General features: G+C 39.5%; 4 protein-coding genes across 11 annotated transcripts; 1 reads left to right on the top strand and 3 right to left on the bottom strand.

The window, feature by feature from the left end:
• Positions 1-586: 586 nt before the first annotated feature.
• Positions 587-10,577, bottom strand: nmt1a (N-myristoyltransferase 1a). The gene is made up of 12 exons (XM_038295840.1): positions 10,420-10,577; positions 7,736-7,835; positions 7,413-7,557; positions 7,179-7,297; positions 5,082-5,173; positions 4,879-4,995; positions 4,624-4,794; positions 4,426-4,534; positions 4,175-4,345; positions 3,932-4,096; positions 3,705-3,842; positions 587-1,881 (listed from the first exon to the last, which is right to left on the bottom strand). Exons 1-12 carry the CDS (start codon positions 10,521-10,523, stop codon positions 1,861-1,863), a joined length of 1,452 nt encoding a protein of 483 aa, XP_038151768.1. The 5' UTR covers positions 10,524-10,577; the 3' UTR covers positions 587-1,860.
• Positions 10,578-13,472: 2,895 nt separating this feature from the next.
• plcd3a (phospholipase C, delta 3a) lies at positions 13,473-42,980 on the bottom strand. The gene is made up of 15 exons (XM_038295847.1): positions 42,613-42,980; positions 27,309-27,476; positions 20,871-21,099; positions 19,862-19,991; positions 19,264-19,489; positions 18,501-18,702; positions 18,251-18,395; positions 17,587-17,739; positions 17,338-17,490; positions 17,092-17,242; positions 16,855-16,971; positions 16,487-16,665; positions 16,194-16,329; positions 14,613-14,762; positions 13,473-14,515 (listed from the first exon to the last, which is right to left on the bottom strand). The coding sequence occupies exons 1-15, from the start codon at positions 42,707-42,709 to the stop codon at positions 14,373-14,375; spliced, it is 2,379 nt and encodes a 792-aa protein (XP_038151775.1). The 5' UTR covers positions 42,710-42,980; the 3' UTR covers positions 13,473-14,372.
• A 4,236-nt stretch (positions 42,981-47,216) lies between these two features.
• hexim1 (HEXIM P-TEFb complex subunit 1) lies at positions 47,217-48,885 on the top strand. Its single transcript, XM_038295835.1, has one exon. It carries the CDS (start codon positions 47,558-47,560, stop codon positions 48,629-48,631), a length of 1,074 nt encoding a protein of 357 aa, XP_038151763.1. The 5' UTR covers positions 47,217-47,557; the 3' UTR covers positions 48,632-48,885.
• A 772-nt stretch (positions 48,886-49,657) lies between these two features.
• On the bottom strand, positions 49,658-98,870 carry arhgap23a (Rho GTPase activating protein 23a). Of its 8 annotated transcripts, none has more exons than XM_038295828.1 (24): positions 97,913-98,870; positions 86,721-86,924; positions 84,103-84,127; positions 83,190-83,282; positions 82,353-82,431; positions 81,786-81,840; positions 78,156-79,764; positions 74,630-74,785; positions 73,600-73,666; positions 73,461-73,509; positions 72,867-73,004; positions 72,473-72,781; positions 72,317-72,378; positions 72,081-72,091; positions 69,821-69,939; positions 69,566-69,718; positions 68,898-68,976; positions 68,721-68,794; positions 68,540-68,629; positions 68,320-68,445; positions 68,194-68,235; positions 58,704-58,797; positions 54,784-54,815; positions 49,658-54,127 (listed from the first exon to the last, which is right to left on the bottom strand). In XM_038295828.1, exons 1-24 carry the CDS (start codon positions 98,141-98,143, stop codon positions 52,724-52,726), a joined length of 5,301 nt encoding a protein of 1,766 aa, XP_038151756.1. In that variant the 5' UTR covers positions 98,144-98,870; the 3' UTR covers positions 49,658-52,723. The 8 variants fall into 8 exon arrangements, with proteins under 8 accessions (XP_038151756.1, XP_038151754.1, XP_038151755.1 ...); XM_038295826.1 differs by having other exon boundaries at positions 71,973-72,091; positions 97,913-98,868; XM_038295827.1 differs by having other exon boundaries at positions 71,973-72,091; positions 73,461-73,500; positions 97,913-98,867.
• Positions 98,871-113,743: the final 14,873 nt, after the last annotated feature.

The following is a 113,743-nucleotide window of genomic DNA, read 5'->3' as shown; positions in this document are numbered from 1 at the left end:
CTAGAAGATATCTGGAAAAATATATTTTTGATGAGATTTGTAAGAGTAGCAAATGAATCTTTGGCTATCATAGAGTTAATGGTAGTTGTTGGATCATGACTTCATATTTTCACCTATTGCTACTGAGAACACTTTGCTCTTAATTACATTTATATCTTTTGCAAACTCGATTGTTCAAATGGGAATTAACTTTGCTCCGATTGATGGAAATAGACGCAAATCTCACCTATGCTTGTTAATATCGTCAGTGGTTATAATCTGATCCTATGCTGGGACACAATCTAAAGAAAGGCTCTGCGTATGAAATATTAATCAACAGAATATAAATGTATTTTTAGATGCTATTGTTTAGTATATATCATTCTAATAATTCCCAAGACTGTCATGAAGCTTAAGAAAAAGTGATTAATTTGAGGACGTTTTTCTACCAATTAAGGACTAACAAAAAAAGAAAAATGATTAGATTTGTTATAAATCTACACCAATTACTAAACTCATTTATTATCTGATTAAAGCAAAACACAAAAACTTTGCATTTTCACAAGATCAAATTTTAGGACCTTTGTTTTTGCAAACAAAAACCACGTTTTACATAAGAAACACTTTATTAGAGGCAACGTCATCCACCCAGCACCTCTACAAATTGTGACTCCATCATTCACATAAAACCTCACCCAATTTGACAGCAGCCAAGTAGTCAATATGTAGGATATGTTGAAATATTTCATGCTGTGGGGGTAATGTTAGTGTGTGGTCTTGTCCTGGTCGTTCGCATGAAGTTAACTGGCATGAATATCAGTGCAGACTGGAACGCAGGCACATTTCTGGAAACTTTCTGACAGCTCCATGTTGGTTTACATTTCAATAATTCTTTAGACAATACTTTTCAACTTTCCACGACAGTTACCTGGATCCTGGGCTGAATAAGAGGATTAAATATCCTGATCTTGCCCTAAAAAGCCATTAATTTTTAGAAAACATATTCACAGGATGCTGTGGGAAACCGAGGGGTAACATTATTCAACCGGGTGCACATTTAAATTAAAATATGTCATCCCTACTGATAAATGTGTGTGGAGTTGCACCCCTCCGCCCCTTCCTCCTGCTAACCAGATGCATGATCGGTCTGCATTTCCATGTTTCCTTGGTTAAATAATCCCAAAAGGATGGTCACAAAAAATCTGACAAATGAGGGGAGCTTGAAAAAAGATGAACACCAACTCTGTTTAATTTGTAGAGCAACCTTAATGGAACAGAGCTAAAAAGAAAGGGTCAAGCATGAAAAGAAAAAAAAAAAAACTAGCTAGAAGCCCTTATCTTAAGTCTGTTTTTGGTTTTCATATAATCTTTTTCAGCTTCCTCTTTAAAACCCTTCACCCATTTTGATTTTTTTTTTTTCTATTTTAAAACTTAGATTTGCATTTTATTTTAGCACTTCCAATATTTAAGGATAAAATCAAAAAGATTCTACTCTGCATGTGTAATAGGGTATTAACCGCAGTCATGTCAGTCTTATTATATACATGTTGAAGCTTTGAAAACAGATGGCCAGGAGTGAGTGAATTCAGTTGTGTTGGTGTGTGCTGTGGTGCTATTTCAGACAGCTTTCAGAGGAAATATAGTTGTTTGCAATGAAAACTACAATGGCTTATTGTCCATATGGTCGAGCGAGGGGTGGGGGGGACCTGAAGGCTCTCCCAGCCCCTGTACACCTGGCAGCAGTTGTGCAGGTCAAAGTTCAAAAGGTCAGAAACTAAAAATGGGTGGTGGATTTCATTTTTTCCCGAAAGCAAGATGTCATCAGTCCATGGTGCGGTCTTCAGTCCCGTTGTTGACACGCTCTTGTGGTGCAAACGGATGTCACTGCAGAACCAAACCAACCTAGGAAAGAAGCAATGGAGCTGTTAGCTGAACCACTTTTAAGATTTAAAGAGAAAAGTGGAAAACCTCCTGGAGAAATTGAGGAAAATAAATGAAAAATAAATGGCTAAAAGCCACCATAGCGAAGTACATATACCAAAAGAGGTGACATTTCTTAGCAGTCTCTTTAAAAACTGTTTCGTTTATTAATTTTTTTCAACAAGTCCTATTATTTTATTATGCTTTAAAGAGTCAAAGAGTCTGTACTGGTTCAGTTATGTGAGGAGAATAGGTAGTTATCGGGTAAACTGGACATGTAACCGAGTTTGGTAGCAGTGTCTTGGTACACGAACCACCCAAGTGAACTGCTTCTCTAAATGTACCTAATTTAGAACAATTCAAGCTTATTTAGGGACAGAAATAACTAAACGTAGCTTCCTTTTCCAAGTTCAGTGGAGTAACAAATTTTACCTTATAATTAAGCCCTTGATGTGACGTAATGAATTAAGCCTTCAAGAAATTCTGAGATGGTAAAATATGCTTCATTACGAAAAAGAAAAATGAAAAACTTGCCATATTAAGCAGTTGTATTTTTTTTTACCAGCAAAGAAGAACAAAACTGACCTGAGGACACTATGACGGAGTATTAGGGCCAGGCTAGAGATTTTTTTTTTTCTTCCATTTCGAGAATAAAGTCATAACATTACGATAATAAAGACGTAAAATTCAGAGAACAGTCATAAAATTTAGAGAATAAAGATGTAACATTAGGAGAATTAACTAATATAATAATGAGAATAAAAGAAAGTCATAAAATTATGAGAAGAAATTTGTAATATTACCAGAAAAAAAGTCACAACGAGAATAATCATAAAATTACGAGAATAATGTCGTAATATTACGAGAATAAAGTCCTAAAATTACGAGAAACAAGTTGTATTTTATGACAACTCTTACAAGCAGAACCTAAAATGAGGAATGTTGAGCATCATGTGTAGTCATACTTTGGCCCGTGTTTGACAAATAAGGAAATCTTTTACACACCAGCATCAAATAGGGCAAGATGTCAAAGTGGACTCAGGTTGCTGTTTGGTGGTGCTGGTTGGCCGTCATATGCTATCTAGACCTAATCACAAAAAAAGACACTAAGGCTACATTCAAAACGCATGCCTAATGTTAAACTCCAATTTATTTTGGGAAATCCGATTTCTTGCGTTGCAGTTCACATTTCCTTATTTATATGACTTGTATGTGATCTCCTGTGTGAACTGCATTCATATAACGCAAGTGTCCTGCGTGCATAGTAGAGGACGCAATGACATCACAAGCAAGTGTGCTCTCTGTTTACAGAAGTAAACGTGGATGGTAGTACTGGAGTGCATCTAGAGATCTTTTTCAACCTTAAAAACTCAACCTTTTCAAGATGGTTAAAAAAATAAAGAATGCTCTCTGCATTATCGTCCACCATAGTTGTTTTTCTTCCTATTTCTGCATAGCAAGATGCAGAATAGTGACCTCTGTTGGGTATCAAAAATGTTCAGATCAGATGAAGGCGACGTGACCGTTCACACACAGTTCGCATTTGAAAACATCACTTTCATTACGGATTCAGGACCACGTAGCCAAGTGGCCTGAATCAATTTGGAAAATATGGATCTGTGTTGTTCAGACTGTCATGAAAAGATCAGATATAGGTCGGATATGGGCAAAAAAATAAAAAATAGAAATTGGATTTGGGTCACTTCAGGCTGCTATGTGAACGTAGCCTAAGCCTCTTCTTAAAAGTACAAACATTTATAAAATTCTTTCAGGAAACTTTAACACAATTATTTTATGAAATGTACCTTTTCTGCCCCCATGCTGGGACACTTCCAATTGTACAGATAATACTGTAGATTCCCATCTCCAATGCCGAACTTCAGCTTCTCTAAAAAAGTCTTGTTTTCCATTAGATCCAGTGCATTAAAGACATCGAAGCCTTTCTGTAATGGCAAAAAGCAGAAAGACATGTATCACAAGCAGCTCATGTTTGTTTTTGTTTTTCCTGTTCTTTTAAATTAAGTAAACAAACCGATTTGGCCAGAATGAGGGCGTCAGACATCAGGTCCAGCAGTGGGGTGGTGGTGTGGACATTGTAGAAGGAGTACGCTGCTTTAAGACTGCGATGTACTGGGTGATTCATTATGGTGGAAGGCAGTGTGTAGAAACTCAGGAAATCTGTCACTTTGCAATTGTTCTATTGGACGATAACATCATCAGGAAAATGCGATGCAAATTATTAATGCAAACACAGCAAACTTGAAATATTCATTACCTCTACCACATATGTGTCAATAATGTTCTCCTGTGGGAGCAACCAGTGTTCCACCTCCTCTTCGTTCATGGCAGGAACCAGGCTGAACTGGCTAAGGTACTCTCGGAGGAGGCGATGCACCACTGGCACATCCTTCTTGGTCATTGGTCGCAGACCAGAAGTCTTTGGTGACTGAAGAGAAATAAAAGAAGGTTAAAACATGATAAAAGATGATCTGTGTCCATATCCGTATCCATCTTAAAGTTTACAACCTCAGGCAAACGGTACAACTTCATGGTGCGCTGCATAGTCATGTTCCTGCTCAGATGGGAGAACTTCACTTCAATTAGTTTCCGTGGGTTCAGAGAGCGATGCCAGTACCTGTTGGTAAGAGAAGTAGATTAAACTATTTGCTATTCAAGGCATGAAGACGGGTTGAAAAGGAACGAATCATCATCTGCCATACAAACCTGCACGTTCCCACAGGCTTGGGCAGTACCACCCCGGCAGTGTAAACCGCCTGGAAGATGCCCTGAAGGTTGACCCGTCTGGTGATCTCTCGGATCAGAACTGGAGCGACCCGTTTGGCTCGCAGCTTCTTGTGGACGCACAAGAAATTGATCTCTACCATCTTCTTTTCTCTAATCAGAAACATAATGCTCTGTATTAGGAGATAGCAGCATATATTAAGTCAGGTGGGAAACAATAAAAGCGGGTTAACTTACACGTCATAGATGCGAATGGTGGCTGGAATGGCGCTGATAAACCCGACCAGCTTCTGATTGGAGTTCACTCGAACCCCACAATGCCACTGAGGCAGCCAACCTGGAGGTCGCAGAGCCCTAAACAAGAACCAGGTGTTAAAAATTTACACAGGAAATAATTTGAAATGTTAATCAAAAAGAATTTAGGAAGCTTTCACAAATACCAGAGCAAGAACTCAGGAGAGTAGTCAAATCTAAACATGTTGTCATCGTCTTCTACATAGTTCTCATTCAGGAGAGTGTAGAGCTCCTTAAGCTGAAAGACAATAAAATGTAACTTAAACTACAGTAATGGTCAGACCAGTTCTGTTTTCACATGTGAAACCAATTTCTATCTCTCATAGTAATAAGAAAACCAGTTGGTTTGTTTAAAATAAAAAATTAAATTTATTTTTGTGGAAAAACGCTTTCACATTGTTAACAATTTCTAGCTCTTTAAATTTGATGCTTGTTGTTTTTTTAACCCAACAAACTTGAACTGAGGAAGATGTTCCTGACAAAATGAAGCACTGCTCTACCCAGAAGAAATTCTGGTGCTTTTGGTGAAAAATCAGCTCCTTTATGCTGAAAACAAAACATCAAGGGTAAGAACTTAAAGGAATAGTACACCCAAAACATGATTAGCCTTCATTTTCTACTCACCCCCATGCTGAACAACACTCTGGAGTACTTTTTTGATATCTCAAATGCATCTGGAGATCTGGGAGGCTTCTTGCTGTCTGCTGACATTCAAATAATGGAGGTCCATGGTGTCCGAGACAGAAAGGTCCATAAAAGTCCACAAAAAACGTGTCAATATTCCTCTATACTGCTCGTCCAATGTATTCCAAGTGTCCTGAGTGGGTAGCATCCAGAATTTACTCGAAACGAAGTCATTCAGAATGTTTTTAGAGCATAAACAGTAGTGTATAGGATTTCCTGAAAGCGTGCACGTGCGCGATCACGACGCTACGGAAGCCGGCAGACCAAACCAGCGCATTCAGCTCGGCAAAGAACTCATGCTCTTCCTCAACACTGAAGTCCTCAGACATTTTTCTTTCGTTGTTTCTTTCTTTGCACAGGTAAACAGCACTTTTCTTCTTCTACGCTTGCATTATTGGCAGAGCAGACGCTGAATGCGCACTTTCATCTGGTTTGGTCTGCCGGCTTCCGTAGCGTCGTGATCGCGCATGTGCGCGCTTTCAGGAAATCCTATACACTACTGTTTATGCTCTAAAAACATTCTAAATGACTTCGTTTCGAGTAAATTCTGGATGCTACCCACTCAGGACACTTGGAATACATTGGACGAGCAGTATGGAGGAATATTGAAACGTTTTTTGTGGACTTTTATGGACCTTTCTGTCTCGGGCACAATAGACCTCCATTATTTGAATGTCAGCAGACAGCAAGAAGCCTCCCAGATCTCCAGATGCATTTGAGATATCAAAAAAGTACTCCAGGGTGTTGTTCAGCATGGGGGTGAGTAGAAAATGAAGGCTAATCATGTTTTGGGTATACTATTCCTTTAATTACTGATAATTTATAAACTTCTATCTATAAATTTAAGAGCAGCTTCCCACATTGAGAATAAAAATATCTAAAATTATGCACAAAATAATCAGGAGCAAATTTAATCTATTTTACTATTCTATTGCATCAGCAATAGAAGCCTTAATCAAGTTAAACTTTTAGTCAAATTACAGCCGAACACTTCAATATGCTTTATTGGAACTTTAAGTGACTGGCCAAATTAAGCATTATTATAAAGTTGTGAGAAAATAACAGTTTTGGCCTTATTAATGAGTTAAAATCTAGAAAGTCAGCCACTTATATGGTTTTCACTAATTTAAACCCAGTGCAACCAATTACAGTCGAAGTTCCCTTAATTAGTCAGATTCCACAGCATATAATTCAATTAATTTTTTAAACCTAATTTGAGAAGATCTCAGTGATTTATTAGAGAAAATAAGCAACAGCATCATGAAGACCAGGGGAGTTATTAATCTATAACCCATCCTGTGAAAATACCACTGTTAGTAGTTGCAACAGCATAAAACGTGAAAAGGGTGATTGATGTGAATTACTTTGCAAACAAGCATGTTCCTAGAAACTTGAATCTTAAACTTTGTGTGACTTTAAAATGCTCAAGCCTGCCCTTCAAAGTAAGCAGCATTGCCGTCCTAGGTTACAGTGGGTAACAAACTGGAATAGAGAGAAAAAAAAATGTTTTAACCAAAAGATTTTTGATGCAACTGTGTGCTGATTCTACTCCATCTTACCACAGCAGGGTTCCCCAGGTCAAGGGTGTCCCAGCTGAAGCCCTGAGGGAGGCTGTATGGCTCTTCTCTGATGTGGTCTTTATCAGGTTCGATGGATCCATGCGACGTAACAGTCTCTCCTGAAGATAAAAAAAAATGTCGACATGAAGCACAAACATGTAGTACAGCACAAAAAACTCTGCTTTATGGGAGGAGAGAAAAAAATGACAGTGATATATATATATATATATATACCAAGTTTGGGCACAGGTTGTGTGTCCCAAAACTGATAACTCCTCCGACTGGCCTCCTCCATGGTTTTGGCCGGACCTTGGCCGACAGAAAACAGTTCAATGGCCTTCTGGATCTCCTGTAGCTTATCAGCTGGCAGTGAATTTACCTGTTTAGACAGTTAAAAGACTTCATTTAAAATGAAAAGAAACAAGACAATTATAAAAGATTCTCCTTGTGAATTAGATTAACTTCATGGCTAACAGTTCAGAAAAGCTATTCCACTAGAGCTTTTATTTTTAAAGCCATACTTTAGATCTTTAATTCTGAGATAAATTATTTCATGCCTTAGCAAGAGGATCCTGAGCTGCCTCTGTGGCACCAGATTTTTTCTTCTTTTTTTGTTTCTTTTTCTTCTTCTTGGCGCCAGTGTCATCAGCCCGGTCACTGAAAAACATGAAAACATTTATTTTGCCTTAGAAAGCCTTGTTCTAATGATACATTTTCATTGAATGCATTGTAGAGACATCCTCATTTTGCTTTGTGTAAAGTTCAAAGTTTTTCCCAAATTAGTTCACAAATAGATTTGTCCTAAAAAAGTTTCTCAGTCTCAATCCTTTTTTTTTAATACAAAAGCATATCTACCTTTAGTAAAAATTTTATAAATGCATTTCTGACGAACTAGTAAAATCACAAATTTAACACAAAAAATATGTATAAATAAGTATGTATCTAATTACATTTTATGTATAATAAAGTTGTTAAGCATTAAAAAGTGAAACCAATTTAATTATAATGCTTTTTCTTCCTACAGTTCTTTGAAGACAGACCAATACATCTGCCGGCTGGTCGTTTTATTATTATTATCATTATTATTATTATTATTATAAACTTGCATCATCAGATACAGGCATCCGTTATCCGACTTATTAGTGTGTTCAGCTGTCATGGCTACAAATCACATGAAACACATGCATTGCTGCTGCATTCCTTCGCAATGCGTTGTTAAAGTTTTCTTTGGTATTTCAATAAAAGTTTCTGTTTTTTCTGAATTAAAACTTGTGTAATGTTTGTTATCCCTGTGTCATTCTTACATTTGTATATGTAAGAAAAATGCATAATTGTTTTCAAATATCACCACTAAAATGAATAATTAATAAATCACCAGCACATAGTGGGGATAATTTTTTCTATTTCAAAATTATCATAACCACCTTAGGGAAAAAAGAAACATGCATGAGTCAATCTAGATCTTACCATTAGCAATCTTCCTGATTTCTACTTTATAAGGTCTTAATACTCCGAAGACCATTAAGTAAGCAAATAAAATAATTTCCATACATATAAACATGTGCCTACAAATATTTTCTTTAATAAAATTACTACGCATAGCCTGCATGACCACAAATAAAAAATTTACAGTGACTACAATTATTAACTAGACAGGCTCATGCTTAAACGTTGATTTAATGTCTGAGCAGAGAAATTTTGGAATATGGGAAAGAATAAACAATTTTATTATCATTACAATTAATATTAAAGTTAAAATCTATATCTACACAGTATTTACTTAATTTCTATCTGTGTTATTCCTTCCTATTGGTCAGGTTGAAAAAGCAGATTGCACCCATGCATAGTGCCAAGTTAAGCCTTAAATGAGGAGAGGAAGCAGTCAACTAATCCATTAGCTAAACTAGAACAAATAAAGTCACAATGGGATGGACTTTTATTACAATTTTTATCCAGTTATCTCAAGCTTAAGGAAACACATCTACTCCGATGCATCCTGAGAATGACTGGGTACTTACAGAGGATTATCTCTGTAGTGTCCAAGATAGGACAGAGGCCAGGCTCTGGGGTTGCATTTACAACCCCCCCACCCCCACCCCCATGCAGATGGTGAATCACATGATCCCTGGACAAGAAATAAATGGCATCCAAGCATGTCCACAATCCATGTAAAGGATGCATAGGAGGTCAGTGAGTGAAAGGGACATTGAACAACAAAAATTCAATAGTCTGTTCTCCATGCTTCCATTTCAGTAGAGGAGAGGATAGCAACTAGAACCATTCATTGTTTGTGTGTTGGGTGGAGGAGGACCACATTTGATGCACTGGAATAAACAGGGTCATCACTTTCACTGGAGTTGAGTGGAGGCAGTCAAGTGACCACACTTAAGTGATATAATAAATATTTCCTTGTGGATCAAAACGTGATTTTAAAAGAAATTGATTCTGCATTTTGGAATCAATGACCTTATAGTAGCGATGACATAGGAGGGGTCACAATTGAATTGAGGTTAATCCCAAAAGGGAAATGATATTGAACCCTGTACTGTGGCTCTTTGCTTAGTAAACAGATAGGTCAACAGCAAGCCAAGTCAGACTTTCATTAAAGCCAATTTTCCCCATTAGCTTTGAGTTTGGCTGCTTATGGAACATATAGGCATAACGGGCTAAAATGAAAGCTAAAAACACATACTGGTAACAGGAGAAAATCAGAGGTACCCTATCATCTAAATGCATCTGTTCCTTTCAGTTTTGATTTTGTATTCACGTTCGGACAAAAAAAGGGTTTGACAGCTTTGTTAGCATGATCAGCTAACTAAAATCTGTCAACTGTAGCAAATCCATCAGCACCTGCCAGATGCGACGCGCAACAAGCTTGTAAAATGAAATATAAAATATATATTTAATCTACACACTGCAAATGGAAGTATGTGATTTCTTGCGATATAAATCTCACTTTGATCATTCTTCGACCACCCCCTCCCCAACGACTTGCTGTAGGCATATTCGACGCTAAATCCAACCTACGTTGCCAAAGGGAGTCTACCATTAACCAATCACGTTGCAGGGTTAACACGCAGACACCGCTTTTAGCCAATGGGGAGAGAGCAAGTAGGCTGGGCTTAACGAACGACAGTTGCCTTGCCTTCTCGCTAAAGCTTCGGTTAGCATTCGTTTCGATGTAAAGTAATGCAGTATAACCAACAAACTGCCCCTGTTTGAAAAAAAGACGCCTCATTACCCGTCGTCCAAATGGTGCTCTTCATTTTCACAGTCGCTACAGTGTCCGTGGTCCTCTACATCTTCTTTCTCCGGGATCGGTGCTGTCTCATTCTCATCCGCCATCTTTGACCAGGAAGTGAGGATCCGCGGCGTGCGCTGGACGCCTTTAAACAAGCTTTGATCCTATTGGCTCAGCGACGGGGACGCGTTTAATGTCGCCCATTGTCCTCGTGTCAAAATGTTTGCTGTAAACAACAGTTTGATATATGTATTAACTGCAGCTTTGAGAGAACTTTACTCGAAGGCTATACATTTCAGATCATTTATAGAGAATAAGAAGGAACGCACACCCACAAATTCACAAAGTCTACGACAAAAATCCATTTTGAGAACCTACAAGGAATGCTCTCTAAAGTTAAAACAAAAGTCACTGAAGGTAACACAGTGTAATTCGTTTAAGGAACCCTCAAATGAAATCTATTGGAGAAACGATACAAAACATTCCCTAAAGTTTTATTCAGCATGCATAGTTTTGAAAACAAGCTGAGAAGGACCTATATGAAATGTTTCTGTAATGTAAAAAAAAAAAAAAAGTTATATGAATCTTTTCAATAAAGTGTTTTATAAAAAGTACCCTGAATGTTATGTAAAAACTAGATGAAAAATCCCTAAATGTTTTGTAAATTATAAATCAGTTTGAGAACATATGGGGAACCACAAAATGTAAGGACCATTTGGAGGACATATAGGCAGTGTTTAATAATGATAAAAGAAAACTAACCAGCAGGAAAACCTTTTTGGGATTTAGTTAGAATTTTTTTTTTATGTTGCTTTATGTATATTTCAAGAACAACCAGGAAACTGTCTTTAGGGATGTTGATAAACAACTACAGATTGAGGTTAAAGATGAAAAGCTTTCAGATGAAAAACTCAAATGATATTAAAATGAAGGTTTTTGTCCAACGTGCTTCAATGCACTATTAAATCCTCCATTTCCTGAAGATTTCAAGCCATCTTCTATCTGAAAGAATGAAGTGCCTCCTTATTATCAACACAAAACCAACATAAAAACATCCTTTGAATTCATCTGTCTCAATTCTTAATTGCAGAGTAGGCTCCTACAGTGCTGGTATTTTGGTGTTATTTCCCACATATACATGCATACATATACATACATACATACACACACACACACATATATATACACACATATATATATATATATATATATATATATATATATATATATATATATATATATATATATATATATATATATATATATATATATATGTATATAAAAAACTGTTTTCTCACCCCTCGTGGGGTGGTATGTGTCATCCTCAAGCTCGGGTCCTCTACCAGAGGCCTGGGAGTTTGAGGGTTCTGCGCAGTATCTTAGCTGTTCCTAGGACTGCGCTCTTCTGGACAGAGACCTCTGATGTTTTACCTGGAATCTGCTAGCCACTCTCCCAGTTTGGGGGTCACAGACCCCAGTGCTCCAATTACCACTGGCACCACTGCTGCTCTTACTTTCCACATCTTTTCTAGCTCCTCCTTCAGTCCTTGGTATTTCTCAAGCTTCTCGTGTTCTTTCTTCTTGATGTTGCTGTCGCTTGGGATTGCCACATCTATCACTACTGCCTTCTTCTGCTGTTTGTCGATCAACACGATATCTGGTTGGTTAGCCATCACCTGTTTTGTCAGTTTGGATCTTGAAGTCCCATAGGATCTTAACTCGGTCATTCTCAACTACCTTAGGAGGTGTCTTCCATTTTGACCTTGGGACTTCCAGCCCATACTCATGGCAGATGTTCCTGTACACTATGACAGCTACCTGGTTGTGGCGTTCCTTGTATGCACTTCCTGCCTGCATTTTACACCCTGCTGTTATGAGCTGTATTGTTTCAGAGGCATCTTTGCACAGTCTGCATCGGGGGTCCTGCCTGGTGTGGTAGACCCTGGCCTCTATTGATCTTGCACTGAGTGCCTGTTCTTGTGCTGCCATGATTAGTGCCTCTGTGCTGTCCTTCAGTCCAGCCTTTTCCAGCCACTGGTAGGATTTTTTGATATCAGCCACTTCTTCTATTTGTCTGTGGTATACGCCGTGCAGCGGCTTGTCCCTCCATGATGGTTCTCCTTCCTCTTTCTTGTCCTCACTTTCGGTTTTCTCCTGCCTGAGGTATTCACCAAGCCATTTGTCTTTGGGGGCCATCTTTCTGATGTACTCCTGGATCTTAGTTGTTCATCCTGGACAGTGGTCTTGACACTCACTAGCCCTCGGCCTCCCTCGCTATGCTTGGTGTACAGTCTCAGAGTGCTGGATTTGGGGTGGAACCCTCCATGCATTGTGAGGAGCTTTCTCGTCTTGATGTCAGTAGCCTCTATCTCCTCCTTTGGCCAGTTTATTATACCAGCGGGGTATCTGATGACTGGTAGGGCATATGTGTTGATGGCTTGGATCTTGTTTTTCCCATTCAGCTGACTTTTCAGGACCTGCCTTACTCTTTGTAGGTATTTAGCTGTGGCAGTCTTTCTTGCCATCTCCTCGTGGTTTCCGTTAGCCTGTGGCACCCCAAGGTATTTGTAGCTGTCCTGAACATCTGTATGTGTATATATATATATATATATATATATATATATATATATATATATATATATATATATATATATATATATATATATATATAGTTTGTTCATAAGACATAAAAGGTTATCTGTTTATATATTACATACCTTGTTATATGGAATAATTTTAAGTGACATGTATCGATCTTCTTTATCCAGAATCTATGATTCATATAGCAGATGGATCGATAGGGAATTTAACTGAAAGCCAAATTCACAATCCAAGTCAAACCACATTAACAATAGTTTGCTGATGTGGCATCTAAACAGTATCCCTATTTGAATAAATTTAAATCAAATACAGTTAAACCAAATGAATAGGATTTTCAGGTCCATGATAAGCTGATGGAAACTTTAGATCAGAAATGTACATCTGCAGCTGTACTTGACAGCATTTAGAAAAACAACACACAAAACCAAATAAAAAGACATTAACAAGAAGAGTCTAAGTCCATGATATCTGTGCTTTATAAAGATGAAATCTATAAAACACTGCAACATTCCTTCACTCGTACATGTTAGAATTACAAAAATAAAATAAACCTTTTACGGTCAGAGTTTGTGAACATTTGTTGCTCTTAGCATTACATGAGAACATAAACTTGAAGGGGGGAACAAAAAAACAGTAGTTTACCATTAAACCTGAGACATGGACTCAACACGCTCATTCAACACTACTTCAGTTAATACTTATTTCAATGTGTGAAATGACACTCGGGCAGATACGCCACAACTACTAATCAAGTTCAGATAAATATTATCTACATATTAAAATCACTTTTAGGTAAGACGGACTGAATAAAATCTAAGACTTCATTAAAAAAAGTTAAGAGATTAATACATGTGAATCATAAAACAGAGTTAAGATACAAAAAAGTATACTTTTTAAGTCAGAGCTATTTTCTGGCTAGCTTCCTTTGTACAGCACCATAGCATCTGATGATAAAGTGCTCTGTGTCTCATCTCTCTCATCCTCTAAAATCAGAAAATAAAAAATGTTGCATTTTGGAAATTTACATTACAAAAACTGTACTAACAAATTTCCTCTATGGAGAAGTCTTTAAGATTCAGCAGTAAAACATTAGTGCCTACTAAGGATGCTTTTATAAGCCTCAGTCTTTTTTTTTTTTCACAGTGCATCTGAGAGTCATCTATCCTCTTCATCTTTTCCAAAGATCTTCCTTCTGGGATTTTGCAGCAGCTGATCAGAAATGGACCACTTGAGGTCTTGGTGAGGAGAGGGGATAACAGTAGCAGCAGCAATCCCCCCAGATTAAATGCTTCTTCCATGAAAAAGCATTTAATCTGAAGATTTGCATCTTGAAAAATGTATATTTGTCTGGTTCACACTTTGCCCTTCGCCAAGGCCATTCGCTGTGCCACAGTCTTGACAGGAACTTCCCTGCGGATCACTTTTACATGGATAAAGAGCGTTGCTGGGGACAGACTGGAACCATCTGCCTTCAGTAGGTGAACATGTCGATACCCTGAGAGGAAAAAGCATTTGAAAACATGTTACAAAAGAACAATCTGGGGGGAAAAAGTGACACTTTACTGCGATGAAGCAGAGCCTTTTTAGGGTACCTGTGCGGAGGCTTGTGAAAGGCAACGTGAACTGTCCCACGAAGTCGTTCTTGGCAGTGTGGTCGTGATCATGAACAACAAAGCGAACCAGAGCCAGTTCAGGGACCTGCAGCTGGAAGCTTAGAGTGCAGTCCCATCTTGGGTTGAAACCTGTAGAGGGCGCACAAGAGCTGTAAATAAATCCTTTGGATTTCCTAATGTAAAGCAGACCAAGCTTATAAATAATAAAAACATCTAACAACTACAATATGTAGCTTCTTCTGTTTTGGTTGTTACTGAAATATACATTAATTCAGCAGATAATAATTAATTAATTAAGGATAAAACCTATCCAAGGCAACCTGGTCCTTATGGAGAAAAGTAATCACCCTGAAATTGAAATAACTGGCAGGAGTCGTTTGGATGGATTATGAAGCACAGGGCTTTCCATAAATGTTTTAATTCAGCTGCAATACAGGGTTTTTATTCATGAGTAAACTTTTATAAGCCACTCCAAAATTGTAATTTTTTTTATTGCTTCAAGTCATCAGATGTGGACTCGTTTATATATATATATATATATTTCTATTCTTTATTTCGAACATGCAAGAGAAAAACAAAAAACAATAAAACAATGTTTAAAAACATTGGAGAGAAAAACAACAAACAAGGTACCCTTCTTTCCTAAATTAATATACCTCTATTACATGTGCGAAAAGGAGTAGGAAGAAGTAAAACTTATGTACTCCTACCCCTTTAATTCTTGTATTTCTTCATTCTTCACTCGTTAGTGTGGTTAAATCTTTGCCCTCCTCCATTATCCAAGTGTTATGGCTAAAAACTATTGGCAAGATATTTCTCCCTCAATGTTTTCTGGTAGAGAGCAGAGTTTATGTTTCTATTCATTTCTGAAAGTCCTCTGTTAGTTTCATGCCAGGCGTGCTTCCCTTCTAAATAGTTTCACTTTTGCTCCTTTCATTCCACAGACAAGTTTTTCAAAAGTCTTGGAGGCAATAAAACATGCTTTCAGGTAAATGTGAGATGAGCCGAGGTCGGCCCCTTCCGAGAAGTTTCAGCTATGTTCCAAGTTTTCTCTACGTGTGAATTGTGACTCTTACTGTTGTTAACTGGACTCCCAAAATCTTAGAAAAGAATTCTTGTTTACTCTTTCCAGTCAAACTAATGACACTACATTTCCCGCCTGTTTTACAATTGATTAAGATCAGAGAGTTACCCAAAGCAGGTGCTGCTGCAGCGGAATCATTAAAAACATTAAGGGCACCAGCCTTCCCAGTATAACTGTCTGTTTATGCCTCTGAACTCATGCAAATGCATCAACAGGCACAGAATGGACATGCCACACTGAAAAAAGTAACTAATACATCACATTAGTTATTGATGTTTGTAGTTTAATGCACAAAATCCTAAATATGTCTCAGGTCATTCTATTTTTTCTTTCAATTTTCTGCTGCTTTTTTATAAACAAATATCATTTCATAGAATAATATCAGAAAATAAACAATATGATTTAACTCTCACAGCTATATAACCACAAGCCTGCTAAAACCAGTTTGATACCCAATTAGTTTTATTGGACATTACCGTTGTTGTCAATGCGCTGGGTTTTATTTCTCGCCTTATCGATGGGCACTCCATGGATTTCTACCACCACCTGTGGGTCTACGATGGAGCTGGCTTTCTCTGTATTTGTTTTTGGCAGTTGTTGAGCAGATATGATCTAAAACAAAAGAAGGACAATAAACGTGAAGGAAATGCATTAGAGAAATGTGTCAATATTTGTTGATATTGACACATATATTATATGATATTGATATTGAATTCCTGTGAGATAATAATTAGGTTAGTTCCAAATAAGCCCAGTTTTAACGGCTCACTTTAATGGTCAGCTGGGTGGGGGTGTGCCCGGGGCCTCCACCTGTGTTCTCCGGGTTAAAGTTGGACGTCGGGCTGCGCATAAAGCTGGGCTTCAGAATATAGCCACAGCGGCCATTGGGGAGGAAGCGACCCTGGTTGAGGTCCATTTGCTCCCCGGGGGTCTGGAAATTAAGAGCCACTAAAGGACAACAGAGAGGGAAGTGAAGCCATCAGCATGAAAGAAAAATAAAGAAGTCAAACTGAAACATGAAACTAAAAAAAAAAAAAAAGGCAAGCAAACATAATCCCAAACACCCAAAGGATGACTTTTCAACTTGAATAAATCTAAACTGCTGTAGTATTGTAGCCCCTACTGCTGTTTACCAACCCATGTGGCAGCCGCCGTTCCACATTTCCTGAGGATCAAAGTTGGATGACTGGAGGCGCTGGCCAGAGGGGTAGATCCGGCTCAGCTGCTTGCAGTTGTGCTGCACAAAAAGCTTCCCTGGATATGAAGAGATGGAAAACAGCATGAGATGAAATGAAGCACTGGAGGATGATTACACATTCAGCACAGAAAAGGCTTGACACCACTAATCTTTTGTTTTACTTCCTCTATTTATACCAGAGTCTTTGATGAGTCTGAGCGCTTCGTTTTCAGAGAAAGAGGACATTTCATCCGGGGTGCATTTAGATGCACTTTCAAACCCTCGGAAGGAGACGCTCTTGCAGTACACCACCAGCTTCGAAAGCTCGGGGCTCAGTTTGGAACAGACCTAAGAACAGAAAATGTTTAACCCCTAATGGTTAATTAGGTTAAACATTTACTTTTGACGCAGAAACAATTTGAGTCTTAAACATCTGAACTGACCTTTGCAGGATCGCCCTTCGGCGTGTTCTTGTTCATGCTTCCTTGTTCATCCTCAAAGCTTGAGGAGAAGCTGGGGAAGCTTGCGTTCTTTTCCAGCTGACCAAGGTGAGGAGTGTGCCTCTTCCCCTTTACCAAGATGCGCCCCTTAAGCTCCTGGAAGAAAAAGTAATGGGTACAAATGATTTGATTAGAAAAGCAGACAGTCTAACAAAGTTGGAAGGAGTTCCCAGCGTGTGTGAGAGTGTATACTTCAGGGGAAGGAAGCTCTTTCAGGGGCAGGTCGCTGAGAGGCTTGGTTAGCAGCTTCTTCCCCAGAATGGTGCGAAGGTGTTTAGCCATGACAGCCTGCTGCTCCACAGAGCAGTGGTTCTCCAGGGAGAGGATCAGGGGGTACGGGGACGCCTGCAGGGAGAAACACACATTCAGGTAATGCTAAAAAGATCCAGTTAATAGTGTAAATTAGGGCTGCAACTAACGGTTCTTTTGCACATTGCACATTGCACATCTGTATATTATTTTTTCGATTAGTCGATTAACAATCAGAAAGAAAAAGATTCTGTAAAGGCTTTTTATGAATTTAAACCAAGTGAAACTCAAATTTTTCCACTTTAGGAGTTCTGGATAGAGCATATTGACAGACACATTTTTGTAATCTTAAATGCAAACTTATGAATAATAAAAAAAAAATAATTACTGCTCTAAGTAGGTTGCTCTGTCAGCTAAAGGCATGTTTAAGTCTCTATACCCCAGTTAAGGATTAATCGATTACTAAATAAGTTGACGATTATTTCCATAATCGATTAATCACTATTAATTGTGTCAGCCTTAGTGTAAATCCAAACCAAAATACCAGCTACCGGAGAAGCTGCAAGCATTAAAGGGAAGAAAAACAGGTCTAGGCGATGAGTCATACCTTAAAGGCGTACTGGTTGATGGTTTCAATGACCTCCTTAAAAGGAACCTTGGAGGTGAGGGTGTGGCCGTGGTAAATGGCAGGCTCGCCTTTATCTCCATCCCAGCAATCCAGCTCCACACAGCGGCAGCCCTGATTCAGAGCCCTGACAGGGGGAACACATTCATGTCACCATATAGATAACCGCTCTGCTGCCTTGGTTAAAACCAAGCTCCGCAAAGAGGTTTTATTTCTCTCCCTGTCAACACACCGGATGTAAGGCTCGGTGCTGCTGGCGCCCGTCACCTGGTCCTTGGTGAGGTAGGTGTTGTGTGATGAGGAGATGAAGTAGTGCGCCAGGGGCTGGGTCATGTCCTGATAGATCTGAGCGTGTTCTGGGTTAAAGGCGTCGTTTTCCATCGATAGCATGTAGGTAATGAAACCATTCTTTGTCATGCACATCTTCTTCTGAGCTGCAATCATTGGTGAAAATAAAAAATAATCACTTTTAGATGATTACTGATTTTATATATATATCTCTACTATAAAAGAAACTGTTGCTTTGCAAATGCAATTAATTGTCCAGCCCTAGTGTCATTTGTCATTGTATTTTACAAAATTGTGTTGATTAGATTATGTGAATGTTATTTTACCTGTTTTAGCTGTTTTTGTTTACCTGTACTGTTTTATGTTTTATTTATTTATTTTTATTTTCTGTACAGCAATTTGGTCAGCTGTGGTTTCTTTTAAGTGCTTAACAAATAAAATTGGATTGGAAGTACAAAACAAAGTTAAATATACAGAACTTCAAAAAGACTGGATAATTACTGAATAAAGCATTTTAAAAGCAATGAAATAATAAACTAAGGAATTTTACACTTAACTAATTAGTTTGAGCATAAAACAACACTTATACAGTTAATGTTTTTAAGACACAATTACTGTTATGTCTCTCTTATAAAACTAAAATGGTGAGACAAAAATAAAAGAGGCCCCTGCTTTTATTGCTTGAATAGCTGGTTCCAAGGACCTACCCAAGTCATCAAACTCATAGGCGAGTATGAGATTTCGTGCTCTATTCAGAGAGGCGTCCTCTCCCTGGTCTCCCAGGAAGTCTCGCAGCTCCGCCATGGTAAGCACAGAACCGCTGCTGGAGTAATGCCTGAACACGGCGTCCAGCTCAGGTCGTCGCATGAGCTCCCTGAAGAATTCCTCGATCTCATTGTGATCCAGGCGGCCGTCGCAGGATTTATCACAGCGCTGGGATACAAGGCAAAGGAAACATACCCTTTATAATACGTTTTGGTCATGAAATGGTTTCAAAATCCTGGATGGAAATATTTCAATCCAACTGTGAGCACTTTATAAATATGGGGAGTGGAGAAGGAGGATGAAAACAAGAGATTGCTGCAGCAAAGTGTTGACACAGCAGATATTAATTCCACCTAAGCAAAGACATAACCTCAAAGAGCAAATAAACATGCAGAGGGATAGTAATTAAACAGAGACTGGAATTTAGATCATCATAGAAAACTGAAAACGCACTAAATAGACCATAAAACTCCTAAGCTGATATTAGTGACATTTAACAGAGAGGAGGCAGACCATGAGGCCCGGAAATAATGTCCCCACCTTGAATAAACAGCGAGCATGCTGCTCGTTCAGGTCGATGTTGATCATCTGCAGCAGCCGTCTGACCTCTTCGTAGGTCATCTTACCATCCTGGTTTTCATCTGCACGCTTCAGATAGCCACGGATCCAATTGTAGAGGGTTAAAGAAAAACAAAGAGGAAACTCTGCAAAGACAACAGTGCATTACAGTAAAACGGAAAAACCTATCCCAACTCTAATCTAATAACATTGAGTTAGTGCCCTAAAACCTCGAGTGAGATAATAAGATCAAAAGGTGTATGTAGTGGAAATATTTTCTATGTTGATCTGATTTATCTAATGATCTATGGCTTCATCTTTTTTTTCTCCCGTCTGAAGGCCTTGCATTGTTAGCAGGTGAAATACAAGGAAATTTAAAACAAAAAACCCGATGGCCTTTCCAAGAAATATTTTATATCCAGCTTGGATTCAAGCACCTAAAACAAACATGTAGGCCTTTAGCAAACAAACAGAACGTGATTGCCTCTAACCCGATCAGTAGGGCAGCCATTTGAATAAGAGGCCTTGAGCCAGAGACACATTCAAAGGTTGCAGGAGTTCAAGACCCATGATCAAAATAAATTGTGCAAAGATAAGAAATGTGATGTTTGCAAAGGGTGTTATGTGTTTTTTCTCCCATGTATAAAGCTAGAAGCTTAATTATGAGATAAAGAATCTAAAGCTAAATATTTATTTACTTGAAGGGATTTTAAGGATCTCCACCAGGGATACTAATAAATAGTGAAGGTACTTTAAACATGAATATACACCAGAACCATGGATAGTTATATATCTGATACTGAGACAGGCTCACCTGAGTGATTGTAATCAACATTCACAGTTAGAATATATTTAGAAAAGCCTTTTGAAACATAATAATTACGTCTCACCTCAGCTATGCTAAGTGCAGTGACAGCAGAGTTAGTTACCATAGCAATGCTGCCTCAGTTACTGATGATTTGCTTTTTTCATATATGTTTTTTTAGGATATTGGTCCAGCTTTTCCTTCTGTGTCATATGTGTGACACGCTCCTGTAGGAAGCGGAGACCTCGCACCCAGCACTGGGCCTCTTCAGCAGAGGGGCACATCAGGTCCAGGCTCTTCCTGGATCCCTTGAAGATCACTGTGAAGCACTGGTTGTCTGGCATCGTCCCGGACAGCCGCCTCAGAGCATCCGACTGACAGCCTTCGCTCACACAGTCCACCTCTGTCACTGCAACTGGTGATAAAACAGAAGACAGAGTTTGGCATGTTTTCAGGGCCAAAGCAGGTCACAGCAACAACAAAGAGCGGCTAAAGGTCAGGTGTTATAAAGGGTTGTAAAACCCATTAAAGCAAACTGATTGTAAAGTTTAAGGTTGTGAAATCACAGTAAAGTCTTAAAAGAACCAATGATGAACATAAAAAAAGCATTATGCAGCTGTTTTTCAGCTATAAATATCCAGTTAAATTACTTGTTAGTGGGTTTTCATTTTTAAATCTGCAGCACAGAGCATTTCATCACTGGACTTCAGCAGCTTCTTGATCACAACCAACATTTGCTGATGCAGCCAAGGCTTTTCTAAGAGCCGTAAATCTGTAAATCTCACGTTTAAGAAGAGCCCACAAGCTCTTAATGAGATTCAGTCAGGTGGGGAAGGGGGGCCAGCTCATTAGCCGCTCATCTTTGAGGCCTTATTTAAAGCTACAACCTCTTCCTGGGCCTCTAGAAATCCGGCAACGTGCCCACAAATGTTGATTGTAAGAGCTGGAAACAGTTAAAGCTTGACCTGTACATGAAGTAATCAGGTCCTGAATTCTGTAATAGTTCTACATGTTTTCAATGTGTCTTTGCTCCAGCACACCTGCATCAAATGATTGAGCAATCTGCCCAGCAGGCAGCACGGCCTGCAGAGGTCTGTTAATCACCCATTCATTCAAGTCAGTCAGAGGGAGGTAGGGGAAAAAAACGTAAACATATAGGAGACCACTCTCCTGTTGACAGGGGTTGAAGGTAATGAGCTTTGAAAATCCTGACAGCAAAATTATGTTGTTTTATTTTGCTATGAACCGTTTAATAATAACACAGTTATTTTTTATATATCATAAAATTACAGTTTTATTTTACAGACCAAATATGGTTCACAAGATAGAAGCTAAAGAAATACGAAACCAGATTTTGATAAACGTTTTGAATATAAAAATCAGAAAAGTGTGGCATGGATTTGTAATATTTTCCACTGTGCTTTGATATGCGAAAATACAAACCAGCCAACATCCTTCAGAAACCATGTAAGTATTACATAAAGTTCACCTATGCATGGTAATATTTCTGCAAAAATGGGTCTGTTAAGGTTTAAGTGATTTGTCAGAGAAGGCAGGACCATGAAGACCATTGAAAAGAAGTCAAATCTTGATGGATAAAAATTCCCAGAATTTTTTGGGATAAACAATAAAAGGATTGTCATTCAGTTTAAATCCAAAGTACTTCTACATCCATGTCACAGCTGTCCGCTTGAAATCAACTGCATCTCAATTTTTCCAAATCTCAGCTAGCGTTTCTCCTGCTTGCTATTCCTCTGTTATAAGACTCTCATGCAGCACCTTGCAACGCTAAGGAAAAGGAAACGGGAGGGGTGAATAGAGATTGATACGATCTTCAGTAAAAGCAGAGAAAGAGAGACAGAAGGAAGACAAACAAGGATGCAAAACCTCATTTAAGTTTATTGTACAAATAATTGATTCATCAATTATAGTCACTGGCCTAAATGATGGAGAAGTTTTATGCAGGGTTCTCTGTCAAGAAATGAACTTGCTCCTGACTAATTGACCCTGTTACACTGTGCAATGTTATCAATATTAAGGACGTGGGTCAAATGAACTTATATAGAATGCCAAGTTTGATGTGTGCTTATTATAAAATGACAGTTTACTACTAAACAGGAACAGCACAGCAATAATTTGCCTTATCATAGTCAAACTAAACAGACAACATGAATGAAGCCCTTGTAATTTGGGCATTTATGTGCAAACAAATCAGAAAAAAATCTCATGATTTCTTTACTGATTTATAATTAAAGAGTAAATAAAAAAATACAAACAAACACCCATATGCATAACATGACATACAAAAAGAGTACTTGAGAGGACAAGCGCTTTTCTATCAGCTGATTAAAGACGTACTTCATAGCCGATCTCACAGTCAGTTATTGTTGATTATCTTTGGTTTCAAACACTAACAGCCATCCTTTGTGAACTTGTTTCATTGCGATGTAAAATCACAGATTTAGAGATTCGACCGAAGATTTCCCCACGATTCTCCTTCAATCATTCTCTTTTACTGCACAGCGCATGCCAGCTAAGCCACAACTTTTTTACTGTTTTAGCACCAAGAAACCCATAGTCGATTGATAACCCAGTTGTGCAACAACTAGTGTTTGTCCTCACAATAGCCACATTCTCCCAATAAAGGCCATAAAAACCTCCTCTCCCCACCTCTTAAAAATGTCTCCACATTCTGTCCTTGTGGTTATCCAGGAGATGTGGCAGAAGTGACATGCATGTGTTTATGTTTGGAGTAGAGCATTCAGTCAGTGGACTGTTGGCCGAATGCTTTGGAGCATTAGACACAACCATCCGTGTCTGCAGGCGTCAGACTTTGAGAGGGTGCTAAAAATAAAAAAAAAGAATCCAAAAACTAAGCAAACCAAGACTTGATCCTCTGCAGACTGTAAAGTGTCTCATGACGCTATCAGCTGAAGTGGTTAGGCTGGTCTCATGTGGCTTTGTTGTCACCGTTGGAGGGTGTGCTACAATCTGAATGCATCTATTTTTAGCTGCAATAGAATCAAAAGGCCTTCACCATTTACCCAACTTGAGCCCGCCCCCTGCCCCACCCCACAGGTCCCTCAGATCGGCATTAAAACCGTAAATTCAGCATCAACATAAACAGAGAAGGAACACCTGAGACAAAGGTCGGGCAATAAAAGAAAGTGAGTGTTTCCATTTACGTCAGCAGAAAATTGAGCAGGAAAGCTTCACGAAATGGAGAATGTGATGCTTTTAGTATATCAACAATCAAAAACTGAGATATGATTTTTGTTTGTGTGTCATCATGAGTCACATATCAGCCACACAATACTAACATCTATTTGACAGAGCTTCAATAGGACATGTTTTCACCTGTTAAGAAAATATTAAGCAAATAATTCATTCAGACAAATGGTTCATTTATTTTTTCCCCCATTCAACACAGAGATTACAAATAAACAAGGAAATTAATGCATCTGCGCAAAAACAATTCAGCATTATGGCGAAATCTATTCCGCCTGGATGGACAAACAGGGACTTTAGATCACCTGGGTCTTTATTGTACTGCAGGCATCTCCAAAGTCGGTCCTTGAGGGCCGCTGTCCTGCAGGTTTTGGAGGTTTCCCTGCTCCAGCACAGCTGATTTACATTGATAGTTGATTAACAGGCTTTTGCTGAATTGCGATCATCAGAATCAGCTGTGCTAAAGCAGAGAAACCTCTAAAACCTGCAGGACAGCGGCCCTCGAGGACCGACTTTGGGGATGCCTGCTGTACTGTTTAAAGACAGTGGTATCTTATTTTGCAACATTTTGCTTTTTGGTTTGGCAATTTAACCAAACCTAAGTCTAAAGTTGTTTAAACTCAAAAACAGTCACAGAATTATTATTCACTAAAGCACTTTGAATTGTCCATGTACTGAATTGTGCTATACAAATAAACTTGCCTTGGCAAAGATTTCCCCACAATTCTCCTTCAGCCATTGTCTTCTGCAGCCCGGTACATACCAGCTAAGACGTAACTTTCTTGCTGTTTCAGCACCAAGAAGCCAATAGTCTGTGCAACCCAGTTGTGCAACAATCAGTGTTTGTCCTCAAAACAACCACATTCTTCTGCTAAAGGCCATAAAAACTGGGGTTTGAACCTACAACCCTCTGGTAGCAGGACAAATTCCTGCATCCTACTCTACTGTCACCTCCATTACTTATTATTACAATACTGTATAGATGAAGGAAATGTAAAAAACAATCCTTTAAAGATTTTGCATAATATATGCTGATGAAGATTCTCAGTCATCCAGGTATTACTCATTCCGGAAAAGTTTCAAAAACAATCCACCGGACTTGGTTTCCAAGGTTTGAAGACGTTTCGCTTCCCCTTTTTGAATTGAAAAAGCTTCCCGGAGGGGAAGCGAAACGTCTTCAAACCTTGGAAACCAAGTCTGGTGGATTGTTTTTTAAACTTTTCTGGAATTTGCATAACATAGTTGATAAAAAGAAATCGTTGATGCAAATTTGTAGGTGCACGTCCATAATGGGAATTCCCCAGTTTGCCACATCCCAGTTCAGCACTGCAACTCCTCATCTTGTCCCTTTTACAAGCTGTGTTGGTTTTGTGTTCACAGTGACTGTTAAAGTGGATAAATTAATACATCATCTCAAGTATTCCTGTATTACCAATGCGAACTATAAAACATAAGATTTTCTTCATCTTTATAAACAGTTCATCGCAGCCAGTGTGACAGTGCTACATTTATTAGGCTATTCATTAGTTTTCCATTTGCATCTGTAACTGTTACTGCTATGAGTTCTTGATTGATATATTATTTCCTGACCTCTGGGTTTTGCACATGCTTCTCTCCCGTTTTGCATACAATTTCCTGGAAGCAGATTGCCTTGCATGCATGTTCGCTAATAGAGTTTTTCTATTGACTGATCAGTAGATGAAGTTGTTAACAGCTGATCATCATTCTAAATATCAAATGCTGTCGGATAGTTATTGTAGATTGTCAAGAAGACAATGGCCCACCTTCAACATGTCTCAAAGTGTGAAATATATCCATATATTTTATGCCACAACCAAAGATTTCTCCATGATTTTCCCACAATCATCATCTTTCGCCTGGTATAATAAAAGGTTATCAATGCCAAAACGTTAGACCCCACCCAAAAACATTTCTTTAAATACCTTTTTGATTTTTTTGAATGTTATTTATTATTTTCAGTAGTTTGGTAGTTGAAAATAAACCAAAAGCAGAAAGACATTAATATGCTTTAATTATTTATCGCAGCAGCATTCACCAGTACTATCAAATATCATTAGTTGGTAAATGTGCCGCCTTCTATGCATTCAGAGGTTGGATGACATGAATGCTCATTTAAGCTAATGTTGGTGCTTTATAATCTGAAAAAAAAAAAAGATCTTCTGCCTTTTAACAAAGCACTAACATGCATACTTATGCTGCTTACAGGATATTTTAGCTTTATCAGTCCGGTACCTTTAATTCCAACCAATATTAGTTCTTTAGAAGTGCTCAGACAAGATGACCTACTTTAAACAATCCTTTTCTCTCCCTATTCTGATGCTTCGGGGTTTGAACAAATTGCATTTGCTTCATCTTGAGTCCTGGAGGAACTGAGAAGCAACTGAACAGGTGCGTGTTTTCTGTGAAAACATAGAGGCACTTAAAGCATTAAGAGACCAAATTTCTGAGATTCTTGTTCTACATTTACTGTGAGAAAAACTGCATTTTGCAAGTAAGTGAGAACACGTTGTAAACCAAAACAGATTTGGCTCCTTAACTTGGCTCCAGGAAAAATTCAGACATAATCTACTCTTTGCATGCTTCCGATTCCGGTCAATTCCCAGCAACCTTCGAACAGACAATTACTGAGCATTCACTTAATTGCCTCTAAATCAGCTGGTAAATATTTTAGAACGAAGAATACAAAAGAATCACAAAAGCAAAACTGGCTTCTGTTAAATATACAAATCTGAAAGAATGTTAAGAATCAAGTCTAACCTCTTTTGTGAGCTGATGACAGATGGCTGCTGGAGATTTGAAAGACTGATGAAAAGAGCTTTAGTTATCAGTTTTGTCTAACTTTCTGGAAACACCTGCAGCGATAACATCCTTCAGACTCTGTCTTCTCTGCTTGAGTATTATTTAACCATTTATTTCACCTGCTGCAAACGGGAACAAATAGTAGCCCCATGAAGGAGCCGGTTCTTTTTTGGCTTCTATACCCTTTAAACCATGCAGTTGTGGACCATAAAAATACTATTTTAAAGAAAGCAAAAGTAACATGAAAAGAAAGAATAATGCTGACGAGAATTAGGAGCAGGTTCTATTTAATTATAGACCAGACACCTTTGAAGCAGCATGTGAGGTATGTCCATGTTCACTGCATGTAGGTTAGGCAGAACTTCCTTACAAGCTGAAATGCTTGGGTTTCCTTTCGTCACTCCCATGACAGCATATGTTGCAGGTTATTTACTGTCTTGAGAGACAATTTTTCCTGCTTGTTTTATAACTAACTTCCCTTCCCTGCCGAATCACCATTTTGTTAATTACCATAAATCTATCCAATCCAATCCTTCTGATGATCCCTTTGCATGCACCGCTTTGAGTCTGACTTACATGTCTGCTGGGATTTGCCTTTGAGGGAGCTTTTTGTCGTCTCACACCAAACGGTGAGCCCGTCCTCCAGTAGCTTCAGGCTGCGGTTCTTCTGCCACTTCAGAGAGCGAACTTTCACCATGCTGCAGCCCTGCATCATCACTTGGATGTCCTCATTGTCCAAAATGCCTGCAGTGGACACAGACAGCAGAACATAAGTAGTGTTCAAAAATGATTTCTTTTGGGATTTAAGAACAAAGAAGTTGTTTCCACTTGTGAGCAATAATGCATAGAAATTCAATCTCTTATTTTAATTACATTTGGACTTTTTAAACAATGAATTAAGCTGATTCAACAGACATTTGATTTAGCTGTAACCACCGCACTCCTGCTCACGCCCCCCATGTTTTCTATGCAAACCCTGAAGCCATTAGATCAGTTTTTATGTTGAAGTGAATTTGAAGTTTAATTTCATGCTTTGGCAAGATACATTTTTACAAACCAACAGCAACATAAAGAACTTTTTCTAACATTTGTGTTTCTATAGCTAATCTGTAAATACATTACAATCATTGTTGTAAAAGCACCAAGAAGGCTCCACCTCAGCTAATCAAATAAAGATCAATATTATGGACAAAATCTTAAAAAAGTAAGATATAACTTGATCTAAGGGTACCACAGGAAATCAGAAATCATGCAAGCATTAAAGTTTTTTTGTGACTATTTTAACAGTAAATGGTTTTATAGTGGGTTTTTTTCTGATCTAAATGTTGGGAACATTTCAGACATTGAGAGGCAAAACCTCTTGGATGCAAAAACAGGAAGCATCAGATCAGTTTATTAGTCATCGATATTAATCTATGCAATCCATGAAGTATCGCTGTTGCAGTCTGGAATGAATTAGGACTGCAACTAATGATTAGTTTGCCAATCCATTAATCTGTTGATTAATTTTTCGAATAATCAATTAATAATCAGATAGTAAAAGGTTCCTTAAAGAAGACTTTTTGCTAAATTTGAACAGGTGAAACTAAATCTTTTCCATTTGAGATGTTCTGAATAGAGCACAATGACAGAAAATTGTTATTTTTTTTTATCTTAGATGCAAATATTTACATTTTTCTTTAACAATTTTGATATAAGTACTCCTCTAAGTGGGTCGATCTGTCAACAAAAGACATAATTTACACTCTCTATACTCCAGTTAACAATAATAAAAAAACAACAACAACAACACAGTCATAATTTAAATACCAAATCAAGCTCTACAATCTTTGTCATTGAAGCTAAATTGATTTAAGGAAAACAGTTAGTGATAATTAATTCTTCATAAGATGCATGTTAAACCAGATAAATCTATTTTAACTTTAGAGTTTGGATGACATTTTATCAACCTTATCTTAAATTTACTTTTTCCGTTGCGCCTGTACTAATATCTTTTCTATTTGACTTTGCCTTTTCTGTTAAACTGCCACAGAAGCTGCAGTAGGAGAGTGGAAAGCAGGTAGAATCTGGAGCAGAACACATCTCTTAAGAATAAAATAATTAAATAAAATGATGATACAACAGGAAGAATAACCTGAGAGAGAAATAAGCTTGAGGAAGCATTTATTGATGGGTATAAAAAGCAACGGCTTCATTTCAAGGTTACAGTCCATGCTAAACACAGAAACCTATTCCTAAGTGTTACAAACAAAGGAAATGCAGCCTTCCTCTGCTTTAAAAAATGTCATTTAATTTAATCTTTTATTAAATACAAATTTAAATGTACTTTTTAAATGTCTTGCAACTTAATTGATCCTAGAGTCCTCAATTGTCTTTTTCCCCCAAATCTGTGTTCTTAAATATTTTACTAAATCACAACAGAAAGATAAAAAGCTTTAGAAAATTAACTTTAAAAGAAACTGCTTTAAAAAAGACTTACATGTCCTTTCAAACAAGTCAGAACTAGTGTGCTTCCAAAAAAAAATACTAATTACATGTTTTACACAAACATGGTCTTGGAGCTGTTAGGCCTCTGTTGCTTTTATCCAGATAAATGTTAGCTGTTTTACTCACACTTTATGGGACGGGGGGCTTAAACATTAGATAAAGACATTGGAACATTTTTAAAGCGGTGTATAACCTTTCCTTCTTGACAGACATGTCAACCTTTAGATCATCTATGCTTTTATGCATTTATTGCCTCCTGGCAGAGGTTTTATCTGTTTTTACACCTCCAGATTGTTTTTTCCACTTCTAAGGTCGCACTTTGAGATCGTTTTAAAATGTAAACTGATTCACAAATAAAATGCATTATCAAGATGATTAAACATTACCACACCTTCTTCCTGACCCACCTGCTGTGTTCCTGAGTCTTTACTTGGCTGACTGTTTACCAAATGCTCTTAAACAAACTCCTCAGGCCTTCAGCTGAGATTAAAGTACACAGAGTAAGTGTACTCGTTACTAAAAAAGATGAATTCTGCAGCGAAAATGTTCCACTCAAGTTTATTTAGGAGCATTAAGAGTGAAGAGTACTAAATACAAATGCATGCCACACAGTTCAGATTTTAATTGGTAATAACCAGAAAAAGAATGTTAATCCTTTATCCTCCTCTTCACAATAATCTCCCTTTTCTGTTGTTATTTCATATAAAAGCCCAATAGAAATCATTGCATACATGCATATATCTAAGTTTATCAGTGCTGTAAAGAAAAATGTAAAAAAAGGTTCTGTCTTTAAACCATACTGGAAAAATAATCAACTTAGAATTGAATCATAGCCATTTAAAAAATAACCATAAAGTGCCCTGAGGCCAATGTCTCGTAAAACCACTGCTGATCTAAAAGTACCAAAATACAAAGAAAATTTAAAAAAATAATTGATTTCTAATACTAGCAAAGAGCTCTAAAGCTTTAAAGTTTCTGGAGTGACCTAGTCAGAACCAGACTTAAATAAATTAGAGAAGATGTGGTTCGATCATCAATCTACAGAACGCTTAAATGTGGCTGAATTGTGTGTTTGTGGGCAAAATCCTCCCACAGGGCCGAAAAAGTTATCAGAAAGACCTGGTGGCTGTTTTAGCAGCTTTTAATAATAATTCAACTTTATTGATCTCAAATTGGAGAAATGTACCTCTACATTTAACTCCCCCTTGGTGAGCAGTGGGCTGCCATTGTGCGGCGCCCAGGGAGCAGTGTGGAGTTAAGGATCGACCGGGTATTTGCAACCCTCTCAGAGCACAAGCGCACTGCTCTAACCACCAGGCCAACACTCCCCTTTTCTCTTTTACTCTAAGGTTACATTTTATGTTCTAATCATCTCTTAAGCATTAGTCTTATTCGTTTCAAATTGTGTAACATGAAGTCTCTCCATCCTACACAAAGTTTCTCTTTCTGCTTTCTACCATCTTGGGGCCTGTTTAGTTAGGTTAATGCTTGATGCATCTACATCCTGTGTGGAAAGGAGACGCTCCGAACGCCAACGCTAGGGGAAGTGTAGGGCACAGACAGCTATAACACCACGCCACATGTAGAAGTGGAAAACACAGTTGCTTCTAACATTTTTAATGCCTCTTTTTGTCATCTGAGAGTGACAGAAATCAAGGAGCTGTTCATGCTGTTGTTTGCGTTGTTATGTGATCGTTTTGAAAAGAGGTCTATATTTGTAAACCCTCACCAGTAGGAGCTGTCGCTAGTCCATCATGCATTTCTGTGAGGAGCCATCCATGTGGTTAAAATTTTACCGCAGAAAAATCTGTTTTGCAGAAGCTGGGTGTGGAAGCTAAGATGATGTAATTTGACCTTGCAGAGCATAAACCAGGATATTATCTTCAAAGTAGCAGACGTTATCTCAATATGCATTCAGATGTTGATTTAAAAACAAGGGTTTTCAGAAAGGACGTCAATGAAATGTTTGTTTTAAATGAGTCCCAAAATCCAGACAGGGTTTATTGTAACTTCAAAGCTAGTTAACATTACAGCTCGGCTCTTTCCAAGGAACAAAGATGGAAGGTCATATATTTTGTTCATAGAAGGATATTTTTGCACAAATAGTAAATAAATAAAAAATCAGGTTTATAGAGAATATCATGAGAAAGAGCTAGCTCTATTTGCTACTTTTATCATTTCTAGAGGTGTTTTAGTATTCTGACCATTTTTTTAAACAAAGATTTCCTTCAAATAATGATTTTTGTTTGTGTTTTTTTTTTTTTATCTGTTACTAGTGATCATACAATGCTGGTCCTAAACTCCTCGATTCCTATGCTGTTATTCTGCCTCTTTAGAGTTTTTGCAAGCAAGATGAGTTGATTGTTGTGCAGATAGTTAAATGGGGTCCAGAGAATATTCCATGACTTTAACAACATCAATGAGATTAAAACTAAAACCATTTGATTTTTTTGGTGCAACCTAATCTGCACCACAACTATTCACTTTTCTAAGGTCATTACCTCTAATTATAAAGGCTGAAGTCATTATTTATTCAACAGGTTTATTTTTTTATGCTTGTAGTTACAAATTTTCAGTTTACTATATTTCCAAAGCTTGTAACTTGTGTAAATTTACAAAAGATGACAGTCAATACATACAATATTATTTAACAATGTGGTTTTATATTGTTTTATTGGCCCTTAAACCCTCTTATCATATTATGCAGTGAGTAATAACTGCTCCTCATGGAATAATAGACGCCCATCAGATATCACAAATGCCTGTCATGTAACATTTTAATCTTACTTTGACCCCTTTAAGTTTGTGTGTCACTGTGAGAATTACACAATATGTTTAACCACAGATTGTAACACAAAGTCTCAGTTATCATTTATAGCACTTTATTTCATTCAACAGTAGCACGAAAAATAACTGTTGACCAATTTAAAAGTAAAAGTTGCTGTCCTACTGCTGTGGATTAGTTTAATTTACCAGAAGTTACCAAAAGGTTGATTCCATTTAGGGCTGCAACTAAGGATTATTTTGCAAATGGATTAAACTATTAATAATCGGATAGCCAAAGGTTCTCTAAAGATTATTTAAAGAGTATTGACAGACAAAAACATTTTATTGTTTTAAATGCAAAATATTTATCTATTGTTTTTTGTTTTTACAATTTTGGTATAATTACTGTTCATAGTGGGTTGCTCTGTCAGCTAAAGGCATGTTATAGAGTCTGTACTCCAGTTAATGATTAATCGATAACTAAATTGATGATTATGGAAATAATCACGATTAATCAGATTCATTGTTTCAGCCCTAACGTTAGTAGGTTTGGATCATCTTAACAACAATTTGTGAACATTTCCTTTGATATCTGATCTACCCCAACCAAAGAGAAGCCCTACCTATGTTTTTCCACTGCAGGTAACTGCATATATGTTCCTTAAATAACCTTGTTTAAGAAAGAAATATGATCTGTCCCTTCAATGTGTCCAGCCTTCCATTATTCTCTGCTGTTGGGAAAGAGAGATATCTCAAATAACCTTTGCAGCCCAAATTACTTGAATACAAAATTGTTTTCAGGGTTTTGCTTCTTCTAGGCTAACTGTAAGGACTTTCCACTCTCATGTGACATTGTTCCTCTCTTTTAACTGTGGTCTTTGTGTGCTCGGCTCCAGAGGATAACATGGTAGGGGCCCTGAGAGCTAGTGTACACAGAACCTCCCCTCCTTGCACTCTGCTCACCCCATCCAGCTTGAAGACAAAGAAATCCCCCTACCAGAGCTCTATGCCTAACAAGCATGTTTTTCCAAGCTGTTCCCACCATGCGGACCTGATTAAATGCAGGTCAGCGATTTCACCAAGCAGCTCTAACCACCCTAACTTTTCCCCCCATTAAATACATTCTAGCTTCTACTCATATTGGAATAAATGGATATACATGTTTGATCAATAATGCCAAAATACCAATTTGCAAAGAGGAATAAAAATTGAAACAAATGAAAACAGATGGAATAACTGTTTGGATAAGTCTGGATACCTTAATGTTTCTCTTTCAGTCTTCAACACCTCATGTCTAAATCAACAAGATCATCCCTGTGCAGCTTGCAAACTTTTCCAAATCCCCATGGTTATCAGGACATCTGTTATCTACAGCTCTCCTTATTGACCCTGCAGATTTTCTCTCCGGTTAGAGTATTGGAAAAGTTGACCTCTTCTCATGAAACTATTCTGAAGTAAGATTTTCTCCTCATTTTAATATAAAACCCTTTTGGAACAACTCAGACTCACAGTAAATCCCACAGTGTTAAATATGCAGTGTCTCAGTACATTGAGTCTTTTAAAATTATTACAACAACTGGAGTAAAATGTAGCTACCCTACGTAGAGTTTTAATTAAACACTAATTCCGAGTGGAAACAAATGCACTCTTATGCTAATGAAGGTTCTCAGTCATCCAGGTCATAGTCATTCTGTAAAAATTCAAAAAATATCCACTGGACTTGGTTTTCAAAATTTGAAGACGTTTCGCCACCTCTCCAGGAAGCTTTCTCAATTCAAATGTCATGATCCGCAGTGAGTTTGAGTCTTATATGGACAAGGCCTTGTATTGCTTGGAAACATGCAATGGTAACCGATGAATGGGTCGTTTAGTTCCATCGTTAGCCTGTAATATCTGATCAGATATTACATTTGAATATCTGATCCATTTGAATTGAGAAAGCTTCCTGGAGAGGTGGCGAAACGTCTTCAAATCTTGAAAACCAAGTCCAGTGGATATTTTTTTGAATTTTTACGAAATGCACTCTTAAAGTGTTAGTTTAACCCTGCAAAATATACAGTGTTGTTATAATTTTTTTTTTCATGTAAAAAGAAACCCAAGCATTTAAAACAATGCTATAAGTAAATGACCCCATTTCCTCTAACAAATTGATTGTTTTTAGTTGAGTGGGACAAACATTTTCGAGTTTCTGTTATCATAAGAACATTTTCACTCAGATTTACTATGATTAGATTTTTTTACATCATAAAAACTATAGTTTTATTTCCATACAGAAAACCCATATTCTTATGTTCAGCTAACACAGTATACATTTCAGATTAAATATACATCTTATACTTCAGCGATAGTATCAAGGAGTTCATTTATTGTAATCTTTTATACTATATCTGTTAGTTGTGCTGTTATTTTTACATCTCTTTCCAGGTGATAAAGCAGACTGAAGATAATTTATGGTTATCTCCCTTTTATCTCCTCTTTCTTTCATCTTTTCCCTTTTTTTCTGTTTTTTCCTTTCCTGTTCTACTTACATTGCAGTGTCCATATAATCTGTAATACTCCCTGCATGAATTATAATAAAGCTATTTATATGCATAAATCAAGCGGAACACTAGGGCGATTGCCGTACTGCTCCACTTGTGAAAGCAAAATCTGTTGGGCCCTTTTTGGCATCGAGATAATTATTCTATAAAACTAGAGTTTTAACATCAGATGTGTACACCTTTGGGAAAAAATAAATAAAAGCCCACAAACACATATTGTAAACACATTGTTCATTCATCCTTGAACACCATTCATCCTCTAAAGCTGGCAAATGTATAAGCCCAGTGAAGGACAAAACTCCAGTGTTGAATAGTGTTTTCTAACAATTGTTTCACCGGAGAACGTTTTTTAAGAATTCATCTTATCAGCTTATCAATTTCCTGCAGACTGGTTAATAATCCCACTAAGTCTGAGAGATTTAATAATTTAGACTTAATTTTAAGCTTCAACTCAAAGTCAGTATCAGCAACTCTGTTCCACCAGCAATGAAAAACCAGAAGAACACGATCCTCATTTTCACCTTTGCTCTATATAAGCTAGTGATGGCACCCAAAGAGCACCTCAGGCAGTAGGGCTGTAGTCAGACAATGAAGGGGCTTAATCAAAACACATGAGGATGAAGAAATACATTTAAACTGTAAAATGCAGTAATGAATATTCACCTTGTATGATTTATTTAGAAGGTGATTAAATCAGATGACTTATGCTAAAATAAGAAAATGCAGGAATTCACAAATTTCTAATGTGGCAATTGTCATGTCCTGCAACCTGAATGCATGAGTTTTATGGTTCTACAATACAAACAGAAAAACTAGACACCTAGAAATTAGAGATGCACAAATCAGCCTTTACTGGTTTTACTTGAGGTGTGACTATGGGCAGAAATCTGGTCCATTAGAAACAGCACTGCATGCAAAATTCTAAATTAAATGCATTTGTCTGAAAATATATTTTACTACATTGAACCTGGATTAATTCTGAATAAAAACTGATTTGCAACATATCATATTTGCTTTAAAACTTTAATAATTGTATTCAATTGCAATTAAAGTTTAATTTGATAGCATTTAGACTTAGCTTCAGTCCCAGTACCTCAAAGACCAGAATAATTGAACACAGATTCAAATTATGTGAAATAGCTAGGAAAAACTGAGGTTTGATGAAATTCATGACATACAGAAGGAGTGACAGGCAAACACATGTCACTTCCTGTCAATGTCTAAACAGGTGAACAGGGGTTGCCCTTTCTAGTAACATTTATCTATGGATTCAACTTAAGCCTAACATCGGGAGTGAGTTTGCCACAGGCTCCTGCAAGGTGAAGCCATAAGGGGAAAGCTGATTAACCTTTTTTTTTTTTTTTACCTGATGCTTTTTATGCACATAATAAATGTAAAAGTAACCTGAGATTTTTTTTGCATTTCACATAATGACTTCTTCAGGATTTAATGCAGTGGAATAACTTCATAATACTTAGACTGTAAATCTGCATTTGATTACATTGGTCTATCTTGAGGGCCTGGGTGTTTGCCAAGAAAAAAAACAAACAAATTCTAGAACTGGAATCGAAATAAGTCAAGATTAATTTTCAGCCATCCATTCATTTTCACCACACTATCGCAGGGCAACACAGTGACAAACAACCATTCACACACTCACACTTAAGGAGAATTTAGAGAAGCCAATTAACCTAACAGTCATGTTTTTGGACTGTGGGAGGAAGCCAGAGTACCCAGAGAGAACCCACACATGCTCAGGGAGGACATGCAAACTCCATGCAGAAAGACCCCGGGCCAGGAAACGAACCCGGAACCTTCTTGCTGTAAAGCAGTGCTACCCACTGCGCCACTGTGAAGCTGCCACTAATATTTCAAAACAATAAAAATACAGCCTCAAAGCAAATTAATTTGAATTAGTAAAACCACTTATTATTCAGTTGCTAATTATTAAATCAGTTTTGATTAAGTCAAATGTACTTTTAAACCAATACATATTCCCTCTGTGCAGTTCAAATCCAGGTACTGATATTCAAATTCAGTTCCTGATGGCACATGTTTTCACCCATAAAAGATTGGTTATATCCAGCTTCCCTTCATTTACATTTTCTTTCTAGGAAGGGCTCCGTTACTAAAGAGGAAAAACTCTCCGTGTGGGAACTTTGATGAAGGCCATTGTTAGGAAGCCAACGCAATATTATGAACATGCTCATTCATTTTAATGTATCAAAGCATTAATCCAACAACCTTTATCTGAGTTTTCTTTTTATTTAGATCAAAAAAGTTATTTGTAAACTATATTTAATGAAGGAAAATGTGCTAGTTGTCTGCTTTGATTCATTTCAGGAATCTTTTGGAAAATAATGGACCACCAACATCTAATAAAAGACAAAATAGAACAATACCATCCATCTATCTATCATCCATAAATATGTTGGATTTAAAAAAAAACACTATTTACCATTTCCCTCATTCCCTTATTAGTGTTAAATAAGCCACAGTTACAGCACCCATCTAATCTATTAGATAAATCTTTTCTTTATTTTAGTTTTTTAAATGGGAAACTGAAGAGAGCATACCATTTAAGTAAGGCAGATGTGCTCCAAGTTCAACATCAGAATCCCTATCCTTGTCAATATCTTTAGTCAGAGCAAAAATGTTCAAATCCAAAAAACTAAAAGTATAGAAAAAGAAAAAGATTATCTGAAATCATGCAAAAGAAGGATGATGAGGTATAAATGTAAATGATTAACTGATAGTAACAAGTGGGTTCTTGGAGTCAGCAGGGCTCTTAAAGCTGTAGTGTATTGCAAACTTATAATAAATAGGCAAAAATTAATGATTGAAGTATTCTTAAGAGCTAAATATAGCGGCTTTAATTATTGTAAGCTAAGGATCGGGTCTGTAACATTGATACAGCGAAGGTGCTTTGGGGGTCTGTTTTGGTGGCCTCAGAATTGCGTCTACTTTTTGCTGATGAGCTGGTTCTGTTGGTTTCATCAGGCCGCATCTGGTCAGGAGGAACCTTGTGAGGTGCTCTGGTCACGTCCCACCAGGAACAGATCCAATGGAAGACCCAGAATATGCTGGAGAGACTCAGTTAGCCAGGGAACGCCTCGGATTCCCTCAGAGAAGCTGCCTCATATGGCTGGAAGGAGGGAAGGCCTCCCTACTGCGCTTGTTTCCCCGCAACCCAACCCAGATTAAGCATAAGGATATGGATGGAATCATAAAGAGTAGAGGAATCTCTCAAGATATTAGTGAGATAGGAAATGAAAAATACAAAATGTTAGGTTTATTTATAAAACTATCAATAGATTTATAGGGGGTTGCAGGGGGCAGAACCAGTCCATTACAACTATGGCACAGGGGAAAAAAAGGTTTTCACCCAAAATTTAGAGAAGTACTTTATATAGGCTCGATATTTAAGTTAGATAAAAATCTTTTTCTATTATTATTTTCTTCCAATTTCCCATCGTAACACTGCAATGGGAAATTGGAATATAAAAATAGCAGAAAATTCCTTCCATTCCATTTCCATTCCTTCAAAATAGTTTAGCTACTGACGAGGCCTCTTAAAACTTTATCAAGCTGCTCCAGTAAAATACAAAAGACTCACTGAGCTGCAGGTAAAGCAATGAAAATGCAGAGCCTGAATTATTCCCTCTCCCCCTGATCAGGCAGCGGCTCCATTACTTTTATAGAGAAACAGTACAGAGATCCTCACCTGAGGAACACGCCTCATGTTGCAGATAGCAGCTTAACTTCTGATTGCTCTCACCTGCAGAAAGCCCGCTCTCTGTACTCGCTGTCAGAGTTTTATTAGTAGTCTGATGGCGCAAATAAAACCCACATCAATTTCTGTCAGGGCTGATCTGTTGTTTATCTTTGCCAAATGAAATCAGAATATTAATAAGAGGCGGCTCTGTTAATGATTTGACTGACGTGACAATGTGGAATGTGCACCAATAGTATGAGGCAGGTGAAGCAGTGGAGGTGAATAAATAAATAATCCTGCAGCACAGCCTCAGCTGTGAAGCTGAACATAATATTTTGTGCTCAAATCTAAATGTGCTACACAAGCAGAAGTCTACAATAAGGATCAAATGTGACTGGAGCACGTATGGAAAGCCAGAAGTGCCACATACTCGATATATTAAAAAATTAAAAGATTTATCTTTGTAAATTTTAACATTTCTTTACAACTTAAGATGCATACTTCAAATTATATACATATAAAAAAAATACAAATAACTAATTCATATTTTCCATGTAATTTATTAACTAATTTTTACTTCATAGCCATCATGATCATTATGCATCATTTTAACAGTGATCAACACTTTGGTTCTACACAAAAAATAGGAATGCCACATGTAGGGGCTTATTTGGCCCAGGCCTAGACAGGACTGTCAGCTGGCCTGGTCCCTTCCCATAATTTCTCTCCAACAGCTCCTGAGTAAAAGGCTCACGTTTCTCTCAGCACAACAAATGTCATGAGAGCCAGCTAGTGCAGATTCTGTGCCACTTATAAGGCACAAACAGTTTAGGGTGTTCTGCAGCTGCTGCTGACCCAATTAAAAGCTTCTCTATGTTGTCCCTTAAGAAACAGATGGCGGGCAGGGACGTTCCCTCCACTCCCAGTCGTCAGCAAAAGATTTGCTGAAAACATGATCAAATAAAGAGTTCGGATTCCAAATAAAACTTTCAAACAAAATTAAGAAAAAAAAAATAGTCAATAAATGTAATGGTTGGTGTTATTATGACAGCTGATGACGAATTAGATGAAAAGGAGATAATTTCAATTAAACAAATCAGAGACACTTTATGGGTAAATACATAGTCCCAAAAAATATATATATATATATTTTCTAAACATGGAAATAAATAAATCGGGTTTTTCTCCATTAAATGAGAACTGCAAATATCAGCTCATGTGTTAAAAATGTGTGAAGACATTTAGAGAATCCTGCTGTCAATAAAGTCTAAAATCACATTTTCCGAAGCGCTTTAAAATCAATGGTGAAAGCAGTGCCTTCTAGAAGGACTTTAAAAGAACGCTCCAAATACTTTTCATTAGCCGATGATGAGCAGGAGACAAAAGGAATAGATTAGAACCATCTTTCTAACAAATTTTAACTGAAAAAAAAAAAAAAGATCCCAGCGTTATCAGAAGAACAGCTAGGCATGGAGGTGGAAGTGTCATGGTAAGTGTCCACTGCTGCTTCTGAAACAATTCGCAAGTGATTTGGATGATTAATTGATTAAAAGAGAGATGATTACCGAAAACACATGATGCTTCATTTATTTCAGCTTTTCTTTGCGGTCATCAAGTGAGTTTTTCTTTCTGTATCCATATCAAACTCAAGTCAATGTTTTGATTGCCTTCATCATCTAAAATCTCTTCAGAAATCAAGCCTGTTGCCATCCACTTGTTTTAACAATCCACAGCTGCTCAAAGAGCCACAAATGAATAATAGACTGGAGTTAGACCATTTCCATGTCGGCTTTGGCTGCATCGTGGTGATTATAGCTTTACTCAGAGCTGGGACCTAACCATTGTTTAGGAAGTCTCAAAATCGTCTTCAATCATTATAGTCATGTCAGGGTTGGGCAGAAGTCAGGACAGGTAACCAATTCTAAAGTCCTTTTGATTTTTTGATTTTTTTTTATGGTGAATTATATGTTAAATTTAAATAGGAGACCATGTTTTTATCTAAATAGATGGTGAAACCAGCTCAACTTAAGAGTTCATAATAATAAGTTATCTAAAGTCAGTAAGCAAATGAAAAATAACCCATCTAGTGATCTACATCTTTATTAATCCCATGTTTTTTTAAACTTCAAACGTCATTCATAGTTGAATGCTTTTTCATTTTTGTCTCTTGCATTTTTTGCATATTGCATCTTAGGTTTTCTTTTAGTACTTTGTTGTTTATGCACCAAAATGACAGCACTATTGGAAGGATACTTGTATTATTTCTTAAATGTGGTTAATTTGGTTTGCTGTGCTTTTACCTCAAACACATACAGTAAGAAGAATGTAGAAAGCCAGAGAGATTATCCTTGTTATTACAGGATGAGTAAATTCTTAAAATATTCATATTTCCGAGTTAAGTTTAAGTCCAATTCTAGTCCTAAGTAATTTGTGTAACAGTCCAGGTCAAGTCACAAGTCTTTGAATTTTTTTTTTTTTTTTTTAAATATGATCTAAAGTTATAAAGCTAATGACTCAAGTCCTGACTGCTGGCTAAAGTAATGTGTTTGTGTTTCACTGGGAAACTGCCTCTTACAAAGCCCTGGAAGTTTTTTTTTTTTTTTTTATCCTGTCAAGTTGTTCTGAAGAGGAACAGAAAGTGGAGCTTTTTGGTGATTTAGATTCAAAAACCTCCTTAAGAAAACAAAACATTGGAGGTATAAGTATGTAAAAATGTTCATACAAACAAATAAAAAAATATGTATCTATAAATTCAAGGTTTACAGGTTAATTGTTGTTTCTGAAGCTTTTTCTTCCAATATTTGAGCCTTGAGGTTGCGTTTTCCCTCAGGAAGAATTTACACAGATTACTTTTGTTCCTGTAAACTCCACCCGTTAATCACTTGTACCTGAATAAAGTACTTACATCTGTCAGAAATTTCTGTTAAATCTTTGTCAGATAAAAAAAAATCCTTTGAGTATTAAAAAAAAGAAACAACATGGCAAAACAAAGCTCAAAAAGCACCATTCGGCTGCACTAAGTATTGAGGTTTATGACCCGGCCAGGCTGTTTACTTCCTGAAACTCAGAAACAAAATCACCCAATATCCTAAAATATGTGTCATCTGTTTCTGTCTAGGTCAACAGAATGAAACCCTGAACCATTAAATCTTGACCTCAAAAATAAATAAAGAGAGTTAGGGAAGGCCAAGGGAACTGAGCGACACAGGATGGCTGGGAAGGAGTCAGGTGGGTGGGAGGCCGGTGATCTCACCTCCTTCAATACAAATTATATTAGTAGCAGATTCAAATATAGCCTTGGCAGTTACAGATTATATACTTCAGCAGAGTGCTAGAGTTACACGACTGAGACGTCAGTGACGCCTTAACAAGTGGCAGAGAGGGAGGCTATGCTTGGAAGCTTTAAGGACTGGATTTAATAGGTTTCTGGGTCCATTCCAGCAGATTTCTGTGTGATTGTTCATATACAGCTGCATCTTCATAAATCAAAACAACGTTGATAAATTATCTCATATCAACAGTTCAAAAACCAAACCATATACATGACATGCAACTGACATGGAGGTCGGCCTCTGCTGTTTATAAGGAGTTTCCATAATTGTGTAAAGCAATAACCTAACATTTATATATTACACAAGTCAATCCTTAAAGGTCTTATGCAATTTCTGCATCATTGAGTTTGGGATTCAATCAGCTGAAGACCCTAATCCATTAAAGTGACAGAAATAAATAATAATTGTACTTAATAACATACTGAGATATATTAGTTTTACTTTATTTAGTGAATTAAAAGACCTTTTTTCAATTATATCATGATTAACTGAGACAAAGTTTATTTTTGTTTATGCAGCAAATCCGCCAAATTAAGAAGGAAACTTCAGGTTGTGTGTGATAAGTGGGTCAAACTGAACAGAGAGCTACAGTGTTGATCACACTTCCAGTCATCTTGAGTTTTATCAGAGATTCTGACAGGTGGCTGCTCGGCAGGGATCTATTTAAAGGAAAGGTGTAGCTCTTAGTAAGCAGGTTTTTTTTTTCTTTTCTGGAGTCTGATTCATATTCGTCCCCACAAACACTCTTTTACATCTCTATTAGATGCGTCAGATATTACACAGCAGATCTGCTGCGCTGTTTTCAGCACTTGCGGCTGAACTGCAGGTGATTTGTTGTGAAAACAAGCAGAAGAGGCGCAGCTCAGAAAAAAGAAAAAGTTTTCTAAGCAGGGATCAGGAGGTAAAAACATATTTTATTTTTCATATAATGTGTGAAATCAGAATAAACATCAGTGATGTTTACACTGAGGCAGGAGCAGCCCAGGCGCACTTCCGTTCCGCCTTTAACCTTTTTAATGACAGAACCGAGATTTCCTTACCGAGCCTCCTAATGGGATCCTTCAGCCTCTCACACGCTTTCCCCCTCTGTTCCCTCCTCGGAGCGGGGGCCGCTGACTTATAGCCGCTGCCTGACATTTAGAAAACTTTAAGAAACTTTAGTTACAGCTTTAGGCTATCCGGATTTCCTTTTACGCGCGTCTTGACTCCGGGTATGGGGACGCAGGTGTCTTGAAGCCGTCCAGAGAGACCCTGAGCTGTGAAGCAGACAGCTGTGAGCAACATTTATTCCTCTTTCCACATGTGTGAAGAGTCCCTCCCCTGTGGGTGATCTCCATGCCTGGGCGTAACAAGATTCCCAAAGCAGGCGTAGACGCGCAGTTTGGTTCGTGCGCCTCCTTTCCTCTCCTCCTTCTGTTGCGCCAACAAACAGGAACCCGGATAAATCAGAGCCGGACAATCATTGGGATTTTTTGTAAAGCCAAAGGCACAGAGGTCAAAGAGAATTTTTTTCTACCATTACTGTCAATAATGTTAAATTGAATATTTAATGTAGAAGAATGTTTTACTTTTGTTCAAAAAGTATATATACAAACTGTCAAATCGCGTGTAAGAATTCTGCAGGCCAATCATATTTAATATATTAGTGAAGCCCCGCCCACAGAGTTTAATAGGTAGAGCTGATAGGCTGAAACACAGATAAAGTTGAATAAGATCATATTTTGCTTTAGTTCGCCTCTACAAATAACATTGAAGCACATATTTAAATCATATTCTCTAAATTTGGAGAGCTGTGGAAAAGTCTTTGCCCTTCCCCTCATCCCCATTTTTTCTGAATTTTTTTTTATTTTAATGATAAAATCCAGAACATATTAAGCTCTGCTATGTCTCACTTGAGTTAAAAGGTCAGAGTTCATGATCCATCATAAGAAAGAGAGACTGGGGGGAAGGAGAGTCAAAGGCCAGAAACATAGCTGACCAAAACAAACATAATTACCGTTCTTACATCCCAAAACAATAAAAAATAAAATTTAGTTTCATGATCCCCAAGACGTTTAGGAAAAGTAATGTCAATAAAACACGGTGGTGGCAGTGCAATGGTCTGGGAGAGCTTTGCGTTTTCAAAAATGAATATTTGGTATTATGATTTAATTTCCATTAGGGACAAATTTAGTATTTTTTAACTGAATTTATGATAAAAGCGGGATATCTCTCTTTTTTTCCCTTAGAAAATAATGAAGGGAAAAGTATTGCTTTCCACTTGGGCTTTCCAGCAGGATAATATAAAATAGCAAAGTCACCACTGTATGACTAAAAACAAAGTCAGATTCTCTAAATTTCATTTTAATAGTGCACTTTACACCGAAAAACGTGACTGATTTGAAATATTAACATTCAAGAAAATTGCCAAACACTTAATATTTTTCTATTAAAATACATGTCAAATTAAACTAATTTCCTTAACTCTACAGCCCACATAAAAACAGGAATTTCAAAGATAACTTGTAACCTTTATTCTGAAAGGTAGTCCCGTTTTATTGCATTTCCAATAGTAATGTGGAATATGATTTAGCAGTAACCCCTGCTTTAAAAAGAAGGCTTTTATTTTGGATATTTGTTTATTTATATTATGGCTGGTCAAGCATTTGCAAAACAACACATTGCTTTTTCTGGGATTTAGGCAAAATGGAATTTTATTTTGGAGTGCATCGTTCGGATCTTTGATGAAACACCAACAGGATTCACTTTTCATTACTCAGTTGTCTAAGACTATAATGCATGGTTTCATTTTGCATTAATCTAGTTCAAATACCTTGGCTTTTATTTTGAAAATCCTTGTCAAAAAAAGTTATGCACGCAAGCCGCTTTAATTTAGCAGTGAATGAGACAGAAGCGCCATCTGTTGGCGAGTTATAATGCCTACACAACTTTAAAAAATTCTCAAAATTATATTTTCACACATAAAAAGCGTTAAATACATACATGTTTACAGTGTTGTCATTTTAAGTAGAAAAGCATTTTTTAATATATAAATATGAGCACTAACTAACTAATAAGAAGCATAAGGTAACAGAGGACTAAAGAGCTGGGAAAACTGGAAAAAGGATTATTATCAATAGGAGATATAAGAAAATGTTTTGGAGAGCTGGACTTTAACTGAGGCTAATCTGTTTCTCTGACCTGGTCACTTGATGCAGCCTTTGGATCAATTTCTGGGGTTTGCATACACTCTATCTACAGTTAATGGTTTTAATGTATCCTACCCATATATTCTGCATCATAAGTGTTTGTATCTTTCTCCTCCTCTCAACAGCAGCAATAACCAGGTTAGACTGAGTGAGAGATTAATTCATGTCTGCTAATCCTCGGAGGCTGTGATCTATGCAGGAGCAGCTTGGGTTGTGTAGCTGCTGCTTCTTGATTTGAGGAATATGCTTGCAGCTCTGGAATGGTTTCCCTGGTCTTCACAGTCGTCAGGGGTTTCACGTTCACAGCAGAGCACCACCTCTTTCTCAAAGAATTCACAGTTCAGCTTGCTTATTCACCAGGGGTGAAACTAGGCCTGCTTCTATTAGTAGAAGTAGTTGGCCTGTGTTGTTTGGGAGCCATTAGATTCCTGCTGTTTACAGGGAGGGTTTTGGGGAAACCAGGACCTCCCAGCAACTCCCTGTAAAATCTTGCACACCACATTACCAATTTATCCTTTTTTTTTTCTTTCTTTTTTTTTTTTTTTTATAAAATAAAGAATATTTAGCAGTATATGTGAGGAAACTATACCAATATACAAACATGACAGCTAAGAATTCATAGCCGAAGGTGAACACGGTGTTTAAACCTCAATAGTTAATATTGCACACACAAAATTATGTTTATGTGAAACAAATTGAAACAGTTGAACATAAACAATAATCCAGTGCATTTCAGCTATACTCACAAACATTAATTTCTAATATCTGTTTTTTTTTTTTTGCAAAAGCCAAGAAAGGCTATTTTAAAATGTAAACGGAGAAATAAAAGCAAAAAGGTCATGTTAAAGCTTGTTAACTATCGGAGAACTAAAGAAAGATCAGGCACCGACTACTTCCTGAAGCGATGGTAGTTAGCGAGGTAGTGGGGTAACAGATTTAATATAGACAAGACATTCTAAGTTCGCTTATATTATATCAGAGCCTGTAGTTGTTACAGCTCTAAAAAGACGTAAAAGGGCGTGCATTTTATAAGCTAAAGATAAAGCAACAATGAAGAACTGGGAAGGGAACTGTTTTCGTCCAGGACATAAACGGGACCAACGAAAACACGTTGGCCTAGTCAGCTTAAGAGTAAAAATCGTTCTTACCGTTTTATTTGCATTTTAATACATATCTGTTCATTTAATACAGCACACAATTGACATGACAGTGAAAACTCACTTCTTTTTATTATCTGGAATCATGACTAAACACTATAGAGCGAGCTAGTTAGCTTTAGCTACCCTAGCTTTATCCACAACGTTTATTCTTTTATGTCGCTATCATTAACTTTTGACTCTCATGTCCACATTTCTGGTTAGATTTTAATGGTTAAAGTGATTTCACAATAATTGGAAAGGATGCAGTGTTTTAAATACACGAGCGACATCACGGAGCTCTCCGTTCGCTAACTAACGTTAAGAGCTAACGTTAGCCAACATATCCTTAGCTTTTAAAATTTAAAGCAACAGTGTAAAACACTGCACATTTGGGGCTGCCGAGAATAAACAGATAGACACCACTTCGTCAATGGTAGCAGCGTTATTAAACAGGTGTGAGATCGCCTGACCCACCCTTTGACAACGAGGGGTTCGGAAGTGTAACCGTAGCGGCGGCTTCACAATAAATGCCGTTTGTTTACGCTGGTTACTGTGTTCACCCCCAAAGCTTCTGCTATACGACGTATCAATCCGCACAACACGTAATACTAAAACGAAGTCTTTGAATGCTACAGCTAGCCCCCACAAGTCATATTTCTTATGCGAATATCCGTTCGACATAATATAATTTAGTAACTACTTTAGATTTCATTATTATTTTAACACGAACACTGAAAACGGACTAGATTCTGTGAAAGGGTGGCTTTATTTTCTTTCAAATATAGGTGAGTTACATTTTATTACCGAAAGTCCTATTTAGTTTTTGGAATTGCAAACAACCGCTTCAAGTAAATTCCATTGTATAATACACAACAGCTAACTTCTGACAAACATTTACATTGTTTTAAAATATTACAACCAGCTCCGAAATCAAAACATCCACCTATTACCCCTTCGTTTCTTTATGGTAGTGTCCATAAAAATGCCCGGGACTGCTTTTTTAGGTCTACCTCGGGCTTTTTTGAGTGACAGTATTAGTCGTCCAATCAGAAAATTGATTGAGCTTAGCAACAGCAAAGTTTCCCTGCGAGCCAATCAAAAAAATGGAAGGTGGGATTTTTGGGGCCAATGGTTGTACTCTCTGATTGGTTGAAAAGCTAATCATTTATGGCAGACTTGTGGACTATGTAGTTTATAAAGGATGTTTTACGTCTGAGCTCTACAGTAATGAGAACAGCATATCCCAGAATGCATTACACATCACAAGCAGCGGCATGCGCACAGAGAGCGGCGGAGCTGCTATATAAACACGGGCTCCCTCTTCTTCTGTAGCAGACTGGACGCAGTTGTGACGGTGAAACGCAGTCTCAGAGTGAACGTGTCCTTTGACAGCACTGAAACAGTTAATGGTAGTTAGCGACAGTTGCTCTGACAAATCCTTGGAGGAGTAACAAGTGTTTACTTATTCGGAAGTTTGTATGCAGACGTGAAATTCAACTTTATTTTCGCATTTTTAGTCGTTCTTGAAGTACTATTTTTTTTTTTCTAAAAAAACATAATTTTTTCATCTTTTAACGAACTTTGAATTCTTGCCTCTTTGGGCACGAGAATAATCTAAGATGTGTTAAAGCGGAGCGAATAAGAAGGAAATCGTCAGAATGACAGAGCCAGGAGAGCAGACAGTAACTTCAGACAGTCCGTCAGGTGAGAGTAGCGGGGACGCTTTGGAGCATCTCCCAGCCATCAACCGTGGAGGACCACAGAACGGCGGAAGGGGGCGCCAGAGAGCAGAGAAGCATCAGCGCCGGGCGGGGAACTGCGAGGATATCAACACAGACAAGTTATGGCGAATGAAAGGCGGACGGAGGGAGGTGTGTCCCGCTTCGGCAGCCGGAAACGAACTTTCCAACTACTCGAATGCAAGCAAGCCTCACGAAAATGATGCTTTTCTCGATGGTGACCACGATCGACCAGAGAGAAAGGGAGGACCCGGCCCCCTGCAGGAGGCTTTTAACCGGGCGGGGGTTGAGAATGTGCTCATCGACTCCGACACCGGCTTAGAAGCACGGCTGGGTAAAAAGAGGCACCGGCGCAGGACCTCTAAGAAGAAACGTCACTGGAAGCCTTATAACAAACTTTCTTGGGAAGAGAAGAAGGCTCTGGAGGAGAGGGAAACCGCCAGGGCTTCCAGGATGAGGGAGGAGATGTTCGCCAAGGGGCTCCCGGTCGCTCCCTACAACACCACCCAGTTTCTGATGGACGAGCACGACCGAGAGGAGCCCGACCTCAATACGGAGAGCGGGCTCAGGCGGCCCTGTGGGGTCGGCGGCCGCATGGAGGACACTGGGAGCGAGGAGGAGCTCTGTGACAATGAGGAGGAAGAAGACGATGACGGCAGCGGAGGAGGAGGAGGCAGCGATGGGATCGGGAGGCCCGGGAACGCAGGTGGGGAGTATCTCCAGAGGGACTTTTCCGAGACCTATGAGATGTACCACGTAGAGAGTCTGCAGAACATGACGAAGCAGGAGTTGGTGCAGGAGTACCTGGAGCTGGAGAAGTGCATGTCCCGCCTGGAGGAGGAGAACAACCGCCTGCGGCGCGCCGTGGAGCCCGGGACCGGGGGGGAGAGCTCTCAGGTCCGGCTCCGGGAGATGGAGCTGGAGCTGGAGAGACTGAGAGCCGCGAACACAGAGCTGCTCCTGCAGAGCCAGCCCACTAAGGAGAGTGGGTAACTTACCACGAAGTAAAAAGACTAAATTCATTCAAAGAGGTAAAAAAAAAAAAAAATAAATGGAAAAATATTGGACTACTGTTCGCTGTTTTTTTTTTTTTTTTTTTTTTTTTTTAACGGTCATCAATTCTCTGTAATCATCTATTTGACCTTTCTGTTCTATTTGGGCTGTTTAATTCCTAAACATTTATTATGGTGGAAATGTAAATATTTCAAATTTGCATATTTTTTTTTTTATAAATATGAGTGTTTAACTAAAAAAAAAATAATTTGTTTTCTTATGTTCAGCTTTCTGGGAGTATCCACTGACACTGTTCCATGTTTAAAGACAAAAACATTGTATGTCTCATTTCCTCTCCAGATATTCAATGAGAAATGACAGCACATTAGGGCAACATTTTTATTTTTCTTCTTGCAAATTCAAACCCTATACTTACCATTTTGACAGTTGTATGTTATAATTGATTTAAATAATAAAAGTTTTGATTAAAGCTGTCTGGTTGTAAAGTTTAACCCTAAAAGGTCCAGGAAGCACCCACTAAAGGCTGCAGTGTTGCTTTTGATCATAAGGCTGCTCATTCTCCCTTACAGGGATTCCACATTGGGCTTAAAGCCATCTGAGCTCTGATTAATCTGTACTACAGGTGTTATAAAAAAAGTGTAGCACATTTAGATCTGATAGATGCCAGGAGAACCCCAAAGTCTAATAAAATGCTCCACAGGCTGAAATGATTTCAACCTACCTACTAGTGAGAGGTATGTTCAATTTCTTAATGCATAATTAAGTGTAACATAAAGAAAAGCAGCCTGTTTTCCTTTTAATGTGCAGAAGCAAAACAGGGCTGGAAATCTTTATTCATCTTTAACCTCTAGGGGGCGTCATTTAACTCATGATAATATAGTAATTGAACATCATTGATCTCACAATGGGGAAATTTACTTCTGCATCTTAACTCATCCCCATGGGGAGCAGTAGGCTGCCACCACCCCACTCATGCTATGAAATAAAATCCAGCACATACACCACTCATCTTTTAAACATACTTCTGTTTATTTACATCTTATACCTTTTTGTTTCAAAGCGAAATAGTTTCAGGCGGACAAGCTTTGCTTTTTTTTTTGTCCAGTCATTTTCATCAGTAAGTCAAAAGTAATTCCCAATGTACACAATACAGTATGTTACATATTAAGATGGTATGTACAAAAACTGTTTTAAAATACAACAAACATTAGATAAAATCACATTTCAGTACATCACACACCAACTGATGAGGTTTAGGAATTGTGATATTGTCTGGTGTGACCTAATGTGGTTAAAGGGAAGGGCTTGTTGTACCATAATCACACAGAGAGATGACCTCACTTTGATTGGGGGGAAAAAACAGAAGCAGCTGAGGGATTTCTATACCTGTTTTTGTTTCCTTGGTCTTAGCAGCGGTAGTTACGGCTGTTATAAACACATTTTGTCGAAAGGAGTGCATAGATGTGTCCTTGGCTTGAAGTTATATGTACGCATCTTTGGGTCGGTCTCCTTAGCTCGGCCATCAGCCACATCAAGAGGGGAGATCCGCATAAAATGAAGGGAAATAAATAAAAGACAGGACCTGCGCATGGCACCGCAGAACAACACATTCCAGAACAATCAGGCACTTGTAGAATCTTGAGGTAAGAAAAAAAACCAGACCTTTATCTACACTGGAATATTTTGGTCAGAGAAGCTCTTTGTGGTGGTTTTAGCAGAAGAGATAAAAGTTAAACAGTTCTGTGAAAAAATATCCCACCCTACTAATTAATTTCTTGCACCAGTGGATATTATTAAGGTCTAAATGTTAACATTAAAAACCTAAATATGCCAAAAAAAACAACTGAAAAATTAGGATTTTAATTTATTAAAAAAAAAAAAGCTAGAGGGGAAAATTCCCTCCCCAAATTAACTTCTGTTAAGTTAAAAATTCATGGTTTCATCAATAGCAGGAATTCATCCAGGTCCTGAAAGAGTTAAGAATAGAATTAATTTACTGTCATTACACTGTCACAAGTACAAAGCAACAAATTAAATCTGCTTTAAGCAGTGGGCTGCCACTGTGCGGCAGCCAGGGAGCAGTGTTGGATAAGGGGTCTTGCTCAGGGAGCCAGAGTGGCAGTCTGTGGGAATGGGACTTGAACTCACAACCTCTATGACCCAAGCGCAATGCCCTAACCATTAGGACGCCACTCCCCCATAAGAACCACGCCTGACATATTTACACTAATATAAGGAGAATAAAGGTTTATTTCACATCTCATTTGCTGAGAATTGTTTCCCCAAAGGTCTAAAGGAAGTCAGTCTCTTTTCCGAATCACTAACATCAATCTTTACCTGTAGGATTTAAGATAATCACTCAGGGTTTGTTTGTGACCTCTTGGATGAGTCAACAGTGCGGTCTTGGAGTAATTTTGGTCTGCCAGCCGCTCCTAGGAAGGTTTACCGCTGTCCAAATTGTCATTAGTGGAAAACATCTCTCACTGTGGTTCACTGGAGTCCTAAAGGTTTAGAAATGGCTCTGTAACCGGTTCCAGAAAGACGTCAAAGACCTTTGTTTCTTATCTGTTGTTGGATCTATATTTTATGGGGCGTTATGTGCTGTTTTTTTTGGACATTTTTGTTCTACTTCAGGCTGCCAGACTAGTTCTATTAAGGGTTGGGCAACAGAAACTGAAACAAATCACATGATTGATCACACTGGTTTTATGATTCAACTAAAGGGGAATTACCTTTATACGTAGGGGCAGGTTGGAATGATTATATTTTGAGTAATAGTACATTTGAATACTGCATTTGGTATTGTTACAGGTAAACTATGATGCTTTTGATCACGTTTACATCCGCAAATAAGAAAAAGGGGGAAGGGAATATTTTCCCACAGAACTCTAAAGACGTGTTTTCAATCTCTGTAATGTACCATTTCTCCAAGTCTGTTAGGATTAAATAAAATGTGACGTCATGGAAAACGTGTCCCACACATCCCTGCAATAATAACTGTGTTGACAGATGAATCCTCAGTGGGGATGGGCTGAAAAAAGATCCCAAACTAAAAAGGTAAAAATATGAGATCAGAGGTAACAATAAGTAATACCAGATATGGAAAAAAAAAGATGAGCTCAGTGTTGGCATACCCAAGTGCCTGCTAAGCTTCCCAAAAGGATCTGCTAGATTAGCTACATGCATTTCCCACATAGGTTTGTTGATGGATTTTTGTTTAAAGTCGATCACTTTTATTAAAAGTCAGTATCTCAGGACATAAAGGTACTCTGTACAGTGCTGAAGATCAGAAAGGCCATTTATGGAGAAATAAGGAACAGGTTGCATCGAGGTTCAATCACCATAAAAGTACTGTTTTTCTTTACTTTAATACAAAATATATAATATATATTGAATATAAACAAAAAATAATATATTAAGGGAAACATTTCAAGTAACGTCTTGAAAGAAATGACTGCACTCTGTGCACATTTTGTAAACCATATAAAAATAACTAAAGATTACAGGAGAAAACCAAACATAATATTTATATTTACAAGGTTAACTTAACAAGGCTTTGTACAAAATGCTACAAAACATAATTTTTGCGCAAACACTCAAACATTATTAACAAGAAGAGACAGACATCTGTGTCCATGTGTTGGAATCCGTCCACTGGTTGGACTAAAAACTGGACTTTTACAGTGAGTGTGGTCAGGAAGACAGAAACGGCTGTTTAACTTTGTGATTCTGATGGTTTTTTGTAACATCTACCATGAAACTAAATCATGTAAAAGCACCATTTTTCTCAACCAGAGCAAAGCTGCAGGACAGCGCCCTCCTCTGATCACCCAGAAGCGTGTCTCATTTGGCCAACCATTTAAGTTGGGAAGGAGTGGATGTCTATTTTTGCTAAATTGGGAATTTTTGGCGATAACACATATAGTTAATGTCTTGGCCCTATTTTTGAGTGTTGTTTTAAAGCAAACAGAAAACCCTAAAGCTAAGGCAACACTGTGCTGCCCTTTGTCATGCAAGTGGAGTCTGAAAGAAATGACTGGCTATGTTGGACCTCTTCAACCCTGAAAGTTCTCACAGGTACTGGTGGTACAATGTAGAGGTGGGAGCTTGGCGTGTAACGGGTTCTTGGTTCAAGCTGTCTGCTCCTCGAGATTTCCCCTGGTTTTGGTTGATGGGAGACAGGGGGAACTCGTTGACAGTGAGTGGGGATCTCTTGTCAGATGTCTCGGTTGGTGAGGCCACTACGGTGTGTCTCCGCCACGCACGTTTCTTCCTTCGTGTCTCAGGTGAAGGCGGTTTTCGGAGCCCGACCCCACGGAGGTCGTCGGCAGAGCCCAGCAGTCGAGCGCGGACGTGTTCGGCTAGAGACCTGCCGCCTGGGCCGGTTGGCGTGAAGGAGGCAGCCTCGCTGGGCAGCAGGGCGGGCCTTGTTCGGGATAGGCGCAGATTTTCCTGACTGCTGCCTGAAGAGGGGTTACTTCTGGAGCTGTCTTTCACTGGTCTTGGTGCACCTTCGGACCCAGAGCCAGTCCCCTCGCTGTGAGACTCCAACAGGTCCAGGGAACGGGCCTTGGCCTTCTCCGACTTCAGTTTCTTTCTGGCAAGAGTGTCACACTGGATCAGCTTGTGGGAGTTAAAGGAAGGCCGTGAGTGCAGTCTGTGAGCAGTGGAGGAAGAGGAAGAAGAGGGCGTGTTAGAGCGTGCTCCTCCTTCACTCCTCTCTGAAGAGTCAGCTGTGTTGGTGATGGGAGCGGGCGGGGCGAGGGGACTTGTGGGTAAGATGACTTGGGGTTTGCACTGTGAGTAGAGGAAGCTGCGGGTAGCTGATGGTTGCGGGTTTGGTGGCGTTGTTGGTTGTTTACTGGGTCTCTCCTGGGTAAGGGAGCGTGAGGCGAAGCCGCTCTCGTTGTCAGTCTCGCTCACCAGCTCGCTGTGCTCGTCGTCAGCCTCGTCGCCCCTGCCCTCTGACCCCAAGCTGCGCCCTAACGTGGAAAGGGTGGAGTAACCAGAGACAATAGAGCGAGCATCCTCTGGAGCTTTCCACGGCTGCTCCTTCACCTCGGCCCGGACAACCTCCTCCTGCAACAAAATGGCCGTCTTCCTTCCTTCAGCCTCTTCTTCCTCTTTACAGCACGGCTGACATGAGACAACTGTGGCCAATTCCTCTTCTGACTCCTCCTTTACTCCACCTTCTACAACTTCCTCCTCGTCATCATCGTCGTCCTCTTCATCCTCGTCATCCTCCTCTCCCTCAGCTCGAGGAGCAGTGTCGCCCACCGGCGACTCTGCCTCCTCTTCCTCCTCCATCCCAAGGTGCCCTGCTTTGATCGGTTCGTGCTCCGAGTCATCATCGGTGCTGCTGCCGATCCGGCGAGCTAGATGCCGCTTCCTTCGCTTTCGCCCTGATACGGCGGACATGATGGACAGTGCCAGGAAGTCCTTGGCGGTGAGGTCTTTTTTTGATCCCCAGGACCCCTGAAAAAGGAGGAAATACTACTGTAACACCAACATTTCTTATGTCCTACATTACACTTCAGGTCAGAAGTTTGCATTAAACCCACCCCATGTTATTGTTGAGGGAAACTGGTCAAATTTGAACCAATGGGTTGTTAATTTCAGGCAAGTTGGAAGAATTTGGAGCCAGTCAAAACAGCATTAGTAGTGAAACTGCGCACAGAATGATGCAGCCACTACCATACATGACAGTAGGTTTCTTGCGTTTGAAAACCTTTTGACAAAGTTTTCTTAATTCTGTCCAAAAAACTTAATAGTTTTAACCTTTCCTCTAAAAATACATGCGATTTGTCCACGTGGATGTTTTTTTTGTATCTATTTATTTATTTTTCTATCTACAGTTGTTCAGAAACAGCTCCAAAAAGGTCTTCTTTCTTAACTTAATTAGACTGCAGCTGGTGTTTTCTCGCTGCAGGAAAGGATTTGCTTGACACAACTCTTTTTATTGACCAACACTGGACCAAGTCCAAGGAGAAACATTCAAATGAATTAAATCCATAGTTGTCTTCAAAATATATTGTAGCTTTATGATGTAAATACCCAGGATGGTTTTAAAGAAAAAAATTGGCCAAAATGGTGCGTTTAATGAACTGTCCCGTGTGTTTGAAAGACGGTACCTTTGATTTAGCTGAGTCACTGTTGGTTGAGTCTGCGGAAGAAGAAATACACAAATCAGAAGGTAAGAAGAGCTTAAGTTAAAAAGTCATAGTGGAGGACACAGAGGCTGTGATAATATATTTATACCTTTGGACTAATTTAATTTAGGCTTCCATTACCACCCTTCCACAGGAATGTTTAGTTTCTTAAATAACTTTATTTTCCTGCAGATATAAAGTCAAGGTAGCTTTAAATAATTATAATAAAGTCTGGCTCATTGGAAGCTAAATTTAAAGAACAGACAGACTCAAGAACTGTTTACAGAACCGTCCTCTGTCTGAACAAATCCAAACTCATGAGGTGATGTGATCCTCCACTGTGTCCTCTCACCATGTCAGAATCCAAAGCAAACACACTGATTTACAGACTGAAGCATTTGGAGGGAGAGACAATGATTTAAGGGGAAGCAGTGGCTTGGCGTTGAAGGAGAAAGTGGATTAGGACCCACAGCAATTACCGATGGCAGCAATCATTGACAGGGATGGAAGCGAGACACGCATCTCCTCACAAACACAGACACACAAAGAGGTAGGAGAAATTATCAGGGGGGGTTTCTTTCCCGTTCCAAGATTTTTATTTGTGGGCTCTTAACTGATCAGACTGTATCTTTGCTTTATGCTTACATTCATTAGAAATATTGTTGATCTCTTTATCTAAAAACTAAAAACATTGGCACATTTATCTCATTTTACATGATTAATAGGCTAATATATATTTCAGTGAAATGACATGACAGAAAAATGTTAAACAATAGCAAGAAAACTCTTACAAAATATATTTACATTAGTGATTACAGTTTTTCTGGCTACAAAAGATAAATATACCCTTTAATATAAAAAGCCTCAGGTAGTTTGAGATCTTAACCCCTAGGTGGCAGAGTAACATGTTAAGTACTGCAACAAATGAAAGAGGAAATATGATGATAAGCATCATTCAAGTGCTGCTCATCATCACGGTCTCATGCATCGCTGTTTATCTTGGTATGATGCCGCTTTGTCTTCTGCATGTGAGGCTGGAAAACTGATCACATTGTTAAAGCCGTTGTCTTGTAGAAAGATTGCAGGTTTCATGGTAACACTGCAATTTGCAGCCACAACAGTTGCTAACATTAAAAAGGGGAAGCAAGCCCTTTCCTGTATTTTCTTGTCTTGTATGTTTTTGTTGTTGCTTTACCAATAAAAAAAAGATAACACAATAGAATAAAAAAAATATATAGTAGAGTTCAGGATTAGATATTTGAATATAAAAGTATAAAAAAGTATTTTGTTTTTTGTAGCGTCTGTAAATTAGAGTGATCTTTTCTTAGATCCAGCTCTGTGAAGCGTGAGTATGCGTAACCTCCCTGTTTAAATCTAGTTTTCATTTCCTCAGCCTTTTTTGAATGAACAAAGTCCTCTGTAGAGTGGAAAATAGCTCTCAGTTGATAAAACCGTCTAAAGTAAGGTTTTTTTTTTGTGGATTTGGGGGAAACTTGTGGCCAGCATTGGTATTTTTTTTATCTGCTTTTTTGTTTCTATTTTTTTTTTTTTTTTGAATAGTTGTAATTAAGGAGGGGTTTATCTTTCAAACTTCTTTCAAAAATCTTTTTCCTGACTACAGGTTGATATAAACTGCTATCAGAGCTTTTCAGCAAATCTTCAAAATAAAACTAAAACCCCTCAGATATTTCTACTATCCTTAAGCAAATTAAGAAATTAACTTTAATAATGTTCAAACATATGCATCCATTATCTGATGTCCTGGGAACCTCTATATGGGGAAAAAAGAAGAATACATTTTAAACAGAAGCTAAGTGAGCATAAAAGCAAAACAGATTGAAATAATCCAGGTTACTCTGCCCCTTGGGATCCTGACCTCAAACACAATGAAGCTCATTCAATTAATACCTTTTAAAATTTGACTTGAAAAGCAGTAAATAATCAGCCATTTTTAAACTTGTCCGATCAAAAATATCAAAAATATTAACAAATCATTATTACTGATTTACCCTGAATACATATTTTATTATAAACTGTTAAAATAAGACTTATGCCTGTGAGATAATGTAAAGTTCATTATTACTGATGTATATTTTAGTTCAGAACACCCTTTTAATGTTGGAGTAAACTCAGACAGTTTCTGATTATTAAGATTTTTCTGATTTTGTTTCAGGTTAAAAAGTATTTAACTGTGTATCAAATATCCCAAATCCTTTGTTTTATTAACTGTTTTCAACACCACAACCAGGTCCATAGGTATTATTGGGTTTACTTTAGTTGGAGGGAAATATACTAGAAGAAGACTCATCAGTTTAAATGGTTTAACGTAAACTATGAAGCTCCAGAGAAAAGGTTTAACTGACTGCTTGTAATTTGCTTCCATGTTTGAAAGAGAGAAATGAAACTGAGGATGTTAAAACGGCTTCAGTATATGAAGATCAGCTAAAACTAGATGACATTGCAAGAACCAAGATAAAATGCTTTAATCAACTAAAAATCCTTTGCAAAATAAAATGCCAAGAACAATTAAACCCTTCAGTGTTCTCAAGATAGGATATAACTCTAAACAATGACTTTTACATCACAGCTTAAACTTGTCCCTGCTAAAAAAAAATAAAAAAATAAAAAATGATTTTAATATGCCCCACCACCCCTTAGCTTGGGCGTTATTTATAGGTACCATCATTTGTAAATTCATTTAATTAATTTCAGCTTTTGGTTTTTCATTTCCATCCCAAAATATAATGATGATATTTAAATGGTATCTTATGGTTTGTCAGAGTCCTGTTAAAAACCAGCTGAATTAAAGCACATCGGTGGACTTGGGGGGTATATTTTAAACATACATGCTTTACTGATTACAGTTTTCCAGAATCATAGTAATACAAATATGAAAACAGTTTTTAGTTTAACTGAACTTTATAGAATCACTAGTTAATTTTTTGTTTTTGTAAAATCTTAGATGTTGCTTTTAGGATACTAACTCAAGGACTAAAGCAGAATATTTTTTGTTTATGAGGAAACTAACAGCTAGTTTGTTCTGTAGCTGGTATGTTTGATCACAATTCTGCTGAGGAGGATTATGAAATAAAGTTCTCGGTTCACACATCTAGAAAGGATCCATTTCTTTATCAAATAATAACATTTGTTGTTTTGCAGAATTACAACTTTGAAATGATGCATAAGAAATGGCAACACCTAAATTCCCATAAGAACCAGGAGTGAGGTTAGACAGTCGTGATAACTGGAAAAAAAACAACCAGGATGATTGGAGCGCTGTTCTCTGCAGCCAGAGTGAGTTGCCTCTCAGAAGCAGCAGCTTTCCCAGCCATCAAGTAACCCATTAAAGTATTAGCCAAACCAGGACGACAGTGAAGTGGCAGGGGTTTTATTTTTACAGAAAGCTCAATCTGACAGTGACAGGGATGCCAACCTCCAGGGGGGGAATGGAGACCATGGAGACACAAGCTGTCACCAGCACTAACACACTCGCTCAACACACACACATTGCCAGAGGAGTTCCCGTCCTACCGCAGTGGCTGCTCCACAGGCTCAGCTAAGAGAAGGAAACGCAGAAACGCACAGAGAGAAAGTGAAAGATGAGCAACATGGAAGGAAAAACAGAGGTCAGCAGAAAGGAGAGAAGAGCAGGCATGCTGTCAAACACTGAGACTCCGAGTGCTAACAGATCCAAGGGTTCAATTCTCATGCTGCGTTTCAGTTCTCTTTGGAAAGTTGGGTATTTAAATTCCATTTTACTCTTTTATTACTGCGACCGTAGTGTCGGCTAAAAAGAAATCAAACTCTAATCCTGATATAACAAAAGGAGAACGAAAACCAGCATTAAATTTGAATGTTTCTTATATTTAATGGATGTAATGAGCTGCTGGAACGTTTCTCACCAGAAGCCTCCCCGAGCAGAGCTGTCCTGCCGATGTTGGACAGAAGGTGGTCGATGTTGGGGGCCGGCTGGACGTCCTCAGTGTCCACCGGTGTCTGGAGAGACATGAACTCGGAACTTTAAAACCTTTTATCTCTAATCTAGAAAGTTTCTCATAGTTGATGAAAGATGTTCAAACTTTGCTTAAACTCCTTTTCTCCAAAGCCAGGAGATGAAGTGTGCTGATCAAAAATTCACAGAGATTTTTTGTTTGTTTTTGATTAATGATTTATACCAACTGCTCCTGATGTACTAAATTTGGAAATAGAATAAATTCTTCCATGAAAATAAAAACAAAGTGCAAGGAAAAGCTTTGATAAGAGTTTATGTTCGGTGGTGGTCAAGCTAGTAGAGTCTGAATCTTATCCAAAGATGTTCCCTGGATGCTGTTTGCTCTGCTGATTTAGGTGAATTTTTCAGTCTGATATAATTTCTTTTGAACAATTTGATTTAGTTTTTCAACTGACTTGATCGTTGTATCATCTCAGTTCTCGTCTTTTCCACGCATTCTGCTGGGAACATTATTTCTATATCTACCATTTTGTAACTTTGTAGCTCTGGTTCTTTCATACCGGACTTCTTTTGGAACACGGAGGACACAACCAGAACTACAAAGATTACAAAGAGCTTTATGCAGCGGGATGCTCAATCCTGACCATGTATCTCATTTTAGAGATGATCGTTGATGCTAATTTATGCCTGTAGTCTGCCGTTTGGCTACATTTTTTAGAGACGTTACTGCGGATGCTACCTCCCCATGCTTTTAGCTTATATCTCAAATAATAATAGTGAATAAGAGTGAATAGAATCAGGAAAACAAATAATAATAATAAAAAAGGTGTTGATGATCAGTTCTGTCAGAACCTATGGATCAAGGGCTGCTGGAATCAGGCTTTCCAATAAGTGCATGAAGTCATGGAAACTTTCTTTTCCTCCAGACATCATAATTCTCATAGATTTTAAGAAGTGGTCTCAAACTCCAGTCGTTGAGGGCCGGTGTCCTGCAGCTTTTAGATGCGTTCCTGATTAAACACAGCTGACTCTAACATTAGCTCGTTAGCAGAGCTCTGCAGAGCTTAACTGCTGCTGGACATGCAGGCGTGAAGGAAAGGACACCAGCCCTTCAGGACAAGTTTGAACTCACAGATTTGTCAAGTTGAACATAACATGGTTGTTCTGTCTTTAAATAAAGAACCCATTTCTATTGAAGAAATAAAAAAAAAAACATGGAATTTTCAGATAGCTTCAAATCATATATATTCAACATTGAATTTACTCTAGAAACATTGCTTTAAACTCAATTCTTTAAGTATTATCTAATGTTATCTCTTTTAAACTCTATTGACTACTGATTAAATGTACCCAAATAAATGTCTCACACTGAAAGCTCTCTTACTTAGTGGGAAAAAAAACAACAACACAAAAACATCTCTGATCCTAAATTACCTTTAAAGGGGTTTTTAAACTGTTTAGGTTCATATTTTTATTTGTAATAATAGAACTACTCATGTTTAAGTCATGCTATCATACTTTTGGTCAGCTAAAGGAAAAAGGTTTTTGCCCTTAATCTCAAATTAAGTCAAAGCAGATGAACTGAACACCTACAGTTAAACCTGACTTTCTGTGTCATTATTTAGAGCACAGGTTGTAAAAAACACATGAACCTTTGTTTCTATGACTTCTCCAAAAGGTACTTTGTGATTGGAGCTTTCAGTCAAGGAGACGATTCCTTTTAAAATAACCCTTTCTAGCGCATCGGGAAGAAGCATGGGACGGACGACGGAACCACCGCTACGGGCCCTGATCAGAATGCGAGTAGCCGAGCGAGGGAACGGCTGCAGGAATTTCAAAGAGGAGGACACTGAATCCGTGGAGGTAACAGGGGTTTTAACTGCCCATTAAAGAAGGGGGATGGGAGAGACTATAGTCTTCTCTAAAGTTTGACTAAACAACGACAGGGAGACCCACCAAATAAGGGACTGTTGGACTCGCCTAGCAGGTCGGGGGAACCCGATATAGGTTCGCCCAAAACCACTAGGGGGGGGCCCTCTTCATAAAAGGACACCCCCCTCCCCTTCCAGCAGGGGGACAGGGCCTCTTGGGAATAAGGCCCATATTCAGTCGGGAGTTCAGATTTTTTGTTAGTTTAGTTCTTGTTCATAGTTCAAGTGGAGAGGCTGAGATTCAAACCAGGATTTACAAACAATGTCTAAGGTTATAACTGTGGTATCACTGAATGTCAATGGTTTAAATAATATTAAAAAGAGAGATAAGGTCCTAAACAAATTTAGAAAAGAAAATGTACAAGTCATTCTCTTACAAGAGACACACCTAACAAAAAAAGAGCATGGAAAGTACAAAAAATTAGGCTATGGAAACTCATTTTCCTCCTCTTTTGGAGAAAGGCATAAACGAGGAGTTATGACATTAATCTCCAATAGTGTAAAGTTTGAATTGTTGCAGGAAATTGGGGATAAAGAAGGAAGATATTTAATGATAAAGGGCAAATTGGAAAATCAGTTAATCACACTACTCAATGTATATGCCCCTCCTGAAAGTGACAAAGCACTTTATAAGAAAATATTTGATCTCATTATCTTGGAAGCAGAGGGAATATTGATATGTGGCGGGGACTTTAATGCTGTGTTAAATTATAAGATGGATACCACAAGCAAGAAAAATTGTAAAAAACAAATCAGTAGGTATATGAATACTATGATTTCAGAAACGGCAATTGTAGATGTGTGGAGAGAATTTTACCCCTTAGACCGAGATTATACTCATTACTCAATACCACATGGTACTTATTCCAGAATTGACTATATACTAATGAATAAGAGAGAACTGCACAGAGTGAAAGAATGTAGGATTGGAGTTTCAGATGTCTCCGATCATAACGCAATCTACCTTGTGATCCATCTGGACAGCCAAAAGAATAATACTCTATGGAGACTAAATGAAGGAATATTAAATAACAAGGCCTTAGTTGGGGAAGTAAAAGAGGAGATACTCCGATATAAAGAGGAAAATGATAATGATGAAGTAGACCCAGTAATTCTCTGGGATGCCCTTAAGGCAGTAATACGGGGGAAGATGATTTCTTACACAGCATTTATGAAAAAAGCAAGATTAGAAAAATACAATAAACAAATAAGGAAGCTAAGAGATTTAGAACAACAACATAACCAAACAAATGACCCAGACATATTTAACCTGATTAAAGAAACCAGGAAAGAAATGGATGAGAATCTTATGCTTATGGATCGATTCCGCACAAGTTGGTGGAATTATCCCTGAGCAGATATCATGTCCCAGAGAAGGTGCGGCACCTCATCCTGGACTATTATGAAGATTTTAGTCTCAGGGTGTCCTCAGGGGCATCAACATCGGATTGGCATCGTCTGGAAAAAGGAATAATCACTGGCTGCACGATCTCTGTCTCCCTGTTTGCCCTCGCCATGAATATGTTGGTGAAGTCAGCAGAAGTAGATTGCGAGGCCCATTATCCAAATCTGGTACCCGGCAGCCACCAATCCGAGCATTTATGGATGACCTCACGGTAACTACTACATCAGTGCCTGGGTGCAGATGGTTGCTGCAAGGCCTGGATAGACTCATCTCTTGGGCAAGGATGAGTTTCAAGCCTGGGAAGTCCAGATCTCTGGTCTTGCGGAAAGGGAAGGTGACAGACCGCTTCCGCTTCAGCCTGGGAAATACCACTATTCCATCTGTGTCTGAAAAACCAGTGAAGAGCCTTGGAAAGCTCTTCACTGGTGATCTGAAGGACACCGCTGCACGCCAAGCAACCAGCACCAACCTTAACCAGTGGCTCCTAGCTGTTGACAAGTCTGGACTTCCTGGGAAGTTCAAGGCTTGGATCTATCAGCACAACATCCTGCCCCGTCTCCTCTGGCCTTTGCTGATGTATGAGATCCCACTTACGACCGTGGAGGGCTTTGAGAGGAAGATCAGTCAGTACCTGCGCAGGTGGCTGGGCTTGCCTCGCAGTCTGACCAGTATTGCCCTGTTTGGACATGGGACCAAGCTCACGCTCCCGTTGAGCAGCGTGTCAGAGGAGTTCAAGGTTGCCCGGGCTAGAGAAGTCCTTCTCTACAGAGACTCCACTGATGGGAAGGTGTCTTCAGCAGGGATAGAGGTCCGCACTGGAAGGAAGTGGCGTGCCAAGGACGCAGTGGAAAGAGCTGAGGCGAGGCTGCGTCACAGCACCATGGTGGGTACAGTGGCCACAGGGCGGGCAGGGCTGGGCAGCAACCCGAAGCCCTGCTACAGCAGAGTGACAGGGAAGGACAGGCGTAAACTCATCCAAGAGGAGGTTCGGGCAGAGGTGGAAGAAGCTCGCTTCAGCAGGGTGGTGGGCATGAGCAAGCAGGGGGCCTGGACCAAGTGGGAGCATGTTTCCAGCCGTAAGATCACCTGGACTGATGTATGGAGGGCGGAGCCACATCATTTCAGGTTCCTCGTCCAAGCGGTGTATGATGTCCTCCCAAGCCCCACTAACCTGTTCACCTGGGGCCTGATAGAATCACCTGCGTGTCAGCTCTGCCAGAGGAAAGGGTCTCTTGAGCACATCCTAAGCTGCTGCCCAAAGGCCCTGGGAGATGGCAGATACCGCTGGCGCCATGACCAGGTCCTGCGGGCAATAGCAGATACCATCTGCACTGGTATAAACACCAGCAAGAGTCAACCTCTAAGCAGGAGCATGATTGCCTTTGTTCGAGCAGGGGAGAAACTGCAACCCTCCAAGAAGACCCAAGGGGGCCTGCTCACGACAGCAAGGGACTGGCAGCTCTTGGTCGATCTGGGGAGGCAATTGAGATTCCCGGATTACATCGCAACCACGACACTCCGCCCGGACATGGTGCTGTCATCAACTTCCACCAGGCAGGTTGTGCTGCTTGAACTAACTGTTCCTTGGGAGGACAGAATAGAGGAAGCCCAGGAGAGGAAGAGGGCTAAATACACAGAACTTGTGGCTGAGTGCCGGAGGAATGGCTGGAAGGCCCGCTGTGAGCCTATTGAAGTGGGCTGCAGGGGCTTCGCAGGCAGGTCTCTACACCGTGTCCTTGGACTCCTAGGGATTTGCGGTCTGCAGAGACGAAGAGCAACCAAGAACATCTTGGAAGCAGCTGAAAAGGCTTCACGGTGGCTCTGGTTGAGGAGGGGGGAGGCGTGGCGTAGTGCGCTACCTGGACACAAGTCGGGGAACTGATCACCCCCGGCTGGGTCGCCCGAGTGAGGGTGTATGACTAAGACCCGAAACACCCAGTGATCTCGGGAGAGTCACTGAAGATGTCTCCAGGTTGCACCACTGGGTGTATTACAATCCTATGGGAGGAGGTAGAAAAGAAGGCTAGATTTACTAAACAAAAGTACTATGAGGGGGGACCGAAAGCCACCAAAAATTTGGCTAGGCGCATTAAGAAACAACAAACATTAGGTAACATACATAAAATAAGAGATCCACTTTCTAATAAAATCCTATATGAACAGGAAGAAATACAAAGAACATTTGAGCAATATTACAAAAATCTATATGCACAACCAACATCGGCTGGGGAAGAGGAGTTGAATAATTTTCTGGAAAAACTGGATCTACCAGCGATAGGCACAAAACAAAATGCGACACTGACCTCTCAAATTACAGAAGAAGAGATCACAAAGGCAATTGGCAGAACTAAAACAGGAAAGTCACCAGGGTCAGATGGTTTAGGGGCTTCTTTTTATAAAACCTTCAAAGAAGAATTAACACCACTACTATATGATTCGTTTAACTATAGTCTCAGGACCGGCAAGATGCCCCCTTCATGGAAGGAAGCCATTATTTCCGTAATCCCAAAGCAAGGCAAAGACCAAGAATACTGCCACAACTACAGACCGATATCGGTACTAAATGTAGACTATAAACTGTTTTCCTCCATCATAGCTAAAAGAATGGAAAATTTAATGCAGGATTTAACCGATGAGGATCAAACTGGTTTTATAAAGGAAAGACAAACACAAGACAATATAAGGAGAACTCTTCATATCATAGACCATCTGCAGGGAAGTGGGGAGGAGGCAGTTTTAATTAGCATAGACGCGGAAAAAGCCTTCGACAGTGTCAATTGGAACTTTTTGCATAAGGTCTTAGAAAAATTTGGATTTAATGAGACATTTGTAAACTGTATTAAATCAATTTATCAAGAGCCAACTGCACGGATTAAGATTAATGGCAACCTGTCAGGTAGATTTACACTGGAGAGAGGAACAAGACAGGGATGCTGCCTCTCACCGAGTCTCTTTGCACTCTTTATAGAACCATTAGCTCAGATGATTAGGCAGGAAGTGGAAATAAAAGGAGTGGAAATAGGAGGGGAAGAACATAAAATAGGGTTGTTTGCAGATGACATTTTGATTTATTTAAAAAACCCAAATGAAATGTTTTTAAAAACAATAAGGTTGCTCGACGATTATGGGAAACTCTCGGGATACAAAATTAATGTGGAAAAAACACAGATCTTAACAATAAATTACTCCCCGCAGCAGAAAATAAGAGATACCTACAAACTTAAGTGGAACGAAAAATCTATAAAATATTTGGGGGTAAACATAACCAAAACAATTGATAAACTCTATGATGCAAATTATCTAGAAATAAACCACAATATTAAGAAGGACCTAGGGAGATGGATGGACATTGGCTTGGATCTCAGCTCTAGAGTGGAGATAATTAAAATAAATATTTTACCACGACTGTTGTACCTGTTTCAGTCCCTGCCACTGACTGTCCCGCTAAAACAATTTGTAGAATGGGACAGATGGATTTCAAGGTTTATATGGAACGGGAAGAAACCTAGGGTTAGATATAAAACACTTCAGCTCCCAATAGATAGGGGAGGTCTGGGCTTGCCGGCCCTAAAGGAATATTTTTGGGCCGCACAAATTAGACCTCTGGTACGTTGGTGCAATGATGACTATGTTTCAAAATGGAAAAATTTGGAATTGGGTAGAAAAGCCATAGAAGTTAAAAATTTAATAGCAGATAAAACACTCTTAGGCAAGCTAAGCAATAAGATAGATTCAATAACTAAAACTACAATCGAAATATGGAACACAGTAACTGATAAATACAAGCTAGAGAAAGAAACTAGGAGTTTGAGCTGGTTTGCTTGGGATCCGAGGTTTAAACCAGGTATTTACGACACAGGTTTCAAAAAATGGGCAAATAAAGGCGCCACAGCAATGTGTAAATTGACTGAAAAGGGCAAACTGCTGAACTTCAATAACTTAAAGAGAAAATATGAACTAGAGGACCAAGACCAGTATAGATACCTGCAAATAAAAGATTATTATGAGAAAGAGATAAAAACCAACGTAAGTAAAATAATAGAGATATTTCATAAAACCTATGAGGGGAATAAATTACGAATTATTTCAGCACTGTACCAGGGACTGATGGCAGGCAGGAAGACATCTACTATCTACATTAAAGAAAAATGGGAGGACGAATTAAAGGAACATATAAGCGAAGAGGAATGGTTTAAAATTTGTAAAATGCAGTGCACGGCCACCTGCTCTCGTGGTTGGAGGGAATTTAACTGGAAAAACATGATTAGATTTTTTATAACACCAAAGGTCAGGTCCAGGATGCTATCCAGTTCACAGCCATGCTGGAGACTCTGTGGCCAGACTGATGTAGGCCATACGCACATTTTCTGGTCGTGTCAAAAGCTAACTACATACTGGCGTAATGTTTGCCTTATTCTGAAAAAAATACTGGGTTATGGAATACCCAGATCTTGTAAAATACTTTATCTAGGATGCCTGACACACGAGGTAATTCACAAAGATGATGAATACTTGGTAAAAATTTTACTTTCAGCATCTAGGAAAACCATCACAAAACTATGGTATAGACAGGACCCCCCTGCGGCGGAGCAGTGGCTGAGCATCGTGGAAGAGATTTTTCTAATGGAGAAAATCACACATAGACTGAGATTGCAGGAGGACAAATTCGTTGTTAAATGGGAAAAATGGAGCGACTACAGGCGCAAGGAGAATACCACTCTTGTACCCAGATAAATATGGTCACAGCTGTTTAACATTGTTTATGAAGTTGAATGTATGATTGCCTCTCCACTGTATGTGTTCAGAAATGTTCAATAAAAAATAAGTAAAAAAAAAAAAAAACCCTTTCTGCCTGCAAACAGCACATCTGGAAGGTTTTAAATGAAGCCTAATCTTAGCTGTGGATTAAGGAATTGTAGCTTTGTGATCCTGCTTTTTTCTGATTTCAATGAGACTAAAATACATGATATAACTGATAACCATAAAGCTTAGAAGGTATTTGGGAATGCCATAAAACAATGGGTAGGAGGAAAGTAAATACCAAAAAAAAAAAAAAAAAGAAAAATGCTGCTGAATTATTCAGAATTATTTTTAAATACTACTTAATGCAGTTATTTCTTTAGCAGAACAAAAAATCCAGAGTTGTGGGGATGTTTTTCCTTGGGGGGGTTAGATGGTCGGAGATGATAAAAATAGAGGAGTTAGATGCAAAACAATACTGAAACAAAACCTGCAAAGACCTGGAAGTTCCCTTTTCATGGTGGCGGGTCTATGGCCTTTAATAGTCACACAGAGCTGCACTGGGATCAGGCATCCCCAAACTCGGTCCTCAAGGCTATCGGTCCTCAAGGCCCCCTGTCCTGCAGGTTTTAGAGGTTTCCTTGCTCCAGCACAGCTGATTTTAATTGAAAGCTGATTAACAGGCTTTTGGTCTACTGCAATCATTATAACCAGCTGTGCTGAAGCAGAGAAACCTCTAAAACCTGCAGGACAGGGGTCCAATTAAGAAATGGTAACGCTCAAAAATTGCTGCTAATTCCTGAGGAAGAATGAGAAAGAATTTTTTATAAAAAGCTGGTAAAGAAATGACTTGTAAAGGACACTTTCTTATTTAACTGTTTACCAAAGATTTGCGCAGAGAAACCACAGAGAAAGGTATGGTTAAAAAATCTGGTTTGTAAATGAATAATTATGCACTGCTTTGCATTGGTTTAAAAATGAATGAATAAATAGATTAATAAATAAAATCCAACTGATATTAATAACAGTTTGTGATCATAATGTGAAAAATTCAAAGGTTTGAATACTATTGTAAGGCATTGCTTTCAGGCTCCTTTATTTCACATGCAGTATAAGCAATCATGAGCTTTAAGCTATAACGATTATACTTTATAACTGCTTGAATTCAATTGAACTCTACCTATTTTATTTTTTATTATTCTATTGGTGGTTTTTAATTACAACAAAGTCAAAGTTTAAAGATAAATAATAACTGAACTGAATAAACTGTATAAATAAAAGTTTTTTTTAATTTCTTAATAGCGAGCGTTTTACACACAATTATTTAGTGCTTAGTTTTTAGACAAGCTTAGTGGAAAACCTACCTTCTCATCTTTGTCGAGCTCATCGGTGAAAAACCACACGCACTATAAATAACGGTGAGAGAGAGGAAAACGTTCAGCGTTACTGAGCCTTAATCAAACATGTCTTCATCGGTGTGTTTCTCTCACGTGTTGGATCAGCGTCTCCACGATCTTGTAGCGGTCTGGCATGTGGGTGACCATATCTTTCATGTTGTCCTCGGAGGTCCGAACCAAGGTCGGCCCAAAAACCAGGGCCAAATTACGAGGCTCCATCTGAAGCGGTGCAGAAGAAAAAACAAACAGTTGAGCACAAATGATTCTGAACAGATGCCTGAGCTGATAAATAGCTGCCAAACATTTGACACACCTTGTTCTTATCCGAGTGGTCTGCAATCGTCTTCAAGTGGGTGATCAGGAATTTCAAAGTATGAAAATAATGATCTGGAAGATCTCGGATCTGTTAAAAAAACATCCAACAGTTAAACCTGTTTAACCAGCCAGTCCCTGATTCCTCTGAATTCCTCTGGGGAATAAAAGCTGAAGTGTACCAGTTTCTTCATGGTCTTCAGCCGCTCCGATGCATTTTCCATCCGATTGGTATCAATGAAGTCAATATATTTGTCTGTTTAGATGTTGGACAGATGAAAGCAAGTTAGTTAGGTGATCAGTTAACATTTGTAAGAATGACATTTATGACAGCTTGTCTGAAAATGTAATGGGCTCACCATTGGTAAACAGAGGCTCTGGAAGCTTCCTGAAGAAGGACTTGAGTAAACTACTGACAACGTTGAGGTCCTGCCACCTCTAAAGACAACAAGAAACACAGATGACACAACATTACCTTTTGCAACCCTGCTATATTGCAGATAAAACTCTTTCAGTGGTTCTTTTCACATTTATTTTATATTGAAAACTAAATTTAATCTAGGAAGAACAGAAAGAACTAAGGAACAATAAAAAAATTAAGTAAAGTAAAGAGGTAAGGCCACACAGAAGGAAGGAAGGAAGGAAGGAAGGAAGGAAGGAAGGAAGGAAGGAAGGAAGGAAGGAAGGAAGGAAGGAAGGAAGGAAGGAAGGAAGGAAGGAAGGAAGGAAGGAAGGAAGGAAGGAAGGAAGGAAGGACTTTACACACTTGGATGAAGGGTGGGATAACACAAGAAATGGATTAAAGGGTAGAAGGACACAAGAGACAAAGAAAGAGGCGTATCACAAGGAAGGAAGGACAGAAGGAAGGATATAAAGAAGGGAAAAGGCAATCACAACCTATAGACAATGGAATGAATAATAGTAATAATAGTGTCGAAATAAAAATATTTTTCCTACTGACTTTATCAAGATCAGGTATATATCATGATGGATTTCCGTACTCTTCTGGACAGTGAAGTTTTCTCACCTCTTCAGCTGGGTTGATGTCCATGCCCTTGTTGAGCTGTTCCTGAAGCAGTGAGACTATGGCGTTGTTCCCTGGAACCCGGTAGATTCCTGTGTATTCCAGACCCATCTCCTCCACCAAGCCGCAGCAGAACTCAACAATCAACGGAATGAACTGAGAAGGACGGAGCAAAAAACCAACAGAAAGGATAAATGTAAGATATCAACCAGGAAAATGAAGCGCTTTCAGAAACATGCAGAGTCAACGGTGGCTCACCTTGTTGTTGACACCAGGCTGACATTCCTCCAGCCTCACGCCAAAAGCTTTGGGCCCAGATTTCTTTGGCTTCTTCATGATGTTTATTCCCCACGGAGACTTCGGCGGGCTGCTCTCATCTGGACACAGGAGCTCACTTTACTCACTACATAAAGACATTTCTTCATATTTTTTCCACCAAGAACCCAGGCTTTCTTGCCAACTTTAAAGAGGTAAATTGATTTTCTGACCTTTAATCATTTCTCTCTAGTACCTCCAACCTTTCAGAGGACGGTATTTTGTGGCTTTTTAAGTTCCTAACTTTGACCTGTTCAAGGAATAAAATATTTATAAAATGTCCCCTAAACTTAAATAGTGAATCAGTGTTGTGTCTCCAGTAAACAAATAGTAAGATGTTTATGCTCCTTTCAGAACGTACTTTGAATTTATGTGTCATGATCTGGCCTGATTCCTCCACCTTAATTGTTTATTTCTTTCACCTGCCGTTTTCCTCCCTGCTGCAATTATCTCACCTGTTTTTCTTTGCTTTATATTAATTTCAGCCTGGGCAATCAGGGCCAGATCATTGTTTGATTTCTGTTAGCTTTCTGTTTGTTCCAGGTTTGATTTCTCTTTCTTTAATCAATCGGTTTTATTCATTTTAGTTAGTTCCAAGGTTCGTGTCCCTATTCCAGTTAGGAGTTAATTCCTCAGCAGGTGTCCTCAGGTGAGTTATTTTCCCTAACCATTAGTGAGAGCGTTTCAGCATGTCTCGAGTGATTTTTTTTTCCTGATTCCGTTCCCTCTCAGCCACTGGCTCTGTCTGCCCCTGCCTGTTCTGCCCGCCTAAACCTCTGTTGGACTCCTGCTTGATTCTGACCATCTGTGCCTTTCTGTCTGAGCTGGATGCTCGACGCACAGGACCCCGAACCTGTCCTCCATGGTGCGTTTCTGTCAGCATGGGACCCTGAACCTGTCCTCCATGGTGCGTTTCTGTCGGAGCTGGATGCTTGAGGCACGGGACCCTGAACCTGTCCTCCATGGTGCTTTTCTGTCGTAGCTGGATGCTTGGGGCACGGGACCCTGAACCTGTCCTCCATGGTGCTTTTCTGTCGTAGCTGGATGCTTGAGGCTCGGGACCCTCAACCTGTCCTCCATGGTGCGTTTCTGTCGTAGCTGGATGCTTGAGGCACGGGACCCTGAACCTGTCCTCCATGGTGCTTTTCTGTCGGAGCTGGACGCTTGAGGCACGGGACCCTGAACCTGTCCTCCATGGTGCTTTTCTGTCGTAGCTGGATGCTTGAGGCTCGGGACCCTCAACCTGTCCTCCATGGTGCGTTTCTGTCGTAGCTGGATGCTTGAGGCTCGGGACCCTCAACCTGTCCTCCATGGTGCGTTTCTGTCGTAGCTGGATGCTTGAGGCTCGGGACCCTCAACCTGTCCTCCATGGTGCGTTTCTGTCGTAGCTGGATGCTTGAGGCACGGGACCCTGAACCTGTCCTCCATGGTGCTTTTCTGTCGGAGCTGGACGCTTGAGGCTCGGGACCCTGAACCTGTCCTCCATGGTGCGTTTCTGTCAGAGCTGGATGCTTGAGGCTCGGGAACCTGAACTTGCCTTCTCGCTCTGATGGATTCCTGGAACCCGGATCTGTCCGTTCTTTGGTTAACTGAACCTTAGAACCAGAATCATAGATGGGATGCGCCTGTGTCTGTTCTGTCTGTTTTTGTTTAAATTAACCTTTTTAACTTTCCTACTGGCTGTCTCACCTTCAATACTGGCTCCATCTGTCCCGTTTTATGACATTATGATCTATATTGAATTATCTGAAAGATGTTAATCCTCTTAAACTTTTCCCCCTCGTCATATTTTCTATTTAGAGAAGGATTCTTTTCATTTCTGTCTGGTTCTTTTCAAATATCTCATATTCCCTGTGTGATTCTTCAACTGGTTAAGAAGAATCATATTTCTCATTCATTGTGTTCCTCAGATCAATTTAGTCTTTAATAGCCGTTTAACTTTAACGTAAGGCAAATAAGGACAGGAGTAAATCTACGTCTACATCTGTCTGAAAATTATAAGAAATCCACAGCTGAGCAAAGCTGACCACTTAAGAGGGAAGTCTCTTTTTTTGTTTTTAGTTGCAAGGCTCCTTTCTGTTTCTGCCACACTGACCTTTGCCATCTGGTTTTGGGGAGCGAGGCGCTCCGGCTGTGTTTTCTGTCTTATTAAGCAGAAATGGAGGCATCATGCGATGCATCCGGGGAGATGAATCTGGCTTACTTGATGTCGGACTGCAGAGGGAAACAGAGATACAGCAGCACTGAGTGAAAGCACATCTTTTCCATCATGAACAAACTGGTAGACCTAATGAGATGTGTTCTTCTTTGCAAACTGTAAAACAGCAGGCTGTTCAGTGTAACTAGCTTATTACAATAGTCCTAAAAAAGAGTTTAATTGGACCAAACTAAAGAGGTCAACTTTGCCTCCAGAGCAGAACCTGTTCTCAGATGATTCACCTTTGTTTTCTGTAGTCGTTGAGCTTCTTACTGATCAGAGCCTGCCTGGAGAATCCAAGCTCCTAGAGAAAACAGAAAAAACAGCCTTGTGGATGTCAAATAAAAAAAAAAAACCCATACAGATGAGGAAATCCCACAGGTAGCAGTTTCTCTGACCTCGCTGTCCGTCTTGTTGCTCTCCCTGATGACCTTTATCCAGTCCAGCATGTCCTCCCGGTCCTCCGCCTGCAGAAGGTACTCGCAGAAGTCCTGGGTGGTCAGCCGCAGGGCGTGTTTGCGTTTGGTCTCGCTGTATGCGATGTCCACCAGGCAGCCCCGGATGTTGATCGGCTGCTCGTCCTCGGCCGCGCCTCCGAACGAGGTCCCCTGGAGCACCGCCTCCCTCTTGTCTTTGTAGAGGAACAGCAAATGGGAGCGGAGGACCGAATAGACCCTTTTCCACGGCCGTATCCCGCTGCCGACTTTCTGTAATTCAAAGAGAATACAATATATTATGGGTTAATTCAGCAAAGCCCCTCCATTAAAAAAAAGATCCCACTCTAATGCCCACCTTTCCCTTCTCTGTAAGGATTTGTTTGAACTGCAGCCATCCTTCCCGCCGTATGTCACTGTAAGTGGTGTTTCCCAGCTCGGAGGTGGAGTGACGCTTGGAGCGCACCTCCTCGGCCGTGCCGATGACGTCCAGAGACTGAAACATAACAACGAGTTCAAGATTTTTGGCTAAAAGATGGAAAACTAATTATAATAAAGACACCATAACACTGTAACATTGTTGAGCATTTCTGATCTATTAAATTGTCCTGAATAGCAGTCGTTGATTATGCTGCACTTTATCTCTAATCTTCTTAGTCTCTCTAATCTTTCTGAATATAATCTTAAAAGATAAATTAAATACTACATATTTGTCGCTCTTTAAAGGCCCAAAAAAGTTTATCTGAAATCCACATGTTGAAGACTTTATAAGAATTCTTTTTCCTGCAGCATTTGCTTGATTAACAGCAGCTCCTGGGTTTGTCTACAGCTGAAAAAGGTGAAGTTTAACATGAAAGGTAAAGTAAAAGGTAATTTTCTTAATCAAAGAGTAAGAAGAAATCACAAATATCTAAAAATAACAAAATAACACATTTAATTTAGCAGAACTCACCCCGTCCCCAAAGAAACTCTTCACTCTTTTGGGCAGCCTTCTGTAAAGCCAATAAAAACAAACAACACATAATGTAAAAAAAAAGGCAATCTTCATTTCTTTCATATGGTCTTTTTCCTTCCCATCTCCCTGTACTTACGAGGTCCGTTCCTCCCTGAATGTGTTAAGTCCTTCATCGCATGACTTGGAGCGCTCCGTGGTGATGCCTAGAAGATAGGAGGAATGGCAACTGCACTTAGTACTGCCTGCTTTGTGCAAGAGTGAATCAGTGGAAATATGGAGATGAACAAAGGAGAAATAAAAAGATAGAGTGAAAGAGAGACCGCACGTTGATGCAATGCCAATCAACTAAAAAAAAGGTGTTGGTTTAGGAGATGGGGTCAGTGAGGGAGGAGGGGGAGGGTTTAAACCGGGAGTGACGTGGAGGCGACTGAAGGTGGGGATGTGAACTCAAACAGGGGGTTAGATTTAGGTTTCCCTGGACTTTCTCTGCACCACTAGCATGCACGTGTTTCCTCTGTCATCACAAAACAGCATGCATAACTGAAACTCAGCTAAGGAACAGCACCATACACCTTTGGTTTGGTCTAGACCAAACACATCCAACTGTATGGATGCATGCAGAGCTGAAATATCCCCATGAAAACACAAAATCCACATGCAAATATTGTCTAGAACTGTTATAAACTTCATCTTGACAAGGACTTTTCACCTCTTACTAAGCCCTGAACATGAGATTCTAAACAATTTCTATCATAAATCAGCTTGATTGACTAAATAATACATAATTTTTACTATAAACTGATCAATAATAGACAAATGAACAGACAAACAATAATAAATAGTTAATACACTGCTAAAAATAGTTACTTACATCTTACTAAGAACAGATGCAATTAATTTCCTAACTGTTGCTATTTCTTCTTAAATAAAACAGTACATGGTAGGTAAAATGCTTGAAAAGAGAAGTTAAAGCAGTAAAAAAAAAAAAAAAAAAAAGGAATAAGAGACTAAAAATCGTATTTTGGAACAGAATATTTCAACGTCTCAAGCATGCTTTGAGAATCCATCTCGGAAATCAAAAGCCATAACTACAAATCCAATTTCCTGCTGCATGCTTTGGGGAAGACTAGAGCAATAAGGGGGCTGGCGAGGAGCGGGCCACTCACTGCAGTCGTGTGAGAAGAGCCTAGTGAGGGGGAAGGTGAAGGTGGGGGAGGCGGGGCTGGTGCCCACCGGGGGCGCTGAACTCATGCCGCTGGACACAACGGAGGAGGCCGGCACATGGCGGGCGCGCAAATCAGCGCCGGGGCTGGTTGGTTCGTCTGTTGGAGTGAGGAGGGGAAGATGAAGGTTTGAAAGAGAGGTCAGAGATGGATAAACGGACAGAATTAGGTGTTAGAGAAGGTAGTCAGAGAGGAAGGGAGGGAAAATACAGGGTTAGAGAGGGGAAGGTAAGGAAAGGGAAGGATTCATAAGGATCATGACAAGCCCAGAAGTCAGACACTGAACAGGTAAATCGTCCCACAGGTTCAATTTCTTTCAGGTGAATCAGGAACTTGAACATGTGTGAAAGCAAAACCATTTTAGATTTCCGTACATCAAAGCTATATATTCAGTAACCGAACCTTTTTAGAAACCCTAAGAGGGAGTTTTACAAATTAAAACCTGCCTCAGCCCCTCCAGGGCATTTATCATACCTTTAACCTCGATATAGAGAGAAGAAACTTTCACCCAGACATAGTAAAACACATGAACACTTAAGAGACTGAACAGTACCTGTACCGTCCGTTGCCATAGGAAAAGCTACTCAGGAGCTAGAAAAGGCAGGTAGGCGTCAGGGACCTAATGGCTGCAGGTTTCAGTTCTTTATTAAAGTCTAGAGCATTGTGGGATGCTAGTCCATACAAGCAAAAAGGTAAAAGGTCAAAAAAGAAATAGTTACTAAGGGTGAATAAATATAAATATGAACCTTTTTATCTTATGAAGGAAGATTGTTTGCTCAACAAAACATAAATCAATGAAAAGGCTTCAAATGTTTAAAATTCTGAGTGCTCACCCAGAGGGATATGAAACCATGACACAAACACACACACACACATAGCTTCCTTACACTTCCTCACAGAGAGATTAGGATCCTAGCCTGAGATCTGAGTGATTTAAGGTATGCAAACTGGGAACAGTAGAGGGCAGCACTATCTCAGAGAGACAGCTCCCATTGCCCGGCATGCTATACAAGCTTCTCACTTGGTTTCCACTCCATCGCATTCCAGCTATTTTATTTCACAACTTGAAGAACTAAATTAATTATAATTACTTCCTTTGCTCATTGCTGCTTTGTCCATAAGGCATGCCTTCCTGGGTATAGTAAGAGTGTAGCAAGAGATGGAAAACATTTGGGAGATGAGGAATCTGAATGTTTATGGCACGATCCAGAAATAGTCAGTCTGTGGGTTTAACAAAGCCGGTCATTAGAAGGCCGACCACAGAAAGACAGGGACGACCCAGCAGAGGGAAGCAGAATACTGTCCCACAGTATGTTCCATCTCCAGGGTAAATCCCACAGCATGTGTGGGGTGGAAAAAACACGGATCAGGAGTGAAAGGAAAAGTGAGATGGGAAAATGCACATTAAAAAAAAAAAATTAACTACAAAAATTAAAAATTAGTTTAGTAACCCTCTAAAACTGTTTATAAAAACCAGAACGCTGAAGATAAAGTTTAGTTTATGTATTTTGATATGATGTTTTGGCTCATATCTTGAAATTGGGCAGTTCTTTGGCAAATTTTACCTTAAAAGAGAGACCCGAGTTTAATTTATTATCAAAACACTAAAGTAGTCACAAAAATAAAGGCTTGAATCAGGGGATTTTGGTTGTCAAATCAGATTTCCCTTACTAGGTTAGAGACTGCAGAATCAAAGTATCTTGAAAGACTACATAAATATGTTTTTAATAGAAATACATATTTTATTAATAGAAACTTGTAACTTTTTTCATTCTAAATGTGATTTATTATTTCAGTTATGTAAAATATCTGTAAAATATCTGCATAAAGCTTCTGAGGACCAACAGAAGAAGAAAAGTCCCACAGCATCCCAGATCCTCCACTATACTTAGCAGTGACTATGAGTAGATTTTAGTTCCAGTTAAAATTCCAATAGAGATGAAACAACTGCGCATAAACGTTTGTGATTTTAGGTCAGAACGTTTTTTTCCTGTTCTGTCTATTTAACATGGTAAGCACATAGACAGCATCTAATGGTTGTTTTGGAGACTAGTGCACTAATGAGCTCACTAATTGCTGCTGTTTTCTTGTAATAAGATTTTAAGATTTGTCCCCTAAAAAAATCCTCCTGACTTAGCATGGAGCGACATAACAAGTTGCCCTTTTCCAACTAAGTAGTTAGTTGCTAACAAAAACAGAATTTGATGGATAATTCATTAAAAAAAATAAGGGTTTGGGGGTGTAATAATAATTTACTAAACTTTTTATCCATCCATCCATTTTCCATCACGATTATCCTACGTAAAATTACTTTTAATAAGAGGATAAGAGGATTTTTTGTTCAAAGCTTTTCTACTTGAAAACAAGATTTAAATGCATTTATTTTAGGTTTGTTTTTTTTTCAAATAAAGTCAATGAACTTGAAAATGGCAAAAAGTCATGGTCTGTTGCGTCTACATCCCTTATACAGCCGTCCCCTCGTATACCAGAGCAGCACAATGGCTGCATTGAAGGCAGGATATAAGTGGAAGCGCCTCTGTACTTTTCCCCAACAAAGCGAGTGAGAAAAAACATACAGCAGAGATTCAAGATAAATGACTTCTGTGCAATTTAACCCTGTCACAAACCATGTATGACACATTTAATCAAACCATATTTGCCCTCAAGCACAGTCTTTCATTGTGCTCACTATCTTTCATACAAGAAATCCAGCAGGGTACGTAAAGTGGGATCCCAAGCAATCCCAGATCATCATCAGATATCTGTGTATATCACAGCAAGATTAAGAAGCTAAGACAGAAAGAAAGAAAAGAAAATGTCTCGTCTTTGGGGAGAAACTTAGCCTAGTTTCAGTTTACGGCTACTGAGCGAGTCCCAGCTCGCAGCTTTTGCTGCTCGGTTTCATCTAAATCAGGTGAAGCAGCGAGGCAAGAATGTGGTCACATGCCTAATGGATTCCCTAAAGAAGATAGAGTCTCTGAAGCAGATTGCAGCTCGGCACAAATACCAACAATCACCATTACACGAAGTCAGTTGATTTGAACCTGTTCAGATTAAACAGTACCTGTTTACCTTATGCTCTGGCATAAGGAACAGAGAGGCAAGGCTCACCTCAGCTACCACAAATGAATTTGCCTGCGCTTTGACTTAATGGCTGCTGTTCGTGCAAAGTGATAGAAACCAACCTAAAGCCTGGAGGGTGGCTTTACTCTCAGTCTTTGCTGGGGGAAACACAAGCTTGGACATGAATGCAACATATGGCCTCAGCTACAGCTACAACTACACAAGATCAGGAATATCCAGGTTGATTCAGTTTGAAAAGCAGGGGGAATCTAATATATAACCGACAAATACGCACAGAAAACACACACAGACAAAATGGCAGCTTCTAAAGTGTGAGAATGAAAATAAAAATGATAGACGTTGACTTACACGTCCAACAAGAAAAAAAGGACAGCTATGAGCTTACCTATGAATGGGATGGAGGCCAAAGAGTCTTCCTCTAAAGAAAGGGGGGCAAGGTTTCCATTTGCTTTGCGAGGGGTTAACTCTTCTGCAGAACCAGGGTGAACATTCGTGTCTTTGGGTTCAGGAGAAAACAGGGAAGGTTCTAGCTCGTCCATAGTAATGCCATAGTGGGGATGTCTGTTGGGGTTCCTTCGCCCAGTGGGGGGTTTCTGCCTCAGCACCACCTCCTGGGTTTGCACCGCCATCTCACCCTGTCCCTCCACTGCCCCTCGTTCCCTCTCATGGTTTGTAGGCCTGTACGCCCTGTCCTGGGATTCTGGGGAGACAGAGGTGAGGGGAGCAGAGGAGGAGGCAATGAGAGGTGCCGACGATCCCTCTGCGGGGCCGTTTTTAGGGACTGGATTCCAGTTCAAGTGGGGGCCTGAGTAAGTCGGGTCCCTGAAAGACTGAGCTTGCTGCAGGATGCGACCTGTTTTGCGGTAAAAAGACGGGCTGTAGCTACGGTAGCCCACCTGCTGCTCGTCCATGCTCTGCCCAGCAGGAAGCCGCTTGCTCTGGGCGGCGGGCTGCTGAGACTGGGTCTGGTTGTGGGTTTGGGGGTGGTGTTTAGAATGCGACGGGCGAGGCACTGCAGAGGTCTGTGCAACAACGGTGTGGCACCTTGGTCTTGGGTAGGCGTCTGTCCTGTGGGGTGGCTGCGAAGCCTGTTGGGGCCATGGGTGCCTCTCGGACCGAGGCGAGACCAGTCCTGCTGATGCTCGGTCCAACATCTCCATTGAGCGGCCATGGCGATCGTACTGAGCCAGCAGATTTTCAGAGCGTGTTCGAGTATAGTCAGTGCGGCCTCTTTCACGTCCCGCCTCCCAGTCTCCAGCGGACCAGTAGGGCTCACCCTGAGGTCCTTGTCCTGACTGCTGTAGTAAAAAAAGCGTGTCCTGTGAGGCGCTGTGTGGCCAGCCACCTGCCCTCTGCTGCTGCCTCCTGTGCTCGCTGAGCCGATCTTGAGAGTAGCTGCGGTGCCGGGTTTGCATCCTGCGTCCTGAGCGCTCAGGTAGCTGGTTGTAGTACCAGTCAGAGAGGGCCTGCTGGCAGCGTTCATTGCGGCTGTGGGGGACAGGAGCCATAGGCGGACTGGTCCAGGCCGAGCTGGACTTTCGTGGCTGTGCTTGGGCGGCCCCAGCACTCTGATGGTTGGAGTAGTGGACTTTCAGGGGGCTGAAAACAAGACCTCCAGATGATGAAGACGAAGAGTAGGAGCGCCTCCTTGTCTGACCCTGGGGCTGCTGACTGGTCATACCGTACTGGATCTCCTCTGTGCGATGCGCTGGACTGCTGTGACCGACTCCACCTGGCTCACCTGCCTGCCCCTCCTGCCAGCTGGCTGGGCTAGCCACACCAGATCTGTTATCTAAGGGTGATGAAGGGCTTGAAGACCCTGGCCAGCAACTCCGGTTATCCAGCTGGTTCTGGCCCATGGGGGAGCAAAGCGGGGCTCCAGGATGGGGGGCAGTCCTGGTGCGTGGGTAACAGAGGGGAGGCGGCGGTGGGAGGTTCTCAGCTCCCCCGACGAAGGGTTCGTTCCCAGTCAAGTAAGCATCTTGGGAGTATGCCTTGAGAGGAAAAAAGAGACAAATAAATCTGTTATCAAATGAAAAATGCTGTAAATCTAAATAAGTTTGACGAAAGATAAGCATGCTTAAAGAGAGTGGATTACTTTCACCAGCCTGCAACACAAACATACGTCCATTAAAGAACTGCATCCAATCCCCATGCGAATCACGCAGAAGTTAAGCTACAGCTACCTGTTCAGACAGTGTCATCTTCATTACGCTTAAACAGTGACTGCTTAGTGATTCAAGTTGAAAAACAAAACATTTTTCTGTTCTTAACACACAAAATCAGGTTATATGTTCTTCGACCTTAACAATCAAATGTTCAGACCTGAAAGTGAAAGCCTCCTTATGTCACCTAAATTCAAAACAAAAACCCCAGAGGGTAAAAAACACACACCGAGACTCCTCAAAAGACGCTCCGGCTGCTAATGCAAGGTCTCCGTCATATTTCACAAAGTCCTGCTTTATGAGCTCCTTTTCGCTTCTTTTCTTTTACAGTTTCCTGTCTGATGATCTGCTTGTTTTCTCCTCTCAGAAATCCGTCTAAGCTCCCCTCTCTCCACCCTCCTGTTCTCTGACTTACTCCACCCTGTGGGAGTGCGGAAGGAGGCACAGCTCCAGTGATGTCATGAAAGGAATGCAGGAGATACAGCAGTGAGGGGAGGAATGTGAGGAGGAGTGGGTTTATAATGTAAGAGACAGGCTAAATATTCTTTAAGATAAAGATCTCAGTCTGGGATTTATTTATTTGGGAAGTGTATATGTTTCTGGGAGGAATTGCTTAAATGTAGATCGGTGTGTTGAAACGTTGCTCCAGGTTAGTGGGAGGGGCAACAGCAGATGCATGTTGGATCATGCAAACGAGAACGGAGCAACCCGTGGAGTGACAAAAATGTGTTGCTGCATTTCATGGGCGTGTGGAAATAAGCGTAGGAGCTGTTTTGTTCATAAGCTCGACAGTTGAGATGTGAGCATATTTTAATGGACGGTGTAATTGAAAAACAGCTAAGCCTCGTGAGTCACTCTCCACATTCCTCAGCTATTCGATGAATCATCTTTGAAGATAAGCACAACAGATCCCAAAATGTGCTGCAGTGGCCTATAGCAGGATGTATGGAAAAGCCTCTCTGTGTTGTTATGAATGTGTATTTTTTTTTTTTATTAATTTTACTTTAACAGCTTCTGCTCACTTTGAAAAACAAAACAAAAACTCATCTGGCCATCAGAGTGTTAATGCATCCGCCCTGGTAATATCTGAATAATTAATGTGGACTGATACAGCCATTAGTTATGATTTAAACTTCCTGATAATTAAACAAGTGCAAAATGCCATATGCTCTTCCCTCAGCATCCGGTAGAGAAACAAGCCCCCAGCATCACACATCCTCCATCTTACCTAACAGTAAGCTTAACATTAGAGAAGCTCCTCATGTCATGTTTGTGATGCATCCCCAACAACCAGTTTCCATACATATAACATTTAATGATTGTAATTAGGACTTGATGACACAATAATTGTACTTTTTGCTGCAATTCTCTAAAGTATCAAGGTAGATATTGTTTTAAACTCCTCTCTCATACTGCTCACTATAGATCCCTGTGGAGATTTATTTGTTGCAACCTAAATCACTTTAAATGTCTCTGTTGTTGCGCTGATAAAAAAAACATGAGCAGTTGTAGGTGAGTGGCTGCGTTTTGTGACCATTTCGTGACGTTAGAGGATATTAGAAGATTAGCAACATCTGCCTCACTTGAATGACATGTTTTAATGTTCACAGTTTTGCAAAGTAGCTAAAAGAAATGTTCCTCTCTGTTATGTCTTATTTATGCCTCAGAGAAACAAGCAATTATTTATTAATAATATTTGAGTTGCTCTCTAAATAAAGTAATTGTTCTGGTTGATGATGGTTAAAAAAAAAATTGTTTCTTAATACTAGTTGTCTTTCAAAGGAAAAATTGACTTAAAGTAACTTAGACTTTGAAAATGCATCAAACGGACGCCGTAAAATTATACTTACTAGCTGAAGCACATCTTCATCTTTTGGCATAATAGAGAGCTCCAACACACTCTCACTGTGAGACACACAAAGAGGGAAACAGATGGAGGAGAGAAACATGAGAGCACAACAGTTATAAAATAAAAAAAAGGAAGAATTCACAGCCATATGCATCAAGTTTGCTTCATTTTATGTTAAATAAGGATAATATATAGTAAGTTTAACTGCACCTTAGCTGCAGTGCATGGCTACATTCTGGATTTGTCCTACTGTTTGGACTTAAAGTGTAAAACATGCAATATTTTGCTTTTTTTAATCATTTAGATTTGATTGATTATGTCCAACAGCACTTGTTGATCTAAAGCTCACTTTATTGCACTGCATTACACAAACTAATAATATGCAGGTATAAAACTGCAATATGCTTCAGATTCATTCAGTTTCTTCAGACACGATACAATGATTTCTTGGGTTAAATCGTGCATTAGCTTATTAGAACCCATCGTTATAAAAGCACCATGCTTACCTGCATCAAAATGGCACAAAGGAAACAAAGTGAGGAATCTCTCTGATTTTAGATGGTCTTACCTGTTCTGAATGAGGGCAATAACTTGCGAGTATGTCTTTCCAAGAACGCTCTCCCCGTTCACCTTCACCAACCGATCCCCTGCGGAGAAAAAGACACGCCGCCGCATCATAACCAACAGGTTTAACAAAGAGGTCCCAGCTGAGATCTCTAAAACTTCAGCGCAAGTGGGAAATACAGGAAAAACAGGCAACGCTGTGCAGGAACTAATTTCCCTGTGAGGCCAAAGCACAGATCAAAACAGGAAATGTGAGGGTCAAAAAAAAAAAGTTTTATTTTCTGTGTTTAACTTCAACAAAACAGCATCATGAAGGCATAACATTAAGCTTGCGATCTTTATTTAGCCTCTGAGGACAGAGGTACAAATACACACCTGACCTCAATATATGCCTGTTTCTTATTGTCATAGAAAAACTAATCTCCACTATATTAAGCAGAAAATGGAAATCAGGTCACCCTGGAAAAACCTGTGTGTTAAACTGTGGAAGCAGCTGAAATTTTGTGCAAAATGAAACACATATAGGGTTTTTGTTGTGTTTGTTTGCATACGTTTGAGTAAGCAGGACATGACTTTTTGAATGTGGTTGATTCTGCCTGTTTTCTTTAGTTTATTCATTTGAGCTGCACAGATGGGGCAACAATAAAGCATTAACAGCTTTGCCACTTTGACATGAGTTAAATAAATCTGTGGGGGGGGTTTTATGTTGTGAAAAGCATCCTTCCTTAAACCCTTCACATTGCTGAAGCAACATCACATAAAACAAAACACATAAACTGTACACATGTCAACAAATGTCCAGCTCCAACCAGGATGCTCATTCACTGCCGGCTCATCTTACCTGTGCATAAACCCGCCTTGTGGGCCGGACCTTTTTCTCTCACATTCTTAACAAATATGGTGTCCATCGGCTCCAGCCGTTCTTTCTGATACCCTGCATAAACAAGGAGATGAAAGTTCAGGGGCTGTGCTTCTTAAAAATAACATAAAACACATACTAACATTTCCAGTAGATTTTTCTGGTTTTAAAGAATGAGATTTGCAGAAAAAAAATTAAAGTTCACAGAAACAAGTGGGCAGGTCAAAGCTGAAATCCCTCATGAAAGTTCCCGTGTTCTTATGAAGTATCTGTTCTGTCTATCTATGCAAATATAACACAGGTTAAATCCAACACAGGTCAGCTGATCTTATGCACAACATTATAGACTGACAGATTGGTTTTCATTGGATGTCATTTGAGAGTTATTCATAATGGGCTAGAATGGGGCACATATGAAAATAAATATATACGTTTTTCGTAATGCCTAAGTGTTTCCTATATAGCTTCACCATGAAATCGTAATTTTTTTAAATAAATAAATGATTTTCAGAACTTAACTATGTATAAACAAAAGTATCAATAAAATAAAATGAGCTGATAGATATGTGGACAACTAAAAATAATATTTACTCATACATTTTGAAATAAATAGATGCAGTCATGATTTAACATTGAAAATAACAATCATAATAATCATTAATCATAATTTAATGAATAAAAAAAAAAAGTGGAATGATTAAAGGGGAAATAAAAAAACACCTGTAGTTTGGTGTCTATTGTCATTAGTTGAAATTGCAGTAATTTAAACAATCCTGCAGGTGGCGCAGGGAAACTGCAGACCAGAGGTCTGGAAGGAGGGTGAATGAGTCCCACCTTGTTACCTCATCTCTATCTGATTGTATTGGGTTCAAATAATGTCAGGCAAACAACTTACCCTTCTCATTTCCGTTCTCCTCATCCTGCAGACAACGGAAAGAGACAGAAAGTAAATGTTGAAAAAGAAAACTGGCAGGAACACATATTAATGTTGCAGGACATTAGTAAGATCCTGTCTAGTAGTGCACTGCTGGCATCATGAGTAGGAATTTTACCAAGTGCTGATTCAGGGTTTACGTCATGCAGGAAAAGCTGTCAGCCCCTATGCAGCTGAAACATTTCCTAACTCCTTCCACATTTTGTCTTACCAGGCTGATACCTAAACTGAGATGAGCATCATATCTGAAGCAGTGGCATTAATTAACACACGTTTCCTGACGACTGAAAGAAAACCTCCTGAGAAAAACCTGTTTGTTTTTACAAGCTGTTAAAATCGGATCATAGCTCAGGCACAGAAACCGACTTTCAGGTCTAACACTCTGCAGGTAAACATGACATCATGCAATGCAGCAAACACACACACACACACAGGAGAGATCTGATAGCTACTGCTAGTCAGATCACCAACACACACTTACACACACACACACACAGCCTTTACTGAGCTGAGTGAGCAGTTTAGAGTTCGAAACACGGTGGGCTGACTGCTGCCTGGCTTTAGGCTGCGCTGAGTGGGCTCATTCCAGGCTCGGGAGACAATGCAGGGGGGTTTAGAGACAGAGAAAGGATGGCCTGCAAGCCCAGAATAGAACTTGGAGCCGGGGACGTGCACCGATGGACCAGTCCCAGTTTGACCTCATCCGAAACCAAGATGGAGACAGAGAGAGGTGGTTTGGAGTGCATACAGTACAATTAAAGAGCTGCTGGTGGGCTGAAATCTGCAGAAACCTAATACTTGTAATCTGAGAGTAAACATTGAGGAACTGTTGCTATTTAATAAGAGTTTTATTGCAGGTTTTACAAAAAGGCTACTCATTAAAAGACAAAGGAGAGGTCTTTCCATTTCAGTTTTTTTAACACGTCTTCTCTGCAAGTTCTTGAAAAGCAGATATGTTGATATAGCCCCAATCTTAATGCTCTAAATGCGTCAGAAAAAAGGCAACAGGTCCAGTTAATGTCTAAGTACACTATGAGCAGGAGTTAGCTGGAACGGTTAAGAATTACATGATACAAATACTTCCTTTAAGAGTTCTCTGGGAATGTCCCTCTAGACAGTAACTTGGATGAAGTGAGAGATCTTAATTTTAGTTCTGGACAAAAAACCTTTCAAACTTTTCTTTAAAAAACAGAAGATAATGGACCGATGGATGAGTAGTTTTCCCATCAAAACTTTTTCAGGTAATAAGTAACTTATTGCATGCTTGGAGGTGTATTACTCTGACATGGGATGTTGGGTTTAAAATAATATATCCAAGATTTAGGGTTAGGGGTTCATTCATTTTAAAGTCAATGCCAAATAAAATCAATAGGTGGGCAGTTTGTTCCTAAGGTGATTGAGTGCCAAGGCAATAATCCTGGCTATGTTGAAATGTGAAGAACAGAACACTTAGTTTAATGTATTTTAAGTCCTGAATTGGCCAATATCACATAAAAACAATCAGCTTCTATATCATTTGGTTGGATAATTTCAGAAAATGAAAGTGAGTGTAAAGTGTATTGTGCCATGCAGTGGATTAGGAGGATTCTGCGTTTATAGACTCATTTTTATTGGTTAAAGGGAGAGTTAAGATATCAGAATAACTATATTTAGATAGATTCAATCACATAAATAGAAAGTAGTGTTTTTATCTAAACTCTGTAATGATCCTCTGAATGTTTATCATTGATATTTTAATGTTTCTAGCTCTCTGACAAAACTGCATAAAATTAACTTGTATAGAGTTTCGTGTTGAAGAACAGGTACATTTTGTATATATCAGAAAACCCTTGAGAAGGATCAGTGAGACATTAAAGCCAAAACCGAGGGAAGTGACATTTCTCCTAAGCCTAATTGCACTTTATGTGGGTTATTTGGGAAACGGCCCAAAGATCTTTCCAGATAAGAATAAGGGATGTCTGTGAGCCTGATTGTCCAAAAACAGCGTGTGACCTTTGTGTACTCATCGCTAGTGGACAGAGGAACAGAACCGGGGCCAAAGGCCAGCAGTGGGCCCATTGTCTTGGGCCGACCTGGCACGGCCTGACAATCAGCAAGTGGTACCAGGCTGCAACAACAGAACTCACTCAGACTGGGCTCCAGTTCTCTGCAGCTGGTGGAAAAATAATGGAAGTCTTGTTTCAGCTGGCTCATCCCACCCCGGTCAACACATCCCTCAATTTCACATCTGGAGATGTTTGTGCCCTCACCTCAAAGAGCCAAATGACCACTTTGCTCACACACACAAAAAAGAAAAAAAAAATCACAGACACAAACAGGACTGCCATCTGGAGAAACATCTTATACTTTAAAAAAGGTGGAACTCTAAGCCACTTGATTTTTTTATATATTTTTTTTCCTTTTAAAATTGGTTGGGCTTTTTTCTCTATTTTTTTTCCGTTTCCATCTTAATTTTATTTGACTCAGCTTTCTTTAGCCTTAGCTCTGTCTTCATCTCTAAACTCAAACTGGATCGGATCTGATTTATTACAATGATAAAATGAGATTATGTGAGGATCAGGAAAATCCACTGGTCTCACCGTGAGGTTGGTGTGCAGAGCAGACTCTGGGGGGTAAACGATAAAATGCCGCAACGTGAAACCAAAACCCTGGGAGTTCTTATGGAGGACCAGCGTCCGGGGACCCTTCCAGCCCATGCCAACCCCCTCCCTTCCCGGCCGGGTCGCCATCGGCGGCCGAGGGTTGTCACCTGTTGAGGAGTGACCATCCCTCCGCCCCTTAGCCTGTAAACATACAAACAGCAAAAAAAATTAGTTAAAACAAACAGCAGGAACTATACGACAAAGGAAAGAGCATGGATGTAATAATCAAACAGGGAGGTGCACTAGAAACCCTCTGCTAAATATTTGTTTCCATTATTAGCACCAGGAAAGCATTTCCATTTTCCACACGCTACATATAGTCTGGTTTCTCTAGGAAGCACAAGGTGACTCTGCACTCTGTGACATTAACCCTCAGCTGCTGGATTTTACATTAGCAGCTTCCTCATGATATCACGAAAGCAATTCAGGTTCCGGTCAATCCTGCATGCCAACCAACCTGAGAACAATAGTCCGTAAACATACTTTAACAGGGGGTCTTCTATCAGGAAGCGCTTCAGGCTGGAAAGAACCAAGTCAGGAATCTGGGATTCCATTTAAGACTGCTGTGACCGAGGATGGAGGGCAAAGGGTCAGAGCGTTTTCACGCTCAGAGTGGCCAGTAAAGGAAGATTTCCACCCACTTCCCAAATATCTCATACCTCCTGCTGAGCAAACACACTCAGTGAGCTCAGCTGACAGCCACATGTGAGAACTCTCACCCTTGTGTTGCCCTGACGACCCACATCTGTCAGTCAAACAAAATCATCTGACCAAACAGAGAAGGAATTTTAAGAAACGGGAGAAAGAATGTGCATGTAGAAGGTCAAAGGTTAAACCTGCAGCATGGAAAACTTTTTCTGACTTTAATTATTTAAGAAAGCCTAAAACGTCAATATTGCTTAAAGGTATAGTGCGAGGATTTTCACGCATTTTTGAAAAGACTCTACAATTTAAAAGAAATGCACCTATTTTAAACGAGTGATCATGAGCGAGACCATGCACGGGCCCATTTTTTCCTTTCACGCTGTTTAAAAGTGGCTGTCGGCATTGCTCATACAAGCTTACTTTAAAAAGGAAGATTTGCAATTTTTCCACAATGTCAGACTCACCACCGGTAAGTGGCAATGGGGTCGAGCATGTATGACAACCTTACATAAACATATTACCAGAATGAGTGACAATTAGTAGGACCAATCATTTAGACAATCAATCCGGAAAAAGAACATCCTCCACTACCTTTAACTGTAAAGCATCTTTTACGAATGATGCAAATAGTTTTAGAAGCTGTGGGAGGCAGTTATGTTGTGGCAATAAATGGTAAGGGAAGGCACGCATCACATCACAGCAACAAGGTTCTGGGTTCGATCTTTGTGGTGAAATTGAGATGATTGCAAGATTGCAACCCTTAAAGCAAAAGATATGTCTAAATGACCGCAACGGAAAGCCTGATGACTGCATATATACCCCTTCAGAACTAATGAGGTCCTTCATGGAGCCAATAGATCTTACATCCTGTTCAGGTCGGCAGTCCATCATAGAACCATGACAGAGAGAAATACCCACACATGCACACCATCACGCTAAAAGCCCATTCAGCTGCATGTTTTATAGACTGGGAGAGAATAACTGGAGAGAACATGCCATGTAAAAGCAGAACATGCAAGCTTCATACTCTCCTGTTATTTAAACCATTCTGATTGTAGCACTGAAGTTAAAAAGATCTGTCTGTAGATAATTAAAATTTCTACTTCACACTGTGTCATTTTGGTTGGTAATTGCATTATTTTACTAACTAAACATCATGACAGTTTGGTTTGGAAAGTCGTCCAAATACAAAAAGGCTCTGATTTTGGCAGTAATGAAACACTCCTATAATCCTCTATAGCACCTGCTATATTTACTGTACAGTTTTACACTTATAAAGACATTCAGGCAGTTAAATGTAGATTATCTCTCTGAAAACAGCTTATTTTCTTTCATCCAAGTAAATTAAAGATAGTAATGACTCACATCAAAACAAAACAAACAGTTACAAACATATAGCCCTAAAATCATCTGCTACAAACTCTAAAAGTCATAAGATCAAAAGGACAACAGAGATATTTTCCTCCTTTTAATTCCAACTAGCTACAAATCTGCAGTGAGTAAACAGCATCCCGGTTCACAAAGGTCTATTATTACTGATGTGTTTTTATGTGGAAAAGTATTTTATTTGCTTCATGGAGCAGAATTAAGACATATTGAGTAGTGTTGTGAAAGCTCTGCAGTCTACAGCACCACAGCTGCATGTGGCTCCTTCTCTCGTGTAAAGTGACACCTGGTAGTTTGCTCATGACTTTTGGACAATTGTTCTGTCGCAAACTGTGGTGGAGCTTGAACGTTAGAAAACGTTAAGGATTTTCTGCTAGAGAGCAGAATTCAGGTTCTGGCAGGTTGCATCAGATATGACAAGTCTTCCAGATTATGACACCATCACTATGTTTGATTGTTGGCAAGATTCTCTTTTGCTAAATGCTTTAAATTGGAACACACATTCCACAAAGTTCCCCTTTTGTCTTCTCAGTCCATAGAAAAGATTTTACCAAATAAAAAAATGACTACAAATGAGGCAAGTAAAATGTTTTTTCCTGGGTTCTTTTGAATCCCTTTATTATCCCACAATGGGGGAATTCACTTTCCATTTAACCCAACGGCTTGGGGAGAAGTGGGCTGCCATTGTGTGGCACCCGGGGAGCAGTGTGGGATTAAGGGTCTTGCTCAGGGACCCAGAGTGGAGGCTTTGGGTTTCGAACCGGGTACAACTTTCTCAGAGCACAAGCGCACTGCTCCAACCACTAGGCCAACACTCCTTTTGTGATCACCTGGATACTAGGGGTGAGTTTTGAGATGGTTGTTGCAATACGATACATTTCCTGTTACGTGGTTCACAATACGATATTATTACAATATTGCAATATCCCCATATATTGAGATATTTTTCCCAGCTATCAAAATAAAATGTATAGATACAAAGGCAAGTGCAGTGTATGTTCATCAGAAGACATAGATCATTCAGTTATTTTTGGATCCATGTTGTTTGGGGTTTGAATCAGTCCATGTCTTCTTTGTGACTGCCTCATTACAGATATGGCGCTGCGCTGCTCAGCTTAAGTTCTTCACAGCACTATCTTTCAGTGGCCGTTCAGAGGAAGCCCATTTTTCCCTCATTGTTTTAGAGAAAAATGTTTTTTGTTTTTTTTATCGATACTAGGAACTGAAAGATCAAAATTATATTGAGAAGCTGAAAATCAAAATATATCAACAAAAGTATTTTTTCCCCAGACCTCTTACTAGAGATAGTATGGATGGATTCTTGAGGGTTCAAAATAGGTATATATATATATATATATTAGGGCTGCAACAACGAATCGATAAAATCGATAAAAATCGACTTTTAAAAGCGTTGGCAACGAATTTAATCATCGATTAGTTGTGTCGCGCGATTAATGCGTCATCCGCCGTCATCCGGGGGAAGAAAAAAAAATATGGCGGAGCGAGTCAGCGCCGCAGTTGCAGTGTTGTCAACTCAGCGACTTTTCAGACCCCTCCAGCGACTATTTTTCAAAAAAGCGACTAGCGACAAATCTGGCGACTTTTTACGGTGTCACTGGCGGCTTTTGCCTGCCGTGGGGCGCCTCCCCCATCCCAACGCCTTTCTCCCTCTCCCACAGGAATCCCTCTCAGCACGGCAGTCAGAGCCGCAGGATTTTAGTGAGGAGTTTACCCTCAGCGTCCAGACTGCAAATGAAGCGCGCATGCGCCGGGATTGACGGCGCAAATTGATCACAATAATTAAAATAGCCTGCGCTTTGTAAAGTGAAAAAAGTCGTAACATGCAACTTTTGTAAAAACAAATGAACATGGCGCGGAAGCACCACTGTTATGATGCAGCACCTGAAAAGAAAACACGTTGGAGCCTTCAATGGCAGTGAAGAGAGCTGATCAGCAGGGTGAGCGACCATGTTTGTTTCATTTTAAAGAGGGGAAACGTAACGTTAGTTTCTCAGGTAGCTCATCTGATGCTTTCCTTACCTTGTTAGTAGGTTACAGACAGTGATAAGGTTGGCTACTTATTTTACTTTTAATTTCATTTAAATTTGTTTAAGCAGCGTTTATATTTTCTTTATAAATAAATTAACTTGCAAATTATGAGGGCAAGGCTTTTAAAGTTTAAATCTTCTGGCAAAGATAAAGAAAAGAAGATCCTGCAATTTATGGAAGTAAAGCAGAACAAAATCCAGCAAGATCAGTAATATGTCAATTAATTATATGCCACATTCCCATGTAAATACCTGTCTTTGGAGGATGTGTTTTTTAGCACCCCTAGTTCTCTCATTTTTATTCCAAATACAATTTATAATTTGAATCACAGGGCTATTTTTATCTCTATGGTTCAGTATTTTCTCAAGCAGCAACTTTAACTGCTATACTTTCCTGTCTTAAAAGGCAGAACTCTTCTAGTCTAAAAAAAACTCATTTGTTGAAATGGGGGGACCTATTGTTTGAACCCCTTAGGGGCTTTAAAAAACAAAAATGCCTGTCTCTTTTTGCGCTTTATGAAACAAAGTAGCCTATATTTTGTGGATGTACAGCTACATTTCTCATGTAAGTTTGCGTAGTTTTTACACAAACATTTATTTTTCATATTGCACCAGTACAGTTAATGAGCAACCTGTACTTGTGTGCTTGTTTGTTCTGTCAAAAATTTTTATTTTGGAATAAAGAGGTTAATATAAAAAATTTTTTTTGTCCGATTCATCGATTAATCAAAAAAATAATCGGCCGATTCATCGATTTTTAAAATAATCGTTAGTTGCAGCCCTAATATATATATATATATATATATATATATATATATATATATATATATATATATATATTTGTGAATCATTAATGGAGGAATATCACATTTACTCATATTTCTTTAGATCAAAGCATGATGTGTTTGAGGGTCTCTTTACCTTCTTCATGTTGTCAGACAGGATCTGATGAAATAATTCCTAGATGTTGGGCAGTAATCAGATCAGGGTGAAATTGGAAGAAATTGTTTCTTTGAGTTAATGCAGTTAATGGATTCATTAACACAGAGGGAACTTTATTTTTACACTGGCACAGGTTAATACCCTTTCTGTCAGGTGAAATCATAATTTTTTTTGGGAATATTTATTAATTTAACTTTGTTTAATATGACAAAAATCTCATCATCCGATATACCAATTAAACCGACTCTACAACAAACAATTGTTCTGTACTTCGTTGTCATTAAACTGTAAACTATGTCCTTCATTTCTAGGAATCTATAGAATATGTTGTCAATTCTTGGTAACAGAATAAAACAATTATTGATGTTTTTCAAGGGTCATTGAGGTTCTGTGACTCGTTTATAGAATTATAGTTTAATCCAGTTTGTAGGATAATTTAATTTATTGTTTTATCTAACACAAAGTAGCTCATCTTAAAGACCCAATCTCAAATCTTTGCTAAAGATAAATAGTTGGTTAATTAACGTCACAAATGAGAATATTAGTTAATTTTGTATTATTAGAAACCTGAGGGACCATAATAAGGGGGACATATGAGTCATATAACCTCTTAAAACCACTTTTCACTTTCTACAATGTCATGCATGCTTAAACCATCAGCTAACACACACTTATGAGGCAGGTCTGTGCATGACCACACAGCAACAGGAAGCGCCTTGCTTAAGGCAGGAAGTGGAATGACCAGGAGCTCCTATAAATATACTCTTCATCGTTAAGTGTACTTCCCATTCCTTTACTCCTCTTTTTCCTTCCTTGCCTCCTCGTCCCCTTTACCTCCTTTTCCTCCCGCTAAATTTTGTGCCATGAAAATCTGTGTGGTGCTGCTATTACCACACACATTATTTTCCCTCTACTTTCATATTCCATTGAAGAAAAAGAAGAAGAAAAATAAAGTAAATTTGTTCCCAGATTTGTCTTGGATAACATATAAAAGTGCATAATTTTTCAAATCAGCTTCCAGATATCTGGAAGATTTCAGGCTAGCTTTCTAAATGACAAAGAGCAAGACCTGTTATTTTTCTCTTAGAGGGATGCAGTGAGACTCAAAGAATTGCAAGAGGAAGTAGCTTTCAAATAAAAGCCATAAAGAAAAAGACAAAAAAGAAAATGAAAGAGCAGCAGAGAAATAAAGGAGAAAGAATCTATCTAAATTCCTCTGAAGGAGCGGTTTTATTCTGGACAAGTTGAAACACACTCGGGCAAATCTCAAGGGAGGGAGCTTAAGGAGAGAGTGAATGAGAAGGATGAAGACGACGGAGAGCAGGAGCTCAGCAAAGGGACAGGCTTTAGCACGCCAGTTTCGACCACATGGCCCCTCCCGGCGCTGGGAATACCAGAACCCTGTGATTACCCAAAACACATGGGGTCTGAGCGGGTCTGGACTGAATCCCACTGGGCTCCTCTGGACTGTGTGGGCTGCATGTTCCTTCTCTGATAATCAAGTCTACAGCTGACCTTTCCGGCCCCCTCCCTGGGGCCGGATAAACACCTCTCCAGTCACCTCTCACCTTCTGTTTTGTGTGTTGAAAAAAAAAAAACCCACTCAGATATGCTGACTTGGTCCAGCTTCTCCAGGAAAGGACATTGTGTTTGTTAAAGAATTTACGTGGCCTTTTTTTTATTACATTTTTTTGGGGGGTAGGTTTACTTCCTTAGGGAAACAGCAAGAAGTAAAACTAAAATATTCTTCTTTTTCGTCAGAATCGCAACAAATTTCCTTACTGTGAACAAGCAACATGTTTCACTATCAAACCAGTTTACAACAGCTAAAAGCAACTAAATATTTCCTATAGTAGACATCTCACAGGTATCCCATTCACACCTGGTGATGTCATCTTGAAAACATACTTCGCTGGAAAACAACTGGATATGTAGAGTAACCTGTAAGGCCAAGCAGGAGTCTAGTTTTGTTGGTACACACTAAAGCAGCAGGATACTACCCTGCGGTTATTTCTGCTTCTGATATCCATTGGAAAAGCCTGGAATGACAGTGAATACCAAAAAAGAGAATAAAAAGGAGCATAAATCCTTTCATTTCCATCAATTCAACACAGATGCCGAACCTTAAAGCATCATGAGGATCATTTCCAGATAATATTGTTAAAATATTATCCACATGACCTAAAATCTTCCTTGTCTCCAGGGACAAAATTATTTTATATCCATAAGAGGCTATTCTGGTTCATGATAATATCAAAAAGCTGTATTTACAGTCATCAGGAACAGCATGCATACTCCTGGCTTCACCCAGAGGAATGCAGCAGCCGTCGCCGAGCCCGACTCCCAGTGAAACCCCGGTGGAACGGAACAATAATGCTCCTTTAAACAGCTGAGAGCTGCAACCTGTTTGAAAAGTGGAGCTTTACCGGGCTGCATATGCTGACGGCCCATTAATCCAGACAGCCCGGGCTGCCAAGAGGGACAGGAAGGGCAGCAGAGGACTTACCGGCCACAGAGAGGGAGAATTCCTCCACCTCTGCACGTCCAAATGCATCCTACGTCCTCAAAGAGGCAGCCATATCGGATCAATCCCAACAAAGCAAAGCAGAGGAGGATTCTAAACAACCTTCTTATCACACGTGTTTCAATATGAGTATAGGATGTGTGTTCAAAAACTAGTCTAACCCAACTGTTTGTCCAACCAGGCTGGCAGGTGATGATGCAATGCCAGTTAAACAGGGTTTTCTGCTCTAAAGGGAAAACAGGCAGCCTTCCTGTCCTCAAACCCACATGTGCCAGACTTTGCTATTTTCATTCAAACCTGAAACAATGTGTTTCCAAGAAGAGCCGCAGATTTAGAATAACTTTTAACAGCATGACTTGGATGGACGGCGGGCAGAGGCACACAGTTGATGCATGACGCAGGTTTAAATATGGCCAGGGGACTTTTTGCTCTGGTCAAGCCTACTTTTAAGTTCAAAAAAGGAAAGAATGGGCCTCAAAAACTTAGTTTAGTTTTAAAGGAAAATTCCGGTTTTTAACACTTTTAGCCCATTTTCTGTAGTGTCCAGGATGCATTCGAATGATCGACACCAAAATTTTGACAATTGGTCCTGTCTCTGCTATTTGGCTCATGCAGAATCCCCCCCTGGCTGCTTCAGAATGGCTTCCATAGTGCATGTCCGATAATGTCCTTAAAACAACCTTAAACGTTCTTTTTTTAAAATATGCTACTCACCGGGTAGTCAGCGCTGTTCAATGACGTTCCAAAAAAAGTTTCGTGAAGAAAAACCGTTCCTGTCTTGTTTTTTTTAGCATTTTGTAAATCCCAGAACAATTTTTTCCCGATACATCACAACCGCTTATAAACTTCCGCTTCCCATTCGAATCTGAAGCGTTGCACACTCCAGACCACTAGTTGGCGACAATGTCTCTATATACTCCTCCTCAGTATATTCCGGTTCAAAACGGTATCCTCTACCGTCAAACTCAAAGTCCAATATGTCCTCCTAAAGAATCCACCTTTCGTATTCCATTTTCAGAGTTTTTTAAAGTGTTTAACAGAGACGTTAGCACCTCGACGTCGGAGTACACAGAGTGAAGCGAAAAGACTACAACTAAGTGTAAACAGGCCCCATTTCCGTTTCCGGTGGCGGAGGGATATTGACTATTCCAACAGAACTCAATGGGATTTACAAAATGCTAAATAAAACACTACAGGAACGTTTTTTCTTTACGAAACTTTTTTTGGAACGTCATTGAACAGCGCTGACGACCCGGTGAGTAGCATATTTAAAAAAAAGAACGTTTAAGGTTGTTTTAAGGACATTATCGGACATGCACTATGGAAGCCATTCTGAAGCAGCCAGGGGGGGATTCTGCATGAGCCAAATAGCAGAGACAGGACCAATTGTCAAAATTTTGGTGTCGATCATTCGAATGCATCCTGGACAATACAGAAAATGGGCTAAAAGTGTTAAAAACCGGAATTTTCCTTTAATCTACATGTTAAACCAGAAAAGCATATTACTTAGCTTTAAAAAATTAAATAAATAAATAAAAATATGATAAAATAATGCCCAAATCAATCGAATCTTTCAGTTTCTGAGCAGCGGGTCAATGTTCATCACAGGTCAAGCTGAAAATTGGCATTTTCTGGTGCTAAGCCATTTCTCTTTGACTGCTGATAATGATCAACTTATGGTTTTTAAATTATTTTTAAGGATTTAAGAAAATAAATTGGACCAAATGGAGTTTTACTGACAAGACAAAGAAAAATACAAATATTTTTAAAAAATTTAGAAGCAAACCCCCCAAAACCATAAGAAAAACCACAAAAAAAACTCTAGAAATCACCCAAAAATATTTCTTGGATGTAAAACAGTGTTTAATATGAATCATGAGACTTACTGCCCAGAGCAGCACACCAAAATGGGCATAACAGAAACTCAGAAACAGAAATGATTAACACTGCATCAATATTTTCCAAAAAGGAAATTTTGACAGACAGCACTTTTGTTTGGTCCATAAAATAGATTTTTGGCTCAGCCTTACTTTAAGGACACAGAGGGACAGGGACCCATTTTTCTCAAATAAATTAAGACTTTTTCCACCCGAAAGTAAAAAAACAACCACAATCAGGCTCAGACATATAAGACTTCTTTGGCTTCGCATAAAATGAGTGTCTGTAAAAACCTAAACCTAAATATAGTTTATTAGAATTAAACTTGTGGTTTTTTCCAAAAAAAAAAAAACATTTTTCTGTTTCTATACACTGAGCTCAAGCCAAGAGGTTCAAGTATTTTTCTGTTTGAAGGTTCATTCACAAGCTATAGATATCATAACAAACATGAAATTCCAGACTGTTACGTTAATTTTAACGGCATCTGCAGCAGAGTGTGACAGAAACTCTGTTTCCTCCTCACATTTAGAGAAAATATGACGCACTTTTATTCTATGCAGGAGAACAAACATGGTATACAGTGATTGTTTGTCTCCTGCCCCCACGCTTGCATTCCTGATTGTGGCATTTCTTAGCTGTCTCAAACAGTCAGAGATCAGGGGGGTGGGGGGATAGTACAGCAGGAAAAAGGTAGGAAAAGGGAAGCAATATTCCACATGAATAATCACACGATTATGAGATCATACAGCAGTGAAAGCACCCTAAAGTTTTGAATATTTTAAGAGATAGGAAGCAGCTTGTCTCTGAACATCCATCTCCCATCTTTGGAAGCTAAACAAGAACCCCTGAGAAGAAAAGGGTCCTGAAGAATCACAACTATACCTTTATCATACGTTATTAAGTGGTGATAACTATTTTAAACACACAGTTGAAAACAAAAGTAAATGGGACACATAATACCTTTAGAAACATCTGAATTTAAGTGTAAATAATAAAAAAAAGGGTTGCCTTTGGCGCTGCAAATCAAAATTTTAAGAAATCTGATGTATTACAAGAAAAAACAAAAATATTAATAATAAGATTTAATGCTGTAATATTTTTGCAATAGATATTCAAAATAAATAAATTGTCTGAAATGTTTAAGCCTTAGAGAAGAAGTTAAAGGGACCATGACATCGCTCTTCCAGGTAACATTGAGAGGTTAAGGAACCTGTCACCAGCTGAGCGGTTAGCTGACTCCAAACAACAGGTACAGCAACACGGCTGAGATGCACGACTGACAAAAAAAAACATGCATCGGTTTCCTAGGAACGTGCAGCTTATCTTAGTGTTTGCACAGCTAATTCTGTGGGATCAAAACTGCAAACCTCCTATATTATAAGCAACTGATGAGCCGTTTTAATATCATAATCCTGTTAATTTTTTTAACTCTAAAAATAAGGCAAATCAATTATTTAAAGAATTTTAGAAATAAATCTTTTGGTTCTCCAGCTGTAGTATGAAGGAAATAGTATAGATATGAAAGTTACTGGAAATTCCATATATTCAGTTGGAACTTTGTCTTTTTGCTTTGTCGTTTTATATTAAACATACATTAATTTAAAGTATGCTGGACAATTAGAATCAAATTAGTTGAGCTAAAATGAAACTACTGTTTGGCTGGAGCCTTAATCTCAAGCTGATGGATTTTGGTGACCTCTCCTTACCGTGAGCTGATGTGAGCTTTGGTTGTTTGAAACTGGCTCAGTGGGGGATGCTGGACTCGAGGCTCCGTGGAGAACGGCCAACCAAATGCAGCGAGGCTCCGGAGAGCTGCAGTCCACCCCCACCGGGTTCTGGAAGCTCCAGTCGGACCCGGGTGGCGCAGGGCACGGAAGCATAGCAGCAGGCATCGGTGCAGCGAGTTCAGTCAGAGACGCATCCCTCACTACCACCATGGACCGCACGCGCTCACGTATCAGCACAGAGTCCAGATATAGGAACAGAGGCTGGCTAAATGTTTCCTCTTGGGTTTTCAAGTCATTCACTCAAATAGTCTGGATTTCCTGCCTCTACGCTCCAATCCATTGCTTCAAGAAGAAGAATCCCACATTTTCCACATCGCTGGTCTTGTCGTGGAACCAACTCTGTGGGACCAACTGAGAGAACGGAGCAGAAGGTAGAAGTTGTGACAGGCAGATGGAGGGGTGAGTATGTGTGGGATCAAGAGGTAGGTCTGGTTTCACTACAGAGACACACAGAGAGAACAACTAACGGAGCCCCTCTCCCGTCGGTGTCCGGTGATGTTCTGCAAGCCAGGCCAAACTGTCCACCCCCAAAACACACACCACTGTCCCAGAGGGCTGGATCCTCTGCCTGTCCTCCCTCCCACTGCGCTCTCTCTCTCTCTCTCTTCTAAATAACTACCCTCTCTATCTATACTTCTAAACAAATCACTTCATCTCACCCCTATGTCAGTCCCAAATTCCTGTTTACTTTTAATAACAAGCATCAACCATTTCATCATGCACTCTTTTGCTTTCTGTTACTTCTTCCTTTGTATTTGCCTCTCTGGTTGTATCCAAACCGGTCTGACAGTCATCTGAAGATAAACAACGGTCCAAAGCTGTAAGGCAAAACGTTCCAAAAAGGCAAAACATCAAGATGATTAAAATGATAACAAAAAAAAAAAGAAGATACCTTCCTCTGTTTAAGAGTTTAAAAGCATAGCTGATGCTCACTTCAGTGCTGCATGTGTAAGAGCTTTCATATAGTGACAAGGCTCCGGACGCTTAACTTCACAAAAGCCAGCCCTGCCTCCTCCTCCTCCTCCTCCTCCTCACTAAGAGGCGAGACGGAAAAGCAAGAAAAAAAACAAAAAAGGAAAGAGAGAAAGAGGCCAATTTCCAGCACAAAGAGAAAAGAAAACATTTACCCCTGCATTTATCTCCTCTAAGCTGAGGGCGGAAAAATAAAGAGGGAGGACAATACAGAACATAGATACAGGAGAGCAACATAAACCTTGCTGTAAATAAAGCTAATTCAGGTCAAAGTGACCCAGTCTTACATTCCTGCTTCAAAAATACACTAAACAAATGCACCTCGACTTGAAAGCAGAAGTTTACATACTCTTCATAAAGAACCCTGCCTGACTTTAAAACAGACGATCTGGTAGGATCAGCCAAACTATTTCTATTATATAAACACTGTAATGTAGCCTCAGTCGCTGGGTTGCAATATTTAACATTTTTTTGTAATGTTCTAGGTTATTGCCATACTCAATAACCATTTGGATTAGTCTTATGTTAACTTCTCTATGGTTTGTATTAATTTTGCTGCTTTTTTATTTTATTTTTTTACATTTAGCTTGAGTTTAGTCATGCTTTCTTTATAATTTTTTATAACCTTCTGTTACATCTCTGTCAGATATTTCCCTTGATTGTCTTGTACCAGTGTTTCTGCTTTAGTTTATTAATCTCCCTCCTTCAGCTTATTATATATGTGTATATACACACATCTCTAGGTTTAAGAGACAAGGGTGGCTCAGCCCCTAGAAGATATTGCGCGTCTCAGACAACTGCTAAGGCGTTCAGATTAACTTGTCTTCTTTATGGCTTTTATTTGGTGCTTTACTGCATTTGTTTTGGGAAAATATGAGGAAAAAAAAAATACAAAAAAAAATATATTTTTTTTAAAATCGCACAATAATTATAGGGTGGCTAATGCCAAAGAAAGGATGACTGAAGCCACCCTTAAATAGGTCTAACGACGCTTATGCTACCAACATGATGCCTAATAAATACCTACATGCCAAGGTAGATATTCCCCATTATTTGAGCTACAGTTGTACCTAATGTGAAAATAAATATATTGCAAGATGCTGAAAACAGAATGGTGGATGTCTTCATTATAACACATCCCAAAACTGTTGTGTTTTACACTAGTAGTAAAAACAAAGCAAAGATATTTTGTAAAAACTACTGTGTGCAAACTTAAAAGGAAGAAAAAACAAATGTTTCTTTCCCAACAATTTGTATATGTTTATATTTACAATGGCTTTAAAAAGAGGAAAACGTCAAGGCTGAGTTATTTGTTTGTGTGCAAGCTTGCTGATTCTGATCGCAATACCACAGAAAACAGTTCAGAGCTGTAAAGGTGTGTGAGGCAGGCAGCCATATCAAGATGAATGGGCTAAAATCCCTACAATCGAATAAAAACTTGTAGAACACCCCAGAAAAATTGACCCAGGTCTCATAGTTTCAAGACAACCTTATGACATACAACACGAAAAGTATAAAGCTTTGTAATTCTGTGCAGTTTGTAATAACATCTGGTAGTAGTACCCATGTCTGCACTAAATCTGTCAGAAAAAGGCCAAACATGGAGTTCTCAGCAAACAGCTAGGATTCCAGGATACGGGTAAGAGAGACATACAGGTGCCAGCGTTGCCGCAGACGGGCCTCTTCTCCCAACACTTGTCACGTCCGCTAACAGTGGGGTTAGACAGGTTTCACCTGCCACACAATGGGACGAGTACTAACTCGACTGGAGAGGTCTGTCATCCACACAGACTGTACCCTCTGGTTATTTTGCAGGACGTCAAAAGGAAAACACAGCAGGCTCAGACAGTTTGGGCATGGTGATGAGGTGAAAAGTTAAAGGAGGTAATCTGATCGCAGAGGAATAACAGGAATCCAAACGTGTAAAGAGTAACGTATCCGTTTAACACAACACAGCTCAGCTTTAAAGGCTCTCTGACAGGAAAGCTGGTTTTTAAACACAGCAGGTGTGTGTGGCACCAAGGTTGAATCTTAGGTGACTTCCAAACAATCGGTTACAGTAGATTTTACTTATGGGCATCAGAATAAAGGGCAGGAATTACTTATGTCACCCTTTAATCATTTTTAATTCTGAAACATTTTTAAAACCATGTATAATCTTCTTTCTGTTTTAAAAATATAAAATACGTTTTACTAGTAGGACATAAAAGGGGAGATAATAGCAACAGCCTTTGAGACTGTAGATCAAGCCATCCTAAATAACAGACTCCACAGTTTGGTGGGGATCTTGGGATCTGTTTTAGATTGTTCCTTTCAAACAGAACCTTGACAAACAGAACCTGTAAAGAAGGGGTCTGATTCTACTGCTCTTAATTTTGAGGTAACCCCAGGTTTTAAGTTTAGCCCACTTCATTTCCTGGATAGATAATTTATCCATTTTCAAACATTGCCTATCACTTTATGCAGATGACATTCAGCCAGACAGCTTCTTCAAGAACTCTGTGGGTCTTTAAACTCTGAATTTCCTAAATACTTAAAGGAAAAGAAGAAAAATGAACTAAATTCAGGTAAGATAGAGGGATTACCACCTAGAATAGTTTGTTTCCCATGGTCAGACTACTGGTCACTTTAATTGAGTTTGTTTATATATAGCGGCAATTCACCAATCATGGAATCTTGAAGTACTTTATAGAGATAATTTAATCAGATCATACAGTCAGACGTGTAAAAAGCTTTCAAAGGAAAACCAGTAGCTTGCGAAGAGTCATTCTGCTTTAAATCTAAACGTAAGGAATTTAGGTGTTTTTTTTTAAACAATTGAATGTGTCTTAAAGCTCACTGAAAATAACTCACTGGTCATGTGAGAAATATTTCTAATCTGAGGTCAGTGTCAAAACAGGAACTTATGATGGTTATTCATACTTTTTTACCCCTCATCCAGACTCTCAGAAATGAACATTTTACACAAATCCACAGAAATGCCCTTAAATGCCTTCAGTTGGTCCAAAACTAGAACTAACCGACAAGCTGTTCATTCATTCATTTTAAAATTAATTTCAAAATCCTGACATTTAATTTCAGGACCCTGTATTGTCCATGCCCTTCCTTTATTACCAAACTCAAACTCAAGCTTAAAATCTACTCATCATCCACAGAACCAGATATAAGCCTGCACTGGGTTAAATATCAAGACCTCTAACCCTGCAACATTGTCTTAAGAGCGTTCAATTAAACAAAATATTAAAACATTGAAATAGTTTTTAGGATATTTGTATTGTTTGATTTTCATGCCCTTTTTTGTGAATTTTTTTCTCATCTGACCTATAATCTGACCTGTACAAGGTGCTATTTCAACAAATTATACTTCCTAATATCAGAGGTCATATTTCTTTAAATCTCTGCTTAAAATCTCAAAAAGCTCGATGTTGTGATCAGCTTGTGCTGCTTATATTAGCTAGCAGATTAGGCTGTTCATTTTAAATAATAATTTGTTTCATTTCAGCTTTAATAAATACATTTTACAATATATTGGTATTACTGAAAGTCACTTTTGTACCTCATAAAAAAATATATATGTAAAAGTTAATAGAAAACCAAGGCAGGATTTTATGCCAAATGCTGAAGAGTAATGAGGTGTTATCATTTACTGCTTCTTCTTTAATCTATCATTTGGTAAAGAGAGAATTACCCCTTTCTGTATTTATGGGTTAAGAAAAGCCCCACCTTGAAGGATACTTAAAGTGGATCCACATCTCACTTCATGCATTACTGAGACACTTTATTTAGTCAGCTTTCACTGACACACATGTCCACACATTATTCCACATCAAGCCCAAAGCAGTCTGTGCAGCACAAGCACATTCACACAATCACAGCCCACACGTCTCATTGAGTCACAGCTGGGTATAAATACACAACGCTGTGCAATTATGGTTCCTATTAAAGTCAGAAGGCTCTGGCTGTAACAGGGAGGTTCTCTTCTCGCTCAGCGGTTCAGACCAGAGGACTGAACTGCCCTATTGGATCAGCGAGTCCGGGTAAAGGTCCAATTCTGCTTCTTCAGTGGGAGAAATGTGAGATAAAAAAGACGTGATAGTGGGTCTGCAGATTTATGTCAACATTCCTATTTTTTCCATACTTGTAGAGTGGACGGATCAATGGATAGATTTCTCAGAGGGGTGATTGCATACTGATGTTCACAACAACAGATTTATAGAGGAGGTTCAGGTGCCACATTTGAACACAGAGGGAACCATACAAATTTGTATTTAAAAATGAAAGAAGACAAGGAAAAGAAAACAGATACAAAGGCATTAAGACCCATTTAACCCAAACAAACCCAGAAACGTGTTCAAGCATGCTGACAGCTGCACGACCCTCAGTTATCTGTAATCTTAGCTATGCTTTCTTATCTGTCCTGGATCTATCTCACACACTGCACTTGTTTTTTACAAAGATCTCAAAGTTAGGAAAATGAAGGGTCGATGTTTTCTCCTTATGTCAGAAGAACGGCGCCCCGTGGCTCCAGCCCAGATCTGTCAACAAGCAAAACTAAGTAAAGTAAGGAGGGAGTTTGATGTCAGATTAAACAGAGCACAGCTGTTAGTGTAACAGACAGATTGGGATGCGGATATATTTCAACCGCTTTCATATTCATAACAAGGACACTTGGCTGCAGATTAACACATTAAGACCTTTCCGAGTCACTGCCCTGCAAGACAAAACAAATAACTTTTTCCTAAATCACCCACAGAGCTGTAAAAAAGAAAAAAAGAAAAAAAGAGAGATGGTCGTTGAGAGGAAAATACACAGGAAACAGAAGAGTGAGCAGTTTCAAATTGCTGTCATAACCAAACCAAACTGCAGACACAACGATGGGCTGTTTTCTCTAAACACAGGCTGCAAAACTTCAGGAGGGTCATGAGGGGACAGTCTGGGTTTCATGCTTACAATGGAAAAACCAAAGCAGCTTGGACAAACAAAAAGGACTGTCCTTTCAATTTTCTTTAAACCTTCAAACCTCAAAATTCTCTGATGCTTTTACTGAAGAGTAACACTGTAGTAAAAAGCTAGAAATACTCCTAAGGAAAAAGAAAAAAAGCAATAAATTAAGCCAAACGTTAAACTCTGCAGAGCTTTTGGTCCAATAACTAATCTCTGTAGTAATATGAGTCAATCTCTCTGTCTAGACAGTCATTATGAGCTACCTTTCAAAGTGGAATCTACAAATGCAATTTACTAGTTTAAAAGGAGGCGTGGCTGTTTGAAGCTGGTTAATTTTAACTTTAATCTCCAGTAAATCTCATTGACTTAGAAACCTATAGGCATGGGGTGTACTTACCAAGCTGCTGACACTAGAGGGCAGCCACAACCTGATGTCTGACAGAAGATGGGATGGGTACCAGCATCAGAAAGCAGAAAAATAAAAGTCCAAGGTGAATGGGTGCAATATGCCAACATAGCAGCATCTGTCTTTGACGTTTTTAATCAGGTAAGAAGCCTCAGCAGAGGAGAAGTGTTTGGTTCCAACGTCCCTTAAATCTAGATTGAGATGAGAGATGGATGGTCTACAACCTCTCTATCTCTGCAGAAGACATCAACAATCTGACACTGATGCAAGACCCATGATGCTCTATTTGGGTAATTCTAAAATCCAAACTTAATCTGCAACAGAATAACTGATGATTTAAACATGTGTCAGAGAAGAAGCTCTTTGTCTTTCTGCTCCCCAAATAAACAAATAAGCCTTTTGTTAAATGTATAATAAACAGAAATAAACTAATGTCACAAGGGGGCTCAGCAGTTCCCAGTCAGTGTGTGCAAAACCAGAAAATGCCAGATATGAGAGACAGTGGGAAGGAGAAGATAATGGAGGCGGGAATGTTGGCTGGAGTTTGGATCACAAGAGGGGGGATATTTACTGAAGAGAGAATGAGTTCAAACAGGAACTAGAAGACAGAGAGGGTTCATTTCAGCAACTACTACTGTGACCAAACAAATTATCACCTTATAAGTACACCCCATAGGTGGGTTTACCAGATAAATCAAATGAAAATGCTTTATTAATGCAGAGAGTAATAAAAAGGTCAAATGATTTTCATTTTCTAACAAATACGATTGTGAAACAGGTGGATCCCATCAGTATTCAGTAGTAGAAAGTTTATTTTGGGTACATCTCTACCAGCCTCCAACATCAGGAGGCAGAAATCTTTGCTCATTTTTTTTTTTTGCATGAAAGCCACTCTGACCTGAGGATCCATCCATCCATTTTCTTTCATGCTTTATCCCAGCTGGGGTTGTAAGGGGTGCTGCTGCCGATCTCCAGCTATCTAAAGGCGAGAGGCGGGTTACACCCTGGACAGGTCGCCAGTCCATCGCAAGGCAAAGAAACAAAGAGGACAAACAACCAGTCAGGCACACACTCCCACCTAAGAACAATTTAGTAAAGCCAACTAACCCAAAAGTCATGTTTTTGGATTGTGGGAGAACGCCATGCCAGGAATCCAGCCAGGAATCCAACCTGGAACCTTCTTGCTGCAAGGCAGCAGTGCTGCCCACGACACCATTGAGCAGCGCGAGGAGGATGTTTTCATTTAAAACCATTCCATTCTAGTTCCGGCCCAATGTTTTGGGGTGTTTTGGGATGTTTTAGCTTCATCCATCTTCGCATAAACTATAAACAGTTGACCTGCCCACAGGATGACGCTACCACAGCCATGTTTTACAGTGTTGTTTTCATGCTGAGAGTTGTAGAGTGCAAGTTCTCCTCCAGAGTCACCAAAGCTCTCTTGGATGCTGCATGTCTCTCCTTCCCTGCTTTAAGTTTAGATGTAGGTTTACATTTGTATCATGGTGATTGGATTGAACACATCTCAGTAGGCTGAGTTTGCTTTACAGCTTGGTGATTGAAGCTTCAGGTTGACAAAATTAGGTGATACTAATACTGGAAGGCAATAAATACTGATAAAGGAACAGAAGAAAATATGAATTTCAATTCCTTTTCTTTCAAATCAAGGAAGAAAATATAAGATTTAGGCATAGGTAGGCATAGGTAATTTAAAACCGGACTGAGACAATTGTATAGCAGCAGGCTGAGTGCATACATCATGTTATCCAGTCCACTAAGTGGAGAGATGGTGCTTCACTTTAACCTGATTAGCAGGGAGTGGCTCCTCTCCTCGAGCACATTCTTTATGTTCAGGTCTGCACTGAAGCATTCAGATAAGATAAATACAGAGTTTCTTCTTTTGGATTCTTTTTAATCTACTTTATCTTTAAAATATATAAGATAAATCACAGGCAAAGGTAACTGAAGAAGAAGATTCATGGGGCAGTTATGCAAATACAGCATCTGTTCTTAAAAAAAGCAACACAGCTTTGATGAGAAAGCAGACAGCATGAATGGTTGCATCCACTTTAGAGGCTCATGGATGTCATTGTGATTTAAGTTTATTACAGGTTTAAACTTGCTTTCACAGCCTATTTTCCACGAGTGTAATGATCAAAAATCGGAAATATCTCCTGCTTCAAAGAGCTTTAATCTGGAAGTCTGAATTCAGAATGCTCCTTTCGTCTCATGCTGAAGACTTGCTGGGATTGCTGTAATCGAAAACGAGTCAGCTTCAGCTAAAAGTGCAGCAGTGTGCAAAATAGAGAACACTAAATGCTTTCCAGGTGAAGCGTCCTGACGTTTCTGAGCTCCACCAGGAGGCAGCGGCAGAGTGCCGAGAGGAAGATTCCTGGCAGGAATTTTTTTTGTTGAGCAGACGCATCTGTCTTGTGATGCGTGTTCACCATCTGAACAACATCAGGACCGATGACGACATCTGGCAAAGAGCTAACTCTGCTCTCCCTGTACTGTACCCCCCCTCCCCCCTGCTCTGCGGTGACCACAACCTCTGGGAGCAATCAGAGCGTCAGGTCTGAGCTCCACTGCATTAGGAGACCCCACCCCTCTTCTTTTTCTTCTTCCCTTCTCTTTCTTTCACAGACCCACAGGCCTCTAGCAGCCCGTTAGACATTCTCTTTCACTCACTCTCTCTCTCTCTCACTCCACCCATTTGGCTGGGGGGAAACGCCACTCCGTGCCCACTCCTACGCAGGCCCACATGTTTATATTTAGCTCAGCTCTGCTTCTGTGTAATTAGCATGAAAATTATAACTTTGGGACCTAGAGGTGACGTCATCTTTCATTCTGGGCTGCATCTAGCTTACATCTCAGCCCCCCAAACTAGGCGGAGGTGCAGCATCTGGGGAACGATGGAGCCAATGCCAAGCCGGATCGGGAAACTAAGACAGGCCAGGAGTTTAAAAATATAAAAAGAACAAAAAAGATCTGCAGAGCCTGAATGTTTATTACAGCTAAACGCGGAGAAAAGGCCTGCTCACCGCCTCCATCAGCGCTGGAGTTTCCATTTGAGGTCATCTGGTTTTTACATTCCTGCCATGCACCACTGCTCACCCCGCACTGAGGAAGTCCTCCTATGCTCTGTTGGCCCAGGACTGTGCAGTTCACAGATCTTCAAAGTGGAAGATGTGTGTAGAGTATCCATTTAGGGAGGTAGTTGGAGCCATGAGTCTAGACCCCGTGGGACGAATTTGGTGGATTATGTTGGGTTATTTGAAGTTGTCATGCAGACGACGTGGTGTTTACATGCAACTAATTTGCAAACTAAATTTGTAGAACTTGGAGGACTTAAAGGAATTATTAAATATCCTAAATTTCCTTCATCTGAGCTGTAAGATCACAAGAAACGCAGAAGACAATAATAAACTTCAATTCCAGAAACTCACAATATATGTTAAAAGATGCCAATAACAAAGGAGAACACATTAAATAACATTACACACTGGACCTCAATCAACCTGTGTATAGATACATTCCACCCTGTCAGCCAGAGGAACTTTCCCTTTTCTCCTTAGATCATGTGCTCTGCTGCTAAACAAACAAATCTAAAAGTTGAACTGCTTTAATGAGTGAAATAAATACACTTCCTGGTGATATTCTCATTTATTCAGATGCACCTGTAACACATCTTCTGAAATAGTTTTGCATGTTTTTTTTTTTTTTTTTGTATTAACTTCAGATTTTTCAAATTCTTCTTAGAGAAGCTCAAAACTAGGCTGACAAAGCCGGGCATATTTTGAATACAGGAGGATCTTTTTATCAGCTCCTTCCTGTTGACACACTGCAGACGTTGACGCCCAGCTCAGACCGGTCTCTAGAGGACAGGGACACTGGTGTCCTTGGCCTTTCTGGATGACCCCCCAACCCCCCATGTGTTTAGAGGGATGATAAGATCCATACGCCAAGCTTAAAGATGACTGCTTAGCCTCTGTCGCACTGTATTAGTGTTTCTGATGCATTGAGTGCATTCACCCGGCAGATACGAAGTGACCTCTGCAGCTTCATGACGGGCTTCACCCGAAGTAGGGGCTCAGACTCGTATCCTCAAGTGGAGAGGGGGTCCCTCTGTCTTAATGGGCAACAGGATGACAGATAAAGAGTTGCGACACGAGAGGCCAAGACTCACATATGGTTTCACTCTGTTATTGAGATGAAAGCCACTCTGGCATGCTCAGAGGGAGCCCAGAAGCAGCAGAAACATACTGTACTTTTAGTTTTTTTTTTCAATTATCATTCAAGGAAGTGAGGTAGAGGAACCATGCAGAGAAAAACCTTGTATGGCACGAATAAAACCTGCTGCTTGGAGGGTGACAGGTTAGAGAGAGGCAGCGTGTTCAGACAAAATGTTCTGATGAAACTGGAAAAATGAAAGCAACAACAGGAGAGTATCCTGAAGCAGATGACCAAAGAAGGCAACAGAGAAGCAGGTCGGAGCAGAAAGCAATCGCCCAAAGACAGGAGGGGAAAAGAGGAAAAGCTTTGAAGAAGTAAGCTGCCATAAAAAAGAAAAACTTCCCTATTAAAAAGCGCAGTGATGAAGATAAAAGGGCAAAAAATAGGAAGAAGGCATGAACGTAGGTCAGTCTGTGTGTGCTGGGTCACCACCCCAGCATGTGTGGTGTTCCTTGTTCTAAAGACTCGTTTTCAATCAAGCAGACCCAAAAGAACCCAGAGATCTGCCTACTGAGCAGCGAGGCTCATCAACTGCAGAATATGAGAGAATATCTGTTTAGAGTAACGTCAGCTTAAAGATATGTTTTGACACAAGGTGAAACATGAGGCAGCAGGTTTCAAATTCACGTGACTTTAAAGAAACGAGGCGGTCAATGCAGATAATCCAAGAGTGTACAAGTTCTCTTATCCTTGGGACAGGACATGATAAAAATGGTCTGGTTTTTACCAGGTCCCAACAATGTTTAAAGCTACAGTGTGTAATTTTTACAGGAATATAAAGTCAGAAATGTAATATATTATACATAACTATGTTATTTATCATCACCTTTGAGCTCAGCCTTTTAACCATAATATTTGCGTTGCCTTAGAATTCGTTATTTATAATTACATAGGAGCGGGTCGCGCAGCCATGGGGGCTGACATCTTTGCTCTACGGCAAGTGCAGAGGCAATAAACTAGCGATTGCGAGATCTCCCATTACGCTCGAAAATAACTACGGCAAGTTGAGAGAGATGAACTGAGATGGTACTGAACAGTAGATGGCAGTATTATGCCTGAGAAGCGTTTAGTCTGCCTGAAACCAAAGAAGAAGAAGAAGCAGGTATACGGCGCTTCAGTAACAACAAAGGTGAACAAGGCGGCAGGCGTGAGTGACTTGGCAAACTGTTTGGCACTGTGTGGCCAAACATCAGACGAATGGAGGATCATGCCTACTCTGTATCACAACGAAAAGCGGCGGACACCGAACCCCCGTCATCTAAGAAGCGGAAACACGACGAGAATAAACTCAAGCGTGACAAGAAACGGCAAAAAACACGGATCAACATTGGCACGGCATTTCCACGATGGAAGTCACTGATGGAGGAAAAAGGTTTTCAAAGTGACGCTCAAGTTGCCAGTTTTCTCTTGGACAGGTAATTAATCCTACACACACAATTGTCTAATATCACTGCAGTTTTTGGAGTACAGGATGCTCAGACCTGTCTAAAACAATAACATGCTGCGTGATGATGCTGTTACTCTCCAGTATACTTATTCAGCAACGTCCCTGACGTTTCACAGGTAATGATTCAGTAATTTTCTGTAAAATAATTTTCTTGATATATACCTCGGTTACTTCTCTCCGGCTCCTTTGGAGATCTTCAAGCCTTTCCTCCTCTGCTCTAGTCACCCCGCTGGCACCCCTCTCTCGCCTGGCCCTAGCTGCACGCCCTCGCCCTCTTCCTCTCCCTCTTCCTCGCGTTGTAACCCCCGTGCCACAAACAAGACTTGGACTCTGTAAACGGGGAATATATATTCTTCTAGCGAACACAATCTCGCTGTTAAACTAATGACTACAATTCCTTCGTCTGTTTATATCACCATGCAAAGCAGCTCACCAAAACGTCACAACGACGTAGAAAAAATAACGGGTATATTTATTATCTAAAGTCTACATGAAATCTATACCCTACACAGACTAATGAAATACTATCTGTAAAATTATCTATGTAAACAAACCTCATCACTTGAGAAGGTAGGTGATTCCGACGTCGTGGAAGACATTTTGTCCCGTAACGCTCGCCGTACTGTTGGGGGGGAGAAGCGGTGGGGGGGAGATGTTCATGTTGCTGCGGTCTGCAGTCTGGACGTTAGATGTCGCTGAAAATTACACACTGTAGCTTTAAAGCTAAAGTCATGAGTTTAAAAGCACACTTTCATTCCACACTGTCAGTATTTGTTAAACACAAACAAAGCCAAAATGGAAAGGCCTTGTGTGGAAAAACTAGGTCTAGTCTGCTGCTTCCAGGGGATCTACAAGGGAAAGAAGTAGAAAGGTACTGCTAGAATCAAGGACGTCTTTAAGGGTTTGCTTTAAGAGAAAGCACCTCTATAAAAAGAGGAGCTGTGTTAACACAATGCAAAGCAGGGGAGATATCAGCAATGCCATAAGAAATTAATCATTCTACATCTAAAAAAACATCCAATATTTCAAACAGTAACCAGTCTTCCCAGCAGCTGCATCTCAAACCTTGACATTAAGGCTCATTATAAAGCAGTTTGAAACTGACTAAAGAAGTCTGGCACGTATAGAAGCCCGAAGGGAGAAAGTCAGTTACATCTGATCAGGGTTGAATTTCTTACAGACAAGTGGAAGAATCTGAAAGATTTTTTTTCCCATTTCTTCCAGAAGAAATTGGAAGACAGTCCTGGTAATAGATCATATTTTTAAAAACTGGGAAAGTTTAATCAAAAAGTCACAATAACTCACTATATCCACCAGAATACATAAGGAGAAATCTTTATGAGAATACAAACAATGACAAAAATTAAGAATTTATATAATTTATGAAGTGTATGTAAAACAAATTTAGATAAATGAATAACTATTGATCACAAAACGTGCAAAGCAACCGTGTTAAATCACTGCACAGTGTCCAAACCATCCTGGTTTATGGATAGTGAACCCCACCTCAAGGTTATTACTGGATTTTGGCCTCCTTAAGGCAAGATATTCACCAAAGAAACAAATCTTTCCTCTAAATTTGACCTTCCAGGTTTCTTCCGGAAGAAACTGTTTCTTCCGACCGGAGAAAACCATGGAAAACTCCTTTAGAAAAAAAAAATCTTCAAGAAACCTCTCAATGATTCGACTATGAACTCTTCTGTGCTTTTCTTAACTTAGGAGGGGATCTAAATAATCTGAGACCCGGGTGAGGACCCAGGTCCCTTTAACTGAAACAAAGGTTGTTTTTGTTTTTTTTTTAAGCAATACTTTTCAAAAATGGACACTTTAATTCTTCTTTGAATATTTTCCAAAACTGTTGTTCCCATAGTTTTTTTAAACAGGAATGTACAAAAGGTAAGGGTGGATTCATTAAAAGTCCTTTGATTTGAGCGGAGTTCCCAGACTGAACCTTTAAAGACGTAATTGTGGGCAGCACCAAAAAAAACCCTTTGAACTAAAAAGCCTGCACAGTAAAAAAGAAAAATAAATAAATGAACATTTCTGAGCATCAGGTCCTAGCACATTAAACACATGACCTCAGTTATCCTTTGGGAAAATCTGAGCAAGCATGTAAACAGAGGCCACGTTGTTCTGGAGCAGTGGGCATCAGGAGAAACCGCAGCTCTCCGTCTCCTCCCAGAATCCCAGACTCCTCATTAGCCTCCATGATAATCTCTGTCCCGTGGTTTTGCCTCTCTTTCAAAACAACCTCTGAGGCTGCTTACAAAGAGAAGGACGGCCTGTCCCTGGAGCTGATGGTGAACTCTGCAGCACTCCTGTTGTTGTGAAAGCAGAGATGCAGGGCAGCGCGTCGGCTCCGTAACCTCCACAAGACCTTGTGGCGTGTGACCTCATGTTTGTAGTTCATCGACTCTCTACAGGAGTTCGGATGGATGGATGGAGGCTGGCTTGCTGCCATTTACCGTACAAACAAACCGACAGCATCCTTTGTGATGCGACAGTAGAGCAGAGAAAGCAAACATCATCCTACTGTTAATAAGCTCTAAATTCTGGTCTTATAGTTGGAGTCTATAAACAGTGTAAGGAAGATTCTATCCGAGATAAACTAAAACCTTCAATGTTTCTTTTTCATTTGTGGATTTGGCTCAACTTAACTATAAACTTTATCCATTTCTACAAAATAATGTTTGAAAACCATCCCTTTGAAAAATGGGATAAATGAGATAAAACCTCATGAGAAAACAACACTGTAGAGTTTATCATTACTTTTTTTAGATTTATGGATAGAAGAATTGAAATTACATTGGACATGGGGAGAAAAGGGAGAAAACCAGAGTTTATTTACATGCTCATGGTCAAGGCTCTCATGTGTCTGTTGTAGTAGAACTAGAGTCTTTTTGTTTAATCTAAAAAGATGTTTTTCCTGCTGCAACCAGGTCAGAGCCACAACAACTCCACAACGTTCAATGCAAAAAAAGGGGGATTTTATGTGGTAAACCAACACAAAATTGTGCATAATTGTAAAGAAGAAGGAAATATGTATATATATGTATGTGTGTATATATATAATTAATTTTAGTTTTTTCAAACAAAGGCTGAGATGTGTGCTTTCCTTTCCTTTGCTCAGTAGAACCGGCTTTGCTGCAGCTGCAGGTCTTCAGGTTTTCATTACTGTTCAATTTACTTGCAACAGCAAACAAGAACAAAATCCTTTACTCATCAGCAGTCTTTCTTTTTCTGCCTTGTGTTAATGCAAATGTGGAGCCCAGATAGTGAGCAGTCTTTCTATCTACTAAGTCAACAAGACGACTTTATTAAAGATTTCCACATGGCTAAATCTGCTGGTTTGGAAATGAAACAAGTTAAGGCCTGCACATACTCCACCATACCAGATAAATGACTTCTATAACTCCAGGCTGTAAGAAATAAAAATGAATAATAAAGGATAATTTATACTTCTCAAGAACTGAGTTGCAGAACTCCCAGGGGTTAATTGGGTGCCTCACACAGCTCTACATTAACGTCAAAGTTATTGGGCCAAAAAACAAAACAAAAAACAACAGCAACAAAAAACTAGAAAATTTCTAAAGAAATTTTGAGGGGGGCCACCTACTGCCCGTCTGGGTAACTGGGCCAATACGGCCCTGGCAAGTGACATTGGGGCTCCCCAGACCAACTGCTTACGCCTTTGAGGGCTGCTGAGGGAAGGAAAAAGGGCGAGGTCATGGGCAAAGAGAGCTGTGTGCGA

Source organism: Cyprinodon tularosa, unplaced genomic scaffold (assembly GCF_016077235.1).
Source record: "Cyprinodon tularosa strain WSP-4 unplaced genomic scaffold, ASM1607723v1 ctg360, whole genome shotgun sequence".
In the NCBI taxonomy this organism is placed as follows: domain Eukaryota; kingdom Metazoa; phylum Chordata; class Actinopteri; order Cyprinodontiformes; family Cyprinodontidae; genus Cyprinodon; species Cyprinodon tularosa.
This window is presented reverse-complemented; position numbering and strand designations above follow the sequence as displayed.

Excerpts from the sequence above, each read along its gene's own strand:
- nmt1a (XM_038295840.1), bottom strand. The coding sequence starts at position 10,523 with ATGGCGGATGAGAATGAGACAGCACCGATCCCGGAGAAAGAAGATGTA. Across the intron at positions 7,558-7,735 it reads CTCAGGATCCTCTTGCTAAG|GTAAATTCACTGCCAGCTGA; the intron begins GCATGAAATAAT and ends CTGTCTAAACAG. Across the intron at positions 4,795-4,878 it reads ACCATTCGCATCTATGACGT|AGAAAAGAAGATGGTAGAGA; the intron begins GTAAGTTAACCC and ends GTTTCTGATTAG.
- plcd3a (XM_038295847.1), bottom strand. The coding sequence starts at position 42,709 with ATGTCAGGCAGCGGCTATAAGTCAGCGGCCCCCGCTCCGAGGAGGGAA. Across the intron at positions 17,491-17,586 it reads AAGAGCTTCCTTCCCCTGAA|GAGCTTAAGGGGCGCATCTT; the intron begins GTATACACTCTC and ends TTTTTCTTCCAG. Across the intron at positions 16,666-16,854 it reads GAACGGCGGCTGCCACATGG|TGGCTCTTAATTTCCAGACC; the intron begins GTTGGTAAACAG and ends GTTGTCCTTTAG.
- hexim1 (XM_038295835.1), top strand. The coding sequence starts at position 47,558 with ATGACAGAGCCAGGAGAGCAGACAGTAACTTCAGACAGTCCGTCAGGT.
- arhgap23a (XM_038295826.1), bottom strand. The coding sequence starts at position 98,143 with ATGGTGGTAGTGAGGGATGCGTCTCTGACTGAACTCGCTGCACCGATG. Across the intron at positions 68,446-68,539 it reads ACCACTCGGATAAGAACAAG|ATGGAGCCTCGTAATTTGGC; the intron begins GTGTGTCAAATG and ends GCACCGCTTCAG. Across the intron at positions 68,236-68,319 it reads TGGAGACGCTGATCCAACAC|TGCGTGTGGTTTTTCACCGA; the intron begins GTGAGAGAAACA and ends CGTTATTTATAG.